The sequence below is a fragment of the Hyaena hyaena genome, unplaced genomic scaffold (assembly GCF_003009895.1).
Source record: "Hyaena hyaena isolate Hyena2069 unplaced genomic scaffold, ASM300989v1 scaffold_21, whole genome shotgun sequence".
Taxonomy (NCBI): Eukaryota; Metazoa; Chordata; class Mammalia; order Carnivora; family Hyaenidae; genus Hyaena; species Hyaena hyaena.
The window spans coordinates 1,359,380-1,496,398 of NW_024080653.1; the positions used below are offsets into that span (position 1 = coordinate 1,359,380).

General features: G+C 51.7%; 4 protein-coding genes across 8 annotated transcripts in view; 1 reads left to right on the plus strand and 3 right to left on the minus strand.

Moving 5' to 3' along the window:
- Positions 1–13,854: 13,854 nt before the first annotated feature.
- FOXJ1 (forkhead box J1) lies at positions 13,855–17,710 on the minus strand. 2 transcript variants are annotated; one of them, XM_039226261.1, is made up of 3 exons: positions 17,658–17,710; positions 16,429–17,098; positions 13,855–14,672 (listed from the first exon to the last, which is right to left on the minus strand). In XM_039226261.1, exons 2-3 carry the CDS (start codon positions 16,924–16,926, stop codon positions 13,905–13,907), a joined length of 1,266 nt encoding a protein of 421 aa, XP_039082192.1. In that variant the 5' UTR covers positions 16,927–17,098; positions 17,658–17,710; the 3' UTR covers positions 13,855–13,904. The 2 variants fall into 2 exon arrangements, with proteins under 2 accessions (XP_039082192.1, XP_039082193.1); XM_039226262.1 differs by lacking the exon at positions 17,658–17,710 and adding an exon at positions 17,522–17,542.
- A 1,274-nt stretch (positions 17,711–18,984) lies between these two features.
- Positions 18,985–99,296, minus strand: RNF157 (ring finger protein 157). 3 transcript variants are annotated; one of them, XM_039226259.1, is made up of 20 exons: positions 99,012–99,296; positions 76,915–77,033; positions 48,309–48,397; positions 42,704–42,850; positions 41,682–41,799; positions 41,147–41,213; positions 40,813–40,856; positions 40,433–40,480; positions 38,141–38,212; positions 37,283–37,442; positions 37,012–37,124; positions 33,671–33,909; positions 32,897–33,005; positions 30,848–30,959; positions 30,224–30,411; positions 29,956–30,021; positions 28,743–28,791; positions 26,885–26,995; positions 23,189–23,229; positions 21,690–21,773 (listed from the first exon to the last, which is right to left on the minus strand). In XM_039226259.1, the coding sequence occupies exons 1-19, from the start codon at positions 99,097–99,099 to the stop codon at positions 23,189–23,191; spliced, it is 1,980 nt and encodes a 659-aa protein (XP_039082190.1). In that variant the 5' UTR covers positions 99,100–99,296; the 3' UTR covers positions 21,690–21,773. The 3 variants fall into 3 exon arrangements, 2 of the variants coding, with proteins under 2 accessions (XP_039082189.1, XP_039082190.1); XM_039226258.1 differs by lacking the exon at positions 23,189–23,229 and having other exon boundaries at positions 18,985–21,773; XR_005527412.1 differs by lacking the exons at positions 21,690–21,773; positions 23,189–23,229 and adding an exon at positions 28,913–29,069 and having other exon boundaries at positions 26,977–26,995.
- A 17,014-nt stretch (positions 99,297–116,310) lies between these two features.
- Positions 116,311–122,057, plus strand: UBALD2 (UBA like domain containing 2). Of its 2 annotated transcripts, none has more exons than XM_039226280.1 (3): positions 116,311–116,696; positions 116,952–117,014; positions 120,929–122,057. In XM_039226280.1, exons 1-3 carry the CDS (start codon positions 116,577–116,579, stop codon positions 121,247–121,249), a joined length of 504 nt encoding a protein of 167 aa, XP_039082211.1. In that variant the 5' UTR covers positions 116,311–116,576; the 3' UTR covers positions 121,250–122,057. The 2 variants fall into 2 exon arrangements, with proteins under 2 accessions (XP_039082211.1, XP_039082212.1); XM_039226281.1 differs by having other exon boundaries at positions 116,313–116,696; positions 120,932–122,057.
- A 2,427-nt stretch (positions 122,058–124,484) lies between these two features.
- QRICH2 (glutamine rich 2) overlaps positions 124,485–137,019 on the minus strand; it is a 33,472-nt gene continuing 20,937 nt past the window's right edge. The window contains exons 7-23 of the mRNA XM_039226272.1: positions 136,462–136,641; positions 135,142–136,254; positions 134,469–134,545; positions 133,572–133,669; positions 132,980–133,094; positions 131,939–132,193; positions 131,054–131,176; positions 130,875–130,949; positions 130,497–130,661; positions 130,305–130,426; positions 129,573–129,638; positions 129,191–129,292; positions 128,242–128,445; positions 127,703–127,901; positions 127,218–127,305; positions 126,373–126,516; positions 124,485–124,699 (exon numbers count right to left, since the gene is read on the minus strand). Of these exons, the coding sequence (XP_039082203.1) occupies positions 124,515–124,699; positions 126,373–126,516; positions 127,218–127,305; positions 127,703–127,901; positions 128,242–128,445; positions 129,191–129,292; positions 129,573–129,638; positions 130,305–130,426; positions 130,497–130,661; positions 130,875–130,949; positions 131,054–131,176; positions 131,939–132,193; positions 132,980–133,094; positions 133,572–133,669; positions 134,469–134,545; positions 135,142–136,254; positions 136,462–136,641 (3,311 nt within the window). The 3' untranslated portion in view covers positions 124,485–124,514. The remainder of the gene's footprint in view (positions 124,700–126,372; positions 126,517–127,217; positions 127,306–127,702; positions 127,902–128,241; positions 128,446–129,190; positions 129,293–129,572; positions 129,639–130,304; positions 130,427–130,496; positions 130,662–130,874; positions 130,950–131,053; positions 131,177–131,938; positions 132,194–132,979; positions 133,095–133,571; positions 133,670–134,468; positions 134,546–135,141; positions 136,255–136,461; positions 136,642–137,019) is intronic.

Below are 137,019 nucleotides of genomic sequence, written 5' to 3' on the forward strand. Positions count from 1 at the left end.
GAGCCCTGCGTCGAGCTCTGTGCTGACAGCCAGCTCAGAGCCTGGAGCCTGTGTCGGAGTCTGTGTCTCCCTTTCTCTCTGACCCTCCCCTGCTCACGCTGTGTCTCTCTCTCTCTCCTAGAAATAAATAAAAAATATTTTTTTAAAAAAATGTAACTTTGGGGCGCCTGGGTGGCTCAGTCAGTTAAGCGGTTAAGCATCTGTTTTTGGCTCAGGTCATGGTCTCACGATTTGTGAGTTGGGCCCTGCATCATCAGTACAGAGCCTGGAGCCTGCTCGGATGCTGTGCGCCCCTCTCTCTGCTTCTCTTCCACTTGCACTCTGTGCCTCTCTTTCTCAAAAATAAACAAACATTAAAAACAAAATGAAATAAAATTTAAAAAGCAATGTGACTTTTATTGGTCAACACATGTAACAGTTCATATTTCCTTTGGGCCTTTTTTTGTCTTCTCAGAAGAACTTCCTAGGTCGTCTCCAATTATTTTTCGTTCATTTATTTTAGAATGAACTTGAGAATCATTTTCACAATTGCAAACTGAAATGTCCTCTGAGTAAACTGGTTGAATGGGGGTCTTTCAAAGAGGCTGGGAGGTCACAAGGGGAACCACGCCCACTTGAGGGATGGAGGCAAAGTGTGACCTTGGAAAGCGGGTCTGGAAAGCTGGCCCAGAGGCTTCCCGGTGGAGTCCTAAGTGGCGACCCTGACCCTCCTCCAGGAAGAGGCTCACAGGCAAGAGCTAGGGCTGGGGAGTGGCCAGGCCCCAGGGAGCCCTGAAGAGAAGAGCCCGAAGGCAGGCAAGAAGGAAGTGGTTCTCACAGTTGAGTGACAAAAGCCAGAGGGAAGCTGGCCCTCCAGGGCTGATGGTGTAACGGGCCCAGCACCCAGCCTTGCTCACCCACAGGGACATATCTGTGCTAAACAAATAAATAAGTGCACCAAGGCTAAATCCAGGAAGACAAGGGCGTGGAGGGAGCACCAAAGGGGTGAAATAAGCTGGTGGGTGTGTGTCGCAGAGTAGGGAATCGAGGGGAAAGAGTCAGGTGTGGCTGGTGAGGCAACTGTGAACCTCTCTGCCCTGGGAATCACAGCAACGTAGAGAGCAGAAACACTGGCAGAGATGCAGCTGAGACGAATCGCCGCCCCTCCTGCCCTTCTCTGCACCCAGCCTGGCTTCCCACTCCCCCTGGTCACCTTACCCAGAGCAGGTCCCGGGAGAGGTCTGGGGAGCAGATGGGAGTCTAGCTTTGGGCGCATCTTCCATGCGGTGGTTGACTCCTGCTGGCATCTCCTCCGGGGCCACAATGGCAGAGTGGGAAGTGAGAGCCCTGCGGTGGGGTCGGACAGCTTAGCCTGCTCCCAGCCCCCGCCAGCCGCTAGCAGCCCCTGTGCTGCTTCCGCTAAAGGCCCCTCTGAATAACACGCCATGTGGATTAAGTGACACGGCATATATAAGGGGCCCGGCATGTAACAGGTGCCCCGGGAACGTTCAGCAGTGTTCCCCCCCAGCTCTCCACTGGCCTTTCTGCCTATAAATGGGGTATATTAGGAATTAAATAGGTTTCTGCAGCTACCACTGCTCAGACATGTGTTCTAGATCTCAATACAGCTGGAGTGGAGTGGCCGGCGGTGGGGGAGTGGGAAGGGGGAAGGAATGTGTTCTGAATTCCAAATTGTTGGCTTATCCAGAACCTCTGGAATGCCCTACCTCCTTTCGACTGCCCCTAACCAGTCCCAGATCACTGCCAGCACCTTTAACAGTCTGGCTGGTGCCATCTGGTGAGGTCATTCTTGAAGATCAAGGAAATGAAATCAACCAGGCGGTGAGTCCGAAACATCGAACAGGCTGTTTAAAGACCAGGAGCCGCCAGGTACTAGCTAAGGGGGCATGTGACATTTGTCATATTTCCAGACCAGGAAGGAGGCCTGTGATCTGAGTACCACCAGGTGCCTAGCACCATGCTGGGCCTTTATAATGGCTACTCCTGGAGGCCTCACAATGACCTGTGTGTATGGGAGAGAAGTGGAGGTAATTGGTGCCCCTACAGAAGAGGAAACCAAGCAGGGCGCTTGGGTGGCTCAGTCGGTTAAGTGTCCGACTTTGGCTCAGGTCATGATCGTGCGGTCGGTGGGTTCGAGCCCCGCATCGGGCTCTGTGCTGACAGCCAGCTCAGAGCCTAGAGCCTGTTTCAGATTCTGTGTCTTCTCTCCCTCTGCCCCTCGCCTGCTTGCTCTCTGTCTCTCAAAATAAAATAAAGACATAAAATTTTTTTGAAAAAAAAAAAAAAAAAGAAGAAGAGGAAACCAAGCAACGAGAAGGTGCCAGGCCCAGGCCTAGAAAGCAGATACCGCATTTTCTCTCCAGATGTTGCAGCCTGGTTCACACAGAATCACGCGAATGACCTTCCTGGGACCAGCTAGACACTCCAGGGCCGCGACCAGAGTCCCACATCCTGGCAAGAGGGTGCACCTGGAGGTCCAAACAGCCAGGGTTACTGGAAAGATCCCGAAGAAGTCAGTTTGGCCAGGAGCCTTTCAGATCCCAAAGTGGGATAGTGGGTCAAAGAGGCACCCAGCCATGACCCCGCTGACGGCCAGCCATGCCACAGCCCCTGCGTCGTCCCTGGGCCTGGAGAACTTTGCCTCCCGGACACCAGAGAGCCCTGGCCACTGGCTCTGACACTGGCCACTGGGCAAGAGTCTCTCCCCTGTGCGGATCCAGAGGATGACAGCACTTGAGGGAAATTCTATTCGCTTTTCAAACTCTAGCTCCCGGTCAGCCCGGCTTAGAGGACGCAGGAATTTGCTTCGGATCCCAGGGTCAAGGCCTGGCAGGAAGCCAGCTGAGGAGGCCAGTACAAACGGGCAGACAGATGATTCTTCATGGCTCCAGGGCCTCCAGGGTCAGGGGGCCACTCCCCATCCCTTTACTCCTGACTCAATGCCCCATTCCTGCCCCTGCTGCGACTCTCTCTCGCCCCTTTACTCTCAGCTTCGTTCCAGACTAGACTTCCCGGCGACCCCGGGCAGGCTCTCCAGAAAAACGTGTGAGGAAGTTCAAGAGACATTCCTTCCCTGTATCTGGCTTGTAGCAACAACCGCCCCTTCCCCAGCCTGTTCTCTCCAGGTCCCTTTCTGAGGACGCCGCCCTCCGCTTTCCAGAACCCTGTGCGCGGGGGCCGCTGGGGGGCGCGCAACCCTCGCCAACCCCGCAGCGGCCCCTCAGCCCCCGACGGAGAGGGGCCCTGGGGGTCGAGCGCCGGGTCTCCTCCCCACGCCCGAGGCCGAGCGCAGGAGGTCGCCAGGGGGCGCCCGACACCCACGGCCCTCTCCGCGGCTCCGGGGGCTGGGGGAGGGCCTGGAACCTGCGAGAATGTCCAGGGGACGCACGAAAAGAGAGGAGAGAGGTCAAGGGCAGGTGGATGGGTGCAAATGGAGGAGGGGGCGAGGGGGGCCACTGAAGACAGCAACGTGGAGACCGGGAGAACGCGCACAAATGAGGAAGGCTCGGGAGGGCCGAAGCCGGGGGGTCGGGGCAGGTGCTCGGCACCCCCCTCCCCCTCTCCCCCAGACCGGTCCGCGGAGCAGGGTCCCGGCCAGCGGGCGCGGTGACGTCAGCCACCGGCACCCTCCGCATTTCATTCCCGCGGCTCCTGGCAACCAAGGACGCCGGCGGCCGGGCTGCTCTGGGCCGGGGTGCCTGGCGACCCCCCGGGAGCCGCGCCGCCCCCCGCCCTGCCCCCAGACCGCCCGCTCGCCCGGAGCTCCCCAACCCTCGGCGCGCCTCCGCAGCGCCGAATCCCCCCTCAGCCCGCGTGCTCCCCGCGCCCTGCACCCCCAGCCCCGGCGCGGCCCCGCCCCCGGCACCTCCCCACCCTCGGGCGCGCCCCCGCAGCCCCAATCCCCGGGCGGCCGGCGCGCTCCCGCAGCCACACGCCCCGGAAGGCCGGGCTCCCGCGGGACGCGTGCCCTGAACGTGACTCAGCGCTTTCCGGCGTTTTCCCGGCCGCCCGCGAGCTCGGCAGAGCAGAGACCCCAGTCGAGTGGTGGGCCGCGGCCTCCCACCATCTGGGACCAGGCCCCGGGAGCGCCCCCCAGACGCGCCCTCCCTGTAGGCAGGGTGGATCTTTCGGGCTGGAGGGCAGGTTCAGTCATTTGTGCGTTCATTCAAGGGCGCTGACCTAGAACCACTGTAGGCAGCAGACCGGAAAGGACAGCCGGCCTCCCGGGGCTGGCAGCCTGCGCGGGGTGCGTCCAGCCCCTCTTGCTGGCCAAATAGAACTCTTGGAAACATTTGGGCATTTAGGGTGCACGGCAAGCCGGTGGGATACAGGCCACAGGAAGGAGCCAGGGCTCTGGGCCTGGGCTGTGCCGGCTGGGGAAGCAGCGTCGCAGCCACCTGGGCAGAGCAGGGAGCCCCTGGGAGGCACAGGTGTGTGGCCTGGAATTTGAAGTTGGGAAGAGGGACCCCCGGAAGAAGGTCTAACTAGCCTCACAGCATCTGGGAAGTAGGGAAGGGGTGTCCAGAGAGGACAGTTGAGTTTGGGTTTGGCTGGAAGTGAAGGGAGGGTGGCCTTGGGGACCACGAATCAGCTAAGGGTGGACTGGATTTGGTGAGAAGCTTCTGCGGGGTGGCCCGAGTCAGGGACACAAGTGAGCAGGCCACCTGACCGATCTGGGCGGTAACCAGAGTGGACGTGGGACACGGCAGTGAGGGAAAGTGGCTTTGGTTCTGGTGGTGGGGCACAGAGGGGACTCTACAGCTGTTCGCCAGGGCACAGGGGACACAGAGGAGTCCTGCCTGGAGCTGGCTAAGGGCCAGGTCTTTCCCTGAGGCTGAGGACTGATGGATCCTGCCTCTGTGGTGGGAGACGGGGAGGTCTTCTTCCCTAACCCGATGGCTGCCCTGAGGCAGAGGATTGGATGAGGTGACCCTGCCTTGGGGGTCCCCAGTGCACCTCGGGACCCACCTGCTCTTGCTCTGAGCATTTGGTCTTCTGTTTGTACGTGTCCTTCACACCCGTGGAAGGGTCTTCCCATCTGTCTGAGATCCACTGAACGATGAATGAATGAGCAGAGAGAAGCCAGGGACAGATGTCCCTGTTTCTCAGGGCACATTACCTGCCAGACGCCGCACACGACCACACCTTCAGCTGGGGCTTTTTAATAAGGCCAAGGAGGGGGACTGGGCTGGGAGACAAGGCCGGGGCTCCGAGGGCAGGCGGGACCGACCCGAGCTTTCTCCTGGCTCTGCGCTGTCTTCCCAGCTCGGAGCTCTGGCTGCTGGATGCAGCAGAATTGGAGAATTGGGACACAGCCTGCCCACCCCCTCCATCCGTTCTGCTACGTTCTGCTGAGCACACACCGGAAGCCACTCTGGACCCCTGGCAGGTGCCATGGTGAACGGGGCACCGTCCCTGCACCCCCCAGAGCTCCCCTTGCAGCAGGAGAGGACACAGGCTGTCAGCATGGTGCAATGAAGGGGGCACTCCACCGAGGCAGTGAATGGAGAGGTGGCAAATGTCCCGTTGGGTCCCCTAGCTAACAGAGCCCAAAAGAAGCCAACCTGATCTGTGCTGACATCCTCAGAACTGTTCCTCTCTCTCCGTGCCTCAGTTTCCTCACCTGTAGGTGACACTAGAAGGCTCCTAAGGTCTCCTGCAGACTGAAGGCCTATGCCTCTATGACCGAGGGCCATTCCAGCTGCCCCCAGCCTCCCAACAGAGAAGGCAAACAGACCAGACCGCCCTCTACCCGGTCCCTCCAGGAGCCGGGGCCTGCAGATACCTCAGGCCAGCCTGGGAACCTCGGGTCCGCCAGAGGCCCAGCCAGCTGATGCGGTGGACTCCTAGAGCTCAGGGCCACCTTCCCCAGCCTTCAGCCCAAGACCTTCCTCCAAGCGATCTGAACTCCAGACAGCAGCCGGGAGTGCCGAGGTGGGCAGTCTATGCTGGGAGCGGGGGAAAGGCGGGGGTATGAGGCAGGAAGTGGACACTTGTCCTCGCCTCGAGGCATGCAACAGGCCGCAGAGGTGAAGCCGAGAAAGGGATTGTGTTGGAGGTCACCCCCCAAACTGAGTTCTAGATCCACCAGTTAAAAGGGCTCCAGGTCAAGGGTGGACTGGAGGAGGAGGTGGGCTCCCCAGAAGGCTGGCCAGCTGGAGTCACAGTAAGTTCCAGGGACTCTCGGTCCCGATGCTGCTCCCCTCCCTTAAGGACGTGGCAGTGCTGGTGCTGTCACTGGTTTGGGTTCCAGCCTGGGGACCCTGACATTGCAACCCTTGTCAAGCAGAGGTGCAGAAAGGATTGGTGTCAGTTCTACCAGGAAGTTGTTCTACCAGCTGGGGGAGGGGCACAGCTGGGGACTCAGACCGTGGGAGCCTGACCCTAAGTCATGTGGGGAGTTACCCAAGTGAAGGGAGAGAATGGGAGGGGGTTCTTTCAGGGCAGGGGCGGGGGTAGGAGAGGGAAGGTGGGGGTGGTGACGCTGAGTAACAGGTCAGTGTGACTGGTCCCAGAAGGAGGGGCAGATGGGAAGAGGGGTGGGAGAAGGGGCCAATCTTGGTCATACTCAGAAGGCCTGTCAGTGAGGGGGGTCACTGCGGTGTGCTCAAGGAGAAGCGACATGGCCAGAAGTGCTCCCCAGAAGAGGCGCACTGGCCGCTCACCCTCCCCTGTACTGAGCAAGCTGGGCGGGTTCCCACCTCCTCCCATGCTGCATGTAACTCCTTTCCTCTCTGGTTCACGCGGAATGCCCAGGACTACTCCTCAGGGGCACCTGGTGGCTCAGGAGGTTCAGCATCTGACTCTTGATTTCGGCTCAGGCCATGATCTCACGGTCGTGATATCGAGCCCCCTGTCAGGCTCTGTGCTGAGCATGGAGCCTGCTTGGGCTTCTCTCCCACTCTCTCTCTCTCTCTTAAAAAAAATAGGGGCGCCTGGGTGGCTAAGCTGGTTAAGCGTCTGACTTCAGCTCAGCACGTTATCTCACGGTGACTTCGAGCCCCACATCGGGCTCTCTGTTGGCAGCTCAGAGCCCGGAGCCTGTTTTAGATTCTGTGTCTCCCTCTCTCTCTCTGCCCCTCCCCGGCTCATGTTCTGTTTCTCTCTGTCTCAAAAATAAATAAACACTAAAAAAAAATTTTTTTTTAAAAATGAACTCAGGATAGACCAGTCAAGCATGTCAGGTGCACCACGTGTGTTTGTCTTCTCTTCCTGAGCCCCATCCAAATGAAAGGGGATTAAAAAAAAAATCTATACTACAAAAGCCCCGTCCAAGAATGTTCCCAGCAGCTGTGATCACAGTAGCCGGGCACTGGAAACGGCCCAGCCAGTCATCAGGAGGAGCCTGGATAAACAAGCTGCTAGGATCATCCAATGGAATACTAGTCCCCCCGGAAAAAGGAACAAACCACTGATGGGTGCAACGATATAAGTTTCAAAAATTACACGCTGAGTGAAAGAAGCCAAACACAAAGTACAAACTGTTTGATGCCATTTAGATGAAATTCTAGAATAGGCAAAACTTACCTAAGGTGATAGCAATCAAATTCGTGGTTGGGGGCCTGGGTGGCTCAGTTGGTTCAGCAACCTACTCTTGACCTCGGGTGAGGTCTTTTTTTTTTTTTTCACGTTTATTTATTTATTTGGATAGAGCATGTGCACACACTTACGTGAGCGGAGGAGGGGCAGAGAGAAAGAGAGAGAGAATCGCAAGTAGGCCCCTCACTGTCAGCCCGACATGGGGCTCAATCTCACAGACCATGAGATCATGACCTGAGCTAAAAGCAAGAGTTGGGCACTGAACTGACTGAGCCACCCAGGTGCCCCTTGATCTCAGCTCAGGTCTTGATCTCCGGGTCATGAATTCAAGCTCTGCATTGGGCTTTGCACTGGGTGTGAAGCCTATTTAGTAAATAGGAAGGAAGGAAGGGAGGGAGGGAAGGAGGGAGGGAGAGAGAAAGAAAGAAGGAAAAGAAGGAAGGAAGGATAAAAATTAGTGGTCGTTGTTGGGGTGGGGGGTGGAGAGGCCAGTAAGAGTTGACTAATAAAAGGGCATGAAGCAATTTCTCAGAAAATAAAAAGATAAAGTGATAGAAGGTAAGAGAGAAAGGACGGGACAATTCAATGTTTAAGGTCTGAAAATTTGTCTCAGAAAGAAATCAAAGGGAAAGAAATCATCACATAAAGACTTTGAGACATTGTCTCAGATTAAAGATATCAACGGTGCATTGCAGGTGAATGAAGAAAAGGCCCACAATGAGGGCCCCTGTCATGGACTATCAGCACACCAGGGATAAAGCACGGACCCTACACACTTCTTTAGAGTGGAAACGAATCAAATGCCAAGGTTTAAGATGGAAGGGGCAGCAGATTTCATAGCCACAGCCATGACCATTGCTTCAAGTTTCTGAGAGCGATGTTATACTCAGCCCAACTGGCAATCAGATGTGAGACTTGGCTACAGATATGCATACGTGTTCAAGATCTCAAAAAGTGCAACTCCTGTGCATCCTTTCCAGAAGTTTCTGGAAATAAATCAAACAAAGGGTAGAAGTAGAAACAGGGAATCCTGGACAGGAGAGAAGCAAAAAGAAGCCATAGGATAAGTTTGATTGCAGCTGAGTGGGAAGACAGTGTCTGGGCGGGATGCCTGCAAAAAAGAAAAAAAGACTAAAACTGAGATTCTCTGTTGCACTTGAAATTTCATATTGATACTTATAGGCTCATATACGTGTAAAATGTGCCTGGAAGTCTATATGCTTGGAAGTCTGCAGGAGAAACTGGTAACTGTGATTGCCTCAGAGGAGAGCTGGGTGGCTTGGGGTCAGGACAGAAGGGACATTTGCTTTTCACTGAAGCCCCTTTTTGTATCTTTTTTCAATTTTATAACATGGGTATTTATGGATTATTTTTTTTTATGTTAGCATTTGTTTTTGAGAGAGAGAGACAGAGCATGAGCAGGGGAAGGGGAGAAAGAGAGAGAGAGTGAGAGAGAGAGGGACCTACAGAATCTGAAGCAGCCTCCAGGCTCTGAACTGTTTGTTAGCACAGAGCCCGACGGGGGGGCTTGAACTCACAAACCGTGAGACCATGACCTGAGCTGAAGTCAGACGCTCAACCAACTGAGCCACCCAGGCGCCCCTAATTATGGATTATTTAAAAAGGTATTCACAGGGGACGCCTGGATGGCTCAGTCACTTACTTAAGCATCCTTACTTCGGTTCAGGTCATGATGTCACAGTTCGTGAGTTTCAGCCCTGCATCAGGCTCTCTGCTGTCAGCACAGAGCCTGCTTCGGATCCTCTGTGCCCCTTTCTCTGCCCCTCCCCCACTCCTGCTCTCTCTCCGCTCTCTAAAACATAAATACACATTATTAAAAAATAATAAAAATTAAAAAAGTATTCACAGAGCCATTATTACACTATACATTAATGAACTTAGACTTAAATATTAATTAATTAATTGATTAATTAAAGCCACTGTCTGCAGTGGCATTTTTGCCAAGGCTATTCAGGTGTTTTCCTACCTTTTAACCATCTGCCTCGCCAGTACATTCATTCAATACTTAAAGAAGTTGGGCACTGTCCTCAATCCTGCAAATGTAGGAATGAGCAAGAGAGGCCTGTTGTCTGCCCAGAGGGGTCCAGACGTGTGGGTTCTGAGGCTGAAACTAGAGGCAGGCCCTGGGGGCCACTCTGCCCCACCTTGCCTGCCCCACTGACACGGGCCGTGGCTCACGGTAAGCAAGTTAGAGGGACGAGGGAGGCCTCGTGGGGTGAGGACGGGCTCAGTGCCCAGAGTGAGGCATGAAGGGGGGCAGGGGGGCTGGGGGTGGGAACAGGGCCACAGACAGAGCGGTGGTGGCTTGGCCGGGGGCAGAGGAGACTGGGCAGCCTCTGGGCCTCAGCTCCATCCATCCCCGCCCCGGGCAAACAGCAGCTGGGAGTGCCTCCCTTGTCCTTCAGAGCCCCCCTCCCCCCAACCCGCATCTGAGAGGGTCTGGGGGGGCCTGGGGGGCAGTAGGCTAGCCACCTGCCCTCCCTACTTTCTGGGGCTAGCTTCCTTCAGAGGGAAAGAGGGTCTGGGGCTCAGCCCCAAGCTGCTCAGGGCAGCCTCAGGCTGATGGGGCTGCCGGTGGGGGCAGCTGTGAGAGACCTTGGGCCCTGTCTCTCGGTCCCCCTGGTTAATGTGCACCTGCCTCTCCCTGCTCTGCCACTCAGGCTGGTTGGCTTCTGGGGGACAGTGCCCTCCTGCCGGTCCCGGCCTGTTCTGGACTCTCAGGGAAAGTCCAGGCCCCAGCACGTCTATCAGAGTGGCTCTGACCTGTCCCACCTGGGAGCCACAGACTGGGGCAGACACATGTGCTTCCAGAGGAAAGGGACCCCCTCGGCCCCAGGGGCTGCGCGCATGTCCTTGGCACCGCCAGCAGCGGTGGCCTCACAGAGCCTCCTGCCAAACCCCGGGATGCTCCCCTCCCTTGTCACCTGTGTTTTCCTCCTCATCTCAAAGACCGTGGCAGCAGGACCTGGGGCCACTCTGCCACCCCATTGTCAACGCAGGCCTCCCCTCCATGCCACATCCCCACCCCCGACAGGCCCAGGCCTGTCCAGCGGCGGACCAGCCCGCTGCCCCCTGCCGGGAGTCTAAATACACCTGTTTACCTTTGGGCCTCAGCCCAGGATGAAAGTGCGCCTGACTCATGACCACCTCTCCCCCAGCCCTCCCTCACCTTCCTCCCAGCGCTCCAGCTCACTCTCTTCCTTCCGCAAGTGTGGGTCCCCGGAGTGCGGGTGGGGGCGGGGTAGAGAGACAGTTCTGCCCTCAGCTCTGCAGGGGGCCTGGCCTATTTGCTCCAGGACTGCAGGGAGAGCTGTGCTCAGGATCCGGGGTCTTCCCGACACTAGAGAGTCATTGCGGGGCTGTCCTGTGGAAGAGGATGTGCTGGAGCAGGGCTGGGAGGGGCCCCACGGTCCGAGCTCCCCCCCCCCCATCACATTCCTGGCTGGGAGACCCATGGGGGAACGGGGGCAGGGAAAGGTGGTGCGTCTGGGGACAGAACGCTGGCTCCCTGCTTTGGGAAGGCGCTGTCCCCACAGTCAGGCATGAAGTGGTTCAGGGACTTCTCACCTCAAAGGTGGGGGTCAGAGGAGATGAGGAGCCTGCTCTGAGAGCTTGAGTCAAGGGCGCCAAAGCACACAGCTCAAAAGAGATGGTGCAACGTGTGAGTCTGGTAGCAGGCGACCTGCAAATCTGCATGGGGTCGGCGGTTCGGTTTGGGGGCCACCCGTGAGCACCAGTTTCCTGGCGGAGGCGGTGGCGCTAGGCTTCCATGGGAGTGTCCTTGTTCTAAGGAAATATACACTCGCTCAAGGATTTGGTGTCAACAGGGCATCACGTCTGTGACTTACTGGCACATGGCGTGAAATCTATTTAGATTGGGATTACACTGCATTTATAAATAAATAGTAGGTAAGTGAACATCTGTGTTCAAAAGCCGCCCAGCCAAGGGCCACTGTCCCCACTCCCTGATGCCCCGGCTGAGAGTGTGTGTGAAGCCCGGTGGCCCAGCCCTTCCACTGAAAGCGTCTGGGGACCTTTCAAATTGTCGATGCCTTGGTCCAACCCCACCTGTCAATCTAGAATGTACCTCCAGGGCTGGAGGCTGATCCTGGGGTCACCGGAGAAGCCTGGGGCCCCCTTGTTCCCCTCTTCTGGGGACTGTGGAAAGGCAGGCTGGTGGGGGTGGTGGGGAGAGGGAGGGAGGAGTGGCCTGAGGGGTGCAGGGAGTCTCTGCGCAGGCAGCCCCTTCGGCCTGCTGTGGGGCCGGGGTGGGCTGGCTTCTGGGCTCAGGAAGGCCCCAACCCCCTGGCCCAGCAGTGTGTGAGCCCTCCCGAAATATTTGGAATAATTAGCAAGTGAAAGCCGCAAGTTAGCACAGGGAATGCCAGGTTGGCCTAGAGCCAGACTGGAGAGAAGGGAAAGAAAAGGGCTTCAGGAGAAAGGGGTCCGTGGAGGCTGGGCAAGGTTGTGGGAGACAGTGCCCGTTTGTGCCCCGTGTGTGGGAGGGGGCTGGGGGGAGAGGTGAGCTCCAGGCAAAGCTGGGGGGAGGGGACCGAAAGGTGCCGCCGTGTGTCACCCAAACACGTTTCCCGTGCCTCAGTTTCCCCATTAGGGCTCCGGTAGGCTGGTCCCTGGTGGAGTTGGGCCTGCTGGTGTAAGTGCGGGAGTAGGGTCTGGGCACCCCTGGTGGCCTTCTCCTCCTCAAGCCTGCGTTGGGCCTGGGAGGGAAGGCGCCTGGCTGGGTGAGCACACGCCAGCCTGGGGCCCTCTGGCCTCACACCCTGTCCCTCCAGGAGAGGACCGAGGGAGGGTGATGCTGGAGACAGGCCCAGGCCGGGACCGCAGACTCAGGCCGGCGAGCCCGGGCAGGCCCTCGCGGTCAGGGACATGTGAGCCGAGCTCTGGGCATGCTTGGCCCCTGTGAGTCCCCAGGGCCAGGGAGGGGGCTGCGTCTCCTTTGTCGCCCTTTCCCTGGGGGCTGTGGGTGCAATTCTCCCCATTGCGCAGACAGAGGTGCTGAGGCCCAGGCTGGAGGGGACCCCTGAGGACTGCTTCTCAGCCCCTTTCTCCCTGGGGACATGGAGGTCACGGGAAGTTCATCAAGGGGCACTCTTGAGGCCTTCAGTGCCCCCACATCTTCCTCCCAGCCATTCCCCTCCTCCCAGCCTGGCCCTTGCCTTTTCCTAAGGTTGCAAGCAGGTCCTTTGTCAGATTTTTAATTTTAAAAACTTTATTTTTAAAAATGTTTTATTGTAAATAAGTTTCCATGAAAAAGGTTAAATTGTCCCCACTGGGCAGGAGGGTGGATGTGGGATGCAGACTGAGGGACTCAGGGTAGAGCAGGACACTCCCCCAGCAAGTGGGGGCAGGGACGCGGGCTACCCGCCCCTCCCCCTCCCCCCCAATTCTTGGTCCCAGAGGTTCTAGCAAGCTCTGCATCCCTCCCGGTTAAGCCTCAGCTACAGCTACACTCACTACATTAGTCTGTCTGTCCCCTCCCCACTGCAGCTCAGCTGCCCCTGCCCCCAACCCCCCCCAACCCCACCTCCCCCACTGTTCTCTGCCTCAAACATTAGGGATTTACACCCTTTGCCCCACCTCTAGGGATGGGGCCTCACGAAGACCCCAGAGGCCTTAGGAAACCTCCTCACCCACCAGGCACCCGGACCTCATTCCGTCTCTGCCTTCGGTTCCCTCCCCCCTCCCCACCCCTCCCCCTCCTTCCCCAGCCCTGGGGAGCCTTCGCCCCCAGAGAGGCCTCCAGGGGGTTAATTTGCTGTCACCTAATTAGCATTTGTTGTACCTGGGATCTTTCTCTGGATAGAGACCTGGGGAGGCCAGCGGGAGAGGGAGGGGTGTAGGAGCCGAGGCACCCAGGGGCGGGCCTGTACTGTTGCTCCCCCGCTGGGCCAGCGCCCCTCCAGGTGCAGCCCTGCCTTGCTGGGCCCGGAGCCCAGCCCTGGCGCAGGGAAGACGAGGATCACTGAAACACTGTGTGTGTGTGGCCGGGGGCTGGGGCGGCAGCCATTCTGGTCCTGGGCCTCGCTTCTCAGCCTCCTGGGCCGGAATCAGAAGGCAGCCTGGGCTGGGGGCCTCAGGAGACCTGGGCCAGCCCCTGCCTGGGCGGGAGGGTGTCCACGGGCCTGTGCTGGGGCGGGGGGGGGGGGGGCGGTCTCGGCCTGCAGCCCGTCGCTCTGAACAACAAAGCGGACGCAACATGTGAACACACGTGTGCCCGCGTGGCGAGCCCCTCGGCAGAGCNGGGGGGGGGGGGGGGGGGGGGGGGGGGGGCAGTCTGGGCCCGGACTCGGGCGCCGACCGGAGGTGGGGCGGGGCCCGGCCTCTTACAAGAAGGCGCCCACACTGGCCCAGTCTTGCAGGTCGGCGGCCAGGGTGGCGTCCCCGGCCTCGAAGAGGGGCTCCGGCGGTAAGCAGCCACTGCCGCTCTCGTCCCAGGGGTGCTGCAGGAAGGACGTGGCCAAGAAAGTCTCGTCGAAATCCAGGCTGTCGGCCGCCTGCTCCACCGGAGGCCCCCAGGTCGCGGGGCAGTCGATGTGGCGGCCGTGGACGGTGAGGTCCACGTCCCCGTGCGAGGCGGGGCTCAGCGGCGGGCTCAGCTCCAGGGCCTCCAGCGTGCCCAGCTCGCCGCCCAGAGTGCCGGCCTCGAAGATGGCCTCCCAGTCAAAGTTGCCCTTGAGGGGCTCCAGCTCGCCCTGCTCCTCCTGGGTCAGCAGCAGGGTGCTGGGGGCCCGCGGGACCTTGGCCACCCGCTTGGGCAGCGGCTGCTTGCGCTTGTGGCCGAGCCTGCCCTCGCCCGCGCCCCAGCCCGCCTCCCCGGTGGCCTCCTCGAACTCGCGCAGCAGCTGCTGGGCCTCGGTGTTCACGGTCAGCGGCCCGGCCCAAGGGGCGGCGCCCGGCTCCTGCGAGGCCTGGCGGGCGAAGGCCGGGTGGATGTGGACCGGGGGCAGCCGCCGCTTCTTGAAGGCCCCGCTCAGCAGCCGCTCGGCGTACTGGGGGTCGATGCGCCAGAAGCCCCCCTTGCCCGGCTCGTCCTTCTCCCGAGGCACTTTGATGAAGCACTTGTTCAGGGACAGGTTGTGGCGGATGGAATTCTGTGCAGGGGGAGGAGGGAGAGGAGAGAAGGAGGTCGGCTGGGTGAGCGGGAAGGGCCGCCGATGGGGGGCCACTCGTGTTCCTGCCCCCAGGGGAGCAGGGGCTGACGCGCGCACGGCCCTGACCAGTGGCTCTGGGACACCGGCCACAAGGCATCGGTGGCCAGGAGTGCTGCCGGGGGCTTTTGTTCCCTGTTGCCGGGATATCTGTCTGCTCAGTCATCCGAGCCCTGAGTGCCACCCCGGCCTGCCCTCCCTCCCTTACCCCACCGCTTGCGGTCTCTGGCCAAAGGCTTCAGCTCCCCCAGGGCCTGGACAGCCATCTCACCCCGCCTGGGCCTGGCAGGCCCTGTTTGTGAAGACAGTGGGTGGGTTGAAAGGTGGGCACGGAGGGGGGTGCTGAGCTACGGAGGGTGTGAGGGTGTGTGCTCGGAGCGTGTGGAGGGATGAAGTGGCGGGGGGGCTCTGATGACTTGCCTTGTTTGTTGGGCCGGCTGCTGGCCCAGGCCCTCACTCCCGCCCCCCACCCACCATGGTCCCCTCCTCCCCTCCAGGCTATGAGGCCTCAGTTGATTATTACCCAGCCTGGAGCACAGCACTCATTTCTGACCCCCATTTCCTGACGCCTGAGCTTCAGAGGTTTGGGGCAGGGGGTAGGGGGTCTCTGCTTTCTCATCAAGGGACAAATGACAGTCACCGCAGAGTCAGGGCCCCCGAACAAACGTGGAGTAGCCTGGGGCTGGGATTCTGCAGCTTGCTCTCCGTGGGTGCCCCAGGGAAGAGTCTGGGCGTTCTGGGGCCTCTCTTTCCAACTAGACCCTGATCTAAAGTGGAAGACTCATGTCTGCTTGGCCTCAAGTCATCGTTCTGCCTTGTTCATTCCAAGGAGCACAGTCTTGTCCAAACCGTCCTGGGGGACAGGGGTTGAGGGCCCAGAAGGTAGAGTGGGTGGGTGGGTAGAGGGGCAAGGCTGGGATGTTTACATGGAGGCTCGGGCCCCTTGGCTGCTCTGTGCCAGGTTCCGGAGACTTGGAACATGAAGCCAGTGCGCGCGGCAGGGAGAGCCCCTGTGGAAAGCACCTGGCTCAGGTAATTGTCACCCTAGGGAGGCTGACTGAGAAGAGGGGGAGAACAGGAGGCAGGAAACTGAGGAGTTGGGTGAGGGGCTGGGGCGGCAGCCTTAGGAAGGCCGCACAGCCCCTCCACGGGGACGCAGCCTGCTTTCACACGCCATGTCGCCATGTCGCACCCCACCCCCGCCTCCACCAGCCGACTGGGACAAGGCAGAATGCGGAGCCTGGTGGGGGCTCACCCCTCATCCAATTCTGAGCTGGGCCTTGACAGACTGTCCTTGGGCGGTGCGATGTCTAGGAATTCTAGGACTTGGGACAAAAATGTGTCCCTTAGTCCATCACCCTGTCTTAGGGGGCCATGTCCACACATAATGTGGCCCTGGTCTTTGGGCTGGGTCTACTGGATGAGTGACAGGTGCTTTCCCCATGAATCTGGGGTCTGCATTCTTTCTAACCCCCTTTAAACACCCTCCCTCCTCCCTCTCAGAAATCAGAGGAGGGGCAGTTCCAAGCCCTGGGCCCCCTTGAGGTCCTTCCTCGATGGCCTTCCTCTCTTGGGGCCCTGGCTGCACAGCGAGCCTGCTTGGCGTGCGGACATGGGACCCAAGTCCAGTCAGCCCGCCCCGTGTGGGGAGAAAGGAGGTGAGCGGGGAGGGAGCGGCCACCACCCGCGCCTCCCCTACCTGCCAGGTGGGATCAGCGTGGCGGAAGTAGCAGAAGTTGTCCGTGATCCACTTATAGATGGCCGACAGGGTGATCTTGGTGGCCTTGCTGGCCTGCATGGCCATGCAGATGAGCGTGGCGTAAGAGTAGGGCGGCTTCACGCTCGGGTTGGTGGCGTAGTCCACGTCGTCGGGGGGCGGGGCCTGCAGCCCCGGGGGCGCGCTGCGCGACGTGCAGGACGACGTGGGCTTGCCCGGAGTGTGCGGCTGCCCCAGGCAGGCGGGATCGGCCGCCAGGGGGGACCCCGGTGCGGCCGAGCCTGGCACCTGGTGGTAGCCGTGGGGGTCGGTGCCCCCCGGCGGCAGGGCAGGGGCCTTGGCGTTGAGAATGGAGAATTCCTGCAGCCATTGCAGGCTGGTCAGGCTGTCATCCAGGGCGTCCGGCTCCTCGAGGCCGCTCTCCGGCCCTGCCTCCTCCGCCGCCGCAGCCCCCGAGAGGCGTAGCCAGCTTTCCGCCATGGCTTCGGGGACCCTCCGAGGGGGCGGTCAACATCCACGGGCTGAGGCGTGGGCAGCCCGCCGCGCTCTCGGGCCCCCCGACTCCTGCGGCTCCAGTTACAAGGCCTCGGGGACGCGCGCTTCCATCCTGCGACCGCGAGGGGGTCGCCTCCTCGGGAGACCAGTGTGATGCCTGCGGGGGACCACGGAGGACGGGAGCTGAGCACCTCCCCCACCCTGGATGGCAGGGTGGGGGCGAGGTGGGGGAGGCTCCTCTAAAACCGTCCCCGCTGCTGAGGGGATCTTTACTGGCCGAGGTCTGGGAAACAGAACCAGTGCCTTGGGGTCCGACCCCCGCTGGGTCCGTCTCACTCTTTTCCTCTCTGAGATTTTAGAAGAGACTTTCTTTATTAGCCAAATGAGGGAAGAGGGTAGGGGTATCCGAGGCTATCACCTTCTCCCCACGAGCGGGAAATCAACCCTCCCGCAACAAATGGAAGTGGGGCGAGGGAGCCCAGGAGGGCAAAGACTTGAGACGGGGAAGTCGTCTGATCTTGGGAAAGAAATATTAGGATGGGAGATAAACGGGGAAGGGAGGGAACAGGATAGTAATTACAGGGAGCGAGAAGTAAGTGTCCCTCCCAACTCAGATGTCATTCCCGGGTCCACCAGTTCGGCCGAGGACGGATGGGAGATCGGGCTGGTACGGACACCCTCCCTTCCCGCGGCCAGCAGCCGTCTCAGTCCCTTACCTGGCTCAGAGCGCAGCCCGGGCCAAAGGAAGGTTCTGGAAGGAGTTCCTCCCACCCCCCGCGGCTCTCTGTCCCCAGCTCGAGGGCCCCGTCAGCGCCCCTTTTCTCCCCCCCGCCCGACGGCGCCTCTCTAAGCGCCCGTGGCCCCCGGACCGGCATTAAGTAGCCGCTGCAAAGGCTTCTTCTGCTGCCATGGCGACGCTCCGCCCCCATAAACAGCTTCCGCTGCTGCTATTGGCCAGTGCGTTTCTAAGGAGATCGCGGGCTCTAGCCACTCTCTCTGGCGGTAACTCTCACCGAACTGCCTCCTCCTGCCGCCCTCTCCCGCGCCACCCAGCCCCCTACCCGCCACCGCGTCCCGGCCCCGCGCATTCCCGCCCGAGGGCCCCGCGCAGGGCTCGGAGAAGCGCGCGGCTCTCGCCCGAGGCCCCTGGCACGCCCGCGAGCCGTCCGCCGGGCAGCCGCGTTCCCGCCCTCGCTTCCTTCCTGTCTCGGCTGCCCCCGGCGTCGACCGCTCCGCGGACCGAGCCAGGGGCGCGGGGGGCCCAGGCTCAGGCTCGGGAGCCGTGTGGTTGCGTCTCCTTTCCCCTCCTCTGGGCTCACGTTCCTGTGCCCTCTCCCACCCTCCCGACCCTGACTGTCGCCGGGGCGTCCGTGGGCAGGGCTGACTCTCCGATGCCACCTGCCGCTCACGTCCGCAGCAATGGCTGCACCGATGCCAGGCACAGCAGAGCGGGCAGGGTTTCCCAGTAAGCGGCTCCCTCCCCACCCCTGCACTCAGCAAGGTTCCCGGAAGCGGACTTTCCAGAGGCTTCTGCGGAAGCATCCCTCCCCCCCCCCACCCCTTTTCAGATAGCGGAGGGAACAAAGCGGCTGAGTGAAACTCACCAAAGTCACGGACTTGCCCAATTCTCCTAGCAGGGTCATTCGCCTCTTTCATTTCACCAACTTTTAAGTGGCATGGACTAAGGTAGGGGGGACACCGGGGACTTCTTCCTCCCCTCCCCTGGCCTCCCGTCGGTCACCAGCTTTCCTGCTCTTCAATTATTGAAGAGCTGCAGTGACGGAAGTTCTCCGGTTTAAGGGTGAGGGTGGGGTGAGGGCTCCCTACTCAGGCCTCTGCCCAGAAACTGGAGGGCAGTGTGTGTGTGTGGGGGGAACCTGTGTCCACCGGGTGGCTTCTCAACTCCCACCTCGCACCCGGGAGCAGGGCTTTCCTTCCTTCTGCCTCCCCCACTCGCCACTTGGACATTCTGTTGTGTAAAAATATTTGAGTGCTGGAGAAAGTCGGACAGAAACTTTCACAAATAAGCCAAGGACACAATTCATCGCTCTCCTTCCCTTGTAAACAGTTTTATTCGTTTTAAAGAATCATGCAACAATCCATAAATATTGCATCCTTGATGTCCCCACTGTCGTGTGCCCATGAATGTACCCCACGGAGTGGGAGGGGTACACAGATGGCACAAACAGTACACACACACATACATACACACACACTTGCACACGCCAGGTGTGCAGGTCCTAAAGCAAAGTGATCAACCAGCATGCCAAGATCAGGTGGACAGGACACGAACTCTCCCCAGGTGAGACGGCTCAAAGTGTGCGGATCTGTGCCCAGGAGATACCCCAGTGCGGGTATAGACTCTGATGGTGGAACTGGGTGGAGGAGGAAGGCAGGCTCTGTGCGCCCGGAATTGGCACACCTCCTGGAGGCCACGGGAGAGCTCGGACCAGAGCTGGCAGGAGCCACAGGCCTCCAGGTAGTCTGTGCCTTTGTGTGAGAGGCCAGGCCCCATCCCGTCCTCTCTGGGTCAGTTGCTTATAACACAACTGTCTCCAGATGACAGACTGGGCACAGTAGGGTCAGGAGCTGCCCTGTTCCCTGATTGAGTTGACTAAAGACCAGCTCCTTTGGGTGGGATCTTTCTGTTTGCCTAAGAGCCAAAGGAGAACAAAGAGGTAGGAGAGACGGAGAGACAGAGACACACGCGGATCAGGCTGAGAAACAGGAGTGAAAGGACCATTTCTGACCCAGGCATGTCTTGATTACGGAACCAAGGCCTTAAAGAATCTTCCTGAGCCTGTTAATGGGAGAGGACCCAGCCTGTGCTGTCAGGAAGGACCCAGAGCCTCCAGGAGGGATGATGCTAATGGCTTCTTCTCAGGGCTCCTGGCCACTGTGGCTGCTGTTTACCTACATCTCCTTCATCTCGGGTAACACCACACGGTGACTACTACCTGCCGCGAGGGGAGGGGAGGCTGTGCGCCCCCGCCCCAGGCCCGAGGGAAGATCCCCATTCCCTGGGGCTTACACTTCAAGGAAATCAGGAAGTGGGGTTATTGCTCCAATCTCAACCGCAAAAGGGACCGTAAGAATGTTGGGGGAAAGAAGGACAAGGACTGGGGCCCGAAGCAGCGGAGTCCAGAAGCCCCAGCAGGGCCTCAGAGAAGGGGACATGGGGACTCCAGACAGAAGCTTAGATTCACGGGGGACTCATGTCGTGTCTGTTGGGACAGCAGGCTTTCCCCAACCAGGGCAGGCCTGAGTCCTAACCACTCGGCCAGGCAAGGGTCACCACCGCCCATCAGTGCAAAGAAGCCACACGGAAGAATCCCTGGGCACGGGGCTCTCTTTGGGGTGTTGGAAACGACCCGTTACTCTTCCAGGATAACGGTTCCAAGTACAAAGACAGGCCATCGTGATGGTCGTGAGGCTCTGGGGCCTCACCAATCGCCGTATCTAACTCTTGCTTCCTTAGCTCTTGCTCCACTGAAAGAGCACCTTTTCCCAAAGCCAGGAGACAACACGGCCGTCCAGGAACTGTGTGGAGCCCACCGACACCACCAGTGTCAGAGCAGGAACTGCCAGCAGCTTGCAGCCTGGTCTTGCTGTTTCAGACTTCTGCTGGCGCGCCTCGCACGGGGCTGGGGGCCGGGGGGCGGGCATGTAGAATCTCTGCGTCCCTAAAGAACCCGTGGGATGAGTACTCCCCCTCCCCGGCTCGGGTTCGGCAGGTCCGGAAGGCAGGGAAGGGGAACACTTGGGGCGGGGAGGCCCCAGCTTGAGAATCCCTGTTCCATCCCTCTCTCAGCCTGTTTCTTCAACTATTCACAAAAAGGCGTGGGGACAGGGACATCAGGTAGAAGAGGACCACGTGACCGGCTGTAGTGATGAAACGTGAGAGCGGCCGACAGCTCCCCACGCGGTTGCCCGGCACGCAGAGGTGGTCGAAGATGTGTTTTTTGAAAAGTCACCTTAAGATGGAGCCCCAGGCCCTCAGGGATGCACCTGATCGTCAACAACTCTCCCAAGGGTGATCCTGTAGTGGGGGGATTTCTCAGATTCGAGGCCTCCTTCCTAAGCAGACAGACGCACGAGGCCCCGGGGACTAGCTCGGTGACCAGAGGCAAGGACGGTGTTTCTCAACCAGCCTTTTGGTTGCTGCGGTTTCTCGTCGTGGAGAAAGGAGCTCCTGATGTTTTTGAGGGAAACTCGGCTAACGGCGCCACGCGGCTTTCCCCTCTCACAGGGGCCACCCCCGGCCCCACCCCACGCCGGAGGTTTCAAATTGCTTATTGATGTTCCAGAAAATGCCAGAGGCGTGTTCGTAAGGAAGCTGCCAAGACTCCAGGTCTTCTTGGTTGTGCCCCCTAAGGAGGAAAAGGTGCACAGGGAACAACCGGCCTGCGGGCCTCGGGTCCACCCGAAGGTCAAGGCGGGGACCTCCCAGAGAGTCCCTGTGGAAGGTGTCAGGAGCCGCAGCTCACGGGGACGCTCTGGCCCACGAGGAGAGAGAGGCTTCCCATTCCTTCTGGGAGGGGAGGGGTGGTGGTTATGGAGAAGTCCGGGCTGGGAGCAGGGGGCTGACTTCCCCGTCTAGGTGTAGACAGTCTTCGTGGCTTCGCGGAGGTCGCCCAAGCGGCCAGCAGTCCAGTGAGGCCAGGATGGAATGTGAGGGTGGGGGGGAGCCCAGGGACAGGGGCGGGGCTCTCAGACGGCCAAAGGACCCCACACGCAAGGCCTGTCCTGGGGGTCCTCCAGGCTGCCGGGTGGTAAGCGCGGGCGCTGTGTGTGCCGACGACTGACAACATTGTCATCAGCCTGCCAGGTGCCTGGAGAAGAGAAAAGGAAGGGGTATAGGAGCCAGGCCCCCCTCAGGTCCGGACGGCGTCTCCGGCAGGACAGCCCAGGAGTTTGGCTCGGAAGCTAGCAGGATGCGTGTCACTTGAGGCCCCCATGTGCGTGCAGGCCACAGCGAGGGAGAGAGTAGGGCGAGGTGGGTGCCCGTGGGGGCGGGGGGCTGTCCCTGTCCTGTGGGCTAGACCCGGTCACGGCCATTGTGGACCGCAGAGAGGACCATGCAGGGCCATTTCTTGTTCTGTGCACGTGCCCTGCGATCCACTCCTGTATCTTTGGAAGTTTGCCTGTATGTTGTGGGGCTGAGGTTTTCCCCAGGGCAGGAAGCAATGGAGGAGAGTGAGAAGAGCGTGTTAATTTGGGCCCAGTGTCACTGTTTGCTGTGGGAGCCAGGTGGGGCAGGAAGGGGCTGGCTGCCCAGCAGGGTGTCCGGGACAGAAAGGTGAGGGTGGGGGGAGCCGCAGGTGTGATGGGCCCACCTGCTGCTCTTCATCTCTGTGCCCCGCCCCCTGCCCTGCCTGAGCAGCCCACTGGGGTCACCATCAACCCCGAGCTAACCCAAACTCTGGGCAGCCCACTGGGGTCACAGTCAACCCCAGGAGAGACCAGCCCGAGGGCCTTGGGGTCGCCCAGGCAGCACCTACTAAAGTTCTTGTCCTCCCCCAAACCCACCACGGCTCCTGTGCAAGAGGCACCAGCCGCCTGGTCCGGATGCCCATTCTTGGCTCCTCTGTCCTTCATGCTCTGTATTTAATCCATCACTACCCCCTATCTGTCTGTTGCCAGAAAACCTGCCCTTCACTCGCGCCTCATGACTGACTGACGGACAGACCTCCAGGCTGCACCTCCCCGCACCCCCCGGCCTGACTGCCGCCACACTGCGCCTCAGGCTTCGAGGGAATCCCCAGACCCTTGACCTCTTTCATTAGACTGCAAGCTCTTCTGGGGCAGGCCTGGCCCCTCAGAGGACATGCAGGAGACCGGCTAGGCCGACTGGGTGCAGAGGGAGGGCCTGAGGCTCACTGTGCTCGTGTTTGAGGGGTTCAGCCTCACACCAGGGCTCGCTGAGGCCCTGTCATGGCCTGAACACTGGGATCAAGTAGCTATAAGTGTCCTGGTGGGATCAGCCATCCTAAGGCTCTTGCGGCAGAGTGCGGAGGTGGGCCCCCGGGGAAGAGATGTGAGCGGAACAGAAAATTCACAGGTATCTCTCGATTCTGGGTGGAAGTTGGAGATTTCTATTCCCTGAAGTCTAGGACCTGGGTCAAAGTGCATTCTCCCCTAAGGGTGGCTCTCTCCAGTGAACAGAGGGCAGAATTGCCCGTTACGTCAGGAACCCCCAAATACAATGAGTGGTTTGTCCACTTATATAATTTGGTAGATCTCATACCTATTCTTCAATGTTTATGGGGCAGGACTCCGGAACTGCGGCTGTTTGGTGGGAAAGACCAAAAGTAAACGGTGAACGAGAGAGAAGACACACATGCATACACAAAATCAAATCCACGCCACCGCCGCCACCAACCAGCACGCCACGGAACACCAGACTGACAGCCTGTCCTGACTCTGAATTCACACGAGTTCTTGCTACAGACTCCACCGCTCTAGAACCCTGAGCCAGGGCCTGGAATCGCTCCTTCCGGAATAGCCTCGGCACTCAGACCTCAAGGGTCTGTTCTCGCTGGCTTCCTGATGCACCCCGAGGCCACAGGAGGGTTGGCAGGAATAACACGCTGCCCTTCCCCACGCCCCAAAGGACTCGGACCACGGGCCCCCAGCAAAAACCCTGCTGCCGCCCCCTGGTCATGTGTGCAGAGGGGAACCGGCTCCCTGACAGGGCTCCCCGAGCCCGCGCTCCCCCTTGGTCCGGCCCCTGAGCCGGAAACTAGAGCTCGTTGACTGAAAATCCGATCAAGGTGCCTTCCCTTCGGTTCCCATTTCGAGGATGAGAAACAGGAAGGTGGAGAGACCCCTAGAGGAAGGTTTGGGAGCGTCGTTAGGGGGATTCTGCACACCCTTCCCAGCTCTACCAATTGTAGGCACTACGACAGTTTGATTGTCTCATGGAGTTTCCGGTGGAAAGAGACACCTCCTTCGTGTCTCTGAAGTGGGCACTTTGCGAGCAGTATCTCAGCCTTGGGTTACGAGGCTTGAAGAGAGGAGGGAACTGGATTTCAAGATTCTGTAGGATTTGCTGTTTCGCCGGATATGGTCCCTCTGGCACAAGGCGGTCGTTTAAAAATATCTTTCTATTTCCACGGACAAACCCAAATTATTTTTGCTTTTTTTAAAAGATCTTTTTCCCTATCACCTACACTACCCAGAACCTTTCCACAGACTTCTGGCTGGTCCCCTGGCCACTCTGTTGCCACCTGTGATATTTCATCCAATTCCCTGTAGCCGCACCTACTCAGCCTGGCTTCACGGTCCCGACCTGCTCACCACCTGCACCAGTCGACTTAGACTCCGTCCCTTTGAGACCTTCTAGAACAATCTTGGAACAATGCACCCCCTTGGTCTTGGGGCTCAAGAAGGCTCAGAAGCTTCTTAGGGGAAGAGGGGCTGGAAAGCCACAGGTGCCCTCTCAGCGACACTCCCACAAGCATGACAGGAGTGGTGAGGACGGGGACCTGCGTGGTCTTCGTCATGGGCCGGGTCTCCCAGCAGAGCGCGCGTGAGCATGGGGAGCGCGGCATGGGGCAGGTGGACAGCGCGGGATGCTCCCCTTGGCTCTGCTTCTCATCGGCTCTCCGTGAAGGGAGCGTGGCTCTCCGTGATGGGAGCGACGCCGCGTGGAGAGGGAAACAGAGCAAAGACCAAGTGCCTGAGAAGCTGTCCTGAAGGCCGCAGGACACGGAGCCGAGCCAGCCTGCGGGCACCCAGAGGATGCCGTCCGGATTTAATAGCTGAGCGGGAAGAGGCCTATTTATTCCACAGGACCTACCAAAGTGGATACTCCTGTTATTAACCCAACAGACGCTTCCAGAGAGTTCCCCAGCCCGCAGCTACCAGGAGAACTGGAGGAACATTTTGCCGAGAAAGCAGATGCGCTTTCCCTCTCCCTTAAGAGCCCTCGAGACCTGCGGTGACAGAGTACAAGGGGACACCTCTGGTGCTTATACCCGAGTCGCCCTCCCGACAGGCGTCACAGGCATTTGGCTGCGCGTCTGGCCTGGACTGTGAACCCAGCTTAACCTCAGCGTGCTGGCTCTCGAGGGACCCGTAAGGAACCTGTCCCGCAATCCCGTACGTGGAATAAATATCAACAAGCAGGGTGGTCAGAGAGAGTGGGGGGAGGAGGAAGCAGAAGGAACGAAGCCAGTTTCCACCAGCATGGTTGGCTAAAACTGCCCCCCGCAGCTCCCTCTGCTGAAAAACAGGGGTGCGTGGGGGAGCCCCTCGAGGGAGACAGGAGCCTAGCAGAAAGATGGCTGCTGGCGAGCCGCCACAGACACAGGGCAGAGAGGACAGAGATGTCATCTTTCCGGACTCGTGCCCCAGGATATGCCAATTCCAAACAACTCCCCGTCAGAACGGCTGGCACGGAAGCATCCCCGTTGCGGGTGGAACGGGGACTCATCTATTGTGACAAATATCTCTTTCTCGGAAGATCTCCTATCGAATGCAGGCCCTCGCCAGTTAGGACCGAGACCGAGGCAGGAGCCTCTGGCATGTGCGCACACCCCGCAAGCTTGGTGTCGGGCACAGCGTGGCTGGGGCGGGGGAGAGAGTGGGGGACAGTGCTGGCGCGGAGTGAACATGAACTTCCATACGGGGTCTACATAACATAAATGAGCTTCAAAAGAAACAAACCAGACAGACAGATTTACGTTTGGCAAAAAGACGTGAAAAACAAACGGACAGACGGAAGCAAGATGCGGAGTGGGAAGGCAGGAAGTGAAGTGTGCCTGGGCCCCACGGCTCCAGTCCAGGCCTGACACGGCATCTTTTGGCCTCACTGAACACGAAGAGTCCTGGGCACTATGTGCAGGACACACTAGATCAAAAACAACCGGAGAGGCCTTTGAAAGGCTGGAGAAAGCGTCTTCTGGGGATTACGGCTTCCTGCCGCGAGCCTGTGTGGGGCAGGGCGTGCGAGGCCCCGGGTCGCTCCCAGGCTCCCGGAGAGCGGCCAGCACAGGAGGCTGCGCTGCCCTGACGCCTCTGGCTGCTTCGCTGAGCGAGTAAAGCACTGGACCCATGACGTGACGTGGCCGTTCTGAAGCTCACTTAAGTCCCCATTTCAGGGAATACTGAGATCACAAATGCCACGACGTGGATGATGATCTCTGCTGTGAAGCCAGGAGGGCGGTTCTGACCTAGTCCCCCCGGGTGAGACTCGGCTTCGGAAGAGGGGTTCATGGAGCCCTTGCACAAGCACATGGACTAGAAGGGGTGAGCGCTCAGGGGATGAACACGGTTCCTGCATAGGAAGGTGTCCCGGGGTCGGCTCAGTATCAGAAGGAAAAACGGGGCCTATCGAAAGTCCTGACCCAACTTAAAGGTAGGGCTCCGGGGAGCACAGTCACCCTTGACCCCTGACCTCTCCTTTGGGATCCATGTCTGGTAAGTACAATGCAACTGGTAACCCAAAGCTCACTGGTTCACAGAACCAGTTCCTGGTTTAAAAAATGTCGGCTTTCAAATTCCTCCCTGTTCCTCCTTTGGAGGAGCTATGGATCCCCTTTCCAAAGGCTCAGGCTATCTTTCCAAGATCTTCTTAGGGAGGCGGGGTCTGCCTCACACTTCCGTTGATGAAAACAAGACCAGGCTCCCCGCCAAGGGGCCTGCAGAAAGGGGGTGGACGGCTGCTCGGTCAGGCCAATTCGGAAAGAGGGGGTGTTTTACTCCTGTCCATCCTGTCCTAATATCCTTGCTCAGAGTAGGGTGTGCTCTCTGCACAAAGTTCAAGGACTCTCCCAAGGCCTCCTCACTTCCTTTCAGCATCTGGCTTCCAGCAGCCTAGTACGGCCCATGCCTTTTGGCAGGAAGGGCGGGGCAGGGGACGGGCGGCCCAGGGTGAGCGTAGGGGTGCGGGCAGGGGAGCGTCTCCCACCAAGTTCATGCTCAGCAGACTGCCACTCACCAGGTAAGCAGACCTCAGGGCACAGCTTATTGTCCAGTGCTTTCACGCTTGCGATGCCAAAGTCATTGTTATTGTCACACTCCATACCTAGAAATGCGCGTGTCCTCTGGCCTGTAAGGGAGTTAACGCAGTTAGAGAGGGGCTGGCAGTATTTTTTTTCTCTGCTTTGCTGTCCTTAAAAAAAAAAGAAGTCTTAAGGATGGAGACAAAAAAAAACTCAAATCATATGTTAAAAAAAAGACAATAATTAAGTGGGGGAAAGAGTGGACAATAACGGAATTGAATTGTGTGAGCCTGTATCTGTGTGTGGCCTGTCCTGCCCTGTCTCCCTAACTGGCCGCTTCCCAGCCCTGCGGGGCGCCGGCTCAATGGAGAACCCCACCCGGTGTGGACTGCAGGTGGGGGGAGGGGGAAACGAGGGAGAGACTCCCCCTGCTCCTGGTCTGTGTGTGTGTGTGTGTGTGTGTGTGTGTGTATGTGTCCGGTGTGTTTATGACCACAAGGCTCTGTAAAATGATAAATACATACAACAAAAACTAAAGGTCTCAGTTTCCATAATTTTGCATATTAAATCAGAATCGCCACGTTCACAAAATCGTGTTTTCTTTCCCTATGAAACTTAATTTGTTATTTTGAGGCTGCTTTAAGGGGCTGACCAGAAACCTACAGACGTGTGAGGGGAAGGGGAAAGCTGCAGAAGTTATTTTTGCTAGCTTCTCCTGAGCCTCCGCTTTCCTCCTGGTGAAAGGGAGAGGAAAAAATGTAAATCTACCACGTGGGGTCGTGGAACATCAGGCGGAGACCACCTGCCACCCCGCAGTTTCCAGAAGCGAACAGTCTACGGGCAGGAAGCAATCACGAAGGGTAACTCGGGTGCCTTGAGCACTGAAGGCGTCCACTGAGCGAACGAAGCGCCCGACCCTGTCTCGGGTGGGCCTGCAAGCGTGGCAGCCTCCTCCAGGGCTCCCTGGTCAGGCGAGAGCAGTCAAGCCAGCACGCACACCCCTCAACTCCCCAAGCAATGGCCAGCGCTGAAGCAGAAGCAGGTGGGATGACATCTGCGTCCGGGCTGTGGCCCGGGTCTGCCTTGGAAGTGTCCCTCTGCGGGAGGGAAGAGACGCTGGCCCCTGGAGCGCGCAGTAGTCCATTCCCAGGGGGATTCTCCCAGTCCCCCCCACCCCCCGCCCCAACTCCTCGTCTCATTTCCCTGCTCTGTAGATCATTCCTTCTCTCCTGGCCTTGCTAGAAACAAAATTCCCCCATCTGAAGATATAATGGGGGCGTGAGTTACAGGGAAGACAGTCCTGACGATGGCCTACAAACGCTCATCTACAGGCAGCTGCTGGTGTCTGTCGCTTTCTCACACCTGCTCTGCGCCCGCTGGCTCTGGAGGTCCCTCTGCTAGTGAAACGTCAGCCACTTTCTTCACCAAAGCAAAACCAAACCGACTGCCTAACGGACCTTTCTCCCATGTGGAGGAAACTGTTTTGCTGCTGTTGCTAATCATCGGGGCGGCTCGGGGGTGGGGGTGGGGGCACTCAGCTGAAAAGCGGAAGCGGGAGGGAGGGAAGGTGATGGAGGGCGCCCAAGAAGCTTCAGAACCTAGTCTGCGTGAATTTAGAGCTCCCTGTGCACCTTCTGCAGCAGCTTCGTCCTTGATGCTCTGGCCCTGAAAGAGCCAGGAAGCCCACCAAGGCCCTCAGACACCCCGCTCGCCTTGATATTCCATCGAGAAGACAACCTTTCCCCAACAGGCACATTGGTGCCATGGTGTCATCCCCGTGTCCCTTTCTGTCCCCTTTCAAGAATACCCAAGAGGGAAATTTAATAAGAGGGAGCAAAAGGCCAGGTCTTTTACCATCTTCTTGCGTGGGGGATCCATCCTCTTCATCTATAACATCATTTCCCTAGGACAGAAGGAAGGCACTATGAGTCTATAAAAGCAGTAAAATGAATCTATCGATCAGCTGAAGACAGAAGTAATTGGCCTAATGGTATCTCACTGCAGGGCCTACGTCAATGGCATACATTTCCCGTCGTGTCTGAGAGGCCCAGGAGGCTGAGCAGAGACAGCTTTTGCTTGGTGAGGCATGGTGTGCCCACGGGGACCGCGTCGGAGGCCCGTTACAGATGTGCCCGGGGAGCGTCAGGAATAGCCTTGGGAACAGTTTAGCTCATACTCTCTCTTGAAGGTGGAGATAAAAGTTGTTAAATGAAAAGGGCAAGAGTAAGATCTTGAAACTTTCAGAAATTCCTTTAGGATCCCAAACCCTATCTGGATACTCCCATGAGAGCATGTGGCTCAAGAGAGAGTTCTAGCGCCCTCCCTGTGACCTGGGCATGTCACGCACTTCCTGAACGCCTCCGTCAGGGCATTCTCGTACTGAACTGTAATCCTGTCTGCACCACCTACCGTGGGGCTTCTGGATAACAGGAGATTTAGTAATCTCTACACGCAGCGTGGGGCTCCGAACTTACCACCCTGAGATCAAGAGTTACAAGCTTTTTTTTAAAAAATGTGTATTCATTTTTGAGACAGAGAGCAGGGGAGGGGCAAAGAGAGAGGGAGACATAGTTTCTGAAGCAGGCTCGGGGTTCTGAGCTGTCAGCACAGAGTCTGACACGGGGCCCAAACTCATGGACCACGAGATCATGACCTGTGCTGAAGTCGGACGCTTAATTGACTGAGCCCAGGCGCCCCTGCCTGAGTCTATACAGTCAGGGTCGGGGGAGGTCAACACCAGGTCACTGGTCTTTATGTCATCCTCTGCCAGGAGGTGCCCGAGCCAGTCATTCTGTGTACACACTGAGTGAACAAAGGAGACACACACTCAGGTGGAGGGTCTGACCCGGAAGAGTTCCCTCCAGGACCCAGTAGGCGCCTGCCACACGGGACCGGCACACAGGGCGGTGGAACAGCCCAGGGAGCAAGCGCATGGCCGCTCTTCCCTCCACGCCATACCCCGCCCCTAACTGAGCCAAGCATGCCCCTCAGGAAGCCTCTCCCAGAACAGTCCCCATCCTACTGCCCCCCCCTCCCCACAAACAGCCCTACTGTCGGCGTTTATTACCTCCGCGTCCTGCTCCTCGGCGGCGAGGCCGACAAAGTTGCTGTCCGGGGAGGCTGCTGGCGTCACCTGCCACAGAGCAACAGAAATCAAGGCACAGACAGCCCCCGGGTCGCAGGGCAGCAGACGGAGAGTGTTCGATTCCACGCCCCACGTCGTCTGCCGGGCCCCCCTTCAGAGCCCGGCGGGCACGCGCAGACCCAGGGGTGGGCTCCCTGGACGCGTGTGCAGAGCGCACAGGAGCAAGGGCCGTCCCGGGCTCCTCCCTCACCTCTCCTTCTTCTGAGGGGGCCCTGCTGGCGGCCCGGGGCGACGGGAGCGCCTCTCCCTCTTCTTCAGTGCCGGGGGCGATGTACGAGCCAGACATGGAGGAGACCGTGTCGGTGCTGATCCGGGAGCGGCGGCTCTGGGAGGACACCATGGACATGACGGACTGGGCCAGACTGCTGCTGGCAGGGCCTGTGGGGGCCGGAAGAAGGGAGGGAGACGGGGGGAGCGGGGGAGGCAGGCTTCGGTGAGCGGGCCCACCGCCCTGCGCCTGCGCAGTGGGGACCACCGTGGCCACACCACACCCTTCCCTAACAAGGTTTAGGCTCAAGGTTTTCCAAGGTGCTGCTCCTTAATATTTTGGAGCTCAGAGCCCCACCCAGGGAGCCAGAGTTTGCCTGCCTCTGAGTTCATGTTACAGGAACCGTCAGCTGATGGCAGGGTCTGGAGAGAGAGGAGCCCCCCCCACCCCCAGCTGTCAGCAGGGCCCCCTTGCCTCTGACTTGGGCCTGGTTCGTCAGGCAGCTTAGGTATCGACTCGCTGGCCCAAGTCCACCCTGAAGGAACCGTCGGGAGCGCCGGGCGCGGGGGTGGGGGGATGCGCGTGCAGTCCCGCTCCCTCACGTACCTTCTGGGGAGGAGATGGTGGAGGAGAGAGGCGTCCCTGTGCAAGACGACTGGTCGATGGCTCCCGACGACGACATGGTGAGATTCTCACTTTCTGGAGTTACGCCACATTCCTGGAGGGAGACGGTGAAGTGCAAAGAGAAGGGTGTAAGGGCGGGGGACCGACTACAGGGGGTGCGGCGGTCACCGGGGGGGGGGTTTGCTAAGGGCCCCTTCGTCAGTGGGCTGCACACGGAGGAGGGGTGGCTTCCTTGCCCTCACTTCGCCGCCGCCCTGGCCCGGGCTGGCCGTCTCCCAGGGGAGATGCAAACTTCAGTCAACACATCCTACCTGAGGCACAGCATCTGCTGGGGCCACACAAAGACTGCAGCTCAGGTGACACAGGTCACCCAGCAGCTGTGACACGGGAACACCCCAGGTTTCCCCAGGACTCTAAACTACTTTCCTTCTGAAGGAGAACACAAAAGCAGCGGAGGCCTCACTGCCGGCCGGGCACCTCCAAATGGGTATCAGGTTAGTTCCAGCTCAGTCGACTGCCCACCAACACTGCCTTAGCCTCCCCACCCACTCCTGACACCCCAGCCGGCAGTCACCGGGGCCGGTACCCTCACCCCGTCCCAGCAGGTGGGGATTCTACCCCCAGAACCTTTTCTCCAGGAGTTCTGTTCGGTTTTGTTTCGTTCTATGCAGGCTTCATGCCCAATGTGGGGCTTAAGCTCACGACGCTGAGATCAGGAGTCGCGCGCTCTATTGGCCGAGCCAGCCGGGCACCCCAAGGAGTTCTGCTTTCATTGTAGTTCAAGGATTCCTTCCCGCCTGGGCCTGGGCCTGGGCCGGCAGAGTCATCCTGAGGGCCCTGCTAGTCTCCAGGCTGCCACTCTGCATCTGCGTCAGGCGGGCCTTCCTACGGCAAAGCTCTCGGCGCCCCGGGCCTGCTCAGAGCCCCAGCCTCCGCCAGGTGCCTCCGCACGCACTGCCTCCGCCACCTCAATGCTTCTGTCGCCTTTCACTAGGAATCTAAAGCACGCCGAGAGTGGGCTCAAATGCTACTCCTCCACCGTGCTCCCTTGGGTTATAATTGCTCCCGTCTCTGCCACAGCACTTTACTGTCCCTGTTTTGGGCCGCTTCTCCGTAGTTAAAATTCATTCATCATTGGGGCACCCTGGGGGCTCAGTCGGTTGAGTGACTTTGGCCAAGGTCATGATCTCGAGATTCAGTCTGAGCCCTACGTCGGGTTCGCTGCTGACAGCGCGCGCCTGCTCTGGATCCTGTCCCCCCCTCGCTGCCCCTCCCTCCCCAAAATAAATAAGACATTAAAAAAGATTGGCGCATTCACTCCTTCAGCGACCACATGCTGCGCCGGCACAAACAGTGCTGGCCACAGCGCTGAGACTTGTGTGCGCATCCCGTCCCCAACTAGACCCTGAGCTCCCGTGGTCAGGAACCACTTTGTCAGGTTCTCCTGTTCCACTCGATCTGGCTCACCGTGGTACAGAGGGTGGGGTCATGAAGCCAGCGGGGGGCACAAGTGGCAAACCCCGTCCTCTTCCACTGGCTGCCCGGTGCGCCTCCGCCGGGCCCTCCCACCGCCTGGTCCCACACCCGCAACCCGCTTCCTCGGACATCTGCGTCGCTCACTCTCTCACCTCCTTACGACTCAGTTCACAGACTACTTTATAGAGACAGCAACCCCGCCTCTGGCCTTGAACTCCTTTGTCTGGTGAGCCGATCCACTGCACCGCCCAACACACCCCTTCTCTCCTGTCTTTGCGTCCATCCCAGCCCAATGTCAAGACTATCAGCGCCACCAGGGCAAGGACTTCTGTAGTTTCCTTACGGCTACTGTTCTCAGCATACGGAACAGTGCCTGGTAAAGAACAGGGGCGCAATGTATTGTTGAAAAGAGGGATGTAACGAAATCTTTGCTGCTGTCTCAAAGGCTGTTCCCAGGTGCCCGAGGAGCAAATGAAGGCAGACGGAGCCGGAGAGGCACGTGGGACGGAAGAACCTGTGGTCCAACGTCCGAGAAACGGAGGGAAATGAAATTACCTCTTCAAGATGCTGAGCTGACGGTCTCTGAGAGAGCGGAGTCTCTGACTCGCTGCAAGAACGCTCATCTTCCTCTTCATGCAGCACAGAAGAGTTCTGGGACACAGACCTGCCACAGTCCGGGGGAAAGGCATCTGGCGCCAGAGTCCACGCGAAGAGCCAGACTCCGCGGGAAGAAGAGGGCGGAGAGGGGCCGGGGAGGAAGCCCAGGTCTTAAGAAGGAGGACGGAGGTGGGAAAGGGCCCTGGGGGGAGACTGAGTGCTCTTCAGGGGGTCAGAAAACCTGGGCTTTACCTTTAGCTCCTTCCATAACGTGTGTCTGAACCTGGGAAAAAAATCACTGACGTTTTTAGGGTCTCAATGTTTTCATCTATAAAATAGGCTCCTTAACTCTGCCACACAATGAAAGCTTATTTATCCTGACTTGTGCCTACTTGGATTTAAATGCTTACGAGCTACAGGCGCAGATCACGAGGCTGCTCCCCTCAGGCATCAGTGACCCTAGGGGTGTCCCGCTCCCCCCAGAACACAGGAGCTTCGCCTGTCTGGATTCTTTTAAGTGCTCACAGGTCCCCTAAGTACCTTCCTCCCCTATGGGACGGGGTAACCTGCCTGGGTGTTCACCCCAGGTCTTGCGTGGAACAAAAAAGCTCTGGGAACAGCCCAGAAGGTCTACACTGCCTTGGAGACCCAGGGCGTGAGCCACTACTGAGGAAGTGAGAGAGGAGTGACAGCCCATCATCAGGGCCCCCGGTGGCAACACGGTAAACTCACTTGGAGAGATTCTTTTTCAGCTTGACTCCTTGGCTGCCACAGTCAGACAGGCGGTCGAGCGGGGACAGTGTCCTGACAGGGGGCAGATGGCCATCACTGCCGTACGAGGGGAGCATGCCCGAGAGGTGGCCGTCTCCAAGCACGTGGAGGGCAGGGGCCGCTGGGGACGGCGTGAGGGGCCCATTGAGGGCTTCCAGAAGAGACACCACTTCATAACCGGGCGGAATGTTCTCTGAGGACTAGAGGAATCAGAGACAGGTTGAAAAATTAATTAAGTACGCTTTGTTTTACGGCACGATCGTGTTTCTCACTCCACACTGAAAAAAATGTTTTCTTTTACATCTGGTCTGGCAAGAAAAGCTTCTGTAACGGAGCCCAAAGAAAGATAAAATGTCAGGGAACCACATATTCCTAGATTCCGCTTATAGATGAACTTCTTCTCAGCAACGTTTACTTCTCTGATTATAATGGGAATACATGTGTGTTACGGGGAATACAGGTTCATTACTGCGAGATCATGACCAGAGCTGAAATCAAGAGTCGGATGCTTAACTAACGGAGCCACCCAGGCACCCCTATCTGTAAATAACAATTTTATATCCTGCTTATTTCAGCAGATGTGAGGATTTTTCCTTCATACATGTCCCTGCTTCACACTTTCCGTGTTTCCTACCTGTTCTACTCTGCTAGGGATTTAGCTGTGTCCACCATTTCCTACTGTGAGCAACACTGTGAGGAGTGCCTTGTGTACAAATCTTTTACTGTTTTTGAAGATTTAACTGGTCTTATTAAGCAATTCGTGAATCAGGCAACATCCCATCTAGCAAGGAGAGAGGTGCTCCCACAAATTTTTTCTTTTCCACATTGTTTTCTTGGTATTAAATTCTTAGATCTTACTCAGGTCACGATCCTGTTGTTCGTGGGTTCCAGCCCTGCTTCGGGCTCTGTGCTGACAGTTCAGAGCCTGGAATCTGTTTCAGATTCTTTGTCTCCCTCTCTCTCTGACCCTCCTGTTCGTGCTCTGGCTCTCTCTGTCTCAAAAATAAACATGAAAAAAAAATTTTTTTTTTTAATTCTTAGATCTTAGATTACCAGATATAGAGTTTTTTAAGGCGCTTATGTATATACAGCTAGTCTGTTGTTTCTTCCATGAGCCTTCGAGTCACACTCCTATAAGCAGTACAGAAAACCTATTTTAACTGCTTCTCTGACAGCATGGAGTATCTTTCAGAAGCTTTAGAATCTGGGGGGTGCCTGGGGGGCTTAGTCAGTTAAGTGGCTGACTCTTGGTTTCAGCTCAGGTCATGATCTCATGGTTTGTGGGTTCGAGCCCCGTGCGGCAACAGCGTGAAGTCCTGCTTGGGATTCTCTCTCTCCCTCTCTCTGCCCCTTTCCTGCTCATGCTCTCTCTCTCTCAAAATAAATATGTAAAACTTAAAAAAAAAAAAAGCTTTTGAATCTGAAAGGAGAAAAATGGTTATCTCATTTTTAAAAATTTTTGGGGGGGGAATGAGAGAGAGAGCGGTGGAGGGGCAGAGAAAGAGGGGGACAGAGAATCTGAAGTAGGCTCTGTGCTAACAGCAGCAAGCCCAATGTGGGGCTTGAACTCACAAACCTTTGAGATTATGACGTGAGCCTAAGCTGGATGCTCAACAAACTGAGCCACCCAGGCGCCCTGGTGCCTCATTTTATTTATTTTTAAAATTATTATTGTTTTTTAATGTTTATTCATTTTTTTTTTTGAGAGAGAGAGACAGACAGAGTGCAAGTAGGGGAGGGGCAGAGGGCGAGGGAGACAGAATCCGAAGCAGGCTCCAGGCTCTGAGCTGTCAGCGCAGAGCCCGACGCAGGGCTTGAACTCATGAACTGTGAGATCATGACCTGAGCCGACGTCAGACGCTTAAGCGACTGAGCCACCCAGGTACTCCCTCTTCTGAGAATTTAAAAAAATTATCTTTTGGTAAAATTATTCTGTCTTTCTCTCTCTTTCTCTCAAAAATAAGCATTAAAATAAAAAAAAAAATAAATTTTTTATCTAGTAAAATCTACCCTTTTTTTTTTTGTAGTGCTCCTTTGCTTTTAAGCTTAGAGACTCCTCTCCCATGCCGAGTCAATGAAAGAATCACCTATAATTTTTTTTTTTTTTTTTTTTTTTTTATTTCTAGGAGAGAGAGAGACAGCGTGAGCAGGGGAGGGTCAGAGAGAGAGGGAGTCACAGACTGAAACAGGCTCCAGGCTCTGAGCTGGCAGTCAGCACAGAGCCCGACGCGGGGCTNCCCGCGAGCCGCGAGATCATGACCTAAGCGAAAGTCGGACGCTTAACCGACTAAGCCACCCAGGCGCCCCAGAATCACCTATAATTTATTCTCCATCTTTTTTTTTTTTCTTTATAAATTTTTTTTTAATGTTTTATTTATTTCTAGGAGAGAGAGAGACAGCGTGAGCAGGGGAGGGTCAGAGAGAGAGGGAGTCACAGACTGAAACAGGCTCCAGGCTCCGAGCTGGCAGTCAGCACAGAGCCCGACGCGGGGCTCGAACCCACGAACCGCGAGATCATGACCTAAGCGAAAGTCGGACGCTTAACCGACTAAGCCACCCAGGCGCCCCTATTCTCCATCTTTAATGTGTGGTTTGGTTTAACAGAGTTAACTAGTTACTCCATCTGGAATTCTATCTGTTAATCTGGTAAGGAGTAAAGCGCTCAGCTGATTTTTCCTCCCTAAATAGCTGACTAATCACCCTACTACCAGGTACTGAATAATGGCTCTCTTCTATTGGTGTGTGAATCTGAGGACGGTGTATCCTCTGACCACACGGCCTCGAAGCTGCATTCTAATACCCTCACTTCCACTGTGAAACCCACGTGAAAGATTTCAAAGAAGATTTCATCCGCTCGCTCCCAGTTGCTAAAGGCAAGACGTGGGATAAAGAAATACAGTTACCTTCTTTGAGGAGGACTCGGATAAAGACAGTAAATTGTATTTAAATCCAAAACAATCATCCCCTTGTTCCTGCCTGGGGGGCGGGGGAGAGTTCCAGAGCTGGACCCCACCGGGAGGCAGAGCGCAGACAGCTCTGGGCTGGGCGTGGTGAATATTAACCTGACGGCAAGTTCCCAGAGAAGAAAAGGGGGATTTAATGATCAGTATCCAATTTTCCGTGGTAATACGAGTAGGTTTTAAACACAATGTGATGTCAGCCAGCTTACTAAATACTGCAGCGTGCCAAGGTTTAATTACTCGTCGCAAAGTCAGGTAAAGAAGGGTGAAGGGTAAAAAAGGCCAGCAAGGAAGCCCAGAACGCCTGCCTCACAGATGGTCACAGGGTCCAGCCCAACTTACTGAATGCTCTTCCGAGTCAGATGTCTGAGACGAGATGATGGGGTTAAAGCTGGTTGGGGACAAGGGGCCCAATTTTTTCCTCATGGCCCGGATCTGAAGCAGTGCCCGGAAGGCTGGAAGAAGGACACAGGCCATCAGGCCATCCTGATGCAGGAGTCAGGGGTACACAAGAGCCCGGGCAGAAGCCATAGCCACCCCCCCCCCCCCACCCCAGCGTCGGTCTGTTCGCAGACCCTGCGGTTGGGGCTTGGCCTGCGGCTCTGGGGCTTACGCAGTCGGCAGATGGGGCAGTTGTTGGCCTGGTAGCGCAGGGTGTCAGCACACGTGTTACACAGGCAGAGGTGGCGACAGGGCAGAATCAAGGTGTCCCGGACATCTGAGAGACACACCACACACTCAGCACTGTTATCGCTAACTTCATCTTCAGCCACCTGTCCCAGGAGACAGAAATTTAGCCAGTGACACAAAGACCTTCATGTCCTACATTTTCTTTGCAAGCAGCTTGCCTGCAGAGCTGAGACAGGTGGTAAGAACAAAACCTCACATTTACTTTGGACGGAAAATAAAAAAACCAACAAAAAACGTCTATTGATTTTTAGGAGAAAGTAAGGCAGAGAGACAGAGAATCCCAAGCAGGCCCCATACTGTTGGCACAGAGCCTGATGCGGGGCCCGATCCCACGAACCGGGAGATCATGGCCGGAGCCAAAATCAAGAGCCAGATGCTAAACGGACTGAGCCACCCTGGCGCCCCACTTTGACTTGACTTTACCGTTCAGGTAGTACGCCCACACACTGCTCAGTTTCACTTCTTCTGGAACTATTTATCTCAAGTTCATCCTATGGGGCTCAGATCTGTCTTCTCTGACAGATCTGGCGGGGCCCTAACAGACCACACCAGGGGCACTGTACGACCCCAGCCAGGTAACTGGGTGACCAGAAGTGGGCAGAACAACTGATCCCAACCTGCCTGTGTTCTTCATTTCAGAAGTGATGTAAGCACAAGCATCTGAAATGAGGGACAGAGTCCAGAGTTGGCCAGGCTACACTCCAAGATCCTAGCTCTTATCAGAGCATTTCTCACTCCACCCCCAGGGAGAAGCACATTCGGAATTCTGGATGAGACTTGCCTTAGGATCTTGGGTGTTGTATTTGTTTTCAATTCCATAGATCTCCTGAAGGAGGTAGCTGACCCCATCTACCTGAAAAGCAAACAGAGAAGTTCAAGGGCAGGCTGACTCGACAGAGATAAGTGGGAACTTGCCCCTCAACCTTTTCTGGTAACCAAGGACTCCTGATGCACAATGGAAAAAAAGCAAAGGCCTACACAAGTAAACGGTGCTTTTATTTACTTTTGTTTTCTCTCTGACAGGGAAAGAAAATCCACTGTTTGATTCACCCACCATTATGCCCAACAGGGAACATAAAAGTTCACAAATACGACACTTATCTGTGACCTGCAGCTCACTGTTCGAGACAGTTAAGAAGGGATAGACTAGGGGCGCCTGGGTGGCTCAGTCGGTTAAGTGTCCGACTTCAGCTCAGGTCAGATCTCACGGTTCGTGGGTTCGAGCCCCGCGTCGGGCTCTGTGCTGACAGCTCAGAGCCTGGAGCCTGTTTCAGATTCTGTGTCTCCCTCTCTCTCTGACCCTCCTCTGCTCACACTGTCTCTCTCTTAGAAATAAATATAACATTAAAAAATTAAAAAAAATTTTTTTAATGTTTTTTATTTATTTCTAGGAGAGACAGAGAGAGAGAGAGAGAGACAGCGTGAGCAGGGGAGGGTCAGAGAAAGAGGGAATCAGAGACTCTGAAACAGGCTCCAGGCTCTGAGCTGGCAGTCAGCACAGAGCCCGACGTGGGGCTCAAACCCACGAACCGTGAGATCATGACCTAAGCGAAAGTCGGACGCTTAACCGACTAAGCCACCCAGGCGCCCCTAAAAAATTTTTTTAAAAGAAGGGAGAGACTAGTCAATAGAAGGATATGCATCAAAACACAAGCATCGGCTATGTAATCAAAGTTAAGTGTAGACACTATAAAAACAAAGGAATGGGAGAAAGAAAGAAAGAAAGAAAGAAAGAAAGAAAGAAAGAAAGAAAGAAAGAAAGAAAGAGAAAGGAAGGAAGGAAGGAAGGAAGGAAGGAAGGAAGGAAGGAAGGAAGGAAGGAAGGGAGAAACGAAGAAAGAAAAAGAGGAAATGGGCAAGGGAAAGAGGAGAAAGAAAAACATCAGAAGCAAAGAGAGACCACAAGACCTTGAAGGGAAGGCTGACTGAGCCCCCCCACCTGCACGAGCCACCCTGTCACCCGCAGGGCCACGGACCCTTTTTGGCCCCGTTCCTTGAAACCCCAAGTTCAATGCCCACTCCCACTAGCCTGGGCCATGTCAGAGCCAAAGCAGGCCCTTTTCTTGTTTCTTTACAAGAGCCCACTCCTCCCTCTGCTTCACCTCTGTCCCAGTGACCCCCTCCCCTCGGACCTAGCCTGTCGCTGCTTTTGTAGCTCACTCTCCAGTTTGACAGTCGGTTGCCAACGCCAAGATGGGTGTTCTGGGGAATGAGGCTTCCCCGTGAGACAACTCACCGAAGCCTGGCCTTCCTAGGGAGCACCCTGGGCTCAGGGATCTGTTTCCTGCTCTGCCTCTTAACACCTGTTTCAACCTACAGATTATAATGGAAAGGATATTATCAACAGATTCATACTAAGGTGTTATTGACTACAATTGACCTCATTAAGAGGGGAGAGCACTTAACCCCAAAGAATGAATAACCCAGACTTTCAGACATCTGTCACCCATCTACAGGGGGGCCGACCAATGGGACTGGCACCACTCTCCAGGACTCTCCTTCCTCCCACCCCTGCAAGAGTGGGGGAAAAAGCACCGGCGCACAGCAGGGGTTAGGACTTGGAGCAGACATTATGCCTAACTTGCTGGTCATTCTGGAAGACGGCAGATGGCCAGGAAACTTGGAATTTTAGAAAAACAGTTGGTGGGATAAATTAAGCCAAGGGCCCTAACCGGCTCTGAATTGGACCCCGACACTTTATCCTTTAGCTCGGAATGTTTCTCACCCTGGCATTTTCAGTGAAAAGAGTTCTCCCTAAACCTAATGTCAAGAGACAAATCTTGTTCTTTCCTTTCTCAAGTCCTTTGCTCAGATAATGGCTGCCTCCACACCAACAATTCCGGAACAAGAAAGACACCAAAAGTCAGTATTCTTTCCAGGCCACCCAAGGAGTTTCTAACACACAAAAGCGCTCGTTTTTTTGTTTGTTGTTTTTTTTTAACTTCTCTTGGATTAATAAAAGGGTGGGGGGAGTGGAAGAGAAAAACGGGTGCTTAGCAAAAGAGAAAAAGAAAGCGAGAGATGAAAAGACAGAAGGCTGGGGGCTGCCACTCCCGGGCCCTCAAATACCTACCACTTGTTTCTGTTTGAGGGGCTTGACACAGAACGAGCCATCGGTGTGCTGGAATGAACGAGGACAGTTAGAACACGGAAGCGGGGGCAGGAGAGCCCCGGGCACGTCTCTCAGTGACACACGTGTGCGAGGACACACGCCTCACGTCGCGGGGCCCCACAAGCATCTAGTCTGACCCCTCCGTTTCAGGAAGAGGAAACTGAGGCCTTGAGAGCTGCAGGTGGTGGGGCTGGAAGGAGGCCCAGGGTGGCGCCCAGTGTGGTGCCCCTTCCGCCCCGCCACGCCCCCCCCCACGGGCCCGGCCCGGCAAACAGGCTACGCGTGTCCCCGCGCAAAAGACAGTTCAATAGAACGAAGTGAGGCGCCGGGAAGTTACTCACCTTCTCGAAAGTGCCCAGCAGTACATGGCAATGGCCAAAATACTCTGAAAAAAAATAGAGGCACGTGGATGAAGGAGAAAGCCAAACACCACACCTCGGCGCCCATCTACCTTCCCCGATTCCCCGATACCCGGCGGACCAGACGCTCTGGGCCGTCAGGAGAAGGGGCCCGGCCCCTAACCCAGGGCTGTTCTCGGGGACAAGGGGACAGAGAAGCTGTCTGCCTGATCTCCATGGAGGGGGCGTGTTGTTCCCGAGGCCACAGCGGCTGCCCGGTCTGTGCACCACGAAAGGGCTGCAAGTACAGCAAAAGAAGACAGAAAGCGCCCATTACCGTCTCCTTCATCCACCACCGCGTGGACCACTAAAGGGTACACCTCTCGGTCCAGATCGAAGCCAAGCTGGAGGGAAAGAAAAGGACTTGACATATTCAAATGGCACAGTAACGCATCAGAAAGGGAGGCCTCCTCAAGAAGCATTAACTTCCTCTCTGCTCAACCTGGCAGCTACCTAAGTCTATTTAACCGAAGGCCACCTAATCTGTTTAACTGAAGGCCACCGTTGCTTTCTAAAGGCTCATGGCTGTAAAGCCCTCTCTCACTGGCAAGTTCTCTTTGAACACGGCTTTCTCAAAATACCCGAGGTGAATGCGCTACCTTGGAACAGAAGAACTATCGACGTGAGACGTATTTTAAGGGCACGGAGAGGTGCCAGGGCTGACGGAGAGCATGGCCCCCCAGCATCTGGGCAGTCAGGGCGCTGCTGGCCGGAGTCCCGACTAGGCCCGAGGCCCGTCTGGGTCTACGTGAGGGTCCTGCCCACCCTCTGTGCTTTCTCCCAGGTGCCTGTTACTCCCCGAGGCAGCTCACCTCCTCCTCTGTCCACTCTGAGGGGTCCACGGTGTGGGAGGGCAGGCAGAACTGCTGGCAGACGCCTCGCTTGTAGTGCACCGTCTCTGACTGGAGGCTGTTGTCCCTGGGGATGTAGCTGTCCATCAAAGGGGGAGACAAAGCAAAAGTCAGTATCTAGCCCAGACGGATCTGACCGTTTCCTCCCTCCCACATCTGGTCTCAGTACCAACAGGTTCTAGGTATAGAAAAGAGAGGGAAAGGGGCGCCTGGGTGGCTCAGTTGGTTAAGCGTCCGACTTTGGCTCAGGTCATGATCTCACGGTTCGTGGGTTCGGCCCCGCATCGAGCTCTGTGCTGATCAGCTAGCTCAGAGCCTGGAACCTCCTTCGGATTCTGTATCTCCCTCTCTCTCTGACCCTCACCCGCTCATGCTGCCTCTCTTTATCTCAGAAATAAATAAAAACTTAAAAAAAAAAAAGAAAGAAAAAGAAGAGAGAAGGAAAGAAAAGATTTCCCTTATAACGTTTCCTTTGCTCTTGCCTGGGAATCCCATTAAGCTTATGTATTCAACCCACACGTCCACAGAGAGGTAGCTTAATAGATTTTTAGTGGCATCTTGATGAAATAAGGGGCGCCTGGGTGGCTCAGTCGGTTGGGTGTCTGACTTCAGCTCGGGTCATGATCTCACAGTCTGTGAGTTCGAGCCCCACATGGGACTCTGTGCTAACAGCTCAGAGCCTGGAGCCTGCTTCAGATTCTGTGTCTCCCTCTCTATCTGCCCCTCCCCTGCTTCCGCTGTCCCTCTCTCTTGAAAATAAATAAACATTAAAAAAAAAAAAGGAATAAAAGGTTCCGCCTCTGCACAAGATGGGACAATTTGAAGGGAAAAGGTAAAGAGGTGGGGCTCTGAAGAAGAAAATCCGAGTTCAGGAAACAGATCTCAGCTGGTTGGTAGAAGGTTCTCTTCCACAGGTACGCGCGGAGGGCACAGACCCCGGCCTGTCCGAGAAGGACGTGGCTCACCTGGTCTCTTGTTCTTACCTGGCAATCCCATTCTGGAACTCTTCCGTGGCCTGATAGTAGATGGTGATGGCCACGCGCGCATCAGTGTCAAAGGTGAACTCCACATTGTAGTGCACTTTAGCCCTCCCCACCTCTTCTCCCGGGGTCTTCACTTCCTCCGCACACCTGGAAAACCACAAAGACTCGGCATTTGGGGGCCTACAGATCAATAGTTTTAAATTTGTCTTTTTTTTTCTTTAATTTTTACACTTCATACATCGTGAACTTCTCTCCATGGTCAGAAACATAGGCCCACATCTTCATTTCGAGCGATGGCTGAGCGCCTCATGAGCACCACTGTTGGGCATTTAGGGGGCTTCTGAGGTTTGGCAGGGCTACAGTGGACATTTGTGATTTGCCAGACTTTTTGTTTTTTTTTAGTTTTACTGTAATCGAAGTTACTAATTACACAGTTTAGTTTCCACAGGGCCTGTTAGTATAACAGCAGGCCCCACCCCTCCTCCTGCCCCTTCTTCAGAAACAATCTTTATGGGGCGCCTGGGGGGCTTAGTCGGTTAAGCATCCGACTCTGGCTCAGGTCATCATCTCACAGTTCTTGGGTTCAAGCCCGGCATCCGGCTCTGTGCTGACAGCTCAGAGCCTGGAGCCTCCTTCGGATTCTGTGTCTCCCTCTCTCTCTGCCCCTCCCCTGCTCACACTGTCTCTCTCTCTCTCAGAAATAAAACATTAAAAAAATTTTTTTTTAATTCAGAGACATCTTTACCTCTTTTAGCTGATCATTTTGGCATTTACCTGTTTTCTAGACAACATGCTTGGATTCTTTTATTATTTTTTTAATGTTATTATTTTTGAAAGTGAGAGACAGAGCACAAACGGGGGAGGGGCAGAGAGAGACACACACACAGAGTCCTAAGCCGACTCCAGGCTTAGAGCTGGCAGCACAGAGCCTACCTGAGCCGAAGTTGGACGCTTAACCAACTAAGCCACCCTGACGCCCCACTTGTTGTATCTGGACTTCTCAGTTCCAGGTGCTATCCACTGATTTCGCACTATGGGAACCAGAATTTTTCTTTCCTTGTGCTGCCCCATGTGTAGCATCCCCTCCCCCCCAAACCCCTCATATGCTCTATCTTTTTTTTCTTAAGTTTATTTTCTTTTTTTAAAAAATTTTTTTTAATGTTTTATTTATTTCTAGGAGAGAGAGAGAGACAGCATGAGCAGGGGAGGGTCAGAGAGAGAGGGAGTCACAGACTCTGAAACAGGCTTCAGGCTCTGAGCTGGCAGTCAGCACAGAGCCCAACGTGGGGCTCAAACCCACGAACCGCGAGACCATGACCTAAGCGAAAGTCGGACGCTTAACCGACTAAGCCACCCAGGCGCCCCTCATATGCTCTATCTTGATTCTGCTAGTTCAGTACATCTGTGTCTGTATTATTGTGATTATATGGACATGGTTCCCAGCTTAGACACAGAGTAATCTTTAAGTATTTTTACATTTTTCTTGGTGTTTGTGCGCATTTCTTTTTCAGTTGCTCAGTTTTCTCAGTACTTTATCACGAATTCAAACGCTAGCCCTCAGCTGGCTGTCCATTGAAATCTCTCCATGTCCAGAAGCGTTGGGTGTTCCATGCATTTCTTCTACAGGGGGTCCTATGTGGACCCCAGGACCTCTGTGCCTGCACGCGGCCACCCGGACCCCCCCCCCATTACCCTGGGAAGTCCCCTCCACCTCTTTCCTGCATCTCCTGGCTTCTTCTTCCTCGGGGCATGCTTTCACTGTGGCTGGGCACCTCCTCCACTAGTCTCCTGAAAAGGGATGTGTTGGAGGGATCAACGTTTTGAGATTTTATTCTACAGCCACCCCGACTGGAAGTTTGGTTGAGGGGTGCCTGGGTGGCGCGGTCGGTTAAGCGTCCTACTCTTGATCTCGGCTCAGATCATGATCTCACCATTGGTAAGTTTGAGCCGCGCTTCGGGCTCTGTACTGATGGTGTGGAGCCCACTTGTGTGCTCTCTCTCTCTCGCTCTCAAAATAAATAAATAAAAATTAAAAACAAAGAAAGTTTGGTTGAATAGAGTTCTAGGTCATAAATACTTTTTTTAAAAAATTTTTTGATGTTTATTTATTATTGAGACAGAGAGAAACCGAGCATGAATGGGGAGGGGCAGAGAGAGGGAGACACAGAATCTGAAGCAGGCTCCTGGCTCTGAGCTGTCAGCACATCTTTGGTTGTCTGCTCCTATTTAAGAAATTAAAACCCCCATTGGAATCTGAATGCACGGTGGGGTTTGGGGACCCTGGGCTTCCCCAGGGACTGATCTGGGTCTTGGAGGAAACTCCAAGGCCAGTCTCTTGGGTCTTCCTATCTGGGAGGGTCCTGCTCCTTGGAGACAGTGCTCTTCTCTTTGGATGAGGGCCTGGCAGCTAGCATTCTGGGGGCAGAGAGTGTTGGGTGGAGGGCTGGCTGGAGGGTTCAGTAACCAATGTACCTAACCCCCTTAGCCCCCATTTTTTTATACTGAGTCCAAACTTCACTGTACCTCGGCCCCCAAGTCCAGTCTCTGTTTTATCTTTTTCATTGGGAATCATCTGCCAGCCTTCCACCAGGCTATGTGGCATAAAGAAGGATCTGACCGCCTCCAGTGCAGGCTTTCCACCAATGCTCTTCATCTTAGCCTTGCACCTCAATGTCCAGAGGTCCTGGTCCTGGCATTTCCTGAGCCTTTGGGGGGGAGTCACAGTTTAACTGGGTGATTCTCAGCTTTTCGTTCTCCTCACGTGGGATCCTTAGTTCCCCAGCCTGCTGAGTTAACCCTTACCATCTGTCCCAGCCTTTAAATCGAGAGGTTTGGTTTTTTATTTCCTCATTTCCTATATGCCCCCCTCCCCCAGCTCTTATGAATTTATGCTTTTTATTGAAAAAAAATTTTTAATGTTTATTTATTTTTGAGAAAGAAAGAGAGCACAAGCAGGAAAGGGGCAAAGAGAGAGAAGGAGACACAGAAACTGAAGCAGGATACAGGCTCCGAGCTGTCAGCACAGAGCCCGGTGTGGGACTCAAACCCACGAACCATGAGATCATGACCTAAGCCGAAGTCAGACACTTAACTGACTGAGCCACCTGGGCACCCCGGGGTTTATGCTTTTAAAAAAAATGTTTATTTATTCTGAGAGGGAGAGAGAGAGCATGAGCGGGGAGGGGCGGAGAGAGAAGGACAGAGAGGGAATCTCAAGCAGTCTCTGCACTGTCAGCACAGAGCCCATGAGGGGCTCGATCCCACAAACCGTGAGATCATGACTTGAGCCGAAACCAAGAGTCGGAAGCTTAACTGACTGAGCCACCCAGGCGCCCGTGGATTTATGCTTCTGAAAAATACTCTCATTAGCGGGTTTTGACAGGAAGCAAAAGGAGCTGTCCAATCCTCCATCTTTACCTGGAAATCTGTGAATCTGAATTTACCCTACCGATTCCCATGATCTCTGAAAAACAGACCCCAAACACCCTTCACCTTAACGTTTATTGAACAGCAGGTGTTTTTCCTCCTGTTATCTTGCTGAATTCTGACAACAGCCATGGAAGGTAAAGAGTGGTGTCGCTCTCTACGGATGGGAAAGGACTTATGTGGTGAGAGAAAGTGGAGACAGTGACGGAGGCCTAGTGGGCCTCCATCCATTCTGCTGCGGTGTGAACTGGCCCCCGCAAAGAGCACTGCCTTGGCGGCCTCTTCCCCAGCGTTGACTCTGCGGCTGGGGAAATCGCTGGGGAAGCAGGGACAAATGGAATACTGTATACAAATCAGGAGAGAAACACAGAAAGTAAATTAGTGGTTGCTTAGGCCTGGAAGAGGTGCTTCAGAGGAAGTGTGCAGTCACCACTGGTGAGTTCAGGGTCTCTTTTGAGGGTGATGAAAATGTGCTAAAATTAGAAGGTGGTGATGACCGCACAACTCTGAATATACTAAAAGCCACTCAACTGCACACTTTAAATGGGCATATTGTACAGTATATAAGTTATATCTTTTTTTTAAGTCTTTATTTTATTTTTTGAGAGACAGAGACAGAGAGCAAGTGGGGGAGGGGCACAGAGAGAGGGAGACACAGAATCGGAAGCAGCCTCCAGGCTCTGAGCTGGCTGTCAGCACAGAGCCTGACATGGGTGCATCGAACCCATGAACTGTGAGATCATGACCTGAGCCGAAGTCGGACGCTTAACTGACTGAGTCCCCCAGACACCCCGAGTTATATCTTAAAAACATTGATCAGAGGGCACCTGGGGGACTCAGTCAGTTAATCGTCTGACTTCGGCTCAGGTCATGATCTCAGGGGTTTGTGAGTTCAAGCCCCACGTCAGGCTCTGTGCTGACAGCTCAGAGCCTGGAGCTTGCTTCCAATTCTGTGTGTGTCTCTCTCTCTGCCCCCACCCCCACTCTCACGATGTCTCTCTCTCTCTCTCTCTCAAAAATAAATAAAAATTAAAAAACAATGATCTGAAATAAACTTCCTACTGCTAACAGGACTGAGCTATACAGGCATAAGATGGTCTCTTGAGTCCTCTTGTCCGTTCAGAAAAATTTGAGAGCTGTGATTTGCCCTGGCCAAAGCTGTCGTCCCAGGAGACCAGTGGGCATCAGATTAGCACGCCATCTGGAGGTCAGCATCAGTGTAAAAATTACACTATCTTAGGGACCGCACAGAGGAGGCAAATGCTGATGATCCTTGATACTGATGATGACGATGAGCCAACCGGACGGGGCACGAGGAGGCCTCAGAGGAAGGACACATGAGATGGAGAATAAATTAAAAAGAAAATCTAAGCAATAAAATAAGGATTTTATATTCCAACTTCAAATATCCCATTTTTCCACAACCTTGCTGAGGTAGCTGCAAAGTTCACTTTTGCCTTCAATAATTTTTTGTTACGTTTATTTATTCATTTTGAGAGAGAGAGGGGCACCTGAGTGGCTCTCAGTTGGTTAAGCGTCCGACTCCGGCTCAGGTCATGATTTCATGGTTCGTGGGTTCAAGCCCCGCGTCGGGCTCTGTGCTGACAGCTCAGAGCCTGGAGCCTGCTTCGGATTCTGTGTCTTCCCCTCTCTCTGCCCCTCCCCTGCTCATGCTCTATCTCTTCCTCTCTCTCAAAAATAAATAAGCATTAAAAAAAAATTAAGAGAGACAGAGCACGAGGGGGTAGGGGAAGAGAGAGGGGCAGAGAGAATTCCAAGCAGGCTCCTTGCTGTCAGGAGCTCGAACTCACGAACCACGAGATCATGATGAGATCACGACGTGAGTTGAGATCAAAAGTCTGACCCTTAACTGACTGAGCCACCCAGGTGCTCCAATACGTTTTTTAAATCATAAAACAAGGATAGTAAAGACTGCTTCCGGGAAAGGGGGCAGTCTTTCACAAACACAGACTATCACATAAAGTTCTAAACAATCTAGACCCAGGAAGACCTAATCTACACGGACAAAGGTGCTTGATCACTGCCAGGGCAGTTCACATCCTTGAGGCCAGTGGAATGAGACTCTGGGTCTGGCAGAAAATGCTTTGCAAGTCTTTGGGGGCAGGGAGCTGCCCTATACCTAGAACTTGGCCTGAGCCCCAGCCCCAGGGGAACTTACTTTACAAGTCTCAGTGTGTCCTTGCGGATGTTGATCAGGCTTCTCAGAGTCTTCACAGGTTCTTGGGGAGGCGGGGCGGCATAAGGAAACTGTCAGAAACAAAGTGAGAAGGCAGCTTGTTTATAAAGACCAGTAACCATCCCTCACAGGGACAAAACTTCCTGGCTGTCAAATAACAGCTTTGGGAGGTGAGCTGGGAAGGCGCCACTCTCCTAACTGAGGACCTGACGTGTTAAGGGAACTTGCTCAAGGTCACAGCTAGTGGTACAACGCGGATTCGATTTGGCCTCCAAAGGGCTAGATTTCCCTGCTTTTTCCATTATATGCAGCTTATCTAAGTCAGGATTCAAAATGTGGATAATAAAAACTCCCACTGAAGTTGCAAATACCAAAGGACACAGTGTGGTCGAATTAATCACAAAAGGCTTTTCCATCTGACCCGGGACGACAGGGAGCCAGACCTGCCAGGTTTCTCCTTCGGCGAAGCCACATGGTGTCTTTGGGAATTAGGGACCGTAAATAAAAGAGGAGCCCATCCTGTGTACAGAGCTGAGGTCGCAAACAGTGACGAACAAATTCCCCTGCAGCTGGTTATATAAAGCAGAGTTCTTTAAAATGTAAGCCAAGGGCTAGTCTGGGGTCCTTGGGGGGTCTGTGCTTGCCTATCATTTACCTTACGCTTTCACTCTTTGGAGTTCTGTGTGATGATAATGAGGTAAGAAAGGGAAAATAGTAGAAAATGTAAGCGAGACTTACTTTCAGACAATTAAGAATGACTGTTCTAGTGTTATCTGGATAATGTATGTGTCTTACATATAATTCACAGGAAAATACCAGAAAGCCAAACTGCGGTATTCCCGGTTCTAAGAGTCTACCGCCTAGTCCTGGTGTCAGAACATAGGACACGCACATTATACTCTAATTGTGCCTTCACAGATTTTTGCTGAATGTGGCCCTTTTTCTTGGGAAACATAATTTAATACACGGTACGTGTGATTTTACGTATTCAGTATGACTGCTCGTAATTCACTTGTATGCAATGTGACCCTTAAGAAAATACATTCAATCTACATCATGTGCCTTCACATTACCCACCTTGTGGGTATTATATAGCAACATTTTACTTTTTCATTGATACATTAAACATATATCCTTTTAAAATATAGGGCTGTTGGTTTTCTAATTATAAAGCAATACACGTTCAAACAGAAAATCTGAAAAAACACACAAAAAATACAAAATCAGCCATAATCTCACCACTCGCCCCTCAACAACGCCAAAGTTAACACCGCAGGACGTGTCTCTCTAGACAGGCATCCGTCCCCTCACTCATTCGTCTGTCCGTCGCTCTTCTTACCCACCCATCTCTGCATCTAGGCACGGTTTCAAACCGTGTCCACTAATTTTATTCTCTTTTTCATTTAGAAAGATGTGGTAAACATTTTTAAAGTCTATAATCAATCTGACAACACGACTACACACATTGGAGACAGACAGGACCATACTTTATTTGACCAATTCCATATTATTCAATGCTTTCCATTGGTTCTTCTTTCTTCTTCTTCTCCTTCTTCTTCTCCTCCTCTTCCTCTTCTTCTCTTCGTCTTCTCCTTCTTCTTTTTGTTTGTTGTTTGTTTTTGCCGATACAAATGTGGTGGTGAGTGCCGTGTCCCTACATTTCTGCAGGCTTGTTTGATTACTTCCTTGGGACAAATTCCTAGAAGTGGAATTACTGGATCAAAGAGTAAGCATATTTTTAAGCCTTTAAAAATCATTTTGCCAAACTGTTCTCCAGAAAGCTGATTCCAAGTTTGCTCTCCCACTGGCAGCATATGAAGGGGCTTTTCTATAGGAAAGCTGCCATTCTAGTTCAGATCCTATCTGTGGCCTGTTCCCCGCCCCCCCACCGCTTCCCTGGGCTGTCACACTAAAGGAATTTAAAACAATTTTAGAATAAGCTTAAGCAAAAAGTAATTAGGCAAGAAAATCCGACACAAATGCTAGTCTATTCTAAAGCCAAAATAAATGACTTTGGGATTAAAATTTTTTTCTGGAGTAGTGAAGTTAATCGTATTCATTTGCACAGGTACTCGGGAGTTATCCATAACTCCTGATTTAAAAAAAAAAAAAAGGCGAGTCTTCCTTCATTCTTCACCCTTTTCCCTCTATACCCCCCCAAAATGAAAAACAGAAGGAAAGTGAAAAAGAAAAACTGTGCTAGTGCTCTTCGTCCTCTACTCAGAATAATCCCTGAGCCTGAATTCTCGGTCATCAAGGTACCGACCTCAAAGGTTTGGTCCGTTAGTCCCCAAGCGGACTGAACTTTATTCTTTGTCCGCTAGTCATTACCTAAACCCTGTCTTCGTTATGAAAAGTGGAACCGAATTCCAGAAACTGCACTGAGGCATTCTGCCTGAGGCCGTTCAGTTCATGTACTCCGGGACGACGTCTGAGACACGGGAAGGCATTAGCCCACCCTGAGCTGGAGACAAGGAGTCAGGATGCGTCCCGCAGAGGCTCGGCAGTGTTCCTCCCGCTGCGGGCCTGGTGGTGTGCTCCGTACGGGCCAGAAAAGGCCGCTTCTCCCCACGGACTGGTCTAATTGTGCCAGGGTACTTGTATCTAGGAGAAAACCCTCCGTTTGGTCTTCCTTGTCACTACCACTCCCGACCTGAGTGCCTACTGTGCCAGGATCATGCTGTGTTCTTTGGACATATATATATATATATTTTTCTACTTTATTTAATTGTGGTAAAATACACATAACACGAACATTTTCACCTTCACCGTTTTAAGTACACAGTCTGGTGGTGGTACATCCACACGCTGTGTTTCCATCACCACCATCCATCTCCAGTTTAAATACATTGTTATTCAAAAGAGCCAATACTGGGAGACACATTGGCCAAGCACACCAGACTGTAAGGTCCTGGAGGAACTCAAAAATTATGTTGGTTGATTGGATAAATGAAGAAAGTTAGTATTAACACCCTCACTTGGCCGATGAAGAAACTGAGATTTAAAAGATTGTACAATTATTGAAGATCCAGGACTAATAGCAGAATCGGGATTTGAACCCAGAACCAAGGGTTCTGGATCTTTCTCTTGTAGTTGCCTCAGCTACTGGAGGGCACGCCTACGGGTTGTTCTGATCCTGGGAGTACTCTAGGAACCTGAGTAGAGTGTAGACGGTCTGACTGTTAAACATTCATTGCAAAAGGTTCCGTACCCTGTTCAGGTTCTGGAAGCTAGAGTCGAAACTCTATGCTTATGCTTAGCCAGCAGCACATACAAAAGCATACCGAATGCCATACTCCTTGTAAATTCTAACAGGAGTGTCTAAGGTCTTCTCAGAGAAAAGCTTTCTTAGAGCACAGCATGACACACCCCTTTTGTTTGTAAGATCTAACAGCACCTGCAGGGGACACAAATGTACATTCAGGGTATGACAGGCACCACAGAGGCAGTCACTGCTCATCTCCTGCCCGGGGTGCTCAAATGCATGGCACTGACAGATATTTCTAGAGCACAGTGGGTTCCTCTAAACCGTATTCGAAGAACAAAGATGTGTACCCGTCCATTCAACACCCTCACTTCACCCTGAGTACCGTACTAGGCCTGGGATTCAGTGAGGGACCTGGAGCACCTCCCCTAATTCTGCCTGTCAGGGGCCCAGAGCTGTGACAACTTGTACCTGGGCCACTACACTCTCTGGCCTGCTGCGTCTGTACTGAAAGAAGCCCAAATCTGAGAATGATTTAAATCCCAAACACCTCAAGTCCAGGATAGGAGTACACTACAGGCTCAGTCAAATGAACCCTTTCAATGAGCCCCAGGGGACTGCCAATCCAAGTGAGCAAGTTCCTCTTTGGCCTTTTATCCTGGTGTTCATCAGTTTCCTCTTACATTAGCCTTACATTGGCCAAGTGCCACCTAGTGAGCAAATGTGGAACTGCCAATTTAGGCAGAACAGAAGCATGCACTGCTGGGCGTGTGTGTGTATCAACCATATATCTTAAATTTTTAAACCATTCTAATTTCAAATATTTTGTTAAACCACCCCAATGGAGGCACACATTTTGTTGTAGAAAATATGGCCACAAGGAGTATGAGGTAATAGAATCTCAGTTGTAAATTATTAGGCAATTCCCAGTAGTCCATTAAAAGGACTATAGCCATTCATAAAAATAAATAATTAACTTCAATAAAAAAATTTTTTTGTTCATAATTTGCTAACATTTGCTATTAGATTGAGGCCTGATACAGCCTCCCAGATTTGGCTGCGGGGGGCTCCTTCGAGGCGGTTATTGTGTCCTTTGACATGGCCCCCATCATTTCTCAAGCACTTCCTTACTTTCTAGCACCACGAGATCGTCCAGGTTAATTTTATGTTTTCTCTGATCCCTGGAATTGCTTATGTCTCCGAGGAGCCCTGGGGTTTTTTTGTTTTGTATTGTTTTGTTTTGTTTTGTTTTGTTTTTGAGAGAAGTCTACCTCATACAATGACTTATTCACTAATCGTTCACTAATGAAGACTTGGTCTGTTTCTGGTTTTCACTATGACAAACAGTGATGTATGAATGTTCCTTGAAAAGAATCTTAATAGAAAAAAGAAAAAAAATGGGGTGGGGAAAGGTGAAGTAGAAAGGCAAATTAAAATGCACTAATGCAGCTTTGATTTAGGAAAGCAAAGGCCCCCAATGCCAAAAACCTGCTTCCAAAGAGCGAGGATATTATTTTAGCCAATCTATAATTAAAAGAGAAAAGTACTCATTTAATATATTAGCAGTCATGTAATATTTGTGCCAAAGAATCAAGCAATGGTTACTATGGAAACCGACATCTGGGGTCAGACAAATAACTCATTTACAGCACTACATACACCCTTTCTTTTATAGATCTTTGGGTTTTTATATTTCCATTTCAGTTCCTTTTTATGTGATGTCGGCTTATGTTCTCAGCTTTCTCTATTTCCCCTCTTCTCAGATGTGTAGTGGGTCTGACACTCACCAGCGGGTATTTTTAGAATTGTGATGCTTTAGAACATTTTCTTAGATTGGTGTCAGGGAAGAACAGTTTCGCCTCGGCTTGCGTGCTCTGGAATGAGTTTGCCTACTTAACCAGCTGCAGCGTGGAGACAGACTGTATTGTACCTGCTACAGACCAGAACGTCAAATGAGCTATATTTACAGCAGTAAAAACCCCTTTTCATGAATTTCCCATCCAACCCTCGTGGGGAGTCCCTCACCAGTGTAGAAAGGCTGGCGATCACAAAGCTGACGACAGGCAAAACACCCTTTGCGCTTATATCAAAAAATATGAGGGACTCATCAAGAGGGCATCACAAGATGACCTTCACACAAAGATGCTCTGTGTTCAGATTTGGTTACCGAAGGAACCAGTCCAAGAAGGCAGTCTATTTATAGTCTGTTAACTCTTTTGCAAGGTCCCCTGGCAGGAAGCACACAGGACCAATGTCATGGCTATGTGACATCCCATCTAATGCTGACCTTTTCCAAAATATTTAACCCCTAGCAGAAGCATGCCCAATTAACCAATTCTCTCCAATCCCCCTAACTGGTGATAAGCCTGGAAAATCCATTGCAGAGTAGAGCATCTGCCACAAAATCACACGGATCTAGGTCAGTGACCACTGCTATGTACTGCGCTGGTGACAAATGAAACCTACTTGACTTTCAGTTCCCCACTGACAGAAAGGCCTCGCCAAGACACAGGCCCCTCCCAGGCAGGATCAGGATAAAGCACAACCCAATCCTACCATGCTCCTAAAATAAAAGTACCTTCTTGAAGACGGGCTGTTTTTAGATATAAAACAGATTTTAGATATAAACGGTTTTGCCGAACACCAGCTGATTTTAAGGGGGGTTAAAAAGGGAAGAAGCAGCGCTTTGATTAAAGCAGACACAGTCATCTTTTCCCTCCAGCTAGTTGGTAAATAATGACTAATGGTCAGAGAAACTACTTTCAGACAAGCGCTCCATTCTAGACGCCTGACTTCCGGATTTCATCTGGTCAGAAGACTCATAACCCAACTCACAAATAAGAATCCACTTTAAGCAAGAGATTTTGAGATGCCTCACACTATATGTGAAGAAGGTGTCCAAAGAGACAAGCAGCAGCAATAATTGAAATAGGTATTTTAATGTACAACACATAGTTCTCCCCCAATGAAGCATATGAATGTTCTAATGCCACCAAGTGTTACTTTTCTAGTCACTTTTTAAATGTTTATTTATTTTTAGAAAGAGAGTGCTCACACGGATAAGGGGCAGAGAGAGGCGGAGAGAGAATCCCAAGCACAGAGCTCCTCTGACAGCTCCTCACTGTCAGCACAGAGCCTGATAAGGGGCTTGAACTCCCGAATTGTGAGATCATGACCTGAGCTGAAGTCAGATGCTTAATGGACTGAGCCACTCAGGCTCCCCGTTTTCCAGTCATTTATAAATAGGCATTTTCAGCAGGCCTATTCCTAAGAAGGGCAAGAGGAACAAAGTCTTCTTCATTCCATATTTCAAAAAACAAAAAACTGGGCCGCCTGGATGGCTCAGTCAGGTAAGTGTCTGACTTTGACTCAGGTCATGATCTCATGTTTCTTGAGTTCGAGCCCTGCATCAGGATCTCTGCTGTCAGTGTGGAGCCTGCTTCTGATCCTCTGTCCACCACCCCCCGCCCCTCCCCCGTGCTCTCTCTCTCAAAAACAAATAAATTTTTTTTAAAAAAGCAAAACCAAAAAACTGTAAACTGGTCTGTTGTCTTTCTGTGTCTCCACTGAAATATACTGACTCTAAAACTATATAAATAAGGTCCAAGATTAATCACAAGAGTTGTTAAATCTCCTCTCACATTCCTGGAAATGAAACATGCTCTGGCTTGAAAAAAGAAAAACAGTATGAAAAACAGTACGGAAATAGTTAAGTTTATAGGCCAATCAATGACAGGATTCTCAGCCCTGGTGCAGTCCGGAGGCTTTGGGTAGGTGATCTATTTACAGATATAGCCCTAGGAAGAATGCCATTATTCTGAACCAGTGACCCTAATGAGATTTTATTTTCTTTAGCTAACCACGAGATATAGAAACCCCATATAATTAAAACAAAATATCATGCAATAAAAATCTATAGCTTACGTCTGATAGTTTTATTTTTTTTATTTTTTATTTTTTTTAATGTTTTATTTATTTCTAGGAGAGAGAGAGACAGTGTGAGCAGGGGAGGGTCAGAGAGAGAGGGAGTCACAGACTCTGAAACAGGCTCCAGGCTCTGAGCTGGCAGTCAGCACAGAGCCCGACGCGGGGCTCGAACCCACGAACCGCGAGATCATGACCTGAGCGAAAGTCGGACGCTTAACCGACTAAGCCACCCAGGCGCCCCTCGTCTGATAGTTTTAATTAGGAAGTTGTTAACATTACGATCCATAGTCTGTGGCGAATTTAACAAGGCGACATTTGGCCCATGTTGCCCTGCTAAAGTTCCAAAAGTTTTGAGAGCTCTGATTATCCTTCAGTCCCTTCTTAGTAGCAGTGAATACCCAAGGTTATAGAACCCAACTGTACTACTTTATTCAGCTCATATGAAAGTCTAAGCTCATTTAAGTACTGTGTATAGTGAAATTTAGCAGCTAGAACTGTAACTATTTTGTCCGAGACAGCGAATCTCAGAGACAAAATGCACTTATTACAATAAGCCATGTGCAGAATCCAGCCTACCTCTCTTCGTGTGACCCATCCCCATCCCTTCCTTGGCCTCCTACCTGAGATCTCCACACCCCTCCATGTATGTCTGTCACCTGTCACCTCTCAGCCCCTCCTTGTAAACTGCCACTTCTTCAGCCACATCCTTTAATGTCTCCAATTTCCCTATTCTCAGCAACCATGTCTCTATGGCTCTTCCTCGTTTTACTGATTTCCTGCATGCTGTTAAGACCTTGAGCTTCTGATCGTATTCCAGGGCTTGTTAGAGATGATCCCAGTTCCTCAAGGATAAATAGGTGTCTTACCGTTAACCATACGCTTCCAGAGACTAAAGAGCCAAGTTCCAAGTTGAACCATGGTGCAAAACAAAGACGGTACAATGGATAATTCCCCGAGAAGCACTCCATGATCACATCTCCTAACATCATTAATCCCAGGTTTTGTAATTCCCGGCCATTAGCACCAAGACTCTTTAAGTGCTAGATAATAACCTGTTAGGAAAGCACAACTCCATAATTAAGCAGGAAGTCAAAAGTTCAGCAAGAGGATTTAGTGACTGGCTTGTAACAAATAACTTATGGAAAAGGAAAGACATATAGTGGGTAAACCTGACAGACACCACTTTGACTAAGCGATCAAGGCTGCCATCGGCAGTCATAAGTCACGAGCTATCGCGTACCTCTGAGGTGATGCGATCGGAGGAGCACTTCCCTCTGTGGTATTCTCCCCCAGATCTGCAGCCGTGGTCTAATTACCAGAAAACCCAAACCAAGGGAAGTTCTACAAAATACCTAACGGTACATCTCAAAATTGTCACGGTCGTGAGAAATAAGGAAACACTAAGAAGCTGCCACAGATGAGCGATGAAGAGAGGTGACAACCAAAGGCGATGTGGCATCTTGGATTAGATTCGGGAACAAAAAAGAGATGTGAGGGGGAAGGCTGGGGTGGTCCTAGTAAAGTCTCTAGGGTTTTGTGTTTTGTGTGTATATATGAAAAAAAAGCTGAGTGGAGTCTGTAGTTAAAAATAGTAATGCACCTATGCTAATTTTTAGTTGGGATAAATGTACCGTGGTGTGTAAGAAGTTAACAGTAGCAGACGCTGGATGAAGGGTATTATGGGAATTCTCTACTATCTTTGCAATTCTTCTGTAAACATAAAATTATTTTTTAAACAAATGTTTACTTTTATTTTTAAATGTTTTATTTATTTCTGAGAGAGAGAGAGCGTGAGCAGGGGAGGGTCAGAGAGAGAGGGAGACACAGAATCCGAAATAGGCTCCAGGCTCTGAGCTGTCAGCACAGAGCCTGACACGGGGCTCGAGCTCACAAACCGTGAGATCATGAGCTGAGCCGAAGCCGGACACTTAACCGACTGAGCCACCCAGACGCCCCAAATGTTTACTTATTTTTGAGAGAGAGAGCAGAGGAGAGACAGAGAGAGGAGGAGACAGAGGAGCCAAAGCAGGCTCTGCGCTGACAGCAGCAAGTCCGATGCGGGGTTCGAACCTATCAACTGTGAGATCATGACCTGAGCCAAAGTCGGACACTTAACTGACTGAGCCACCCAGGCGCCCCAGCATAAAATTGTTTTCTAAAAATAAGTTCAGGGGCACCTGGGTGGCTCAGCCAGTTAGGCATCTGCCTTCAACTCAGGTCACGATCTCTCAATTTGTGAGTTCGAGCCCCGCATTGGGTTATCTGCTGTCTGTGCAGAGCCTGCTTCAGATCCTCTGCCCCCCTCTTTCTCTGTCTTTCCTCTGCTCACATGCACATGCACACTCTCTCTTTCAAAGAATGAAAATAATAAATACACTTAGGGGTGCCTGGGTGGCTTAGTCGGTTAAGCGTCCGACTTTCGCTTAGGTCATGATCTCGCGGTTTGTGGGTTCGAGCCCCACGTCGGGCTCTGTGCTGACTGCCAGCTCAGAGCCTGGAGCCTGTTTCAGAGTCTGTGTCTCCCTCTCTCTCTGACCCTCCCCTGCTCACGCTGTCTCTCTCTCTCTCCTAGAAATAAATGAAAATATTAAAAAAAAAACTTAAAAAATAAATTCAGCAAGAGAAATGCGGAGATCAAACGGAAAGCAGAGGATCTCAAAGTGGAAGGTATAGGTCTTGGCTTGTGTACCACCGCTTGTGTACTTTCAGACAAGTCCCTGCACCTTACTATGTCTCTGCTCCTTCACCAGTAAAATACGCCTAATATTAGCTGCCACATAACTTGTGACACTAAAGGCTGTGTTGATCAAGGTCAAATTAGGAAAAGAGAAATCACATTGGTTACTCTAACAGAGAGAATCTAATCTGAGGCACTGGTTAAACAGGCATTGGAGAACTAAGGGACACTGAGCTGACAGAGGGTGACCTCCGGAAGCAGCTCCCTCCCCTAACCTCAGGGCTGTGAGAACCCAGGGGAGAGGTGGGGGTTATCAGATCCCAGAGGCCCAGCGAAGTGGGGCTCAAACTGCTTCTTCTAGTTGACAGAAACTGAAGATGACACAGACAGAAAAACAAATATGCCATGCTCATGGATTGGAAGAATTAATATTGTTAAAAAGTCCACATTTACCCAAAGCAACCTACAGATTCATCGCAATCTCTGTTAGACTTCTGAGGTGGGCCCTTCTCCTCCTCCAGCCCTTACAGCGCCCCCTGTTGGCAGAGCCCGGCAAGGAGCAGCAGGTAATGGAGCAACTTGAGCTCGGCACACCAGCATCAGGGGTGGTTAGGGGGCCAGCAGACAACGGCTTAGCTCTTAACTGTGAAATAGCTTTGCGGACAGTAAACTCTGCCCACTGGCATTTATTATCAGCATTACTTCTATGAAATGCTGAGGCTGACTGCGTGCTCTCTTTTAAAAAATACTACTTATTGGGGCGCCTGGGTGGCTCAGTCGGTTAAGCATCCGACTTCGGCTCAGGTCATGATCTCACAGTTCATGGGTTTGAGCCCCACGTCGGGTTCTGTGGTGACAGCCAGCTCAGAGCCTGGAGCCTGCTTCAGATTCTGTGTCTCCCTCTCTCTCTGACCCTCCCCTGCTCACGCTGTCTCTCTCTCCCTCAGAAATAAATTAAAAAAAAAAAAAAAATACTACTTATTTTTTATTTTTAAGGATGACGATATACACTTTCTGGTGTTTATAGCAGAAACGTAACATTTTAGTAAGTAGAATATATGGCTAGGAACTACGTCTATTCTTAGAGCCACCTTTACTGCAAAACTCGCTTATCCGTGCTGCCTTCTATAGATAAAGCCTGCATCTGAGTGACTTCCGTAATAATCGGGGCTACGTTACATGATGGCCCTGGCAAGGCCACGTGAGAGAATGCAGAAAGTGTGCTCCTTAGGGATGCTAGGATGTATGTGTACCCGACTGCTGTTTGACTCAGAAGCCTTTGACTTTTATAGAATTTGTAGAACAGCTTCGTGACAAATTGAGGCCACGACGCATCCCTTTAAAAGCTGAAAAAACTAACCAAATGCTTCTTTGAAACGCAATAAGGAGCATAGTTTCCCGTAAGGTGGGGTGTACGATGACAACAGGAAACAGAGGTGAGAGTGTGTACGTGTAGCTTCAGTAGGTTTCAAAGAAATTTCGAGGAAATTCCTACAACAGAGGCTTTAGTTTCACTGCTGAATACCACAGCAGTTCTTCGCACTCTGGTTTGTCAAGAAACAGCATTAAACAACAAACCACAAGTTCAAGCGCTTTAGCGGCACTCTCCAAGTCAGCAAAACTCATGTCATAAAGCGACTTTCTCAGAGCTTCTGTGAAGCTGTAAAATTCACGATCACGTCCTCTCCGTGTGGTCCATGTTGATCTTCCTGCGAGATTATCAACTGGAGGGAAAAATCCATGTTAGAGTTGCCTTTGTACGGCCCAGAGTGATTAGACCAGAACACGCATAAGACAGGAAGAGAACGAATATGTGAATAAGATCTTCAGAAAAGCACGTGCCCATGGCAGCTCTCAGGATTCTGACATTTGCCCCCCAGGCTACACGGCAGGCTGGCACAAATGGCGCGCACAGAACAACTGGACAACACGCGCTGCCAAGTGTTTTTTTACAAAAGGGTTTGTGGGGCAACATTTAAGTTTAACCAGGAACTAAGGCCCTCCGGTCCCGGCAGTGAACTGCGTACAGGACTGGAGAAGGAAAATGAAATTGTTTAACAAATTGATGGCCACACCAGGAACCAGAAGGTCCAGTTTTGTGCCCCGGTTCTCACACTTATTGATAAGTGAGGCCTCTGGGCCTCAGTGTCCTCATCTGTAAAATGGGATTTATACCCTGGTCTATCTCCTAGGGTGCTTAAAATCAAATAAGAAATGTTTTAAAGATCATACAGTGCTGTGAAAAATACTGGTGATCGTTAGTGATCACCACTAGTGAAAATATTATCTCTTCTTTAAAGAATTCTATGTGGGGGCGCCTGGGTGGCTTAGTCGGTTAAGCGTCCGACTTTCACTTGGGTCATGATCTCGCGGTTCGTGGGTTCGAGCCCCGCGTCGGGCTCTGTGCTGACTGCCAGCTCAGAGCCTGGAGCCTGTTTCAGAGTCTGTGACTCCCTCTCTCTCTGACCCTCCCCTGCTCACGCTGTCTCTCTCTCTCTCTCTCCTAGAAATAAATAAAACATTAAAAAAAAATTAAAAAAAAAAAAAGAATTCTATGTGTAATGTGATCATGAACACAGGCACACTTTGGAGATATTGCGGGCTCGGGTATAGACTGCTGCAAGGCAAACGAATTTTTCGGTTTCCCAGTGCATATCAAAGTTATGTTCACACTATGCTGTAGTCTCTTCAGTGTGTGACAGCATGTATTAAAAAAAAATGTACAGGGGCACCTGGGTGGCTTAGTCGGTTGGGCGTCCAACTTTCACTTAGGTCATGATCTCGCGGTTTGTGGGTTCGAGCCCCGCGTCGGGCTCTGTGCTGACTGCCAGCTCAGAGCCTGGAGCCTGTTTCAGTCTGTGACTCCCTCTCTCTCTGATCCCCTGCTCACACTGTCTCTCACTCTCTCTCCTAGAAATAAATAAAACATTAAAAAAAATGTTTAAAAGAATTAAAAATAAAATAAAATAAAATGTACATACCTGAATTTAAAACTATTTTATTGCTCTCTTAAATATGGAGAACAAACAAAGGATTACTGGAGGGGGTGAGGGAGAGGAGACGGGCTAAGCGGGTGAAGGGCATTAAGGAATCTACTCCTGGGGCGCCTGAGTGGTGCAGTCGGTTAAGCGTCCGACTTCAGTTCAGGTCATGATCTCACGGTTTATGGGTTTGAGCCCCGTGTCGGGCTCTGTGCTGACAGCTCAGAGCCTGGAGCTTGCTTCAGATTCTGTGCCTCCCTCTCTCTCTGACCCTCCCCTGCTCATGCTGTCTCTCCCTCTCTCTCTCTGTGTCTCTCAGAAATAAATAAAACATTAAAAAAAAAAAAAAAAGGAATCTACTCCTGAAATCACTGTTCTACTATGTGCTAACTAACTTGGATGTAAATTAAAGAAATCCAAAAAAAGTATTTTATTGCTAAAAATGCTAAGCATCTTCTGAGCTTTCTTTTTTTTTTATTTTTTTATTTTTTATTTTTTTTTTTACTTCTGAGCTTTCAGTAAGTCATAACCACTCAGCCTAGATCACCACAACAAATATAATGGTGGAAACGTCTGGAATATGGTGAGAATTGCCAAAATGTGACAGACACATGAGGTGAACAAATGCTGTTGGAAAGTGCTCAACGCAGGGTTGCCACAAACCTTCAATTTATTTCTAAAGAACTCAACACGTACGAAGTGCAATGAAGCAGCATGATGAAACAAGGGGCACCTGTGCTTAGGAGAAAGCGGGGCCAAGTGGCTGGGACTGAGGGCTGCAGCCACACCACGGCCGGCTCCGTGCGTCTTGGCGGTGCCTGTCCACAAACGGGCTCCCTGAGCGATGTGGGGGCCAAGCCTCAGAGAGAGCGCTGGCACGTCTATGATTCCCCCCCTTCCAAGACATAGTCTCTTTTTTATATTAAAATTTTTTTTTTCAATGTTTTATTTATTTCTGAGAGAGAGAGAGACAGCGTGAGCAGGGGAGGGTCAGACAGAGAGGGAGACACAGAATCTGAAGCAGGCTCCAGGCTCTGAGCTGTCAGCACAGAGCCTGATGTGGGGCTCGAACCCACGAACCGTGAGATCATGACCTGAGCTGAAGTCGGACGCTTAGCTGGCTGAGCCACCCAGGCGCCCCTTAGTCTCTTTTTTAAAATCAGGCTTATTGAGATATGACGTACACCAAAAGTAAATGTCACCCTTTTTAGTGTGCGGTTCTAGGGATTTTGACAAACACACACAGCTGTGGAATCGCCATCATCATCAAGAAGCAGAACGCTTCCACCACCCCTGAATGTTCCCTGATGCCTTTGTGCTGGCACCCCGCGCTGCGCCCCGTCCCTGGTCACCACTGATCTGTTTTCTATCCCTACAGTGTTACCCTTTCCAGAATGACAAGATGCATTCTTTACAGCGCTTACATCAAAAGCCAAAGGGCTCTTCCAACTCACACACGACGCTGTGTTCAGTGGCCTTATGGCCCCCTTGCGTCTGCTCGGAGGGAGAACCCAGGCTCTGAGGGGCACGAAGGGCAAGAAAATTCACTGCAGCTTGAGAGGCCCACACACCAGCTCCTGAGGGCAGGACACATCCCAGTGGGAGGGGGAGCCACTCTTTAAAGTCCAGAAACAAAGGGCTCATTTTAAACTGTCCACGTGTAAACCTCCCAGCTTCCTCTTTCCTGCGTGCACAGCACTACACACAACTAGATTTCCTTCCGGTTTAGCTTAACTTCTGGTGTTAAAGGAAAACGTGAATTACTGTAGCTGGAACGGAATATAGATGAGTAAGAACATTCTGCGAGGCTAAGAAGTTTGAGTTTCTTTTTTTTTTAATTTTTTTATTCTAATGTTTATTTTTGAGAGAGACAGGGACAGAGTATGAACAGGGGAGGGGCAGAGAGAGAGGGAGACACAGAATCGGAAGCAGGCTTCAGGCTCTGAGCTGTCAGCACAGAGCCCGACGCAGGGCTCGAACTCACAAATTGCGAGATCATGACCTGAGCCGAAGTCAGAAGCCTGACCGACTAAGCCACCAAGGTGCCCCAGAAGCCTGAGTTTCAATAGAATATTCTTCCTGTCAGAGGGGGCTTGACTTCACATTGAGTTACTTGGGCCTTGCAAAAGACTGAAATTTTACTGAATTCTGCAGGAAGCACTCAAGAGCTAGGCTGGGCTTGGGTTAGGGTTGAGGTTAGGGTTCTTTGTACAAAAAGGAAATAATTATGTGACCTGAGAGTGGTGCTGGCCAAGGCTACAAACATATTGCAATAGAAAAATATATCAGATCAACACACTGCGTATCTTAAACTTCCACAATGTTATATGTCAATTATATCTCAGCCAAAATACATAAATTAAAAGGGAGAATGAAAGGCAAGCAGAGACTCTGTAAATACAAGTGTATGTTTATAACATATTTAGCTGAGAAAGGACTTCTATTTTCTTAGTATTTCCTTACCAAGAAAGAAAAAGCAGATGACCTAATAGAAAAATCAGATAAGCTAATAGAAAAGACGTGAACGGACACTTCACAGAAGAGGGGTCCAAATGGCCAATAAACATACTTAACGAGGCCTGACCTCATGAGTCATCAGGAAAATGGAAAGTAATTCTTGGGGTGCTTTGTGGCTCAGTCGGTTAAGCGTCCAACTCTTGATTTCAGCTCAAGTCATGATCTCGTGGTTCAGGAGATGGAGCCTGTGGGCTCTGTGCTGACAGTGTGGAGCCTGCTTGAGATTCTTTCTCCCTCTCTCTGCCCCTCCCCTGTTCATGCTCTCTCTTTCTAGAACAAAAGAAATAAACATTTAAAAGAAAAAGAAAATTAATTCTACACACCCCCCAGCATGAAAAGGATAGAAAGTGCTAGGTGCTGGACACTTCTAAACCATGCTGGCTGGAATCACACTGGTGTGAAAACAGCTCTGGGAAACTATTCAGCAGTATCTACAGCAGCAATGGCACCATTCACGATGTTCCAGAACAGTCTGCCAAATGCTATGCACCGTAGGATGGATAAGCTGCGGTGTGCTCACACAGGGAGCACATATGCATCAAGAATAACCATTGTGTGCAACGAGATAAGCAAATCTCACAAACATTCTGAGTGAAAGGAGGCAGACATAAATGGGCACAAATGGGTGGTTCCACTTACATACAGATCAAACCAGGAGAGAAGACAGGACAGTGGCCACCCTGGGTCAGAGGTAGAGTCTCAGGAAGGTGTCTCAGGGGAGCTTCTGGGGGGCTGGCCCTGTTCTAATTCTTGATGTGGACGCTGGCCGTAGAGGTGTGTTGGCATTGTGAAAATCGGGTGTACATGTATGATTTGTTAGCTTTCAGTGTATCTGTCATGCTTTGATAAGCATCATTTTTAAAAAGGACAAGCTTGGGGCGCCTGGGTGGCTCAGTCGGTTAAGCGCCCGACTTCAGCTCAGGTCATGATCTCAAGGTTTGTGGGTTCAAGCCCCGCGTCGGGCTCTGTGCTGACAGCTCAGAGCCTGGAGCCTGTTTCACATTCTGTGTCTCCCTCTCTCTCTGACCCTCGCCTGCTCATGCTGTCTCTCTCTCTCTCTCTCAGAAATAAACATTAAAAAAAAAAAAAAAAAAAGGACAAGCCAGCCCTATGTAAATAAATCCAGAATGATCTCCAAGATGTGCTAATCAATTAAGAAGCGGCGGGGGGAAGCAAGGGCAGAAGTGAGAATGGGGTGTGCAGTGACGCTCTGGGACCCCGCCTCCACGCCCTCCCGGTGTCCCCACTCTCCAGCTGCCAAGAATGTCGGCCACAAAGAGCCCACTGCTGCTCCTTCGCCAGGAATCAGGACTCGGAGCTTCCTGGTCCCAAGAAAGTGCCCCTGATTTCACCCTCATCATACCACCACAGGGCGGTCAGCCGCCACTGAGACCTCAGCAGGGCACACAAAAGGCCAGGCCCCTTGCCTCAAGGTAGGGCGACTCTGTGGTACAAGTTGTCTTCCAAAGCTTTCCCGGGGAACCAGGCTGAAGCGAGCATCTGCCGAGACCACATCGTTGCTCAGTTTTGCTCCCCTGCCCCGTCGGGCGTCTGCTCTCCCCATCCTCGGGACAGCCTTCCTTCAATAAATAGCTTTCACAAAGATCTCCATCTCAGGTTTGTCTGCAGAGAACCTGGTATCAGCAGCTGCTGAAGGGAGTGGACTCTGCGGGTGCAAGTTGGGGGTAGGTTCCCACCCGGCCAGATGGCCGTGAGGACCCATGCCCCGCTGTGTCCCCGGCGTGCGGTAGGAGGGCACCGCTGGCTGGTTTACAGCAGGTTCAAAAGAAGTGGTTACGATAAAACTGTAGAAGTACGTGGCTGTTATTTTTTTTTTTTTAAATATTTTTTATTTATTTCTAGGAGAGAGAGAGGGACAGCGTGAGCAGGGGAGGGTCAGAGAGAGAGGGAGTCACAGACTGAAACAGGCTCCAGGCTCTGAGCTGGCAGTCAGCACATAGCCTGACGCGGGGCTCGAACCCACGAACCGCAAGATCATGACCCAAGCGAAAGTCGGACGCTTAACCGACTAAGCCACCCAGGCACCCCATTACGCGGCTGTTATTAAGAGCCCTCCGTTCATCAAAATGGGAAAAAGTCTCAGACACGGCAATTAACCATTTATTTTTTTATTTTTATATATTTTAGTGTTTTTTTTTTTTAATTTTTTTTAATGTTTTATTTATTTCTAGGAGACAGAGAGAGACAGCGTGAGCAGGGGAGGGTCAGAGAGAGAGGGAGTCACAGACTGAAACAGGCTCCAGGCTCTGAGCTGGCAGTCAGCACAGAGCCCGACGCGGGGCTCGAACCCACGAACCGCGAGATCATGACCTAAGCAAAAGTCGGACGCTTAACCGACTAAGCCACGCAGGCGCCCCTTTAGTGTTTATTTTTTGAGACAGAGAGAGTGTGAGCAGGGGAGGTACAGAAAGAGAGAGGGAGACACAGAATCCGAAGCAGGCTCCAGACTCCAAGCTGTCAGCACAGAGACTGACGCGGGGCTCGAACCCACAAGCTATGAGATCATGACCTGAGCCAGAGTCGGCCACTTAACCGACTGAGCCAGCCAGGCGCCCCGGCAATCAACAATTTAGAGCCAAGCAGGGCAGTCGGTCAGCCTCCTTTGGCAAATTTTAAAGGCCGTCGTTTCCTGCAGACACAGGACCTAACTTTAAGGAGTGGAGAACCAAAAAGAAGGCTGTGCTCTCAGCCCGGGTAAGTCTATGAAGTCAAGGTCAGGGCTCTGATGGGCAAAGGGTGGACTCGAAGGCTTGAGAAGGAGATATCTATGTATATTCACTGGAGAACCATGAACCCCAGAGTCCCTGGGCCTGCAAAGTGACCGGCTCCCTCTCCATGGGACAGCGAGGTCCCTCTCCAAGACAGGAGGGTCCTCCTTGCTTGACGGTGACGGTCTCAGACAAGACAAGCTCCTTGCAAGACGGTGCTTGCCCTGCAAAGGAGCTGCCCGTCTTCCCCTGTGGCCACAGACCATAATTAGGGTCAGGTCTCAGTATTACCCAGCTGGGGCCTGCTAGGTCTAAGAGAGGGGAGGTTATTATGTCAAAGATGCGCAGGCCCAGGCTAAGAGACACAGGTCGGACTAGGAGCACACGTGGGAGCGGTCCGAGGGCACTGGGGCAAGGGGTGCGGAATGTAAAGCTGCATGAGGGACAGCCCGCTGGTATGGGGACATTCTCTCGTGACATGGAATTAGCACCTTGGCCAGGGCCCTGGGTCTAATGTGCTGGGGGAGGTGGCCTCTTGGGAGCTTAGAAAAGCGGTGGACGGTACTAAACGGTATCAGATCTGGGGGCGCCTGGGTGGCTTAGTCGGTTATGATCATGATCTCGCGGTTCGTGGGTTCGGGCCCCGCATCAGGCTCTGTGCTGACTGCCAACTCAGAGCCTGGAGCCTGTTTCGGAGTCTGTGACTCCCTCTCTCTCTGACCCTCCCCTGCTCACGCTGTCTCTCTCTCTCCTAGAAATAAATAAAAATATTAAAAAATAAATAAATAAATGGTATCAGATCTGGCACAGCGGTCGCTGGAAGAAATGATGAGAAGGCTTGCAGAAGTAGGCACGCTAGGCGGGTGTGCCTTACAGGATGGGAAAACCCACTAGCTGGCCGTGTCCTTTGGGGGAGCCTAGAAGATAGTCCAATCCCTAAAGCCTAGACTCTGCCGCTTACACTGATACCAGCGTGAACCCTGCCTCACGATCAGGGCCTTCCTCCTTCTTCCCACTGCAACCTGAGATGATTGGCCCACTAAATCTCATTCGGGCCACTGGTTCTCCTTTACCTGTCCCCGCAAGTCCCTAATTCATCTTCTACGCTGTCGTCAGAGTGATCTTTCAGAATGTGTATTATACGACACCCAGTTTAAAACCTATTAGTTGGGGCACCTGGGTGGCTCAGTTGGTTGAGAATCCCAGCTCTTGATTTCGGTTCAGGTCATGATCCCAGGGTTGTGGGATCAAGCCCCAAACTGGGCTCGTGCTGAATGTGGAGCTGCTTAAGATTCTCTCTCTCCCTCTGCCCCTCTCTCCCGCTCACACTCTCTCTAAAAAAAAAAATAATAATTTTTTTTAAACCCATAAAACCAGGGGCGCCTGGGTGGCTCAGTTGGTTAAGCGTCCGACTTCAGCTCAGGTCATGATCTCAACAGTTCGCAGGTTCGAGCCCTGCGTCGGGCTCTGTGCTGACAGCTCAGAGCCTGGAGCCTGTCTTCGGGTTCTGTGTCTCCATCTCTCTCTCTGCCCCTCCCCGCCTCAAGCTCTGTCTCTCTCTGTCTAAAAATAAATAAACATTTAAAAAACAAAACAAAACGATCTTTCCAACCAGTTCAGACACCAAATTCAGGTGAGAACAGAAAAGGAACTATTTCTTCCTCTTCCTTCTCTACTTCTCCCTTTTAGAATTCTCTCTCATTTATAATCCAAACTGCTTTTGAAATTTTTTTTTTTTAGTTTTATTTGTTTATTTTGAGAGAGAAAGAGAAAGAAAGCAAGCAAGCACATAAGCGAGAGCAGGGAAGAGACAAAGAGAGAACTCCCAGGAGTTCTCTTGGGGCCTCAACTCACAAACCATGAGACCGTTCATCTGAGCCGAAATCAAGAGTAGGATGCTGAAGTGACTGAGCCAGCCAGGCGCCCCTTGGATATAGAGAAACGAACCCACCAGCAGTCAACAGCTACTAGAAACTGCCCCTGTTCCCCATTCATCTCCAGCAAAGCTTCTTCTCCAGAGAATTTCTCCCCTTTCACTCATAAATTCAGGCCACACTATACCCGCCTTCCATAGCTTCTCTCCATATTACTACACCCCGAAGTCTACACACCAGACAGATAAAACCATGATCCTAGTCTTACATCTGAAAGCAAGGTCTAACACGGAGCATCCTGCTTCACCAACCTTGGCCAATGCGGCATATTTAGCTAAAGGAAGGAGCAAACTTAGTTGATGTTTTTTGCATTAAAAAAAAAAAAGAAAAACCCAGGCAGTAGTTTCAAACTATCTTCCCCAAGATACTTATTATTTATCTGCATAAAGCTGCCATTTAACAAAGTGATACAGATGCAATCGCGGCCAGGCTCAGGGAGGACTTCTAAGGTGCTGGCGACGTTCCACTTTGTGATCTGGGTCGTGGGCACAAGGCGTCTGTTTACAGTCTCTTTAAACTATAGGTATATGGTTTATATACTTGTTAATATTTCACAAGGCACAATAAGAAGAAAAACCATAAGAAGTAAATTAAAAGGAGTTGGTCTTTTTTTTTTTTAAAGAAAGAAAGTAAGGGGTGGCTCAGTCGGTTGTGTCTGACCAGCTCAGGTCGTGGTCTCACATTTCATGAGTCTGAGCCCCGCATAGGTCTCGTTGCTATTAGCATGGAGCCTACTTGGGACTCTCTCTCTCCTCTCTCTCTGCACTCTCTCTCTCTCTCATCTCTCTGCCTCTACTCCGCTCACGTGCTCTCTCTCAAAAAGAAATAAGCTTTGGGCACCTGGGTGACTCAGTTGGGTAAGCATCTGACTTCAGCTCAGGTCATGATCTCACTGCTTGTGAGTTCGAGCCCCGCTTGGTGGCTCTGGGCTGACAGCTCGGAGCCTGGAGCCTGCTTCAGATTCTGTGTCTCCCTCTCTCTCTGCCCCTCCCCTGCTCACAGTCTCAGTCTCTCTCTCTCTCTCAAAAAATAAACATTAAAAAAAAAACTTTAAAAAGAAGGAAATTCTGACACTTGCTACAATATGGATGAACCTTACAGACCTCGTGCTGAGTGAAATAAGCCAGACACAAAAGGACAAATACTGTAAGATTCTACTTACACGAGGTGGCGAGTCAGATTTACAGAGGCAGAAAGTAAAAGGGTGGCTGCCAGGGGCTGGGGCGTGGGGAGAATGGGCGTTAGTGTTCAGTGGGTACAGAGTTTCAGTTTTACAAGATGGAAAGTGTTCTGGGGATTGGATCCACAACAGTGTGCGCTGAACTGCACACTTAAAATGACTGAGATGGTATATGTCATGTGTATTTTGTGACAGTTTCTTAAAAACCTGGAAAAGCACACTTACTGAACTAAGCAGTAAGTAAGTACAGTCAGCTCGGGGAGGAAACTATAAGCAGGGTGATACGAATTTAATAAGGAAGCCATTTTTTAAAATACTTACATGAACCTGTCTGTAAAGCCCTAAACCATATGAAAAATGGGATTATTCATTCCCCAGTTTAGGCATCTTAGTGTCTGGATTTTCTTTTACTCTCAGATTATGAAAAAGCAGGCCATATCCACAGTGAATCAAATGCCTCTAACGGTGAACCATCGCACATTTGTCACCGAGAGGATGAAGCCACCTGGTTCCCTTTTATTCTGATCTTTTTCTTGTTCCCCACAAGCCCCCAAACCCACTCCGCAGGCCACACCCTTCCTGTGGTTCGCTAACCAATTAAGCCATTATTTTATGAATGTCCTTGATTTTCCTACTCTTTGTATTTTTTAGAACTGTCTCCTTCCCGGCTCAGCAGTGGGGCCCTTTTCCTATTTTTACAAAAAATTTAAATGCTTCTGATTCAAAAATAAATCATTAGGAAAAAGTCAAATTCAAATACATATTCACACAGAAGAAGACAAAGTCAGAAGGAAGTACCTCCCCTCACTCACGGACCCTGAGAGTTACCACAGCAACGGGGTAAAATGCTTCTTGTCTGACGGATTTTATGCACTGACAAATATAAATACACACAGAAAAGATACAAATACACATATATTGTTACACACCGTTATTTTTATCAGAAATGAAACTGGATTCTATGTGATACATAACAACTTGCGTTTTTTCAGCAAACCACATGGTCATGGGCATATTTTTATCTCAGTGGGGTACAAATCTACTTTATTTTTGGCTAAACAGTTCTTAGTGTAGACACACTATAATTTATTTAACAATTCCTGCCTGATGTGTGCAAAGTCCACATCTCTGGTGTCAAAAATGAATTCGCGTTGTAGCAGAATATTGAGAGAAGAGGAGTGAGTTTCTCCTATACACAGAGATTCAGAGAAATGAAATAGGCTGGCGAAAGGCTATGCGTAACCAGAAATGTAGTAGACAGTGCCAAACTAAATGCCAAAAACAGCTGTAGTACAATCTGTAAAGGAAGGAAGAAGGAAGCACAATAGCATGCAAAAGGCAAGGAACTCAATCTACAACACACACCCACATACACACAGGAAAGGGCATGTTTCTGCCATAGACTCTCGTATCAAAATTGCTATGTTGGGGCACCCAGGTGGCTCTGTTGGTTGAGCATGTGACTCTGGCTCAGGTCATGCTCTCGTGGTTCATTGGTTCGAGCCCTGCGTCGGGCTCTGTGCTGACGGCTCAGAGCCTGGAGCCTGCTTCCAATTCTGTGTCTCCTTCTCTCTCTGTCCCTCCCCCACTCACACTCCACCTCTCTCTCTCTCAAGAATAAATAAACGTTAAAAAATAAAAAAAAAATTATATTAAAGCCCTAACCCCCAATGTGACTCTATTTGGAGATGAGGCTTTTGGGAGGTGATCAGGCTTAGGTGAGGTCATAAAGGTGGGCCTCTCAAGATGGGATTAGTGGCCCTTTAAGGAGGGAAGAGAGAGAGAGCACCCTCTGCCGTGTGAAGACACAGTAAGAAGTCGGTTGCAAGAAGGCCCTCACCAGAACTAAATCTGCCAGCTCCTTGATCTTGGCACTCTTGCCTCCAGAACTTTGAGCAATGGATACCTGTTGTTGAGGCCCCTCATTTACGGCATGTTGGCTTAGCAGCCTGGGTAGACCAATCCAGGCTCTAAGGCAATGCATGCCGGGGTACTTGTCCTGTGAGCTGCCTGTCTGATCCCCTGGGGCCAGGGCACACACAAAACGGCAGATGGGGCTGCCTGGAGGGCTGGATCGATCTCACTCTTGATTGCGGCTCAGGTCATGACCTTGCAGTTGTGAGATTAAGCCCCGCGTCAGGCTCTGTGCTGAGCATGGAGCCTGCTTGGGGTCCTCTTTCTCTGCCCCTGCCCCACTCATGCGTGCTCCCCTCCTCCAAATAAATAAATAGTTTTTAAAAAGAGTAGAACTGCAGATAAAACCCACACATGACGTCCAGTTTAAGGGCCGGCCCCACAGAGGCTGTTCCGCGTGTCGTAACTACTCCCTGCCTTCAATTCAGGCTGCCCACAATCCTTGAATCTGCACCGTCTTTATCTTTAATGCTACTGTGCTAGTTCAGGCACTGGGTATCGTCCTTATTATCTAAAACAAACCATTACCAGGGCGCCTGGGGGGCTCAATCGGTTGAGCGCTGACTTCAGCTCAAGTCATGATCTCGCAGTCTGTGAGTTCAAGCCCCGCTCTGTTTCTCTCTCTCAGAAATAAAATAAACATTACAAAATTTAAAAAAAAAAAACAACAACAACCACTCATAGCAACAAACTGAATAAGAAGTGGAGTTTACAACCCAAATTTTAAACAAACAAGCCAACGCACACACAAATAAATAAAACCACTACCTAACTGGTCCCTTATCTCTTGTGTGTCCAATCCACTCTCCACAGCATGAGATGATTTAAAGAATTAACTCTCTGAGGGTGCCTGGGGGGCTCAGCTGTGCAGCCCTGGGCTGCAGGGAGCATGTGGAGGAAGAAATCATGTCAAGGGGCCCCAGGGGCAGAACACACAAGATGGAATATCACAGTCTCGACTAGCACTCAGCTGCTTTCCTCTAAGGTGAGAGGAGAGATTTGAACTCAGGTAGAGCCAAGGTGTCACTTGATTCTCTGACAATCCTAAGTTCACTAAGTCTCTAAATAACTTAGAGGTTTAGCAGTAATTTACCTCAACAAAAGAAGACCGAGCTCAGTAAACGGGGAAAAAATCAGCACCAGCCCTTCCACCACCTAGGAAGGCGAATGATGATCTCTATTTAACATTTTATAACTGTGATATATAAACACAGAGATCTCAGCTCCTTCATACACAGGGACCAGAACAGAAAGACCTTCAGAAGCCCTGTTCACTGCTTAAGACAATTTCTTAAAAACCAGTGAAAATTCTCTCCACCCAAAACTATCAGCAGCTTCAGAAATAACCCACTTGAAAGGGCAGTGGTACAGCAAGTGTTGTTCTGGGCTTCTTTTTGTTACAAGCATCACATTCCTCTAAAGCCAGAACTATCCCCCTGTACCACTGGGTAATTTGAGAGCCTTCGTGATAGATTTGCCAAGGTTGCAAAGAGAAAGTGAGTGGTAAGATGTAAACAAAACCCGAAATCTTGACTCCAGCCTCCCTTCAACCAACCATGTATAGGCATGCTCTCGCTCTTTAAATCCGACCCTTGGGACTTGACACTAAATTTGACCTTGACAGATTATCCTAAGTGGGAGGGCAGCAGGGCTCCAGTAGTAAAACCTCCAGGCTGAGTGATGCGCTTGCAAGTGACACTCTTTTTGGTTTGACCGTTCAGAACTGACAGGAAATACCGCCAGTCCCACAGGCCAGGGAGTCTACGGCATTTATATTTTATATAAAATTTATTTCAACATCTTCCACTCCTCGTCTTCATTCTCTCTGGAAGGCGGAGCTGCTCGGTGGCTTTAAAAGGCTGTTCTCTTTCCTCTGCAACCCGATGCCCAGTTACTGACCCCTGGGACATGTTACTAGAGAGTAGAAGTCGAGTCCTCAGAACTCAAGCTACAAGTCCATCTTCAATCCCCGGGCCGTCCCCTCAACAGGTGTGAGGTGCAGTAACGGCAGAACACAGAGGTCAGAGCAGCAGATGGAATTCCACACCAAACAGAAACTCTCTCAAGAGACACGGAGACACCATGTCACTGCCACTCGGTCTACTTTTAGATCTCTGTTTGTATCTCACAAATTACACTTGATGATCTACTCGGACAGACTCACAGACGGGATGTGGGCAGAGCTGCTGAGCACTCGTGCTCTGGCTGGCAGAAACAGCACAGTGCTTCAGGCTCTGGAGCTGGACGGCTGAGTTCAAATCCCGATTCAACCACTTACAGGCTTAGTGATCTTTGTTTAAGTTCTGTGCGCCCATGTTCCTCGTCTGTCAAATAAGGACCTTCCTCATCGGTGGGGGGGGGGGGGCTGGACAAAATGGCACAACACCTATGAACAACCAGACCTGACAAACAGTGAGTGCTCAGTGAAGGTTAGCTATTACCATTATGAAATAACATGTGGGGAAAGAAAAGGAAATGTGCCACATTTATTCTATATACCTTATTTCTTAAAAAAATTTTTTTTATTAATGTTTTATTTTTATTATTTTTGAGAGAGAGAGAGAGAGAGAGAGAGAGAAAGTGAGCCGGGGAGAGGCAGAAAGAGAAGGAGACACAGTATCCGAAATAGGCTCCAGGCTCTGAGCTGTCAACACAGAGCCCGACGCGGGGCTCGAACTCACAAACCGTGAGACCATGACCTGAGCCAAAGTCGGATGCTTAAACCACTGAGTCCCAGAGGTGTCCCCTGTATACCTTATTTCTATATATATCTGAAGTTACTCTGATTTACTTTATTAACCTGAAATTATGATATCTTCTGAAGACACCCACTCTTACAACATAAAGCATATGTAATGATGACTACATAGAAACAACAATCAAAATGTCAATATTCTTTTAGAAAAAGCCCCAAACTTAAGGTCAGGACTGCTCTCTAGGGCTTTGGGAAGAGCTCAGTCCTTCACAGGCTCACAGAGAAGCACAGGGCAGCTGAACCAGGAGCCTTCCAGCCAGAAGAAACCTCAGTATGAACCAAAAGAAGTAGTTATTTGTTTTAAAATAACCCTTATGGTCTGAGAAAGTCAAAATTAAAATAATCATAATGATAATAAACTATTCTGACACAAGAGGACGGAAAAAAGAAAGGAAGTAATTTTCATAAGAAGAAAGGGCCATTTTTCAAGCATGAGCTGACTCCCTCCAGGGAGGAATTCTCACCTGTCTCCGTCAAAAAACAACAACAACAACAACAACAAAAAACCCAAAAAACAAAAAACAAAAAAAACCCCAAAGATCCTTCTACTCTAATTGCTAAGGCAGCAGTAACAAAATCAGAGAGCCCACATTTGGCGAGTTGGTGCAGCTGAATGCAAAGCAGGAAGGACTTGGTATTTTGAAAGCACTCCTGGAGTGTGAATTAGGGGAAGGGGGTCACTCCAGACAGAAAGGGAGACAACAGTGAAAAACAATCATCAAAATACGTTTTTTAACTAGAGCTCAAGATGGGAGCCAGTTACCGGATAAAACTTCCTAAAGGAAAAAAAAATTTTTTTTTCCTCCAGGTCACTTATCTACCTAAAAGATTTCAATATTCCCCACAGCTTACAGGAAAGGGTCAAAAGCCTTGGGGGTAAGGCAGCCCCACCTACTTCCAGGCCTGTCTCGCCATCAGGAAACGACTGGCTTCCTTGTTTGTTCCCGGGAGGAACAGAGCATGCTCATTTCAGCTTTGTAGCCCCAGCGCCTATCACAGTACCTGGCACACAGCAGTGGCTCAGTAAATGCTTGCTGGTTCCACAATGGGAATGCGTTCAGGCCTGTGCTCTGCCCTTCACCTCTGGAAAGGCCCCTCCCCACCCGTCTGGTGAAAGCCCAGGCCTCTCCAAAGGCTTGCTCAACACCCTCCACCCCCTCTTTTTTTTTTATTTCTAGGAGAGAGAGAGAGAGACAGCGTGAGCAGGGGAGGGTCAGAGAGAGAGGAAGACACAGACTCTGAAATAGGCTCCAGGCTCTGAGCTGGCAGTCAGCACAGAGCCCAACGCGGGGCTCGAACCCACGAACCGCGAGATCATGACCCAAGGGAAAGTCGGACGCTTAACTGACTAAGCCACCCAGGCGCCTCCCTCCACCCTTTCTCAGGCGGCCTGCCCTTGCCCTTCTCCTCTGGCTCTCAAGCCCCACAGCATCAGATCACTTCAGACCCCTCCAGCGATTTAAACATCCGTTCCTGCATTTCATCTACCCCACCGACCCAGCAGTTTCTGGAGGAAGGCAGGGGTTTTGGAAGCAAGAAGGTGTGGAAAGGTCATTGACCTGTGGCCAGGCCGACCTAGTTATTTGAGTTTGGGAAAACTTTATATAAATACACTTAGAACAGTGCCTGAGACAGAGTATGTACTTTTAAATACTAGCTATTATCAAAGCTCATTTCTTGGAACCTCAGTTCTCTTGCTTATAAAATGGGATTAATAATGGGGGCGCCTGGGTGGCTCAGTCAGTTAAGCGTCTGACTTTGGCTCAGGTCACGATCTCATGGTCCATGAGATCAAGCCCAGCGTCAGGCTCTGTGCTGACAGCTTGGAGCATGGAGCCTGCTTCAGATTCTGTGTCTCCCTCTTTCTCTGCCCTCTCCCACTTGAGCTCTGTCTCCCTTGCTCTCAAAAATAAATAAACATTAAAACAATTTTTTTAATGGAATTAATAATATATCTTATGGTGCACCAGGATGGATCAGTCAATAGAGCATCAACTCTTGATCTTGAGGTCATGAGGTCAAGCCTCACATATTAGGCATAGAGCTTACTTAAAAAATAATAATAATGTATCATCTGTCAGGTGGCTCTTATGAAGATTAGGAATAATGTCTGAAAAGTCTCTGGGACCTTCCTTAGTCACTCACTAGCCATACGGCAGCGGTTTTTCCAAAGCCTCATGCTGGGTGCAGAATAGATGCTCCATTAGTTTATGGAATGAGCACCATGAACAGGGACACAGCCTAGTTTCAATTCAGATATACAGGAAACCTGGTCAGTCCTTCACTCAACAGCTCTTTAAGGGCTGTCGGTATGTATCAGGCTTTGTTCTAGGTGCTGGGATGCAAAAGTAAAAATAGTCCCCGGCCCGTGAAATTGACCTTCCAAAAGGAGAGGGCAGGTAATAAGCAGAGGGCGGGACAGAGAAATACAAGCTTACATGGTGTTAAGTGCTACGCAGAAGAGAAAAAGCGAGGTGAGGGTGCACTGGGCAGAGCTGGGAGAGGCTGTGTGCGGAGGTGGCGTTTAACAGAGACCGGAATCTTTAGGACAGCCGGGGCCCGGGAGACACCCTCCTCCCTTAGGCAGACTCCAGCAGCCTTTCCAGAGGGTCAGCCTCCGGTGACTAAAGACCCCACGCCAGCCGAGGGGCTGTGGTCTGGCTCCCAGGGCCCCTCTCACTGCACACCGGACGCTGCTGAACCAGTAATCACGCGCGGTCGTGTGGGGCACTGAGGCCGCACGTGGAAATAAACAGGTTACCACCATACCGCTACTGGTCTGTTCCCCAGAAAGTTCAGATCACTGTTCTCTCCAAACAGGTAACCCTCGGGATGCGTGGAGTCAAACTTCTCTCCTCCCATAATGAAGTGGCTGGCGAAATAGCTTCCTGGACAGGGGGACACAGAAACATCAAACAGAAACTGGTCAAACTAAAGCAAGTAAAAAAACTGGCTCAAAAAACTGTTTCCCTTTCAAACAGATAATTAGCGCAACTGTTAACCCCAAGAGAATTTCCTCTCGATCTGTGACAGTGGCACAAAATAAGCAAAATCAGAGCAGTGAGAACCCAAGATACCCACCATAAATTGATGAATTTTCCTTTTAACATTATTAATTGAGTCCTTATTATGACCTGTCTACAGCACCATCAGCCAAGGGACCAGAAGGCCCCACAACGCACATCAATGGACATAGATATGTACTTTGTTCCTGGTTTTTTTCCTCTTAAATTTGAAGTGGTTATTTTCTATTCTCGTATATTCAGGAACCGTAACTATAGGTACCAGCATGTATACACACACATACATTTCTCTGCCCAGATTTTCCTCAGCCAGCTCCTACCTAGTTATACAAGACTCAGTACCCGCCTACCACTACACACATACTTCTGTAACCCTCTACAATGAAGGCTCTTTCTTTTTCATATTTGCTTCAAAATGATTGTTGTTGTTTTTATTGAGAGAGAGAGAGGGCACAAGTGAGTGAAGGCGGAAACAGAGGGAGAGAGAGAATCTCACGAAGGGGGAGAGAGTGAGAGAGACAAAGAGAGAGGGAGAAGCAAGGCTCACCCAAAGCAAGACTCGTGCTCCTCCCATGCGGGACTTGAACTCACTGTGAGATCGTGACCTGAGCTAAAGTCACACGCTTACCCGACTGAGCCACCCAGGCACCCCAGAATGACTGTTAACAGGGAAATATGAAGTTAAATAATACAATTGTCCTTGGGGGCGCCCTGTGTGGCTCAGTCTGTTAAGTGTCTGACTCTTGATTTCGGCTCAGGTCATGACCTTGCAGTTCAGGAGATGGAGCCCTGCGTCGGGCTCTGGGCTGACAGTGCAGGGCTTGCTTGGGATTCTCTCTCACCCACTCTCTCTGCCCCTCCCCTGCTCTCACGCTTGTGTTCTCACTCTCTCTCAAAATAAATAAATAAACATTTTTAAAAAATACAGCTGTCCTTGGCTTTACCTACCAATTACCCATAGATTATGGAATTCGACAGGACAATAGTTAGCACTGTGAAAAGATACTTGTGCGTGCACACACACAAAACACACACCCTCAGTCCCAAGTTTACTAACAGTGCGAATGGCCAGGGTTTCAGGGGCATCAGTCATGTCTGCCCCACCTTGACTCACCAGGAGGCAGGGATACTTAACACTACAGTAGCTAGAGGCAGTCAGTAGTCAGGGTCAGAACCCCATCTTCCTCATGCAGACAAGCGGACGAGCTGTGCCAGGACACGACGGCACTGATAAGTCACCAAGGGAGGCTTAGGTAACACCGCAAATTCCATCTGGGAAGACTTTCCAACTTCGACTTAAGTGAATGCCTCCGAACACAAATTACTGTTGTTGTTTTTTTTTTAAGTTTATTTATTTTAAGAGGAGAAAGAGCAGGGCTGAGGGGAGGGGAGAATCCCAAGCAGGCTCCACCCACTGTCAGCAAGGAGCCTGATGCAGGGCTCGAACTCCCGGAACTGTGAGATCACACCCTGAGCTGAAATCGAGAGTCGGACGCTTAACCAACTGAGCCACCCAGGCACCCCTAACCCAAATTTCTAGAATCTAATTATCCCATGAAGGTAAGCCGTGCGAAGGGAAGGATTTATCCCCCAGCACGCCCTGTCAGGCTCTCCTCACATACCCTAATTCCTGGATGAATTCAAAGAACAAATGAAATGGTGAGAGGCTTCGTCGTTATCTGTCACACAGCAAGAGTATCGACACATTTTCTAAGCCAGTTTCAATTTTTTGCTGAAGGTTTACAGCGAACTAAACACAAGGAGATTCAGCATTTTCAGCTGGGGAGAAGCCATAGGAAGGAAGGCAGAGAAGCAAATTCTAACAGAAAAATGGAACCAAATATCCATTTGGGGGCTTTTCTTCACATGGAGCTTTAGTCTAGAAACACTTGTTACACAAGGCAATGTGGATAAAAATCACACCGCAAAGTGAGGCGATTCTTTAATTAAACAACAAGCAGGAAAACATTCTTTGGGAGAAAGAGCAGCCAAAAGCAAAGCAATCACTGAGGAACTCATGCAAGTTACCCACCAACAGTGAAAATTACGAAGTGCTGCCATCTACGGTGACGCAACAGTGCAATTCATCATGTGGGAGAGCTTTATTATCAATTATTTATGGCTCGCCTACTTTCCAAGTGCATAATTTATAGAGGGGGGAGGTGCCCAGTCGCCTTAAGCAGAAGCAGCCATCTCAAATAGTTTATTTAAGTCATTTACTGTTGAACCTTAGCAAAGTATATTTTCTATACATTGGAGATTACATATTTATCATCCATTAGCTGCAATTTTAAAAGTTAAAGATTTTGGGGGGCGCCTGGGTGGCTCAGTCGGTCAAGCGTCTGACATCAGTTCAGGTCATGTTGTCGCGGTTTGTGGGTTCGAGCCCCGCATCGGGCTCTGTGCTGACAGCTAGCTCAGAGCCTGGAGCCTGTTTCGGATTCTGTGTCTCCCTCTCTCTCTGACCCTCCCCTGCTCACACTCTCTCTCTCTCTCAGAAAAAAAAAAATTAAAAGAAAAATTGTTTTAAGTTAAAGATTTTGGGGCACCTTAGCTGACTCAATCGGGAGAGTGTGCAAGTCTTGATCTCTGGGTCAGGAGTTCGAAGCCCATGCTGGGGAAAGAAATTAAATAAATAAAGATGATAAAATAAATAAAAAGTTAAAGATTTTACACTGATGGATGGCTTGCCCCAGTCATGAATAAAGAATGGAGAGAGGAAGGTTTGGTGTCAGGAACTGTACTGTAGGGTTCAGTAGGGCACAAGCCAAGTTTCTACTACCTGTGGACCGTAGGGTGAGGGGTGTGGGGACAATGAAATCAGATAATCAACTTACAGATGATAGTGATTATCCTAGCAAGAGAAAGGCACTGATGGCTTGGAGAGTAAAGGGCTAAAGACGGTGACAGGGTTTTCTTGGAAATGCCTTTTTTGCCATAAAATTAAAAGAGAAGAAATTACTAAGAAAGTAGGGTAGAGCTAATTCAGTTTTGTTTTCCATTAAAAATCAAGAGCACAAATATAAACAGATTTAAAATTAGGTGACTATTTCACAGATGAAACAAGGACTTTTCATTTCAGTAGAAGAGTCGGAGCAAAATTCCTTTAAAAAAATGATCTCCAGGGGCGCCTGGGTGGCTCAGCCAGTTGAGTGTCCAACTCTTGGTTTTGGCTCAGGTCACGATCTCACGGTTCCTGGGATCGAGCTCTGCACCGGACTCTATGCTGACGGTACGCTCTCTCTCTCTCTCTGCACCTCCCCCTCTCCCTATATACACATAGGCTCTCTATCTCTCTCTCAAAAATAAATAAGCTTAAGAAAAAAGATGATCTCGGGGCGCCTGGGTGGCTTAGTCGGTTAAGCGTCCGACTTTCGCTTAGGTCATGATCTCGCGGTTCGTGGGTTCGAGCCCCGCGTCGGGCTCTGTGCTGACTGCCAGCTCGGAGCCTGGAGCCTGTTTCAGTCTGTGACTCCCTCTCTCTCTGACCCTCCCCTGCTCGTGCTGTCTCTCTCTCTCTCTCCTAGAAATAAATAAAACAAAAAAATTTAAAAAAAAAATAAAATAAAGCAGGAGAACTATGTTTAAAAAAAAAAAAAAAGAAAAAGAAAAAAGATGATCTCCCTTGGTGCACTTAAAGTACAAATACCTTATCCATTAAAAATAGTAATAATAAGCTGAAAGCAACCAAAATTTTGCTTGTTCCTTCTCTGAATGGACCCCTGTAATAATGTGCCCTAGTTAGACTAGTGAGAAAAGGCAAACCTGCCATCTGCGGCCTGGATAAAGCTTTGTGTCGCTTGCCCCAGCTGTCTACAGGGACAAATCAGTGCACAGTCATGCACTGCCACCGCATTAGCAGACAGTAACCTAACACACTAACGGTCCCTGGAAAAGATGCCTTTTGGAATACTTGCGCACATGCGTACTTTTTAGCAGGAACTATGCTCTAAAACCAAAAACACTAGGGGAAAAGAACTATGCTAAAACACTTTGCCTGTTTGCTAATAGGAACATATATGACTAATGGATAAACTGCAAGTTTTTCATTATGAGTTAGCTAGAATTTCTTAACCAGAATTCATATTCAAATTCTTTGTGGGCTTTAAGAAGATATATCTTGTGGTAATCATTTTAAAAGACAGACAGATGTCATATCATCAGTTTGTACACCTTAAACTTCTACAATGATATATGTCAATGAGATCTCAGTAACCGAGGAAAAAGAAGATATGTCATACACAGATCGCCAACATTATATTTAAAACACAAAGCATGCGTGGGAGAGAGAAGGGGGAAATGGTGTTTAATGGGTATAGAGTTTCTGTTTTGCAAGAAGAAAAAGTTCTAGAGATCTGAACACTACTGAACTGTACACTTGAAAGTGGCTAAGATAATAAATTCAATGCTACATAATTTTCACTACAATAAAGAAAAGAAAAAATAATAAGGTTTGGTCCAGAATGGCCAACACTAATTCAAGTTCAGGATTAAAGGAAAAAAATATTAAAGAAAAAAAGGCATCCAGGCAAAACGTAAAATTATTTATAAGGGAGGAAAATTACACTAGTGCTGTTCCTCCAGATCAGGGCTGTCCAATAAAAATATAACACGAGCCAAAAATGCAAGCCCCATATGTAATTTTTAATGATCTAACAGCCACATTTTTTAAAAAGCAAAATTAACTTTAATATATTTTATTTACTCCAGTATTGGATATCCCAATATCCCAATATATCCAAAATGTTTCTATCAACATGCAATCAGTATAAAAATTATTAACAAGCTATTTACATTCTTTTTTTTTTTTTTAAGTATGGAGTCTTCAATATCTGGTGTATATTTCCCACTGTTTACAGTGCATCTCAATTTGGACGAGTGAGGTTCTTTTTTTTTTTTTTTTAATGTTTACTGATTTATTTTGAGAGAGAGAGTGAGCGAGCAAGCAGGGGAGGTGCAGAGAGAGGGAGAGAGAGAGAATTCCAAGCAGGCTCCACGCTGTCAGCACAGAGCTGACATGGGGCCGTGAGATCATGACCGGATCTGAAACCAAGAGCTGGATGCTCAGCCAACTGAGCCACCCAGGCGCCCCTGAACTAGCCACGTTCAAGTGTTCTGCGGCCACATGAGGCTGATGGCTGCCAGCGTAGAAAGCACAGCTCCAGACACTATTCCTCACCATCTGGTTTAATCTTTGCCACTATCAACACTTTCTGCCTCTACAAAAACTTCAGAGTAACTCCAAAGGAAGTTGTATGGCACTGAAGGACTTGCACCCCATCAAAGACAACTTTTGAACCAAGAGCCCAAATCAATAAATTGACTTCAACTGTCCACAAAGGAAAATATAACTCTTTGCTCCTCATGTGCACAAAGAGAAAAACCTGTTAGAATTCACTATCTTAAATAATTTACCTAGTGAATTTAAGCTGTTAGGTCATACCCTAACATCGCAGCGAAATGAAATATTGTTCAACTGATTCCAAAGTTTACATCTGGTCCAATGAGATATTCTGATATTTGCCACCAAACTTCTATGAACTATAACATCACACAATAAAGGACAATTAGACCCACTTCCCATTTTTCTTCAACTGTGGATGCCTTTTATAAAATATACATATTATCAAATAATCACATTGTGCACCTTAATCATATGGGTTCCCTATATGTTAACATAAACTTTTTAAAATTTTTTTTAAAAATATTTTTAATTATTTCAAGGAGAGAGAGAGACAGCGTGAGCAGGGGAGGGTCAGAGAGAGAGGGAGACACAGACTCTGAAATAGGCTCCGGGCTCTGAGCTGGCAGTCAGCACAGAGCCCGACGCGGGGCTCGAACCCACGAACCGCGAGATCATGACCCAAGCGAAAGTCGGACGCTTAACCGACTAAGCCACCCAGGTGCCCCACTCTTTTTTTTTTAATTTTAAAAAAAAGGGGGCTGCCTGGCTCAGGCTCTAGAGTATGTGGCTCTTAATTCAGGGTTATAAGTTTGAGCCCATGTTAGGGGTTGAGATTACGTAAAAATAAAATCTTAAAAAATGAAAACTGAGTCTGGGTGGCTTAGTCGGTTAAGCACCTGACTTTGTCTCAGGTCATGACCTCATGGTTCGTGGGTTTGAGTCCTGTGCCAGGCTCTGTGCTGACAGCTCAGGGCCTGGAGCCTGCTTCAGATTCTGTATCTCCCTCTCTCTCTTTTCCTCCCTTGCTTGTAAGCAATCTCTCTCTGTGTCTCAAAAATAAAAAATAAACATTAAAAAAAAAGATTTTAAAAAATAAATAAGAAAAATTCTTATTTTCCAAATCTGTGAAATTACTGAAATATGTCTGCCTGTAAGAACCAGGCTTAGGGGTGCCTGGGTGGCTCAGTTGGTTAAGCGTCTGACTTCGGCTCAGGTCATGATCTCACGGTTCATGGGTTCAAGCCCCGCATCGGGCTCTGTGCTGACAGCCAGCTCAGAGCCTGGAGCCTGTTTCAGATTCTGTGTCTCCCTCTCTCTTTGCCCCTCCCCTGCTCACACTGTCTCGCTCTCTCTCAGAAATAAATAAAACATTAAAAAAAATTTTTTTAAACCAGGCTTAGGAAAAAAAACCCAACTGTTTAGGCCTCTAAGTAATGGCACACTGCAAATCAAAGATTTTAAACTCAAGTCATAGAAACTTTATATTTTATAAAACAAAACTCAAAGATGTTGAGCAAGCAAAAAATTTTGATAATATGTGTGAAGTAAATGATAAAGTAAAATGTATTTGGGGTTTTAGCCTCTATCTTAGGCTAAGTGGGAGTTTTTATCACAAGATCTATAGGCAATCTTCCTTCTTTTTGAATTTTTATTGCTGTCATGTAAAACAAACATCCTGCCCATAAGCGAAAAATATTAATCTTCAACTTAGTGGAGCTATATATGCTTGATTATTGCAAAAATGGAATTGTACTTAAAAATAACTTTAGGGGCGCCTAGGTGGCTCAAGGTTAAGCATCAACCTTTGGCTCAGGTCATGATCTCCCAGTTCATGAGTTCAAACTCCTCATCCGGCTCTCTACAGTTAGAGCAAAGCTGGCTTCAGATCCTCTGTCTCCCTCTCTCTGCCCCTCCCCAACCCTCTCTCAAAAATTAATATTTTAAACAGTAAATAAATAAAAAAATAACTTTAAAAATAAAATTAAAGGGGAGCCTAGGTGGCTCAGTCAGTTAAGTGTCCAACTTCGGCTCAGGTCACAGTCTCACGGTTCATGGGTTCGAGCCCCGCGTCCGGCTCTGTGCTGGCAGCTAGCTCAGAGCCTGGAGCCTGCTTTGGATTCTGTGTCCCTCTCTCTCTGACCCTCCCCTGCTCACACTGTTTCTCTCTCTCAGAAATAAGTAAAACATTAAAATAAATAAATAAATAATAAAATTAAAACTTTATACAAAATTAAAATATGAGAAAATTGACTATGGGAATCCTCCTACATTTCCATGTATTTGAAAAATCTTCATCTACACAATACTTCAATAACATACTCTAAGCTTTGGGTCACAAAAATGAAAAAAAACAGTAACAAAATTTTTTCAAACATCTCTAACTGTTCGACTCAATTCCCAATGCTACAGCACTACTCTTGTTATTTATGCTTTTATTCATTTAAAAAATTACAAAGGGCACCTGGCTGGCGTAGTGGGTAGAACACGCGACTCTAGGTGGTGGGGCTGGGAGTTCAAGTCCCATGTTTGGTGTAGAGGTTACTTAAAATAAAATCTTTTTTAAAGTCACACAAGTAAGGGGTGCCTGGGTGGCTCAGTCAGTTAAGCGTCTAACTTTAGCTCAGGTCATGATCTCGCAGTCCGAGGGTTCAAGGCCCCTGCCGGGCTCTGTGCTGACAGCTCGGAGCCTGGAGCCTGCTTCAGATTCTGTGTCTCCCTCCCTCTCTACCCCTCTCCCACTCGCACTCTGTCTCTCAAAAATGAATAAACGTTAAAAAAAAATTTTTTTAATTACACAAGTAAAACATCCGCTTTGCAAAAGATAAAAAACAAAAATACACAGAAGTACAAAATTTAAAAAGTGATCATCCAACTCAACTCTGAGAAGTAACTCCTCTATTAACAAGTGGTTTGTGGTCTTCCAGATTTTCCTACACATATATAAACACATTCAGATTTTCTGTTTTACTTTAGTTAGTTAGGTTTTTTGTTTAAATGTTTTATTTCTGAGAGAGAAATGAAATAAATTCAGAAATTTATTTCTGAGAGAGAGAGCATGAGCAGGGGAGGGTCAGAGAGAGAGGGAGACACAAAATCTGAAGCAGGCTCCAGGCTCTGAGCTATCAGCACAGAGCCCAACGCAGGGCTTGAACCCACAAACTGTGAGATCATGACCTGAGCCGAAGTCAGACGCTTGACCGACTGAGCCACCCAGGTGCCCCTACTTTAGTTTGTTTTTTAATTTAATTGGAATAATGACACATATTGATCTGGAAGTTCCTTTTTTTTGCCTAATGTACTGTAGGCATCTTTCCGTGTCTGTACTTATGAATCAAACTCATTATTATGACTACATAAAAATATCTCATAATAGCCTCATATCGAGGACTTACTTCCTCTATCTATATCAGCACTGTACTAACAAATACTACCCAGGTTATTCCTCACAATAACCATATAAGGTAGGCGATACAAACTTTTTTATTTTAGAAGAGATGGTAAATGCAGAGAGGGCAAGTAATTTGTCCAGGATCACACAGCTAGTAAGAGGCAGTGTTAGGTCCCAAACCTAGCTATTTTTATTCCAGAGTTCCTATGTGTACTCTTCACCATTACACTATATTCCCACTGAGTGCCCAGATTTAAATTAACTGGTTCCCTACTGATAAACACTCTCTCCTTTCTGGTTTACATGGCTTGCTTGCTTTTTTTTTTCCCCGCCTGGGTATTGTTGCTGTGGCTATTTGATTGTTTTTACAGCTGGAATTTGTCCTTACGGGATGTGTGGGATAAGGAGTTAATTTTTTTTTCTTCCCAAACAGGAAACTTTACTAACACCATTTACTGAATATTCCATTTCCCCACTAAATTGAAAATCTATTTTTATCATGCTATATATACCTAGTTCTGGACTCTATTCTATTCTGAATGAGCAGAGTGAAGTGTTTGGTTTGAGTACAATATAGTTTTGTTTTGCTTTGAAGTAGACTCCATGTCCAACGTGGGGCCCAAACTCACCACCCTGAGATTGAGAGTCGCATACTTTCTACTGACAGAGCAGGCCAGGTGCCCCTGAGTACAATATAGTTTTAACGGTGGCTTTCCAATATTTAGAGCAAGGCACACATCGACAGATCCAAGCCTTCCTGCCCTTCTCAGGGGACCAAACCTGACTCCTTCACCTGTCTCCCTTCTACTTTGTGACACCCCCTCAAAATCCTTCAGCATCACAAAAGCTTCAACACCTTGGGGTGTCTGGGTGGCTCAGTCGGTTAAGCGTTTAACTCTGAACTTTGGGTCAGATCATGACCCATAGTTCTTAAGCCTGAGCCCCATGTCTGGCTCTGTGCTAACAGTGCGGAGCCTACTGGGATTCTCTCTCCCCCTCTCTGCCCCTCCCCTGCTCACTGTCACTCTCTCTCAAAATCAAAAAACTTAAAAACCCTTAAAAACAAAAACGCCTTACGAACGCTCAGAAGACTTCCACACTTGCTTCTGAGGCTCTCTGTCCCTTGGCTTCCCAAACCCTCAGAGTCCTGAGTCTCTTCTTACCTACCGCTTGCTTCATGCTTTCGTGCAGCCCACAAACACGGACGTGTCTCTAAGGGCTCAGGTCTCTCCTTTACTTTCATCCTTTCTCCCTCTTCCTCTCAGAACCAAAGCAGGGGCTCTGACATAAGGCACCCTTCGATTTGCTCCGGGTGCTGCCTTCTACCACTATATGACCTGGGACAACTTATTTAACTCTTCTGAGCTTCGGTTTCTTTATTTGTAAAATGGTTAGTAATGCGTCTTTCAAAGGACTGTGTCAGGCCCATCGGGCAATCAATACACACTGGTCCCCCATGCGACTCCCAAACATTTTCCTCAGATCTTTCTTTGGAGTTTCAGTCCAAATCTAATAACCACCTGCTGTACCTTTTCATCTGGATACCCCCCACCTTTGCTTCAAGTTCAATGAATCACCTTTATTTCTGGGAGGAGGGGGAATACAGAGCATTTTATCTCAAGAGCTGTCAGCAGAACTCCTCTTGGCGAAGGCGCAATCTTTTCTTGGACTCTACCTTAGGGGCGCCTGGGGGGCTCAGTCGGTTAAGCGTCCGACTTCGGCTCAGGTCATGATCTCATGGCTCGTGAGTTCGAGCCCCGCGTCAGGCTCTGTGCTGACTGCCAGCTCAGAGCCTGGAGCCTGTTTCAGATTCTGTGTCTCCCTCTCTCTCTGACCCTCCCCTGCTCACGCTGTCTCTCTCTCTCTCTCCTAAAAATAAATAAAACATTTTAAAAATAAATAAATAAATTGGGTTGTCTTAACACTGTTGTTAGGGGCACCTGGGTGGCTCAGTCGGTTGAGCATACGACTTCAGCTCAGGGCATGATCTCACGGTTCGTGGGTTCGAGCCCTGCGTCGGGCTCTGTGCTGACAGCTTGGAGCCTGGAGCCTGCTTCAGATTGTGTGTCTCTCTCCATCCCTTCCCCACCTGCGCTCTGTCTCTCTCTCTCTCAAAAATCAATAAACATTAAAAAATAAATAAAACTGGGTTGTTAAAGTTCTTGATATATTCTGGATGCAAATCCTTTATCTATGTGTTTTGCAAATATTTTCTTTCAGAAGAGGGCTTGTCTTTTCATCTTCTTGATGTTTTCTGAAACAGAAACATGCTTAATTTTGAAGAAATCCAATGTACTAGTTTTTTCTCTTCTGGATTGTGCTTTTGGCGCTGTATCAAAGAACTCTCCCTATTCTGAATCAAGTAAGTATTTTCTCCCATGTCTTCTTTGAGGGGTTTTATGGCTTTAGTTCTTACATTTAGGTCCCTTTTTTAAAAATGTTTATTTACTTCTGAGAGAGAGAGAGAGAGAGAGAAAGAGAGAGAGAGAGCGCGCGTGAGCAAGGGAAGGAGAGCAGAGAGAGAGGGAGACACAGAATCCAAAACAGGCTCCAGGCTCTGTGCTGTCTGATGCAGGGCTCGAACTCAAAAACCACGGGATCATCACCTGAGCCGAAGTCGGAAGCCCAACCGATTGAGCCACCCAGGCGCCCCAGGTCCATTTTTTTAAACAGCTTTATTGAGATGTAATTTATACACCTTATAATTCACTTATTTCAAGTATACTAGCCAGTAGCCTTTTAGTATATTCACTGAGTTACGCAACTATTCACATGATCTTATTTAGGACATTTTCATTATCCCAAAAAGATACCCATCAGCAGTTATTTCTCATTTTCCCCTCCCCCAGTCAGACACTAATCTACTTTCTATCTCAGTGGATTTGTCTTTCCCAGACATTCCAAATAAACAGGATTATTCGATGCATACCATTTTGCATCTGGCTTTTCACTTAACATTAATGTTTTCAAGGTTCATCACGGTGTAGCAAATACCATTATGGCCAAAGAAAGCTCCATTATATGGACTTATTATTACATTTTGTTCCATTTGCCAGTTGATGGACATTTGGGTTATTTTCACCTTTTAGCTATTACAAAAAATGCTGCCACGAACATTCACGTACATATTTTGGTGCAGGTTTTCCCCCCATTTTTCTTGGGCATATATATACCACAGAACAAAATTGCTGAGTCATTTAAGGAACCGTCAAACTGTTTTCCAAAGCAACTGCACTATTTTACATTTCTACCAGAAGAGTACCAGAATTTTAATTTCTCTACACATTTATCAGCACTTATTATTATATTGATTACAGCCATCCTAGTGGGTGTGAAGTGGTATCTAATAGTAGCTTTGATTTGCTTTTCCCTAATGGCTAATGATGGTATCTTTTCATGTGCTTATTGTCCATTTATGTATCTTTTTTTGGAGATATGTCTATCTAGACCTTTGTTCCTTTTTTAAGGTTTGTCTTTTTTTTTTTTAATGTTTTATTTATTTCTGAGAGAGAAACAGAGCATGAGCAGGGTGGGGCAGAGAGAGAGGGAGACAGAATCCATGAAACAGGCTCTAGGCCCTGAGCTGTCAGCACAGAGCCCAAGCAGGACTCAAACTCACTAACTGCGAGATCATGACCTAAGCTGATGTTGGACACTTAACCGACTGAGCCACCCAGGCGCCCCAGGCTTAATTGGACAAGTTCTTTGTATGTTCTTGATACAAATCTCTTAACATATATATGATTTGCAAATATTTTCTCCCATTCTGTGACTTGTGTTTTCCTTCTAGGATCCATTCTGAGTTAATTTCTGGTGATGTGAAGAAAGGGTTTAAGTCTATTTATTTATTTTTCCTTGTCATATTCAAATGTCCCAGCACCATTTGCTGAAAAAATCTAATACTTTTCTGGTTGAAATGTCTTGGTAGTTTGGTCAAAATCAACTGACCATAAATGTAAGGTTTTATTTCTGACTTGCAATTGTGTGCCATTGATCTATATAAGTTTTGTTGTGCCCATATACCACACTGTGGTTTTATAGTCATTTTTTAAATTGGGTGGTACAAGTCCTGCAACTTCGTTAGTCTTCTCTCTCTCTCTCTCTCCCTTTCTTCCTTTTTTTAAGACTTTCAGGGTGCCTGGGTGGCTCAGTTGGTTGAGCATGCAATTCTTGATTTGGGCTCAGGTCATGATCCCAGAGACATGGGATTGAGCCCAGCATCAGGCTCTGTGCTGAGTGTGGAGCCTGCTTAAGATTCTCTCTCTCCCTCTGTCCCCTCCCCCACTTTCTCACAGATGCTCCCTCTCACTCTCTCTCAAGAAAGAAAGAAAGAAAGAAAGAAAGAGAGGTACCTGGGTGGCTCAGCTGGTGAAGCGTTTGACTTTGACTCAGGTCACGATCACACGGTTTGAGTTCAGGCCTCACATTGGGCTCTCTGCTGTCCGCACAGAGCCTCTGCTTCAGATTCTCTGTCCCCCTCTGTCTGCCCCTCTCCCACCTGCATGGGTGTGCTCTCTCAGAAACAAATAAACATGGGAAGAGAGAGGGGAGGGGGGAGGGGAGAGGGGGAGGGGGAGGAGGGGAAGGGAGGGAAAGAAAGAAAACAAAACAATACAAAACAAAACAAAACAAAAGGAAAGAAAAGAAAGAGGCCCCATGGTGGCTTGTTGGCTAAGCATCTGACTCTTGATTTCAGCTCAGATCATGATCTCAGGGTTCCTGAACTCAAGTCCTGTGTCAGGCTCCACACTTAAAGATTTTATTTTGGGGGGCGCCTGGGTGGTTCAGTCCGTTAAGAGTCTGACTTCAGCTCAGGTCATGATCTCAAGGTTCCTGGGTTCAAGCCCTGCATGGGGCTCTGTGTTGACAGCTAGCTCAGAGCCTAGAGCCTGTCTTTGGATTCTGTGTGGGTCTCTCTCTCTGGCCCTCTCCTGCTCACACTGTCTCTATCTCTCTCAAAAATAAATAAAACATTAAAAAAAAATTTTCAAGATTTTATATTCGGGCACCTGGGTGGCCCAGTCAGTTGAGCGTTCGTTGACTCTTGATTTTGGCTCAGGTCATGATCCCATGGTTGGTGGGTTCAAGCCCCATGTTGGGTCCTGCACTGACAACATGGAGCCCACTTGGGATTCTGTCTCCTTCTCTCTCTGCTACTCCCCCACTTGTGCTCTATCTCTCAAAATAAATCAATAAACTTAAAACATTTTAAAAAGATTTTATTTTTAGGTAATCTTTACACCTAATGTGGGCTCAAACTTACAACCCCAAGTTCAAGAGTTGCATGCTCTACCGACTGAAGCACGCAGGTGTCCCTGTTCTTCCTTTTCAAAATTTTTTTGGATATTCTAGGTCCTTTGCATGTGCATATAAACATAAGAATCTGGAGGCACCTGGGTGGCTCAGTTGGTTAAGTATCTGACTTCAGCTCAGGTCATGATCTTGTGGTTCATGAGTTTGAGCCCCACATTGGGGTCTGTGCTAACAGCTCAGGGCCTGGAGCCTGCTTCAGATTCTGTGTCTCCTGTCTCTGTCCCTACCCCACTCATGCTCTGTCCCTCTCTCTCTCAAAAAGAAATAAATGTTAAAAAAAAAAAAAAAAAAAGAATCAGCTGGTCAATTTCTTTAGAAAAAGTTTGTTGGGATTTTGACTAAATTTTTAGATCAATTTGGAGAATATTGGCATCTTGACAATACTGAGTTTTCAAACATGAAGTGCTTAATTACTCAGATCTTTTAAAACTTTAGTTAAAGCATCGATCTCGGCAACATTTTAGAATTTCCTGTGTACAGGTTTTATACTTTTTTCTAGGTTTATTTATTTTAAGAGAGTGAGCAAGAACATGCAGGGGAGGGGCAGAGAGAGGGAGAGAGAATCCCAGGCAAGCTCTGTGCTGATGCCAGTGCAGAGCCTGAACCAGGGCTCGAACTCACAAAACCATGAGATTATAACCTGAGCCAAAACCTTTCTGTATTTCATGATTAAGTATGATACGAGCTGCGGGCTTTTCAAAGATTCCCTTTACCAAGTTGAGTAAGTTCTCTTCTAATCCCATTTTGCAGAGTGTTCTTCATCTTGAAGAGGTTGGATTTGTCACGTTTTAACTCCATTTATTGGAATGATCATGTGGTTTTTATTTTTTTATTCTACTAATATATTAACATTAACTGATTTTCATATATTAAACCAGCCCTGCATTCCTGGAACACAGCCCACTTGGTGATGATGGTCTGTGTTCTTACTTATCTCTGTACCCCTGCACTCCGTTTCTGACACTAGATTCTTAGCACAATTCGGGAAGGAGCACAATTTTTAAGTAGTGATTTCTAAAGGCTATAACTTTTAGAATTTTTTAAAAAATAGGTTTTGGGGCACCTGGGTGGCTCAGTAGGTTAAACCTCTGACTCTTAGTTTTCAGAGGTTTGGTTTTGGCTCAGGTCATGATCTTGCGGTTTGTGAGTTCAAGCCCCATGTCTGCAACGTCAGCACAGAGCCTGCTTGGGATTCTCTCTCTCTTCCTCTCTCTGCCCCTCCCCTGCTTGTGCTCTCTCTCTCTCAAAATAAATAAATAAACTTAAAGAAAAAAAAATTTTTTTAAAGGTTTTCACAGCACAAGTTCTCTTTCATCAACTAAAACCTCGAGCTTAGCATCCACTTCACAAAAATAATTAGTTAAAGCAGGAAGGCACTATAGTTGTAAATTTTGTGTGTCTTGGCTAGGCTATCATGCCGAGCGGTTTATCCAAACATTAATCTAGATGTTGTTGAGATGGTATTTTGTAGATGTAATTAACATTTACAGTTAGCTGACTTTAAATAAAAGAGATTACCCTTGATAATGTGGGTGGGCCTCATCCAATCAGTTGAGGACCATAAGAGCAAAAAGTGAGGTTCCCCAGAGAAGAAGGAATTCTGTCTTAAGACTGTAACAGAAATCCTGCCTGAGCTTCCGGGCTGCCAGCCTGCTCTGTAAATTTCACTCAAGACTACATCAACTCCTGTCAGTTTCCAGCTTGGGGGCGGGCCTTAAAAATTTTAGACTTGCCAGCCCCCACAATCGCAGGAGCCAATTCCTTAAAATAAAAAGATCTATTTTAAGGAATATATGTATATTTTAAAAATATACATACATCTCTTATTGATTCTGTTTCCTTGAAGAATCCTCACTGATACCGCCACCAAACAGCTTGCATTGTTAATACTACCCCTGTGACCCACATCACCAATTACAAAGTTGATTGGAGAGCCATCCTGCCTCTTCCCAAAGGAATCAAAATCCCAGAGCACAAGGATCAGAATGTATATACCGGGGCACGGCAAAATCTATGATACACAGCAGGTGCTCAATACGGTACATAAATAGTAATAAACAGAGAAAACATGCTAAGGTACAAAAGGTACAACCACCATCGTATAAGGAAATCCAAGGCCCTAAATCTTAGAACAAAATCAAGAAGTGAAAGAAATCAGTCTGCTCTTAATGAAGTACAAATAAAACAAAAATATTGGAGGTTTCAAGGGCGCCTGAGTGGCTCAGGCAGTTGAGCGTCTGACTCTAGATTTCAGCTCGGGTCATGACCTTGCAGTCATGGGACTGAGCCCCGAGTCCGTGCTGAGCATGGAGCCTGTTTAAGATTCTCTTTCCCTCTGCCCCTCTCTCGTACGCTTTCTCTCTTTCTCAAATAAAAAAATAAAAAATTAAAAACATTAAAAATAAATACTGGAGGTTTCAAGAGAATTACTACATTTTAAGTGCTTAAAAAATAATGCTAGCATTTGAACTCTTGACCTTGATAACTTCATTAAACGGAGCAACATTTAGCTTTTTTATGGTATGAAGTGTATTTACTGTGCATTTCAGGGGCTTACTTTTTTTTAATGTTTATTTTTGAGAGAGAGCGCGTGCACATGCACGCACACAGGGGGAGGGGCAAAGAGAGAGGGAGACAGGATCCAAAGTGGGTTCCGTGCTGACAGCAGAGAGCCTGATGGAGGGCTGGAGCTCATGTCCTGTGAGATCAGGACCTGAGCTGAAGTTGGACTCTTAACCGACTGAGCCACCCAGGCGCCCCAAGGAATTTCCTTAAAGTATCAAACTGTCCCAGAATTGAACAATTCTTTATTCTGTAGTGAGTTCCAGATTTTTAAGTCCTTGGCTTAAAAACTAATGTTTTTAAAAGCTAAGATGTTCCTAAAAGCTAAGAGAAACTTTTATAACTATTTCGCAGACAAAAACATTACCCATGCTTTAAAAACTCCTCTTGAGGGGCACCTGGGTGGCTTAGTCGGTTAAGCGTCCGACTTTCGCTTAGGTCATGATCTCGCGGTTCGTGGGTTCGAGCCCCGCGTCGGGCTCTGTGCTGACTGCCAGCTCAGAGCCTGGAGCCTGTTTCAGTCTGTGACTCCCTCTCTCTCTGACCCTCCCCCTGCTCACGCTGTCTCTCGCTCTCTCTCCTAGAAATAAATAAAAATATTAAAAAAAAAAAAAAAAAAAAAAACTCCTCTTGGGGCACCTGGGTGGCTCAGTCGGTTGAGCACCTCACTTTGGCTTAGGTCATAATCTCACAGTTCATGGGTTCGAGCCCTGCGTCCAGCTCTGTGTTGACAGCTAGCCGCCTGGCACCTGCTTCAGATTCTATGTCTCCCTCTCTCTGCTCCTCCCCCGCTTGTGCTCGGTCTCTCCAAAATAAGTAAAGAAATAAACATTAAAAATACACATAAAGTAAAAAACAAAACAAAAATAAAATCTCTTATAATAAAAGTTTTTTAAAAAAAGATGCAGAACAGCCTAAATAGCATGTTGTGCTTGTATTTGCACAAGAAACTTCGGAAGAATTCCAAAGAAACCAAAAGTGGTTACACAGGGATGGGAGGGATTTAGAGAGAAACTGTGATGAACTGAACAGTGAGAACAAGACTTTTTCTGTACGGCTTTTCAGTCTTTTAAACTTTGAAGCAGGTAGTTTAGAGTACTTATTCAAAAAATAAATAAGCATAAATCAATCAGGCTATCTCTCTCTAAAAAAGAAACTTAATTATTCTTTTTTAAGAAACCTAAGTTTCAGCTTCTGCACGGCAAAGGAAACAACCCACAAAACTAATAGGCAACCAACGGAATGGGAAAAGATAGTTGCAAACGACATATCAGATAAAGGGTTGATATCCAGAATCTATAAGGAACTCACCAAACTCCACACCCAAAAAACAAACAACCCAGTAAAGAAATGGGCAGAAGATATGAACAGATACTTCTCCAAAGAGGACATTCAGATGGCCAACAGACACATGAAACGATGCTCAGCATCCCTCCTCATCAGGGAAATACAAATCAAAACGACACTGAGATACCACCTCACGCCAGTCAGAGTGGCTAAAATGAGCAAATCAGAGAACACGAGATGCTGGTGAGGATGTGGAGAAACGGGCACCCTCCCACACTGTTTGTGGGAATGTAAACTGGTACAGTCCCTCTGGAAAACAGTGTGGAGGTTCCTCAAAAAATTAACAATAGAACTCCCCTATGACCCAGCAATAGCACTGCTAGGAATTTACCCAAGGGATATAGAAATGCTGAGGCATAGGAGCACACGGACCCCAATGTTCATAGCAGCACTCTCAACAATAGCCAAAACATGGAAAGAGCCTAAGTGTCCATCAACGGACGAATGGATCAAGAAGATGTGGTTTATCTATACCATGGAATACTACATGGCAATGAGAAACAATGAAATCTGGCCATGTGTAGCAACATGGATGGACTTTGAGGGTGTTATGCTGAGTGAAATAAGTCAGGCAGAGAAGGACAAATATATGTTTGCACGTATAGGAGGATTAGGAGGAACTTAACAGAGGACCAAGGGGGAGAAGAAGGGGGGAAATGGTGGGGGAAAGGGAGAGAGGCAAACCATGAGAGACTCTTGAATGCTGACAAAAACTGAGAACTGATGGATGTAGGGGGGAGGGGGGATGGGCATGGAGGAGGGCACCTGTGGGGATGAGCACTGGGTGTTATGTGGAAACTAATTTGACAATAAACTATTTGTAAAAAAAAAAAAAAGAAAAAGAAACCTAAGTTTCAACATGAAATCAGCTGTCCTCAGTAATTTCTGAAAAATTTCTTAATGTTTATTATTTTTGAAAGAGACAGAGACAGAGTGCAAGGAGGGAGGGGCAGAGAGAGGGGGAGACACAGAATCCGAAGCAGGCGCCAGGCTCTGAGCTGTCAGCACAGAGCCCAGCGTGGGGCTCGAACCCACAAGCCAGATCATGACCTGAGCCGGAGTGGGTCTGGACACTCAACTGACTGAGCCCCCCAGGCACCCCTGTTCTCAGTAATTTCTAAATGTTCCCATTTCAATGAGCATACAAAACTAAGGGGTTCCTCTAAAGATACAAAGGACAGCAATTTCTGCCAGGCAGTGTATCATCACAGGGCCAGGTGACAGCATCGTTTTCTGAAACTATTCCAGGGGTGGCAGAGTCTGAGACTTTCCAGAGTGTGAGAGGGCGGTTTCAGTTCAGCGGGTCACCTGGAGAAAGCTGACTCTGTTATCTGCTTTGTTCTACTATCAGTACGGAAGACAAGAAGGTTTCTCAAAACCACCCCAGCCTTGATTCCTCAACAAGGACAGCCCTTTGAGTTCTGTTTCAGTCCTGATGCAGAAGAGCCTCGTCTCCACAAGTCAATTCCCGGTGAAAGGCAGAGGCTGATGGCTCAAGAGGGAGAGCACTAACTGGGTGGATGACCTGGCCATGCTAATTTATTTCTCTGGACCCCCCACTTTCTTACCACTGACATGGGTGGGTCTTGGGCCAAGTTCTCTCAAAGGTCCCTTTCAGGTCTACACTACTATCATCCCACAAAAAGCCAGGTCAATTTAAAGATCAGATGAAGGGTGGGAGATGCCTCTCGACTAGAGCGTACATCCAAGTTCATGGAAATTCTCAAGTACACGAAGGTTTGTTGACTGCGACATGAATGTTCTGATTCATATTTTCTGTGTTTTATCTTCAACGTAAATAATTTGGCCCCTTTGCTGTAAAGATTTCTCACATGTGTAACTTCCAATTAGAAATGAGCCACAACAGGGGCACCTGGGTGGGTCAGATGTTTAAGGGTCCAACTTGGCTCAGGTCATGATCTCAAGGTTCATGGGTTTGAGCCCTGCATCGGGCTCTGTGCTGACAGCTCAGAGCCTGGAGCCTGCTTCCGATTCTGTGTCTCCCTCGCTCTCTCTCCATCCCTCCCCTACTCACGCTGTCTCGTTCTCTGTCTGAAAAAGAAATAAACTATAAAAAAAAATTTTTTTTAGAAATGAGCTACAACTACTTAACAATTTTAAAAGACTGGTGGAGTGGAGAGGATTATTTCAGACTGTCAGCACAAAGTGTGTTGCTTAAGAAAAGTTTTAGTTTGGGGATACCTGGGTGACTCAGGTGGTTCAGCGGCTGACTTCAGCTCAGGTCATGATCTCATTGTTCATGAGTTTAAGCCCCACATTGGGCTCTGTGCTGTCAGCACAGCGGAACTCACTTGTGATCCTCTGTCCCCTCCCCCTACCTCTCTCCATCTCTCTTGCAAAAATTAATGTTTATGGGACACCTGGGTGGCTCAGTCAGTTAAGAGTCCAATTCTTGGTTTCAGCTAAAGTCATGATCTCCCGGTTCGTGAGATCGAGCCCCAAGTCAGGCTCTTGCTGACACTGTGGAGCCTGCTTGGGATTCTCTCTCTGCCCCTTCCCCAGTCTCTCTCTCCAAATCAATAAACAAACTTAAAACACACAAACAAACAAACCTTTTAAAAGAGTTTTAGTTTAGTCCATTTTCCTTTCATGATCATCACCCAAGACTCATATTTGTATTAATATCTTTTGGGGAGCAGCCTCCTAGAGATTTACCCATGCCGATTCCCATACGTGAAGGGAGGGTGAATCCTCTTCTGAGACTGTAAACTCTATTGAAAACTCCAAGCTCAGCAAAACACGCTCCATATTCTGATCAATAAAAGCTAAGTGATTTCAGGGGGGAAAAAACCCCACAAATACTCGTGCATATTTCTGTCTATTAAGACACCAAGTGCACGCTACTTTGGGCATTTTTTTTTCATACAGTCCTAATTGGCTAGAATTTTATCAAAACACTAGAAATCCCGCAGCTTTATCTTAGACTGTTCTAAAACAGCTCTTGATCGTATTCAGCCAGGATTCATCCTTTGGCACAGCAACAAGACACAGCTCGGACAGACACTCTGCGGGGCTCAGGTCCATTGTCTGGTCCCCACTTCCACCTGGCACGCTCGGGGACACACTGCTGGGAAACCAGCTCATCTCATTAGCATGTCTTTATCCTGAGGCTCCAATTCTGACGCCTCTCCAAGATCACCCAAATCCCCATTAGGTCCTAGGCCAAAGAGAAGATGGTAGCCGACCGTCCCCAGAAGTCTTGAAAAAAGCGATGAAAAATAAAGAGCGAAGAGGCAGGGCAGGCAGCCGCCGTTCAGAATTGGCAGGGGCTCAATCCACTTGGGATCCTCTCTCCCTCCCGGCAAAAGCCGCCTCCACCTGCAACGCTAACGCCACAACCCAGAGGCTGGAGACATTGACCTTCTGAATGATTCTGAAAACACACATAATAACTTCTATACGTTTTAAATACCCTGCGCCCTGTCTGTCCCCCTAGCTATGCCCCTTCCGAAAACCGGGCCTACCGCTACTCTGGCAAAGGGACGACCCGGGTGACTCTGATACTCAGATTCCCAAACATTTCGGTGAAACACTTCTTTCTGCTTCTGACAGCTTCCTGAAAAGCGCCAGCCTGCAAACGCATTCTGGGCCGCCATCCTCCCGCAGGCCATGCAGGCTGCCCCCCTCCACCCCCGACCCCTCCCGGAGAAACCTACTCGAAATCTGCGCCCGCGCCTCCCTCTCCAGAGGCCTGGATGCGCGGACCACGGCCGGCCCCCCGCCACGGGCCCCCGTTTCGGACGCCAGGCCCGCCTCACCTGGCCCTCAGCCTCCCCATGGGGAAAGGGCGCACCGGGGGCCGAGGAAGGGGCCCCCGCGGGCACCCCGCCCCTCCGGGGCCGCAGTCCCCGCCGCTCGCGTCTGTCACCGGGCAGACGGCCTGCAGGCCGCTCGCGTCCTCGGGCGGCAGGTCGGCGGGCCACCGCGGCCACCCCGCCAGCCGCACCGGCCCGCAGACCTCTCCCCGCTCCACCCCCCCCCCCACCCGGCCCCGGGGCGCACCCAGCCCGCGCCCGCCGGCCCTCACCGGACTTGGGCGGGTAGCGGTACACGGAATTGGACGGGATGTCCACCTCCTCCACGCCCGCGTGCTGCCGGCTCGTCAGGGCCCCCATGGCGCCGCGCCCGCGTCGCCCTCGCGCCTCACCGCGGCCGCTCGTCCCGCGCGCGGTGCGGGGGGCGGCGGTCCGCCGCGGCCGGCTCCGCCTCGGCGCTGCGGCTCTGGCGGCGGGGAGCCCCCGGCGCGCCGCGCACCATCCTCCGCCGGGCCCCGCGGCGGCGCCTCTGCCAAGGGGGGCTGCGCGCTGGGCCGGGGGCGCCGCCGCCGCCGCCGCCGCCACCGCCGCCTCGGGCCGCGTGATGTCAGCGGCTGCTGGAGCCGGGGGCCCGCGGCGGCCGCGGCCAATGGCGGGGCGGGGCGGGGCGGGACGGGGCGGGGCGGCGGCGGCGCGCCAGCCAATGGGCGGCGGGATGCGGCGCGAGCGGCTGGCCTCCGGGCGCGGGGAGCCGGCCCGGGGCTCGCGGCCGCGGGCTGGGGCTGTGGGCTGCGGGTGCCCCCCGCGCCTACGCCCGCCGGGCCGGGAGCCTGCTCGCCCTTGCCCCACACCCCTGCAGGCGGCGCGAGGCCGCCGGGCGGAGGAAAGGCTGCTCCAGCCCCGCCCCCGACACCGGCGAGTCGGCGGCCAGAACCCCGCAGAGGGGCGTCCCCAGCCGCCGCGGTCCGAGTGCGCTCCGAGCGGCGGACTGCGTGGCCTTTGCGTCTCTCTCGCCCGCCAGCCCCCGCGCCTCTGCCCCAAAGTGCCCTGCTGACCCCATCTCCCAGGGGTCGGGGGGATTACTCAATGCGGGTGACCCGCCAGGAGGGTATCGCCATCCCTCTCACGTAGCTCCCTTCTAAGCGCCCACCTCTATCCCTGCTCTCTGTCTGTGGGTCCCTGAGGCGGCTCCTGCAGCTTCGGAGTTCAGATCGAGACATCCAACCTCTGATCGCACCTTTTGGGGACTTTGGAGGCCTGCGTGCGCGGAGTCAACGCAGGGGAAGGCGGATGGGGCCAGGCAGAGTAAGGGGCGTCTCTTCATGAAAACACGCAAGACAGTGACAGGGTTGGATGGGCAGAAGGCGGCATTCTAAAAACTCAGTTATAGACATTTGTATTTTAAACCTTTTATTTGTGGGTCGGGTGGGTTTTGTTTTGTTTTGTTTTCTGAGAAGGTGCGCTGATCAGAAATTTCGACTGCTTTTTAAAGTACAGTGTGGAAAGTCCAGTTCTCTTGATTAGGTTTGCAAAGGCTTTTTTTATAGAGTCTAGCTCTTTCCTGGTTACGTTTTGCATTGTTCATTGCCCTCTGTTCAGCAGTAGCCACCAGGCTTGGTGATAAAGGCACCTAGGACAGGGGCGCCTGGGTGGCTTAGTCGGTTAAGCGTCTGACTTTCGCTTAGGTCACGATCTCACGGTTCGAGCCCCGCGTCGGGCTCTGTGCTGACTGCCAGCTCAGAGCCTGGAGCCTGTTTCAGTCTGTGACTCCCTCTCTCTCTGACCCTCCCCTGCTCACGCTGTCTCTCTCTCTCTCTCTCTCTCTCCTAGAAATAAATAAAACGTTTTAAAAAGAAAAAGGCACCTAGGACAAGTTGCTTTGGTTTTCTCCAAGGTCCCTAGGATGGCAGGAACACATCTCCGTTATTTATGTTGACTGATGCTCCAAGGAGGGCTTGAGCTACAGGGCAAGTCCGTGGCCCAGACACGGTGGTGGGCAGCCTTCTCCCAAGCGCCAGGGCTCCCTGGCAGAGCTCAGAGCCTTCCCTGCAGCCCCTGGCCCCAGGCACTAGAAGGCTCCCAGACATATCTCTGGGAGGGAACTGGTGTCCTTCATACTCCATTCCCCACAGGTCCCACGTTATAGTAACAATAAGGTAAAATATAAGTCATGAAAAATCTAGAACCACCTCAAAATAGAAGGACTTCACATCTCAGAGTAAAATTTAGCCTTATGATCTTGGGCTCCATTCAGAAACTTTTGTTCTTCTGCCTTCAGCATTTTGTAAAGGGGATACCTTCCTCTTTATGGGTTTCTCCGCATCTGAGGGTTTCAGTCAGAGCTGGGGTGCGGCGGGGGGGTGGGAGATTGTGGCTCAATAGGGCAGCTCAGGGACACCAGGGTGGCTCAGTCATTAAGCATCTGACTCATGGTTTCGGCTCAGGTCATGAACTCGAGGTTCGTGAGTTCAGTCCCCATGTTGGGCTCTCTACTGGCAGCACAGAGCCTGCTTAGGCTCCTATCTCTCCTTCCCTTTCTGCCCTTTCCCTGCTTGTTTTCTCTCTCTCTCCAAATGAATAAATAAACTTAAGAAAAAAGAAAGGCAGCTCAGTTTTGTTGCTTGCAAAGATCTGTTCTGGCCCCACCTCAGCCTGCTCTGAGTCTGGAAAATGGGTTCATTCCTCATCTTAGAGAACACTCTCGAAGGCTATAACTGGTAATAATCAGGAATCCAGTGTTTGGAAGAGTAAAGAAAAACAGGGCATAGCACAATAGCATTAGTGGGCATTAACTGAACACTTTTTATGTGCCAGGCCCTATTTTAAGTGCTTTTACATATTAAAGCATTCATTCTCCACAGCAACCCTATGAAGTACATGCTATTAACACTTTCGTTTTTCAATGGAAGAAACTGAAGCAGAGGAAAAGCACTGACTTTGAGTAGGACAAATCAAGACCCTAACCAGTTATGTAACTTTAGACTAAGCTCAGGCTGGCCTTCACTGGCTATAAAAGAAGCAATGAGTAAATCAAGGGTTAGTTAAAAAGAAGCAATAGAAGGGGTGTCTGGGTTGGGGCGCCTGGGTGGCTCAGTAGGTTAAGTGTCTGACTTCAGCTCAGGTCATGATCTCACGGTTCGTGGGTTCGAGCCCCGCATCGGGCTCTGTGCTGACAGCTAGAGATTTCAGATTCTGTATCTCCCTCTCTCTGACCCTCCCCTGCTCATGCTGTCTCTCTCTCAGAAATAAATAAAAAACATCAAAACAAAAAACAAAAAGAAGGGGTGTCTGGGTGTCTCCGTCGGTTAAGCATCAGACTCTTGATTTTGGCTTGGGTCATAATCTTGCAGTTTGTGAGTTCGAGCCCCCTGTTGGGCTCTCTGCTGACAGTATGGAACCTGCTTGGGATTATCTCTCTCTCTCTCTCTCTGCCTTCCCCCCTAACCTCAAAAATAAATAAATAAACTTTAAAACTAAATTTAAAAAAAATAGTAAACATAAATAAATAATTAAAAGCAGCAATAAGGGTGCCTAGCTGGCTCAGTCAGTAGATCATGTGACTCTTGATCTCAGGGTCATAAGTTCAGGCCCCACTTTGGATGTGGAACCTACTAAAAATTTTTTCTTTAATTAATTAATGTTTTCACAAAGGGGTCAACAAGCCTCAGATCAAACTTTCATCGATTCAGGTCAGTTTGTACCACCAAATTTAGGGTTTTCCGAACTTCTGGAGTTTTGGGAGTTTCAGATAAAAAAGAAATCATGGAGATTGGGGCGCCTGGGTGGCTCAGTCAGTTGAGTGTCTTGACTCTTGATCTCAGCTCAGGCCATGATCTCATAGGTCATGAGTTTACTGGCAGCCCAGAGCCTGCTTGGGATTCTCTCTCTCCCTCTCTCTCCCTGCCCCTGCCCCACTCACACTGTCTCTGTCTCTCTCAAAATAAATAAATAAACTTTAGGGGCGCCTGGGTGGCTTAGTCGGTTAAGCGTCCGACTTTCGCTTAGGTCATGATCTCGCGGTTCGTGGGTTCGAGCCCCGCGTCGGGCTCTGTGCTGACTGCCAGCTCGGAGCCTGGAGCCTGTTTCAGTCTGTGACTCCCTCTCTCTCTGACCCTCCCCTGCTCACGCTGTCTCTCTCTCTCTCTCTCTCTCTCTCCTAGAAATAAATAAAACATAAAAAAAAATTTTTAATAAATAAATAAACTTTAAAAAATAAGCAAATGAATAAAGAGACTTTCTGTGAATTAACTGGGGTAAAGTCCCACTTTCTATGACATAATCACATAATGTTAAGGTTTGGGAAAAGAGAACTTCAGCCAGTGCCCAGGGCAAAGGAGAGAAAGCTATGCAACCAAGCCTTGGAGCAGCCACCTCTGGGAGGCCAAGCCTGCACTCCTGTCTGGTCCTTCCTTGGCGCCACTAGGCTCCCTTGCCAGAGATCTGGGCCAGGGAAAGGGCCTGAGGGAGAAGTCGGCTCAGACAAGAGGAAAAATCCAGAAGTGATTGCCATCAAGAGAGCCATAAAAATGCTTTTAACTTGAATAAACGGTTTGGTGACGGGTGCAAAGCAGTGAGTGGGGAAATTACATGCAAATACCATGCATCCTTTGTGTAAATAGCCTCACAGCATCCTCTCTATTTGCATGCTACAGATATTGCCCTTGGGAAAATCCCCACAGAGAATCCAGCATTTAAGGGTCTCAGGGGTTTCCTCTAAGCATCCACCCAAGGCTGGGAGGTAAAAGCCACATTTTATCACACCGTACCCCTTCTCAACCTTGGGTCTAAGGGAGAAAGGAGGAGCCAGCGGGGGAAGCACAGGGACGAGTAATTTCGAGGTCAGCCGGTCCCTTAGAGCTTCCAATTTGGTTCGTTTGGGCTGTCCTGATTTCGGCTCGGATGTGCATTTTCCACCTTTGTAACACATCCACTCATTTGAACGATTCTCACAGATTCCTATAACGGGAAGGAGAGAGAGCCTGCCAGTGAGAAGCTGACAGCTGCTGCTCTGTTTGTAGCACAGCATTCCCCAGATAGCAGGGGAAAGGGGTGGGGGGATGCCTCTCGGGACCCAGAGGAGCCGAGACAGGCCCCTTATTGGCTGCTGGTTTGGCCATTCTGTCCCTAGTAGGGCAATAGGAAGAATACAGCTCTGGCTGTTCTGAGCGAGTGCAGGGTCTCTCCAAAAGGTGGGGTCCCATCAGCAATCCCTGACCCCTGATCCCTCTTTAAGTCCTTGGGCCGTGGCTTCAGTGGATTAAAGCTAAAGCAACCAGAAGAAAATTTCACGGGCTACCCCGGAATCAGCAGGCTAGGCTGACACTGACAGAGGGGTCCAATCCTAAATGCTTTGGGACCCTGCAGATGGTTCCTCTGGCCACCTTAAGGCACCCCATTGAGGAAAATAACCTTGTCCATTAGGAAATCAGCAATCAGGCTGTCATATTTGCTTCTTGCCAAATGTGAAATCCTCATTGTTAATTTCCTCCTCAGCTGTGCGCGCCTCACAAAGGAGAGCTGTTCAAATGGCCGCGGACTTCGGTTGGGTTCGTAGCTTCTCAATCTACTCTTCCATTTCGGACTGAAACTGAAGGCGATGCTTGCTCTGCCCAGTGTGGCCGAGCCCAGGATGAGAATAAGGTGCTGGGGTGTATGATCCTTCTGTGGCGCTCACACTCACTGCCTGCCTCTCCCTAGCTTTAGCCCTGCTGCCTGGGCATCTGACATTTGCAGAAATGAGGCACCTGGGACATTACTCCTATTCGAGAAATTAGGAGATTTCATTCTATTGCACTTTATTTTCGTTTATTTCCTGACCGTTCTACAAAATACCAGACCCTGTAAGCTTGTTTCAGTACGGTCATTTCTGCCTTCATTTGCCTGGCCCTGCTTTTGTTTTTTGAGCTCAGCCCCACCTGAGGCTGCACATTCTTCGCGGTGAAGTCAGGGTAAAAAGAATGCACCTATAACATTTCAGCCCAGTATTCACTCAACTGCCTCTTCTGCCCTTCTCAGGTAAACACACTGGGCAGGCAAAAATCCCGGCATCTGTCTTCTGAGAGAAATTAGAATGTGAAAGAGGCAGCATGGCAACAGCCCCCAGACCTCCCTTTAACAAATGTTCCGCTGTGGCTACTTAGAAACTCAAAGGAAGAAAATAAAAACAAAGGCTCTTCATTTTCCTAGGGTTTCTTGACAATGTGTGTCCTGGCCAGAGCATCAGATCCGGAAGAAGCCTAAAGGTCATGTGGTCCAGCCCCCTCCCCTGACAGATGGGCAGGTGCAGCCTGGAAAGGAGAAAGCACTGGCCCAAGGCCATACAAGTGGTGACATGGCTCAGAACTCAAGGATCCCAGGCTCCATGCACTGGGCCTTGCTAAGGGAAGCCTGCACTGCTGGTTTGGTTTCTTTTTATTGCAGCGTAGGCTGTCCTCTAGAGCCGGTATAGGAAGACAAATCAACTCTGGAAAAAAAGCTCAGAAACCCAACACAAACACAGTACTAGTACGGATGTGAATGCGATGCGGAACAAACCACATTTACCTGGAAGCTATCCATCGCCATGCTCAAGTTGGAATGAGAAAGCCATGGAGTTTCACTCAGCTGGAATCTCCCCACACTCCCCTTCTATTCCTTGGAACCTGGAACTGAGGTGAGATCTGTCACCTAACTCCTTGCCATCAAAGGAAGCAAAGCTCAGATGAGAAAAGGGAGTGAGTGAGAGCAGCCACCTAGGGGATCAGATTCTTATCAAGTGGGTTAAAAGCGTCCTATCCGCACTGATGGTTTGTCTCTGCTAAAGCCTGAGTATGAGCTAAAGTCCACCACAGGCCAGCCCGATGACTTCATTTACTATGACACATTCATTCCTGAGCTACTTGGTTGTTTATTTAAGTGATAACTACTGTCCTCATTAGGGCACTTCAAAGACTGTGTTGATCTGCAGAGTAATCAACAGAGATACTACCTACTGTCGTGGTTCTCACAGCACTGTTGCAAACCTTAGATCTTTTTTATGCACTACGAGGTATATATTTATTATATTGTTTGGTTGTATATACTGTTATCTTTTATATTCCAAGATGAAATCTGCGTATGAAAAGAGGTCTGGCAATTTCATTAGCTTCCTCTCTGGTCTTCCTGCCTCTTGATCTTGCCTCTAAAAATCCCTCTTAGGGGGTGCCTGGTGGCTCAGTCTGTTAAGTGTCCGACTTTGGTTTAAACATCTGACTTCGGCTCGGGTCATGATCTCACCATTTATGGGTTCAAGTCCTGCGTCAGGCTCAGTGCTGACAGCTCAGAGCCTGGAGCCGGCTTTGGATTCTGTGTCTCCTTCTCTCTCTCTGCCCCTCCCCTGCTCATGATCTCTCTCTCTCTCCTCTCTCTCTGTCTCAAAACTAAATAAACATTAAAAAAATTTGTTGGCGGGTGGTGCCTCGTGGTTCAGTCGGTTGAGCATCCAACCTCGGCTCAGGTCATAATCTCTCAATTCGTGGCTTCAAGCCCTGCGTCAAGCTCTGTGCTGACAGCTCAGAACCTGGAGCCTCCTTCGGATTCTGTGTCTCCCTCTCTCTCTGCCCCTCCCGGACTCACACTCACTCTGTCTCTCAAAAAATGAATAAACATTTAAAAGAAATCTTTGTATTAAAAAGTTTGCATTCTTGGGGCGCCTGGGTGGCTTAGTCGGTTGAGCGTCCGACTTTCGCTTAGGTCATGATCTCGCGGTTCGTGGGTTCGAGCCCCGCGTCGGGCTCTGTGCTGACTGCCAGCTCGGAGCCTGGAGCCTGTTTCAGTCTGTGACTCCCTCTCTCTCTGACCCTCCCCTGCTCACGCTGTCTCTCTCTCCCCTGGAAATAAATAAAACATTAAAAAAAAAATTTTTTTTTTAAAAATAAAAAAAAAAATAAAAAGTTTGCATTCTAAAAAACAGCGGGGCGGGTGGTGGGGGAGAGGGAGAGGGGTGGTACCTGGGTAGGGGCTCAGTTAGTTGAGCATGAGGCTCTTGATTTCAGCTCAGGTCATAATTCCACGGTTTATGGGATGGAGCCCCAAGTCAGGCTTCCTGCTGAGCTTAGAGCTTGCTTGGGATTCCCTCCCTCTCTCTCTCTCTCCCTCTTTCCCTCCCCCGTTTGAGTGTGTGTGCACTCACTCTCGCGCGCTCTCTCTCTCTCTCTCAAAAAAAGTTGGCATTCATTGAGTACATGCTCTATGCCAGGAATTGTGCTAGGGCTTTTTTTTTTTTTTTCTTTCCAAGATTTTATTTAAATTCAAGTTAGTTAACATATCATGTAGTATTGGTTTCAGGAGTAGAATTTAGTGACTCATCACTTACATACAACACCCAGGGCTCATCTCAACAAATGCCCTCCTTAATGCCCATCCCCCACGTAGCCCATCCCACCCACCTCCCCTCCAGCAGCCCTCAGTTTGTTCTCTATAGTTAACAGTCTCTTATGGTTTTCAGCCCTCTCTGTTTTTGTTGTGAAGCAGTTGAATTTCAAAGGTATTTAAAAAAAATTTTTTTAATGTTTATTTATTTTTGAGAGACAGAGAGACAGACCATGAGCAGGGGAGGGTCAGAGAGAGAGGGAGACACAGAATTCGAAGCAGGCTCCAGGCTCTGAGCTAGCTGTCAGCGCAGAGCCCGATGCGGGGCTTGTACCCACAAACTGCGAGATCATGACCTGAGCTGAAGTCAGATGCTCAACGGACTAAGCCACCCAGGCGCCCCTTTAAAGGTATTTTTTATGTCAGAATTCAGGATTTCAGAGCGAGCCGGGACGTGCATTCCAGCCCCTGCCTTCAGTGTGCATGCGGTAAAAGTGAGGCTGGTGCCCCTTTGGCTGAAGGCAGAGCCCAGGGCATAGTTCCCCTGAGATACCATCTTCCCGTGCCCATTGGAACTCCAAATGCCAGGGACACATCTCCCCCACCGTGCTGGCGGTAGCTGCTGAATGGCCGGAGAAAAAGCCAGGTTTTTTCTCCCCCAAATGCAGCCGCCGGAGTCCCAGCACTCAGCCGCTGCCACCCTAAATAGCCCTCTAGCTCCCACAATGTGGATCAGCCCTCTGTGGACGGGCAGGGGGAGGGTGTATCCGCGAGTCGAGTCGCTATTGTTAACTTTTCACTTATGTGTCATTTGCTAACTGGAGAGAAATCTCATTGGGCCGGGGCCTGTTCTCGAGAGCCGATGGTTCAGGAGTTTTGCCAGCCAGTTGTTAAACTGTCGGTAGCTTGAAATTGGCCATAATGAGACTGTTTAAACCACGGAAACCATCAAATGCTGTGTTGATCAGGGCTTTGCCCACCCTGCGAGCCAGTTCACCCACCCACTCCTGGTCTTAGGTTTCTTCTCTACATACACACAAGGACTGTGTTTCCCATATGTAAGTACTCATTAAATACATGGCTATTGAAATACGTATGAAGAAAAATCTTTTTTTTTAAGTTGTTTTTTTTTCTTGTAAGGAATCTCTACACCTAATGTGGGGCTCGAACTGACAACCTTGAGATCAAGAGTCGCATGCTGGACGGACAGAGCCAGCCAGGGGCCCCAAAGAATAATCATTAAAAAAAAAATGCTTACTTATTTATTTTGAGAGAGAGAGAACAATAGAGAGTGAACGGGGAGAGGCAAAGAGAAAGGGAGACAGAGAATCCCAAGCAGGCTCCGTACTGTCAGCGCAGAGCCCGATGAGGGGCTTGAACTCACAAACCTGGGCTAAAATCAAGAGTCAGCACCACCCAGGATCCCCAGAATAATCTTTTTTGGGCAATCACTCCATCCAAGACTTTGGAATGGATTATCTCATTTAATCTTTAAAACAAAACTAAGAGAGAAGAATACTATTGCTCCCATTTCCCAGATGGGGAAACTGAAGCTCCCTGTACTACACGTAGGGAGCCAGGACTCGCCTGAGACTCATCTGAGTCCAAAGTCCCCGGTCATCCCCACGGATTGCCTGTCCTACCAGCTTTCCTGGGAACCCCGGTCCAGGGCCAGGCCTGCTGGTCGCCAAGCCAGCAGAGTGGTTCTCTGTGCAGTGGCACCAATAAAAAAGTGCAATGCTTGGGGACTTCCCTCCAGCCCCGCCTTCTCGTCTCGCCTCTCTCCACACTGAATCTGCCTTCCTTATCTTACCCACTTCCTTCTACATCATCTCCTTATCTCAACTAGGCCCCTTGGTGTTTTCTTTTTAAAAAAATTTTTATTAATGTTTATTTATTGTTGAGAGACAGAGAGAGACAGATCATGAGCAAGGAAGGGGCAGAGAGAAAGAGGAAGACACAGAATCCGAAGCAGGCTCCAGGCTCTGAGCCGTCAGCACAGAGCCCGACGCGGGGCTTGAACCCTCGGACCACGGATCATGACCCGAGCCGAAGTTGGACGCTTAACTGACTGAGCCACCCAGCGTCCCTCTTTGTGTTTTCTTAGGACCATTTTTCAACAACCCTTTTGGTGCTCCAAACTCTGTGGAAATCCTTTTTGGCCTTAAACTTCTCTCCAAGAGCTCTGGCAGATGAATATCCTCCTATAAACTCTGTGGACTCTGTGCTTTGTAACTGCCTCCAGGCCCTGACAGATGCCCTGTATTCTTAGAGAATCCCTTCTGATGCCTGGGCTCCGTACACAGTCTGGTCAGTGGGGCAGCTCTGGGCCGGAGGCTCCCGAAGGGCAAGGATTTTCTCTGACTGCTCTCAGGCCCCACGGGCATGCTAGGCATGGACACTGCCTGTGATGAGGAACATTCTGGTGGTTTCCCAGTTCTGCTGTGTACAACCCAGCGCTCTCGTTCTCAGCAAATACTTCCTTCCTCTTTATGCAGAACACTGCCCTGTGTTTATTTACAGCGCCTGTGCTTGGTCCAAAAAGCGATCTGTGTGGCTTGGGCTTTGGGGGTCAGGAAATAGCACGTGTCCCTCCTTTTGCCCCAAAGTGCCCCGTGTTCCTGAAGGAGAAGGGCACCTATCACTGCCCAAAAAATAAAAAAAATACTCAGGTAATTTATTTCAATCAAATGCTTCTCTTCCAGGACTTGCTTGCATTTTTTTCAGTGTCCCCTGACTTCCTGTGTTCCTGAAAACTTCTGAAACCTCCAGCCACATCTCATCAGAAGCTCCAGACCTCTTCAGCATTGCCCTCTGCTCTGCTGAGTCCTCTGCAATTTAAAATCCCTCTGCAGCTCCGGGATATAGAGATAAACAGGTGAACATAGGCTCCTCCTCACTGCCCAACAGTCTGGTGCCTGGGGAAGAGCCCCATGGTGGTTGTTTAGACCAATGCTCCTCGGTACCCTGGGCTTCTCTACTTCTTGCTTTCCCCTGGGTTAGGAGAGTCCATGTGATTCTTCTAGACAAGGAACCGTGAATAGAGGTGTGTTGCTTTCGGGCTAAAACAAGGGATTGCCAAGGCTTGACCCTCTAGCACTCACTGCCTGCCGGCCGCGTGTTCCGCGTAGTACGAAGGACAGATGGGAAAACTTTCAGACTTTGTGATCCATCCTGCAACCACTCAGCTCTGCTGTAGTACAAAGGCAGTCATTGAAAACACAGAAACAAATAAGGGTAGCTGTGTTCCAATAAAACTTTATTTATAAAAACAGGCAGCCACCCAAGGGCTAGAGTTTACAAACTGGGAGCTACATGATGTGGAAACTCCCATAGTCTGGATTACCACGTCCCTGCCCAGAGGGCAGTTCCTGAGACTCACCAAACTTGTATTGGTGAGAAGGATTTTAGGATTGCAGCGACCTCCACATAGCTTAGCCTAACCTGATTAATCTCAGGAGTCCTTGTAGAGCCTTGAGAAAGCATGGGCCATTTTTTTGGAATAAAGGAAAGGATACTAACCACCCTCCTCCCCCATTGCCCAGAGCACGGCCACGCTGACATGTACCCTTTCAAGCTTAGCGTCACCCCTACCCTACTGTCTCCCAATGGATGCTCCCCACAGTCCTTTCTCTGAACTAGCTTTCAAAGTAACTCTGTGCTATAGTTAGCACTGTTTTCTCTTCTGAAAAATTCCTTTCATTCCCCTTTCTACCTACCCCATTCCTTTCCAACTTCACTTCTTCCTCCTCTAAGGAGCCTTCCTGACTATCTCTTTACCACCTGTGATTGCTAGTTTATTTTTTAATTTATTTTATTATTATTATTATTTTTTTAAATGTCTTTATTTTGAGAGACGGCAAGTGGGGGAGGGGCAGAGAGAGAGAGGGAGACACAGAATCCGAAGCAGGCTCCAGGCTCTGAGCCATCATCACAGAGCCCGACGCCGGGCTCGAACCCGAAGTGGGACACTTAACCAACTGAGCCACCCAGACGGCCCTGTGATTGCTAGTTTGGCTCTGAGGTGCTGTCTGGGGTCATGGAAAAGAGAACAAGAGAGCAAGCCCTCTGGGTCTGCCAGTGACCCATATTGGTAACGAGGGCTCACGGAGCTCACCTGGCAGAGTTTAAGAGACAGAGAGGGAGCACACAGAAGGGGTGAGCCACTTATGCAAAAGAAGCAATCCAATCAGTCACACCCAGGGTGCATTGTTTGGAGATACCTACATACAGGATTAAATGACAAAGAAAAGCAAGGGAATGATTAATGCAAATTTGAGGTTTAGGAGTCTTTCTGGGAAAGAAAGAAAGGTATGCATTTGAGGAAGCTCTTGTGAGCGTTTTCAAAGATACTAGTCTTGGACATCTTAAGTTCTATGCTGGGTATGTGGGTGATTGTTCATTATTCTTCGAACTATGCATACGTTATACACAAACTCTTGATATATTTCTCAAAAATCAATCAGTCAATAAAAGGGCGGGTCACATAAGAAGGCTGCCTCAGACCTTGAAGTCTACCGTTGCTACAGCAACGGACCTCCCATGTTTTGGACACAAGGGTGAGGCTACAGAGGCCCAGCTCCACGCCAGTCAATTCCTGGACCAAACTGAAAACGGCTGGGAGCCTGGGTCCAAGTGGACAACTGAAGGCCCCTGAGAAGACGGAGAACCTTCCCTGGAAAGTTTTCTTCCTGGGAGCACCTGGTGGCTCAGTCGGTTAAGCGTCCGACTTTAGCTCAGGCCATGATCTCACAGTCAGCTCAGAGCCAGGAGCCTCCTTTGGAGTCTGTGTCTCCTCTCTGCTCCTCCCTGACTTGTGCTCTCTCTCTCTCTCTCTCAAAAATAAATTAAAAAAAAAAAAAAGTTGTCTCTCTGCCCTGCCTTTCTCTCCTCCTTGGCAAAGACCTAGCCTCTGGTGTCCCTCCGAAAGGTTGCCAGAGCCTCACCTACCAAGAGACACACCTGGCAAGCAGAGGCAGGGCCACCTTATCACCGGGCTGGCTTAGGACAGAGAGTACAGGCTATCAGGGGTTCTTTTGGGAAATGCCATTAGCTATGTTGGGAGTGGTATGGCCTTTGTCCCTTGAGGAACATGTGACCTTTGGTGAAAATGTAATCTGGTATAAACCAGCAAGAACTCATCACCTGGGGATTGGCTTTGACCTTCCTGCTACTTCAGCAATGCAGACAAGCTTTTCCATCTTGTTAGTACCACTAAGGGAGAAGATAAAGTCGATTCCAGGGGGTAGGCAGGGCTAGAAAGTAGAATGTGATTTTTTTGTTGTTGTTAAAATTTTTTTATTTCTGAGAGATAGAGACAGTGTGATCGGGGAGGGTCAGAGAGAGAGGGAGATACAGAATCCGAAGGAGGCTCCAGGCTCTGAGCCAGCTGTCAGCACAGAGCCCAACGGGGGCTCGAACCCACGAACCGTGAGATCATGACCTGAGCCGAAGTCGGACGCTCAACCGACTGAGCCACCCAGGTGCCCCAGTAGAATGTGATATTTAAGAGCACCAGCTTTGGGGGAAAACACAGGTATCTGAGTTCAGAGCTCGCTTCTTCCCCAAGCTAGCTGAGTGACCTAGAGCAAATCACTGAGCCTCTCTGAACCTGCTTCTCTCACTTGCTAATTGGGGATATGCACAGATTCCCAATTCACTGGGTTGTTGTATTAGATCAAGTCAGTCAGACAAAGGAGGAATTAGCACAGAGCTGGGCTCATAGTACATTCTCCATAGATACAGTTTTCAGTTTTCACAGGAGAACTGGGATTTGCCTGGAGTAGAGGAAGCGCTCTGTACTAGGCCCCATCCTCTTTAAGGAGAAGAAATAGAAAAAAATTCATGCTTCCAAGTGGCAAAGTCTACTTAACCTGCCATAGGGTAGAAATCGCGTGCATGTTCACCGAAAAGGCGTAGCACAAAATAGGTTGCGTTAAGCAAACAAAAGCTGGCAATAGTGGGGCGCCTGGGTGGCTCGGTTGAGCGTCGGTTGAGCGTCCGACTTCGGCTCAGGTCATGATCTCACGGTTCATGGGTTCGAGCCCCGCGTCGGGCTCTGTGCTGACAGCTGGCTCAGAGCCTGGAGCCAGCTTCGGATTCTGTATCTCCCTCTCTCTATCTGACCCTCCCCTGCTCACGCTGCTCTCTTTCAGAAATAAAGCATTAAAAAAAAAAAAAAAAAGCTAGCAATAGCATTGGAAGTCCAAGACAGGGGAAAGGAGCCATCCACACCTGTCAGTACCTGAGCCCCACTTGCTGGCCCAGACCTTCCCCCTTCAGCCAGCTGCCCGGCCGGAGGGGGTGGGGGCGGGGTGCTCCTTGGTGCTGCCAGGCACTGGCATCCTTCCCACCGTCCTCTATCTTCCCCCAACTTCTTTCTGCTTCTCCTGGCCACGTGTCCCTCTGGCCTGGCAGCCTGAAACAGCAACAGGGAAACAAGAACTATGAATTAGAGGAAAGCCCGACAGCTGATGCCCCCCTTTCCCCATCAGGGGTTCACTCAGTGGAAATCCCAGTGTCCTCGACAGCCCTTGTGCGGAAAGGGCAACCCCTCCATCATGAAGGCAGGCAGTGTGCTGTAATGGGTAACCGTGAGGTTCTGGAACTAGTCTAGAGCCAATGCCTCACCCCGCTGCTTACTGCTGTGACCTTGGTTGGGTAGGCTCCTCCCCTCCCATGTGCCTTAACTGCCCGGCTGGTGCAATGGGACTCCACTCCGGATTGTTGTGTAGATTGAAATGAGTTCACTGACGTTGAACTCTTAGAAAGGTGCCTGGCTCATGGGAAGTGCTGGCTAGGAGGCAGGGCTTTGCTGTGGTCTGGCTCTTGCGGCCCTGTCTCAGCACTCACCGACTTACGTTCACAATATCCTTGTGAGCCGCCCGAGGAAACATTGGCTAGGTCTGTCTCTCTTCCTGATGCCGCAGCCCGGCTCGTTCTGTAGTCCAGACCATTGATGGAACCAAGATTTCATTTCTTCGGAGGCTACTACTGTTTCACTTGTTATTAATGGGCATGTTTTTATTGTTCCGTTTTACCTGCTGCGTATTGTCCTCTTAGATTAAAATAATGATACCTTCAGTTAATAATACCTTGCCCTTGGAGAATTGCTTTTATCTCAGCAGCTCAAAGCCCTCTACAAACATGACCTCATTCATTCTCCCTGCGCTCACAGGACAGGGACACTCCTATGTTAGCCAGCCTGAGAAGAAGATGCCCTACCCCCACTCACCTCCAACCAGATTCTCAGAAGCCAAAGTATTGACTGAGCATTTCCACCTCTCTCTGCCACAGCTCAGAGGCAGAACTCTGTCGCTCTCCCTCTCTCTGCCCAGAGTGGTCTTACGCACACTCAAAACCGGAGCCTTGATCTCTACGCCTTTCTCACATGCCCACAGCTGTGAAATGGTTCCTGCCAATGGTAAACATCAAAGAAATCTTCAGAATTAACTGCCTTGATAGCAGGGATGCGGGCGGGGGTGGAGGAAGGTTAGGCAATCTGGGGGTTTTCAGGATTCTTGTCTTTCTGGAGAACTTCTTAATTAGGACCTAAGGGCTCCTGCAGGCTGAAATGTCTCTGCCCAGGTGAACCCTACACTCATGGCCTTGACACGTTTGCCACTTGTATGTACTTGTGAAAACTGGAGCCCCACAACGACAGTACTTCCTTGTTCTGAGGCTGCTTGTGGCCCCAGCTCCCTGGCAATAGAAGCTTCTGGCGGCTCACTTTTGTTTTCACCTTGCAATTACTGGAAGGGAAGGGCTGCAAGCTGTACTTGACTCTCCAGCCACACTCTGGGCGTCAGCCATGTGCACTTAATTATGGCAAAAGAAGCAGTCAAAAAGCTGACTCCTTCCCCTTCAAAATAAACAAACAAGCAAGTAAACAAACAAAAAGACTAAATGGGATAAGCTCATTACAACACCCGAGGCTGTTTTACATCAGTACATAAACACTGGGTGTATTTTTTTCCTTATTTTTATTTTATTTTTTATATGGTCAAGTTTTCTTAGCTAGAGACTTTCATCCACTTTAGGCAAAGTCAAAATAGAATCATGTCTTGCTTTCTTCTAGCCTCCTATTCTGCAGGCCCTTAGCTGATTTAAACATACTGTGTAATTGGTATTTCAGATCCAAAACCTACCAAGTTTTTCAGAAACTGGAATTCTGACAGTGAATCCCTTGTAATATTTACCTTCCTAACTTCTCTGCCCCTTCCTCAATTCACTTAAACTCCTAGTTCTTCCCCACCCCCACAATACCCAAACACAGCCCTGAAGGTCAATCCTTTTTTAAGATTTTGTTTTTAAGTTATCTCTACACCCACCTGTGGGGCTTGAACTCACAACTTCGAGATCAAGAGCGGAGCATTCTTCCTACTGAGCCAGCCAGGTGTCCATGAAGGCCAAATCCTTATCCAGAAGGTGATAGCTCAACACATATAAACAAATTTTAGTTTTTAAAATGGCTAAGGTTGGAGTACCAGTACCCGTATAGAAACAGTGTATTAATAAAAATGATAGAAATTAAGCTTCACCTAGGCTAACTGATTTAAGGGAAAAAAAATTCTCAGCTTGGTCTATTAGTGACTGAGAAAGTCTCATTTTTCCCCCCTTGCAAGTATACTTAGTGTATGTTAACATTGGTTTATATCTTTAGAGAGCAAAAGTTTTTGTTCTAAAAACTAGGAAAAGGCTGTTTGGCCTTTGGGGAGGGTAATGACTGAAGGCAGAAAGTGGGTACCTTAAATTTCAATAAAAGGCTAAAAAAAGTAGAGCTGTTCGAAAGTTTAAAAAAAATAAACAACTCTGAGACTTGAGCAGCTGCAAAGCCTCTGTTTTCTATTTTGATCATTCTGTTTCTCGAGATGACCACATCTTTCAGAGGAAATGAGTCAAAGCCACTCTGTCTTGCTTTTCCAGCTGAGCATGTACAGTTTCAATGAAGTAATGAATGAACTTGGCCGCACCACCCCCAAGCCTACAACAGCAAACACAGGGCCCTCGGCCAATCAGCAGACACTCAAGGTTTTCAAGTTGAGTTCAAACAGGCCCACGGGAGGCCAATCAGCGCGCACGGCTCCGCCCCAAACTCCCGGCCGCGACCAATCAGGAACCTGGAAGAGCCAAAACACAGAGGCCGACCAATGCCGGGCGGCCCCACGGCGCAGAGCTCCGCCAATGGGCGCGGCCGGGCGAAAAGAGAAACAGTGCGGGCCGCGGGCCGCAGGATTCGAATCGAACGTCCGCACCGGAGCCGGGCGCAGGCCGAGCGGAGCGGGCCAATCAGCGGCGGCGGCTCGCGGCCCCCGAACGTTGGGACAGCGGCCCCGCCCCGCGCCGTTGTTTGTGGTGTCGGCGGCCGCGGGAGCCGGGCCGGGACACTCGCCTGGCGAGCGGCGGGTGGCGAGGGGTCCGGAGGCCGCGGGCGGGCGGGCGGCGAGCGCGAGCCGAGAGCGGCCGGCCTCCCGCGGCCGCCCAGCCGGAATCGCGCGGCGGCCGGAGCCATGTCGGTGAACATGGACGAGCTGCGGCACCAGGTCATGATCAACCAGTTCGTGCTGGCCGCGGGCTGCGCGGCCGACCAGGCGAAGCAGCTGCTGCAGGCGGCCCACTGGCAGTTCGAGGTGCGCGCGGGCCGAGGCCCGGGGCGCGGGGGACGCGGGGGCGCGGGCGCGCTCTATTTGTGTCGCCCCGTCAGGCGGTCCGCGGCCGGGAGGTCTCGCGTGGGGCGCGGGTCCGGGACCGGGGGCGGCGCGGAGGGGCCCTGCACGCGGGGCCGACGGGTCGGCCGGGGGTCCGGGGGTCCGCCGCGGGGGGGGAGGGTGGCTTCCCGCCCCCGGCCCCGTTAACCGTCGCCCTGCCGCTGTGTTTGTCCGTAGACCGCCCTGAGCACGTTTTTCCAAGAAAGCAACATTCCCAACGGCCACCACCACCACCAGATGGTAAGCGGGGCCGGGTGCCGGCGGGCGGGCGCGGCGCGGGCGCGCACCCCGGCCCGCAGCCCACCGGGAGCCGAGGGCGCGGGCCGGGGGCCGCTGTCAGCCGCCGGCGGTGACAGCCATGTTGCCGGGGAGCGCCGCGCCGCGATGTAAACAAAGAGCCAAAATGTCTTCCAGGAAAGAGCGGCTCCCGGGGCCGGCTGGCTCGCCCAACTTCGTGGGCCGGCCTCCTGGGCGTCTGTACCTCGACCTCGGGCCTGGGCCGGGCGCGCTCCCCGGGGCCGGGGACCGGGTGGCCGGGAATGGGGAGGGGGCTCGGATGGTAACGGGTCGTCTGGGGGAACTGGGAGCCCGAATGAAGAGCCCCGAGGGGGCTGGGAGCTGGGGTGGCTATGTTTGCGGAGAACTCCCTCCCCCCAACCCCCCCAGCCAAACAACCCAGCCCTGCAGGGAACAGGAAAGGGATAAATCCACCCTGGCTCGGGTAGAGCTAGGCTCTACCCAGAGAGGTATGTTCACTCTTTCCTGTTGTTGGAAAAGGGACTTGCCCTGAGCGTGGAGGACAGACGGATTTAGACAAGATAAGGACAAGAATTTGCATTTAAGCTCGTATGTAAAGACACATGAAAGTACAGGAAACAGAAGCAGCTGGGGTCTGGGTTTGCTTGCTTTTCCAAGGCGGCCCCCAGGCCTGAGGCTTTGCCCTCCTGGCCAGTGGGGGTGGCCTGCTTTCCAGGGGCACAGGCCGGAGCTTTCACTTTAGAGGCTTGAATGCCTTCCCCTCCCCACCCCTAGTTACCTATTAGCCCTGCTGGAGGCGGAGGGACTGGGCTCCATAATAGGGAGTGTAAGACATTATTCCCCAGGAGATCTGTGGTGGCTTCTGGAGTACGTTTTTGGCATTTTAACGCTTGGTGTTCTTGCCCGTGGCTCCCTTCTCGGCCCCCTTTCCTGGAGGAGCTGCAAATGGTTCTGTGCCTTCTTATCCTTGGTGCCCTGTTGTCATCTAGTTGCAAAGGACAAGTAGAAGGGTCTGTCTTGACCTTTTAACCAGCTTCTCACTTGGAATGACTTCTGCATATAGATCAAAAGACAAGGAACATCTAGGAATATGGAATATTCCGGGAGAGCTGTGCTGGCCATGGGCTGCGGCAGCTAAGGCCAGGTTCCTCGTAAGCCATGAAGGGTCGTTTCCAGGAGACCTTGCCCTGCACGTGACCATGGGAAAGGTCTGGCTCCCACCTTGCACTAGGGCCTGGGAGCACCCTGCCTCCCATCTCTCAGAAGAGCCTTGGGGTTTGCTCCACCTGCTGTAGCCAGAAAGTCCAGGGACTTCAAGAACAAGCATTTTGTGGTGCAGTGAACAGGGAGAGCTGAGACTAGTGGCCCTTTTAGGTCCTGTTGTTCATTCTTGCAAATCCCAAGGGATTATAATCCCTCCTCTCTCAATTTTGTTTTTAACATTATTTATTATTGAGAGACAGAGCATGAGAATGGGAGACAGGCAGAGAGAGGGAGACACAGAATCTGAAGGAGGCTCTAGGCTCTGAGCTGTCAGCCCAACGCGGGGCTCAAGCTCACAAACCCGCACGATCATGACCTGAGCCAAAGTCGGACACTTAACCGACTGAGCCACCCAGGCACCCCTCTCTCTCTCTCTCTGGTTTTTTATGTACTCTCTGTAACCCACGTGAGCCTGGAACTCACAACCCGGAGATCAAGAGTCTGTTCTTCAACTGAGCCAGCCGGACGCCTGGGGATTATGATCTCTTAAAAGCTTCCCTCAGGCAGGCGGCGGGTTTTGTAACAAACATTATAATCTGGTGTATCCATCAGTCCACCACGGATTGAGTACTTAATCAGTGCAGTGAAGAACGCCATTCCTGCCTTCCAGGAGTCTATTTTTTTTTTTTTTTTTTTTCAGAGAGAATCAAAGGAAAAAATTCAAAACGAGAATAGTAATGGCATAATACCAGAAGTGACCCAGGGCACAGGTAGCTGATAAATGATTGTCCCATAAATGACTGTACACTCACACAGCTATTATAGGCTTCTTCCCGGACAAGGCCTGGGAGTGGGGGCTCTGAGAAGAGTAAGGGGCACCGCATTGGGAGCGGGGTGCAGTCGACACTGGGTGTGCTTCGGGCCTGCAGAGCTTCATCCACAGTGGTCAGAAGCAGGGAGCTGGAGGGGCTCCGTGAGCATGTGGTGCAAACCCCTGCTTTTACCAAAACAGAGGGAACCTGGCAAAGGTGAAGGAGCCTGCCAGGGGGCCGTGGGATGCGCCTGGCCCCCTGGAGCTAGTCCTCTGCAGCGGGGTGGATTGTTGAGACAGGCTTCCCTGGCTTGATCAACTGGGGAAGTCACGATGCTGTGATGCAATTGGCCTCTCCCCCCCACCCCCCATTCATTGTTTCCTGCTGCCGAGAAGTCAGCCCTGGGGTGGGGGGCGGGGAACAGAGGAGGGAGGAGGGAAGCGGTCTGGGTGGGGCCGCGCCTGCTGGGAGCCCCAGGCCCGTCCCCGAGGAAGACGATGGTTGGGGCTCCCTAGCTGCGGTCCGGAGCTGGCCCAGTAATCGGACAGCTTCTCCCTCCCCATTTCTGCCTGGGATTTAAAGGCAGAGCTGTGAAAGCGCCCTCTGCGAGGTGAAGAACCCTAGAATCTTGCTTCCACCCCCCTCCTCTAGCCCCGTGCCTGGGGGAGGGGCTGGTGTTGCTAAAATTAGGAGAAATTCAAAGAAGTACTAGCCTGGCTTCCCGGGAAAGGGAGAAGCTGCTGGTGAGGTCAGAACAGGCTTTGTGTAAGGCCTTGCTGTCTGCTGCCCTGGCCCCTGTGGGACACTTCCGGGATGGCACCCCCAGCCCCACCGCGCGGCAGTCCCCCGGGGTAGGCGAGGAGAGTGCTGGTCTCAGTCCTTCACCCTACCCCAGCCCTTGGCCCTTCCTGGTGCGGGTGCCTGAGCGGAAAGAGTGGTGGATACTGTAGAGTTTGGGGAGTTTGCCTCCCGGGGTCATGGCAGAAGACCGCAGGTATTGGTGTTTGTAAAAGTACCCCCACGAGGCCGGCTGAGGGACAGAACGGGCTGAGACTTCTGCCAGCATCTGGCTGACACATCATGGGCGAGAGGCTGGGGACGCAGGAAACCCAAGTCCCTCCCTGCCTGGTTTTTGTCCTCTGGGAGCTGAGGCATGAAGTTGTACTTGATTCTAAGCGCAGAGGAGTCGGGGTTGGGTAGAGATTAAGAGCTGGGTCCTACAGATCAGGGACCCCCCCCCCCCCCAGGAATTCGAGCCAGGGAATTCTGCGGTGGGTGTGCTTTGGTCAATTGACTTGAGCTCTGGGCCTCGGTTTCCTCATCTGTCTGCCCTGGCGTTGTGAGAAGTGGGATAATGCTGGCCTGCTGGCTGGTGCTGTTAATGCGAGACGAACCCAGACACCGAGAAAGTGGGGCTTCTGGGGCTTCTGGGCATCGGAGGGAGACCCTGGGTCTGGCTGCCTTCCTTTGACCAACAAGCCCAGAACATGTGAGGGCGGATTGTTGAGGGAGCCAGCTGGTTTCTTACCAGGGTGAGGCGCCAAGCAGTGGTGGCCCGGCTCTCTCTTGTCCTCACTTGAATCTGACACCCTAGCTTCTGGTTGGAATTAACCCGTTACTTCTGACACTCCGCAGGGTGTCAGCTGCCTGGCATCATGAAACTCTCTTTGGTGTTGATAAAAATTGTTGGAGTTTGTCCTTGTTTCCATTGGCTCAGGGTGAGAAGGTGCCCTTGTCCTGTCGAAGCTGCTTGGGGACTGGAGAATGGGAATAGCGGAGGGCCCGGCCTGGGGAAGCCTCACCTGAAGGCCCTGTCTGGGTCGGAGGTGGGGGCGGGGAGTGGGCCGGTGACCCTCCCCCAACATCTGTGTTCTCTCCCAGCAGATGTGCACCCCCAGCAACACACCTGCCACGCCGCCCAACTTTCCCGATGCACTGGCCATGTTCTCCAAGCTTCGCGCCTCGGAGGGCTTGCAGAGCGGCAACGGCCCCATGACGGCCGTGGCCTGCTCCCCCCCTGCAAACTTCAGCCCCTTCTGGGCCTCGTCCCCACCTGGCCACCAGGCCGCTTGGATCCCGCCCTCCTCACCCACCGCCCACAGCTTCCACCACCTGCACCACCCGCAGCCCACGTGGCCCCCCGGAGCACAGCAGGGGGGCTCCCAGCAGAAAGCCATGGCCGCCATGGATGGCCAGAGATGAGACTGAATGCCGACACCGCCAGGCGCTGGGCTGGAGCTGGGGGGGCGGCCCAGGGTCCGCGGAGACACAGGAGGGCCAGGGTGGGGGGAGCTGGGGCGGGTGGGGGTTTCCTGAAGATCGCACTGGAAGATTTTATAAAAGAATTTTTGTGGGTGGGGGGGGGATAGTAAACTTCCTGAGCCACTTGGGTCTTTCAGGAGTTTCTCTTCAGGCAAGTTTTTTCTCTTTTTAATATATAACTATAATATATATGAATATATAAATGTAACTAATGTATGTGAGAGTGGGGCTGGCTGGCTGAGGTGTCGGGGGTCAGCAGGGAAGGGCCAGCACCCCTTCCTCCACCCCTAGCGCCGGGCAGGTGCTTGGGGGCTAGGGGCCGTGATCTTGGCCCTCACCAGGGCCTCCGCTCAAAGGTCACGCCTTCTGGAATCAGAAGAGGACCCCCACGGATCCACTCCAAGGTGTTCTATGGTGGTGAAGGTGTGGAGGTCTCCAGGGCCCTCTCCCCACCCCGGCTTCCTGGCTGGCTCCTCAGCAGCCCTGCAGCTCCTGGGGGCCCCCCTTCTCCAGCTGGATGTGCGGGGCTTGTGCGGAACTAAGGAGCCCCTGCCGGGGTCACAGGCCCAGGCTGTGCTGCGAGGCTGGGGGACCTGATCCCCCATGGCCACCCTGACTCTCCGGTTGTGCGTCCCGTCCGAGTGGGTGACCGAGTGGAGCGCTTGCCTTTGGATTTAGTTCCCAAATCAATCATCTCACCAGGGTGAAATTTTAATTTAAAAACTTAAAAGAGACTTTTCTAACTTTCCTGGTTTGTGGTGCCTTTATTTGCCTTGGTAGGAAAAAAAGCTCTCCTGGGGCCTGGGGGCAGTGGGACCCCCGCTGTGATGGGGGGGGATGGGCTTCCTTGCCCGGTGGCCGGGCTGGGTATTCTGAGGAGGGGTGTCCAGACCCTGGGATCTAGAGGACAGGCTGGGTCCCTTGAGTCTGGAAGGGAGAGGGGAGACTGGGCCTCACTTGGTTACCATGACCCTCTCATCTTGGCCCCTGGCTGGCGCTCAGCCCTGAAGTCTTGTCCGCAGTGGGGGGCGCTTCCCCTCCACCTGGTGCCCGGGGCAGCCCCACCCTCTGGCCCCCCAAGCGCCTCCCAGCCAGGTCCATCCCTACTTCTGTCCTCTGCCTTCTTCGGGAGAGCCTGTCCCTGAGTGCGTGTTGGGGTATGGCCATACCCCAAAGCTCCGCCAAGGCTTCAGGGACCCAGAGAGCGTGCATGTGCCCCCACAGGGACTGGCCTCCTTGTTTCCCACCTTCCCCACAGCCTCCAGGCAGTAGTGGAGGCCGAGGTGGCCATTCCTGGCCCAGTGGGGCCCTTTCTCGGATGACCCTGCGGTGTGGCCGCTCCGGGCAGGAGGGGGGAGGAGGAGGAGGAGCCCGGTTGCCGGCCCCAGGGTTGGGATTCCTCCGTGAGCCTCATGTTGGGGGGGGGGCGCGCCACCTTGAGCCCCTTGTCCCCCAAGAGCTTTTCTCCCTCCCTCTGAGCAGCCAGAGCCCAGGAGTGGGCCCCTCTGTAGCTCAGGGCTGCGGGGGGAGGGGGAGTTCTGGACACCTGAGCCTGGTAAGCCAGCCCACCCTGCTCCTGGCTCTTCCCGTGCCTTCTCGAAGGCCTGCTGGGAACCCGGTAACAGCCCCCCCTCAGCGCCTCTGCTTGTGTTGCTTTAGATGCTGGGTTGGTCCTTTCGGTTCTGTTTCCTGGTTGGAAACCCCTGGGGCTCCTCTCGGCCTCCCCCCACTAACCAGCCCACCTGTGTTTTCCCGGGCTGCCAGGGGAAGTCCCTACAGTGCACGTGGGTGGGCACGTGGGCGGCCACGTGGGGACCGCAGCCCCAGGAGGGTGGGCGGCCCGGGCCGGGGCGGAGGAGGGTGGGCCTGGGAATGTCCCCCACTCCCTGCCCTCTCGTGGGCGTGGGGAGGCCTGGGCGTGGCGGCTGGCCCGCCTGCTGCTGCTCCCTGCCTGGCTGCTGAGTTCGGATTCTCGGCCAGGGACACCGAGCCAGCGACCTGACATTTCTCAGGGTGCGAAATGGGAGCCTGAGCAGGAGCAGAGGGGCTGGTCCTCCCCTGCCTACCTCCTGCTGGAAGAGAAAAGGGCACCGGGTGTGAGGGGTACATACCGGGGCCCCAGGGCGCGGGCTGCGCCCCTCCTCTGGGCTAGCCCATCAGGTCGGTGCATGAAGATGAAAGCGTCCCAGAGGATGGGGAAAGAAGGGGGAAGCCCCCTCCCGCAGGGAGCCAACCCCACCCTCCGTGGCCCACATGGAACTGGGGAGAAACCCTTTTCTGGGCAGTTTCCTGCCACACTTTCCTTTACAGTATGATCTGTCACCCCATCCCCTCACACCTTACAGCAGGCCTCTGGTGTCAGACATCCCTTTCCCATGTCGGGGAGATGGAGACTGGGGCAGGGCGCGGGACCCGTGAGAACTTCAGAGGCCTCAGTGTGAGGGCGGCCCCTCGCCGGGTGGCATGGCAGGGGGGCGGGGGGGCTCCTCTCTTGCAGTTGCTGTAGCTGATGAGCTCACCCCTGCCTTTGCTCCTCTGGCCCCTCAAACCTGCACAAAGGACTCAGGGGATAGCAGTCTGGGGCTAGTGGAGGCGAGCGACCTGGCAAATGGCTGTCACCAGGCTAACCCGCTCCTGACACACTTCTGCTCCCTGGGGAGGGAGGAGGGGAGCGGGGAACTGGCCGAAGCCAGCCAGGCGCCCCCCAACCACACACACCCCGCTTGCTACGCTGCACATGACAGCAAATGAGGGTCGCCCCAGGTGGCTGGTGGCGCGGGAGCAGGGCACGGCCCGAGCCATCCGCAGGGGAGCAGCTGGTGGCTGCCAGTGTCACCTCTGCTTCAGGGTACAGCTTGTGCACGGACTCTGGGAGCCCCAACCTCTCCAGAAATCCCCAGTGGGCCCAGACGGGAAGGCAGCAGCGTCGAGGGTCCAGCTGAGGTCCGGGGTGAGCCGGGGTCTGGCCTGTGCTGCCCCCGCCCACCTTCCTGAGGCTCTTGGAGGACAGCTTCGTCTGTTGGGGGGGCGGGGGTCACGGTCTAATTCCCAGGCTACAAGTCATTCCTGGTTCTCTAAGAGAAGGCCCGTCCCGTGATCCAGGGGGCAGCAGGGGCCCCTCCCTTTCTACTCCATCTTTCTGAGCCAGGACGAGATCAGTCTCACTGCCCCAAGCTTCTTCCTAAACATTTATTTGTAGCTTTGCTCACTGAGCGGTGGTGGACCTCGGCCCTCGGGTGGGCTCCTCGAGCCCCTCCCTCGGAGGCACATCCCGGTGCCCGTCTGCATTGGCCGGCAGGTCTGCCCTCCCGCTGGGGCTGGGCAGCTGGGCCACCTTTGACTGGGAGAGGTGCCCATCCAAGGAGACGGGTCTGTCTTTCCGCTGAGGAGCTGGGAGACACAGGAGGCTCTGTCTCACCGCGCACGTCCGTTGCAGCCTGCCACAGCCCCCCGGCCCCCTGCCCCCAGCTCGCCCAGGGCCCAGGGGCGTCAGGAGCAGCCCCACTAGCCAGGCTGATGGGGGCATGACGCCAGAGAGGTGGCCCGTGGAGTTGGGGTGCGCAGCGCGAGCCCTCACTCGAGCTCCCAAGCAAAGCTCCTTTATAATCTCCGTGAGTTAAAAATAATCAGGCTCTCCGTCAGCGGCCAAGAGCCTGCCTCTTAAGTAATGTTTCCTCTATTAATACAGGGACTATTTAGGCAATATTCGCACAAATAGGGGCAGTTTTTCCTCAGACTGCCCTCCCTCATGCTCCCTAGCGTTTGAGGTGCCCTCGGAGTGGACAGCGGCATGCCAGGGGGAAGGAAGCCGAGTACCTCCAAGAACATGGTTTTGGAAGCCAGGGTCACAGACCTGCACTCTGTCCACCACTGAGTCCTCTACCCCAGCCTTGCTGCCCTTTGTTACCAGCGGAGGCTGACCACTTCGGTCTGAATTGCTAAGAATTTAGTTCTGCTGCTTCCTAGCTGTGTGACCTTGGGCAAGTACCTTAACCTCTCTGTGCCTCAGTTTTCTCAGCTGTAAGTGAGGCCAATGATGGTCCCTACCTCTTAACGTTGGTGTGAGGATTAGAACTGGTTCCTATGTGTAAAGCTCCTCACGGTGCCCAGCTGGTGAGAAGCCCTCAATAAAGGCGAGAGGCCATGACCAGCACTTCCCCCAGGCACTCACAGAATGAATGCCGGAACTGGAATGGATGGGAAGGGGCATCTGGGGCTGGGACCTTTAACCTGGGCAGGGGGAAGCAGGGACAGCCCCTGAGCCTCCTGCAGGCATCTACAAAGTGTTGTGGGAACACAACTTTCTCTAGGAAGAAGGTCAGCACCTTTCATTTAGATCCCCTTTCTTGGGGGCCCTACCTCTAAGGGCACCAAGTTAGCAGCACCCCTTTATGGACAGATGAGGAAGCAGGTCTGGAGGGCGGGGAGGCTTGCTCAGAGTCACTTGAAAGTGAGCCGGCCTAGTGGCTCCGGGCCGGTGTCCCTCTCTGGCCCCCACCCTGGGAGTCCCTGAGCCCCCCAGACTTTCAGGCGGGATTCAGCCCTTCAGGGGAGAAAGGACTCGAGAGACCATTCAGGCCTGGGAGTGAGGAGAAGCTCCTCTCCAGACAGGGTCAGAAGGAGGGGTTCTGTGTGTGGGGGTGATGTTATGTCCCCCCCCCCCGTGCCCACCAGGTGCCACACAGAGCTGAGCACTAGCTCCAGGAGAGTGGGCACACGTGAGTGCGGGGGTGGGGATGGGGGGCTCTGGGCGTGGCTGGGGCCTGGAGCCAGAGCCTTGGGCGACAGCACTGCCCCTCTTTCCCCTTCGGTGAGATGGGGATAGTCACAGCATCTGCCCCTCCGACCTGGCACGTATAGCAAGAACTCAGTAAAGATGGATTTTCTCTCTTCTCCCTCCCGTCCCCACTCTCAGCTCGCAGCCACTTCCTCTCTCCAGGGAATTAGGGCAGACAGCAGGCATGGGCCGGGAAGGGGGCTGGCACGGCAAGGAGGAGAGGGCCCGAGGGAGGAGGGCAGGGGTGAGGGCCCCTGGGAGGGTGCTCCCGCCAGAGGGGAGCTACCTGAATTGCTGGCCGCCACCATCTGAGCACTCTGAGACCGCGAGGGCCGCTGGCTGCTGTTGCCGATGGACTGCTGCTGCTGCTGTGTGTGCAGCCGGGGCTGCCTGGACTTGTGCTTGGTCATCCCCGAGGCCAGGGCCGGGGCTGGTGAGGGCAGCGGACGGGAGGGTCAGTTTTGAGACCCCGAGGGAGAGCTCAGCGGGGGCCCGTGGGGACGCGGAGGGGGCTGCGGGGCAGCTGGTCACGGCCAGCCCTGGCTGGGGTCCCGCTAAGCACACCCTTCATTCCCATGGCCGGCCGGCCCCCCGCCCAGATGTCCTCTGAAGACCCGCACACATCAGCCCCATCCTGGGCGCTGGGCGGGTCCTGCCCGGGGCTCTGAGACCAGGTGTGTGTGGGGTGGCCAGCAGTGCCCTGCAGGCCTGGCTAACTGGAGGTGGGCATCGGGGGGGGGGTGGCGAGGGGGGGAAACGGGAGAGTCACCAAGCGGTGGGCGGGCTCAGGCGGGGCATGTTGGGGTTTGAAAAAGGGGTAGGAACTCGGCACCGCTGGTGCTGGCACAGAGGCTGAGGCAGGCAAGCCAGCGGGGGCAGCAAAAGACGGGGCACCTGGCATAAATATGTGGCCGTGATACCCCAGCGCGCCGGCTGAGGCGGGCAGCTGTCCCCCACCGGCAGCGCTGACCTGGACCTTTCAGAGCCCTGAACGTTGGGAATTCGGGGAGGCTGCAGACGAAGGCAGGCAGCTGGGGTCCAGTGGCCCCACGGCCTTCCAGGGACTGGACAGAGCCCCGGGGCCTCTCGAACAAGGAGGCTGAGGCGGCTCTGGGCCACCTGGACACTCACTGTCTTTGGTCAGGATGCCCGGCAGCCTTGTATCTATCCGTCCCTTGTAAATATGTCCATCCAGGCCCAAGATATCCACCTCATCGTGCTGTGGGGGAGGGGCGCATCCGTTACCACGCGGCACTGAGAGCTCGCCCTCTGGTCCTTCCTGCACGAGGGCCTGGCGCGCCCAGTGACGTCCCCATCCTCTCCCGACTCCCGGCACCAAGAGTGCTCAGAACGCTCCCCCGGGGCCCTGGCAGTGCCAGGGAGAAGGGAGGGCCCCCGGTGGGGGTGGCCGTGCTAGATGGGCCAGTGGCCAGGGTGCCGCTCTTCCCAGCAACGCAGGAGGACCAGGGGCTTTAGCTCGGAGGGTGTGAGAAGCGGCCTCGAGGCAGAGGGCTGGTCATCCGCCCTTCTGGTGACTGACTTATGGTGGTTTTTCCAGAATGACTGGAGCATTCGGGGGTCACGTCAGGGCCCTGCTCCCAGGCAGCACCGCCTACCTGCATGGCCATCTGGATCTCCTCAGGGGGGTACAGGCCCTGCGACAGCTGCTGCAGACGGGTGCGGCGGTAGGGGTAGGTGAGCGTGTGGCTGCCCCCGCAGCGCCGCGGCACGCTTGGGTAGGTGTAGTCGGCCATCTCGGGCACCCTGCGATGAGGACAGCAGGGTCTGCAGGAGCAGGTGTGACCTGGGACACCCCTAAGGTGAAAGCCAGCCAGACGGGGATGGGGCAGCTGTCTTGGGGAGGGGGTTCTGGGAACCAGGGCGCGAGCAAGGGATAGGGAGGGGTGAATGCATGAGCAGAGCAACCTCACTGCCGGATGACTCTGAAGACCTCTCTTTCTCCCCCTCACACCCACTATGCACACGTGCACGCGCACACACACGCACTCCCCCTCCCTCCCAGGGCTCTCCCCAGCAGTGGCTGAGACATTCACACGGCCGGCAGTGCAGTGAGTGGGCAGAAGCTGATCCCCATGGTGGGGGGGCGGGGGGGCTGGTCTCCGTGGTCCGGGGGACCCGGGCTCTATGGTCCTACCGTTTGTGGTAGGGGGAGCTCAGGCACTGTGCCTGCAGCAGCTCACGGATCATCTGGCTGCTGGCCTTGACCGAACCTCCAAAGTGGATCTGCACCTTCTCAATGTCCATCAGCATCTTGGAGTGCATGGAGCGCAGGCGCCCCACGCTCCGATCCATGTGCGCCAAGTTGCCCCGAGGGAAGGTGGCGCAGCCCAGCTTTAGGCTGAGGAGGGGGTGCAGGCAAACGGAGGGGTCAGGTGGCTGCACCAGCTTGAGCTGGCACTCAGACAGACCTTGGCCCACTCCCTCTCTTTACGCCTCTCTAAACAGGACCGTGTGTGGGCAGGAGCCCTTTCCATAGCACGGGCTTCCCCAGGATGGAGTCCTAAGATGACATAGTGCAGAAGAGCCAAATGGGGAGAAGCCCAGCGACTCCAGCTAAGGCTGAGGGTCCCTGTCCCCGCACACGTAGTCTTGCCTACTGGGAACACCTCGGGCTCTGAAGTGCAGTTTGAAACCATCCTTACTGCTGAACCCCCCATCCTTGGGAGGTGGAGATGCAGTGGGGAGGAGGGCAGGAGCCCCGGGGGAGCATACAGGATGTCCCCACCTTCTCCCTCCACATTCACTGAGCCAACCCTCTGGTGGGCTGATGTGGGACCCCTCCCTTCCCCCCCATGCTGGGGTTGCTGAGATGGCTGAAGCACTGGGGGGATGGGAAGGTACTGAGGAGCTCCCTCAGACAGCCAGCGCACTTAGGGAACGGGGACTCAAAGGCAGGTGGTGACTAAGTCTTGGCTCTTCCTCCTCCTGGGGCGCTCGCCCAGAAATTACTCTCGTGGCTCCCACTGTACCAGCCAGGAGAAAGAGCCCTCCACTCCCACCCTCCAGCCCCCACCCCCAAGTCCCCTGCAAAGCCCTTCCTAGCTGTGCGACCTTGGGCAAGGACCCTGCAGGCCTGTCCTTACTTGCGGCTCTGCTGCCGGACCTGTTCCAGTTCAAAGATTGTGTAGGGGTGGATGGAACGGTGCGCGGGCAGGCCTGGGTTCATAGGAATCACAGGGATAACTCTGGGCAGGGACAGAGAGAAGAGGGGGGTTGGAGAGTGAGAAATCCCGTTGTCCAAATCTGGCACTCCACGGTCTACGTGCCTGAGGGGCCTTCCTGTCCAGGGTCCGGCGGAGGGAAGGTCGGAGGGCTGGCAGGCGGTCAGGCGTACAGGATTGGACCCGTGGGAGAGGAGAAGGGCAAGGAGAAGATCTGGAGGTACATAGGGAATGGAGGAGACAGGGCCCCGCTGTGCCCGCCCTCATGGCCACCAGCTGGGGTTGGCCAGGTGGGAGCACTCACTGTCCGGGCACAGGTGTTTCCAAGGGACGGTCACATGAGAGGCAGTGGAAATGTGCCAAGAGCTGCCTGTGAGGAGTGGGATACACACAGAGGGTGAGAGCCCTGCCCAGAGGGTCTGGAATGGGCGAGATGGAGCAGGCAGAGGGCTCGCCCCCCCCACAGGCCCGGCAGCTGGGACGTCGGCTCGCCAGGGTGGCAGACCCCCAGCTACCAGAGGCAGATCCAGCCCTGTCCCCTGGGAACACAAGAGCTCCTGGATGTGCCTGCTTCTGGGTGTTCATCCAGCACCCGCCTGTCGTAACCCAGAGCCCGTAGGGTTTCAAAGGGTCCCTGAGGGATGCCCCGCGTAAAGCTCGGGGGCCCCCTGGCGGCCAATGATGGAAACCCTGGGATTCCAGACTGCCGTGGGCGGGGCCGCCCAGGACCAGGCTCAGATCTGGGGACCGTGGGCCCCTTCCTGTCACAATGGCTCAGCAGAGCACACCCACCACCCGGGAGCCTTAGCCTCCCCCGCCCCTCCTCCCTTTGTCCACTGAGGTCGTCACTAGCCTAAACTGGAAGAGCTCTTCAAGCTCACAAATTCTGCCACTCCATCTGTGGGATGGTCCGGTGGGATCAGCCATCCCCCCAGAGCACACTGCGTGGGAGCTGTTCGTCCGGGGGCCCCCAGAAGGCCCTGCCTAGTCAACAGTGTGTGCCAACCTCGCCCCCACGCTGTCGCCCAGGCCTCACCTCCGCATGATCGCTGCCTCGTCCGCCTGGTAGAGTGGAGGGCGCTCTTTAAGCTGTTGCCGCAAGGCTTTCCACCGATCCTCCAGCAACTGCTTCACGGGGTCCAGCTCCAGGCGGTCCAGCTGCGGGCGGGGGCGGGGCACCAGTGAGCTCGGGGGGGCGGGGCTGGGGGCGGGGCAGGGGGGGCCTCACCTTGCTGTCCATCTCCAGCAGCAGCTTGTCCAGCAGCTTGTGCCAGTCCTGCTCCTGGTCGCTCATCTTAGCCATCAGCTCCCGCACCATGTGGTTCAGCTGCTCCGTGGTGGCGTCAAACTGGACCCGGCTCACTTTGCCCTCCAGGGCGCTCTTGTCAGCTTTCTGCCGGGAGAGAGAGGAGGGGGTCCCCCAGGTGGGAGAGAGAGCCGTGGAGGAGCTGCACTGCCCTGGGGCATCAACCCTGGACATTGAGACCCCCACACCCACCCCCGGGAGGCTCCCCTCCACTCCTGGCCTTCGGGAGAATGAGCAGTGAGATGTCCTGGGACCCAGGTGGCAGGTGGTGACAGACAGGGTTCCGGGACGGGCCCTTACCACGTCAATCTCCATCTCCAGGTGCTCCCTGTTGGCTTTTTCCTTCTCGAGCTTCTCTAGACCCTGGTACAGCACCTGGGAGGCGGAGGAAGCAGAGAATGAGGAGCAGGAAGCGAATGGCCTCACCTCGCGCCCCCTGACCCCCACCCCCCGCCCCAGCCGCCCTGCCGGCCCCTCACTTCTATGTCCTTCTGCTTTTGGCGGTGGTTCTCGATGAGGCTGCTGGTGGTGATGTTGAGCTTCTCGCAGTCACCCTGCACTTGCAGGATGGCACTCTGGACGTGGCCCAGCAGCTCTTCATCCTGTGGCGGGAGGCGCAGAGGTGTTGGCTGCCGCCCCTTAAAACCTCGCCCAGCAGGTGAGGCTGACATCGGACCCCGTTCTGGCTCTCCTCCGCAGCCTCCCCCTGCAGTGGGGAGGCTCTCTGCTTTTTCCGTGTGGCCCCCTAACTGGACGTGAGCTTCAGTCTCCCCCCTCCCCACGAACTAGCCTTGAGGGGACTGGCCCACTGTTGGGAGAAACCAGAAGAGGCGATCGAAAGGCTCCAGAGTGGCGAGCTGCCCTGTGGCCCCCGAGAGCTGGCATGTGGCCTCTGGCCTCCCCATCTGGCCTGGGCTGGGTCTGAACTCCAGAGTCCAAGAGGCAGGACTCAGGGCCTTGCAACTTCTCCCTGCCGCTGCCAGCAAGCCTGGCCTTCAGTGGGGAATTAAGAAGGGTGCTGGAAGGCTGGCACGAAGGGGACTTAATGAACCCTAAAGCTATGCCAGTGTCGCCCCCGAGGCACACGATTGCACGGCTCCCCACCTCACCCCGCTCTGCCGTCCCACCCCTAGGGAGCCAGAAGAGCTCCGGGGCTCTTCCTCATCTCTCCTGTCTCCAGAGCTCACTCTGTTGCTGGCCCCACTGTGGCCCAGTGAAATGACCTGGGACTATGGTGAGGTCACTAAAGGGCTTCACAATGGAACCAGCCACTCCTGCTCTGTGGGCCTCTGAGCTGTGGCAGGCTCCCCGCTGGGGGCCGTGTGTGGCCACAGGAGGCGGGGGCAGGGGTTGGTGGGAATCACCTGGCTCTGGAGCTTGGCTTTCTTGGATGGCCGGGTGGCGGCCAGATTGACGACTACGTCTTGGAGGTACTCGTAGCGATCCACCAGCAGGCTGACCTGATGGCTCAGGTCCAGGCTACAGGCGGGGCAGGTGGCCTCGGGGTCAATCTGGCCAGGTGTCGGGGCCGTCATCGTCCTGTGAGGAGCCATGCTTATGGACAGCAGCGTGGAAGATGATGCCAGCATGTTCTCGATGATTGTCCTGAGCTTGTCCAGCTGGGCGCGGGCGAGAAGGCAGGTGCAGGGCCGTGAGTGAGGAATGGCTGCCTTCTGTCCACACTGCCACCGCTAGCGGGGGCTTGCTGCCCCTTCTTGGCAGCCCCAGGGGTTGCTAAGCTCAGCCAGGAGCTTTGCAATGGTAGGGGACTCTCGGACACATCTGCTACTCCTCTGGCCCCACAACGGACAACTGGCTTTGGGGTCATAAGATGCAACACGCTGGTGCTCTGGCAAAACTTGGAAATGGCCCAGAATGGGGTCTCCAGCACCGAAGGGCTCCTGACATGAGTCCCCTTGGCCCTGTGGCTTTTCCTATCTGATCGTTCCATAAACGCTCAGAGGGCTGTCTTGGGCCAGACGCTCCTCACTGGGGACATTGTGGGGTGACCAAGGATAGCATCACCTAAGATTTAAAGGTAGACACTGTCAAGAGGGTGAAAAGGGGGCACCTCGGGGGCTCAGTCGGTTAAGCTCCTACTTCAGCTCAGGTCACGATCTCACGGTTCGTGGGTCCGAGCCTCACATGGGGCTCTGTGCTGACAGCTCAGAGCCTGGAGCCTGCTTTGGCTTCTGGGTCTCCTTTCTGCCCCTCCCTACTTGTGCTCTGTCTCTCTCTCTCTCTTGAAAAGAAATGAACATTAAAAGGAAATTAAGTGCGTGAGAAGACAATGGGGGAAAACATTTGCAAATGATGTGTCAGGTAAGAGTCTAGTAGCTTCACTGTCCAAGGCCAACGCCGAGAAGGGGCCTGATTCCTGCCGATGGAGAGCATAGAACGCTCACCTGGTCCTGCAGGTAGAGAGAGGCTTCAGAGACCGAATGTTCCATGCTGACCTTGCCCCGCTCTTGGCTCTCCCTGAGCTCGGCCAACTCCTTCTCAATATCGGCCATGGTGACTCTGAGAGACATGCAGGAGAAGTGGCCTGGCCTCACCACCCACCCCGGGCCCACCGGGGTCAGAGTAAGACACACACCAGGGCTCTCCCACCCACCCCGCAGCACTTTCCATCTAGGGAGTCCTAGGTGCTGCGTGTCCCGGAGGTGGGTGCCCGCCTGCTGGCCTGAGAGGTTTCTAGGGGGTGAGACCCGGCATCGCAAAGTGATGGCATCTGGCAGGCGCCCTCCTACAGCCTCCCAACTGCGGAGAGAGACTGGCTGCTCTTTTCCTTCCCAGCCCTGGTGCTGAGCTGTTTTAAGAACCTAGGAAATGTCCACCAGCAACTTGAACTAGACAATGGACACCCTGAAGGGCAGACACAGTCCGGGTCAAAGACAGGGCCCAGTTCAGACTGAGTGAACCCAATGCTGCCGTCGCCTCCTCGGCTGGGAATGTGTGATGCCAGGACACAAGCTGCCCTTGGCAGGGGCCTTTTACCTGAGGACTCCCAGCTGCACGCTCAGCTCATCATCTTTCATTTCTTTTCCTATTTCCTGCTCTGCGCCGCACTCCAGGAGCCTCTGCATTCTGTCCAGCTGCAAACCCAATGGAAGGGGAAGGTCAGGCAGGCTTGAGCTCTTTGCTTTCTGAACACATCCCTGCAGCTGGAGCGGACCCCTTTCCCAAGTCCTGGTCCTGATCCTATCCTCTAATGAGCCATAGAGCCATCCGTCAGTGTGTCCCTTCTGGACATCCGTTTGTCCATCTCTCCATCCATTCCGTGCATGTGGACACCTGGCATTAAGAGAACAGCTGAAGGTCTAGCAGCTCCTCACCATGACCACTGGGCCCAGACAGTCCCGCAAACTTGGTTCCAAAGCTGCTGTAGGGACAGTGGGCTTTGCCAGAAAGAGCCACGTGTAATGGAAGGAGCACAGGCCTCCTTGTTGGCTCCGCTGAATCTTTTTTTTTTTAATTTTTTTTGATGTTTGTTTATTTTTGAGAGAGAGACAGAGTGCAAATAGGGTAGGAGCAGAGAGAGGGAGACACAGAATCCGAAGCAGGCTCCAGGCTCCGAGCTGTCAGCACAGAGCCCGACGCGGGGCCCAAACTCACAAACTGTGAGATCATGACCTGAGCTGAAGTCGGACGCTTAACCGACTGAGCCACCCAGGCGCCCCTGGCTCCGCTGAATCTTAACAGCTTTGGGCGTCAGGTTTTAGATCCAGGAAATGAACATGGTGATCCCTGAGGTGCGTTTCCTATATGATGGGTTTGTAAAGATCCAATGGGATGATGCTGTCAGCGAGAGGACTGTATAATCTATCAAAATGCAAGTGCAAGGTGGGATTGCTGGTGCTCAAAGGCAAAGTGGGCAGACCTTCCCTTACTTACTTTTGCTTTTTCCTGCCGCACTTCTTTGGTCAAGGTCTTCAGCTGCTCCTGCAGGTCAGGCGGCATAGTCTTTTTGACTATGAAAAATGGAGGCCTTATAGTCAGAAGGTGGAGACCTCCAGCAGGCTCGCCATCCCAGCCCCCACAGTGAAGCTACCCCAGAGAGCAGCAAGATGCACCTGCTCTTCCTGGTGACTAGGGAGAGGGGACGGGCAGAAAAGGGGAGACGGGGTGTTTTCATCCCATACAAAATCTACCTGATGCTGAGTATCCTAAGGGGCTTTGGGACTAGTGACCCACACTTCCCACCCAGCTCTCAAATCTTAATGATTCTCTGGTCCCACAGCTGTGAACAAAGGTGAAGTTGAATTCTTCCATGTCCTCCCTCCCCGCCCGCCCCCGGGTGCTAGGGCCACTCTTGCCCGCTGTCCTCAGCTGCTGTCCAGAGAGTCTGGTGAGGCATCATAACCGCCTCACTCCTCTGCTGAGGCTTCTTCACGCCTACTGGTTTAATTCCAGCTTTTGGCCCCCAAAGGCTATGGAATAACCAGAATGGCTACAAAAGGGTATGCTATTGGCGGCGACTCAGGGAGAAACTCAGCTGCCAGGAGAGGAGGCCAGGGGGAGATTAAAACACAGCCAGCGGTCCCTCCTCCGCACAAGTGGTACCTACCCATGAGTGTAAGCAAGTGCTGTAACTTCTCTAAGTCGGTCTGGCCAGCCTGCTCCTCCTCCAGCTCCTTCATCTTCTCCTTGAGCTCTACATAAAGGCCAACGAGCTCTCCCATTAGACGAAATGTTTCCACTGCTATGGGGAAGCTGGGATACAATTTCTCCAGTGAATCACGTCTTTCGCTCTCGATGTCACTCCTTTCCGATAAGACCCGGTCGAGATCGTTGAGAAAGAGTGTACTCTTGGCAAAGGTGGCTTCTTGGCTTGGGGTAGTTTGGACAGAAATTCCAGGTTGGTCTGAAGTATATATTCGTTTTGGACCCAAACTGACCTGGACATACTGATCTATGCCAGGGAAGCCTGGATCATGAGGGCCAGGATACATTAGGTCATGGGGTTCTGCGATAGAGTATGAATGGTCCTGCTGGTCTGTACTGGGTTCTATCTGGACACGCTGGTCTGTGCCAGGATGTACCAAGCCTTGCTGATAAGCTTCTGATAAACCCTCTTGGTCAATACCTGGTGATGCCAAGCCTTGACTGGTGAGGAGTGGTGACACCTGGCCACGTTGATCTTTCTTAGGAGGTATTATGCCATGCTGATATGGATGAGGTGGTACAAATCTTAGAGACTCCTGGTGGACTGCTGGAGAGCCACGGAGCTCTGTGCCTGCTGGTATCAAGCCTTGTTGATCTACACCAGGTCGCCTCAAGCCACGCCGATCAGTACTAGGCTGCATGAAACCACGTGGAAATGCACCAGGCTGGACCAAACCACGAGGATAGGCACCAGGTTGGACCAAACCTTGTGGATAGGCACCAGGTTCTACTAAACCAGGAAGATATGCACGAGGTTGAACCAAGCCAGGCTGATATGCACCAGGCTGCACCAAACCACGCTGATCCATTCCAGGCTGCACCAAACCAGGATGACCCATTTGAGGTTGAGCCAAACCAGGCTGACCTGCCCCAGGTTGTACCAAACCACGCTGATCCATTCCAGGCTGCACCATACCAGGCTGAGCTGCACCAGGTTGCACCAAACCAGGCTGGTCCATTCCAGGCTGCACCAAACCAGGCTGACCCATTTGAGGTTGGGCCAAACCAGGCTGACCTACAACAGGTTGCACCAATGCAGGCTGACCTGCTCTGGCTTGTGCCAAACCACGTTGATCCCCAGGTGGCACCAAACCAGGCTGACCCATTTGAGGTTGGGCCAAACCAGGCTGACCTACACCAGGTTGCACCAAACCATCCTGACCTGCACCAGGCTGGACCAAACCAGGCTGACCCATTTGAGGCTGGGCCAAACCAGGCTGACCTACACCAGGTTGCACCAAACCATCCTGACCTGCACCAGGCTGGACCAAACTAGGCTGACCCATTTGAGGTTGGGCCAAACCAGGCTGATGCATTTGAGGCTGCACCGAACCACGCTGACCTGCACCAGGTTGCACCAAACGACGCTGATCCATTCCAGGCTGCACCAAACCAGGCTGACCTGCCCCAGGTTGCACCAAACCACGCTGATCCATTCCAGGCTGCACCAAACCAGGCTGACCAGCCCCAGGTTGCGCCAAACCACGCTGATCCATTCCAAGTTGGACCAAACCACGCTGATCTGTACCAGGCTGCCTCAAACCATACTGATCCATTCCAAGTTGGACTGAGTCTTGCTGACCCAATCCAGATTGCATCAAACCAGGCTGATCTGCACCAAGCTGTACTAAACCAGATGGATAAACATCAGGGTGTGCCAAACCAAGAGGATATGCACCAGGATGTACCCAGCCACTGGCATATGCACCAGGTTGTTCCAAATCAGGGAGATAAGCACCAGGCTGAACCAAACCACTTTGATCTACAATAGGCTGCATCA

Excerpts from the sequence above, each read along its gene's own strand:
- FOXJ1 (XM_039226261.1), bottom strand. The coding sequence starts at position 16,926 with ATGGCGGAAAGCTGGCTACGCCTCTCGGGGGCTGCGGCGGCGGAGGAG. Across the intron at positions 14,673-16,428 it reads ACGCTGATCCCACCTGGCAG|AATTCCATCCGCCACAACCT; the intron begins GTAGGGGAGGCG and ends CCCCCTGCACAG.
- RNF157 (XM_039226258.1), bottom strand. The coding sequence starts at position 99,099 with ATGGGGGCCCTGACGAGCCGGCAGCACGCGGGCGTGGAGGAGGTGGAC. Across the intron at positions 40,857-41,146 it reads GGTGGTGGATGAAGGAGACG|AGTATTTTGGCCATTGCCAT; the intron begins GTAATGGGCGCT and ends ATTTTTTTTCAG. Across the intron at positions 40,481-40,812 it reads TGCTGGGCACTTTCGAGAAG|CACACCGATGGCTCGTTCTG; the intron begins GTGAGTAACTTC and ends CGTTCATTCCAG.
- UBALD2 (XM_039226280.1), top strand. The coding sequence starts at position 116,577 with ATGTCGGTGAACATGGACGAGCTGCGGCACCAGGTCATGATCAACCAG. Across the intron at positions 116,697-116,951 it reads CGGCCCACTGGCAGTTCGAG|ACCGCCCTGAGCACGTTTTT; the intron begins GTGCGCGCGGGC and ends GTTTGTCCGTAG. Across the intron at positions 117,015-120,928 it reads GCCACCACCACCACCAGATG|CAGATGTGCACCCCCAGCAA; the intron begins GTAAGCGGGGCC and ends GTTCTCTCCCAG.